The following is a 144,179-nucleotide window of genomic DNA, read 5'->3' on the forward strand; positions in this document are numbered from 1 at the left end:
CCAGCTCCGCCGCTGTCTCTGATCGCCCCGCCCGCAACCGCCAGCCCCGCCGTTGTCTCCGATCACCCCGCCCGCTAGCCCCAGCCCCGCCGCTGTCTCCGATCGCCCCGCCCGCTAGCCCCAGCCCCGCAGCTGTCTCCGATCGCCCAGCCCGCCACCGCCAGCCCTGCTGCGGCTCCGATCGCCACCGCCAGCTCCGCCGCTGTCTCCGATCGCCCCGCCGCTGTTCCCGATCCACCGCTGTCCCTGATCGCCCCGCCCGCCACTGTCCCTGCCGCCACGTTCGCCACTGTCCCCACCCCACGCTCACCACTGTCCCCGCCGCCGTCGCACCCACCTTTTTCAGCCGCTGCTGCCCCCGAATCGGCCCCCACTGTTCCCGATCGTCTGCCGCCGCCTCCTTCATCGGCGCTTCATTGCCCCTTCTCCATCGCCACTACACCTCCTCCTCCTCCATGTGCTGCAAGCCACCCTCCCCCCACATGTGCTGCAAGCCACCCTCCCCCCACATGTGCTGCAAGCCACCCTCCCCCCTCCATGTTCTGGGGGCCCCCCTCCCCCCGGGGCCCCCCCTCCTCCATGTGCCATCTCTCTCTCCCATCAGACTCTACCCCCCTCCCCGATCTGCTGCCTGCTCTCTCCCATCCTCTTCATCTACTGCCCCCTCTCACACTCCTCAATCTGTTGCCTCCTTCATCTGCTGCCTCTTCTGTCTGCTGTGATCCTGCTGCCTAGATCCATCCTGTACGGTAGGTATCCCCATCTCACCTCCCTCCCCCCAATCCTCCGCCGCTCCTCCATCCGCTGCGCCATTTCCCATCATCCATCCGCTGCGCCCTTTCCCATCCTCTGCCGCTCCTCCATCTGCTGCGCCCTTTCCCATCTTCCATCCGCTGTGCCCTTTCTCATCTGCCGCCCCGCCCTCTCGTATCGCATTATCCAGCGCAGTTGCTCGCTTCCAGACTGGAGTGGATGATGCGATGCGAGACTCGTGCATTGCTCTCACGTTTGGCACTGGTCTTAGTGGCAGGCGCTCATATTTTTTTTTTTTTTCATTTTTTTTTTTTACTGATGTCTGTATTTTTTATTTCGCCAAACTAATTTTTTTGTATGGGGGGGGGTCTAGTTTCCAAAATGGGATCACATGTGGGGGAGCTCCATTGTTTATGCACCTCAGGGGGTCTCCAAATACAACATGGCGTCTGCTAATAATTCCAATCAATTTTACTGTGAAATGGCGCTCCTTCTCTTCTGAGCTCCGCCGTACGCCCAAACAATATATTTCCACCACATATGAGGTACCTGTGTACTCAGGAGAAATTGCACAATACATTTTATGGTGCATTTTGTCCTGATACCCTTGTGAAAAAAAAACTACCTGTTTGCAAAAACAATTTTGTGGTAAAAAAAAGAATAAAATATTTTCACGGCTGAACATTACAAACGTTTGTGAAGCCTCCAGGGGTTCAAAGTGCTCACTAAACAGCTAGATAAATTCCATGAGGGGTCTAGTTTCCAAAATGGGGTCAATTGTGGGGGAGCTCCATTGTTTAGGCACTTCAGGGGGTCTCCAAACGCAACATGGCGTCCGCTAATAATTCCAACCAATTTTGCTGTGAAATGGCGCTCCTTGCCTTCCGAGTCCTGCCGTGTGCCCAAACATTTGATTTCCACCACATATGGGGTATCTGCGTAGTCAGGAGAAAATGCACAATACATTTTATGGTGCATTTTTTCCTGATACCCTTGTGATAAAAAAAGCTACCTGGTTGAAGCAACAGTTTTGTGGTAAAAAAAATTTTTTTTCTTTTCACGGCTTAACGTTTTAAACTTCTGTGAACCCCCAGAGGATCAAAGTGCACATCAAACATCTAGAAAAATTATTTGAGGGCTCTAGTTTCCAAAATGGGGTCACTTATGGGGGAGCTCCATTGTTTAGGCACCTCAGGGAGTCTTCAAACCCGACATGGCGTCCGCTAATGAGTGCAGCTAATTTTGCACTCAAAAATTCAAATGGCACTCCTTGCCTTCCGAGCTCTGCCGTGCGCCCAAACAATTGATTTCCACCACATATGAGGTATCTGCGTACTCAGGAGAAAATGCACAATACATTTTATGATGCAATTTTCCTGATACCCTTGTGAAAATACAATTTTTTATGGCTAAAGTAACATTTTTGTGTTAAAAAAGTAAAATTTTATTAACAGCATGTTAGACTGCAGTATATAAGAGCCCGGTGGTGGTGGCCGCAGCTTATAGTAAAAAAAGAGGTAACAGGTTCCCTTTAAATGCGGTTAAAAATTCCTCCAGAAAATAGGACTAGAAAGATCTCCCAAAAAACAAAAACTGCGAATGGACAAAAGTGGTGTAAAAACGTTGAGTAAGCAACAATTAAAAAAAACGAAAAAAAAATGCCTGCGTTTCCTGAAGCGTCTTTCCCTGGACAAACTTGTTGGGTTCTCCTACCTGAAAAGGACGTTGTGTTATTTGAGCTTTGTGGTATAGAAGTTATTTTCACACTACATAGCACACTTTGCCACCCAGTGCGGCACTTAATTACCCGCTATAACTGGCAGCACGATGTGGCAGCACTATGTGGCGCGGTATATTGTGTACCGTCCTGCAGGATCGCTATGAAAGGGCCACATTGAATGGTGGCGCGGGTCCTCCAGGGCGGCAGGTGGCGCTGTGAGGGCGGCGTGCGCTCTAAAGTTTTCTCTCCGAAGTGCCTTAACCAGGGAACGGGAAGAGCGGCGAGTGACACGCACACCGGGTCAGTGCAGTGCGGAGGGTCTGGGCGCCCACACATGGGGGGAGGGAGCATGGCAGTGCTATGGCAGGAGGCGGGCAGCACACTGTGCGGGGCAGGGAGAGAGCCAGGTCCGCCATGCTCAGGACTCTGCTGGGTGCCACTGTGCAGGGAGGCAGGAAAGGACTGGGGGGATCCCATCTGATTAATACATAGCACCATGATAGAGTACGGCTGCCCAACTGCAATGATATATGTAGTAGTGCTAATGATAACTGTGATAATGATGTGTGTGTGTGTGTGTGTGTGTATATATGTATGTATGTATGTGTGTGTGTGTGTATATATATATATATATATATATATATATATATATATATATATATTCTGATTTGGGCTTGATTTTTTTTTTTTTTTCCCTATTTCATATAATTCGATTTGTCCTAGATACGTGGCTCCTCCATGTTTGTGTCACTGCTCATTCTGACTGATTAGACCGCCGCATCGCTGCTTATGTGTGCCCACAACCCACCAGCATTCCCATCTGTACAATGTTATTCACTAACCTCAATGTTTAATAAAAGCCTTTATGATCTCCGCTGTCCCTATGCTAATTAGGCCTGTGACTAGTTCATAGGGCGTTGGTTCCCTAGACTAGTGGGCCCTCTTTCCATGTTTTGATGCTCCTGTGGGTTTGATAACATGATTTCCACAGCTGACATTCTCTCCAGCTCCTGGAAATCCTGTTATCTCACATTGAACCTCTGACCTGGGAGTTCGCTGTTTTTCTGATCATGTGCAGTCCACTTCTCTGAAACCGCAAGATGTATACCCGGCCTCGGAGATTCAATGTGAAAATCATGTTATCACGCCCACAGGGGCATGATAATATGGAAAGAGGGCCGACTAGTCTGGGGAACTAACGCTCCATCGACTAGTCAGAGCCCTAATTAGCAGAGGCTAGAAATCCTTTTTTAAATATTGAGTTAAGTGAATAACTTTCTGCTGGGCTGGTAGGTAGGGAGCGTAGTCATACAGCCAGGAATGCTGCTGGGTTGGGGGCATAGGGGGCCTAACAGGTTCCTTTTTAATATCTGCAAGAGCTGGCTGAGATATTGGTGACATTCTCTGGAGGGGATCAGCGGTTTTCCACGCCATTGTTGGCCAGATGTAAGATGTGAATGGAGCCAAGCAGCAGAGCTCTGTGCACCGTGCAGTGTCTGTTCTCAGGTACTGTAGCTCAGCTGATATTGAAGTGAACAGGAGCGGAGCTGCATTACCAAGGAAGAGGCACCACAGGGATTACCAAGGAAGAGGCACCACAGGGATTACCAAGGAAGAGGCACCACAGGGATTGGAGCTGTGTGCTTCGGCTCCATTCACACTTTACATATTGCCGTTGAATACAACTGATTGACCCCCCCAAGTTTCCCACCGATCTTTATTGATATCAACGATGGGTGCACAATATCTTAACCAAGGAAAAACTCCTGTAAGGCCCCATGGGCTATAAAACATGTATGTGAAAACCGGTACTGATGTCATCCGTGTTTTTGTGGCATAGATAAAGAATGACATCACAAAGCCTCTCCTATGCCCACGGACTGCACACTGATGCCATCCATGTGCCGGACATGTTTTTCACTGACTCATAGACTTGTATAAGACATTGTCATCCATGGTGCCAGGAAAAACGGACATGTCTTCATGTGAGAACACGGACAGGTCAAGACCACCGTAGGTTGTAAGCAGTTATGTCTGGTATCTGTGAATAAGGCTGGACTCACACTAGCGTATGGCATCAGATGCGAGAGCAACGGATGCAATATGCTAATGACCCCCAGCTCAGGCTCTGCTGCGAGTGTAGGGCGAGTGTCATGTGACTGTGATCCGATCCTGCAATCAGGTCACAGCTGTGAATCTGAGTGCGGGTGCTGCGGAGGAGAGGGAGGGGTTAATCCCCCCATCTCCTCCATTGTCAGCCTGTGCGTATATCGCACTGCACTGGGATAACATCCGAGTGCAGTCCCATGTTTCTCTCACACCCATTCACTTGAATGGGTGCGAGGGACACGGCTCTAGCAGAAAATCACAGCATGTTGCCGCTTTTCTCACATACAGAATCTGGATACAAGAAAAGCTGACTAACTGCTCTCCCTCATTCACTAACATGGGTCAGAGTGCAATGGAGATTTCTTCGCATTGCACTCGTCCGATTTCAGTGCTCGTGAGAGTGTGCCCTAAAAGGCTTTTAGTGCGTGTTTGACATTGCAGATTTAGATTTTCCGCACCTATTATGTATATTAGGTTACTTGCTGTTTTTTTTTTACATGTTTTAAACCAAGCTGTATTTGCTTTGTATTAGCTGGTATTTGGCTTTGACAACCTTATTGATACATGTAGGTGCGGATTACAAGTGATTTTAAAGCATGTCCTCTGTGGAGACGCAATAAAAACTTGTGGTTTTTACCTTCGGATTTCTGCATCTAATGCAACTCTATGAGAAAAATCTGCACATAAAACTCTGCTCACCCGCAAAAAGAAATTGACATGTTTCAGATGTGAAGCACGCGCCACAGGTCAGATTAGGCTGGAAACACATCTATGCGAGTAAAATCGGTCCGACTGGGCTGAAAAAAACTCGGCTGATTTTAGTTCACGTTAGGTGCGAGTGCAACGCAAGTGCAATGCTATTTCTGAATAAATTAATGATTTTACTGTGTGTAATGCGTATTTTTTACTATGTCATCTGCCATTCAGCGCTGCTACATGGCCGCTGACAGCAGACACAGACAGCCATGTAGCAGAGCTGAATGGCAGATGACAGCAGACACAGACAGAGCCGCACTGTCAGAATGAACTCGGGTGAACTTCACCCGACTTCATTGTCATGCTGCGGCTCTGTCTGTGCCGCGTCCTGATTAGCGGTCACCAGTGAAGGGTTCACCGGTGACCACTAATCCCCGAGTGACTGAAGTTAGCAGCCCTCTCTCATACTCACCGATCCCCGGCGCCGCGCTGGAGGTCCGTGGAGTACGCCGGATATGGAGGGCTTTTTGGGGCTTATTAAATTGGTAATGAGGGAATGTGTTTGTGTTTTTTATTTCTAATAAAGGATTTTTTCGGGTGTGTGTGTTTATTTACTGTCACTTACAGATTAATCATGGAGGGTGTCTCATAGACGCCTGACATGATTAATCTAGGATTTAGTGGCAGCTATGGGCTGCCATTAACTCCTTATTACCCCGATTTGCCAACGCACCAGGGCAAATCGGGAAGAGGCCGGGTACAGTCCCAGAACTGTCGCATATAATGTATGCGGCAATTCTGGGCGGCTGCTGACTGATATTGTTAGGCTGGGGGGCTCCCCATAACGTGGAGCTCCCCATCCTGAGAATACCAGCCTTCAGCCGTATGGCTTTATCTGGCTGGTATTAAAATTGGGGGGGGGGGACCGCACGCCATTTTTTTTTAATTATTTATTTATTTATTTCACTGCACAGTATAGACCCGCCCACCGGCTGCTGTGATTGGGTGCAGTAAGACACCTGTCACTCAGCGTGGGGGCGTGTCTCACTGCAACCAATCATAGGTGCCTGTGGGCGGGGAAAGCAGGGAATACGAGATTGTTTAATGAGCGGCCGGCTTTTTCAAAATAGTAAAAGCCGCCGCAGCAGTGAGAAAGCCGTGCAGCGCCGCGCCGGGGATCGGGGAACGGTGAGTATGAGAGAGGAGGGGAAAATGACCGACAGACTGTGAGAGAGGGACAGAGATAGTGACGGACCGACAGAGAGAGAATAGAGACCGAGAGGGAGAGACCGACTGACAGAGAATAGTGATTGACAGACATTGGGAGTCATCGCTCGTTTCCAGTGTTTTAGGAAACATGCGAGAAATGTATTTAGAAAATCGGATGTCACTAGGATGGTGTGAGTGCCGTCCCGTGACATCCGATTTTTTACACGCTCCCATAGACTTGCATTGCAGAAACTCGCAGTAGAAACTCGCAAAAAAGCAGCATGCTGCGATTTTTTTTCTCAGTCCGATTTGGACTGAGAAAAAAAATCGCAGATGAGAGCTGAATCATTCACTAACATGTGTCCGATTCCAATGCGAGATTTTCTCGCATTGCTCTACTGCAAGAAACTCGCAAGTGAGAAGCAGCCCTTACACAGAGTAAAAAAGCACAGTGGGCAGGAGATTTCTAGAAATCCATCCACTTTGCTGGAACCGCTGTGTTCTGACGGAGTGTACAAAGCTCATCATGGGCACACAGCCTAGTATTTCCCCTCTTTCTTATATGTACATGGTAAAGGGAATCTGTCAGTAGAATGAGCCCTCCTAAGCCGTCTATTTGGACATGCAGGTCATAGGAAGCTGAATAAAATGATACCTTGATATCTGAGATATGATGTCTTATTACCGAGCCACATTTTTCTGTTCCAGGCTATGGGCCGGACACTAATCTCCTGAGAATCTGACTCCAGTACGTTACCTTTAATGAATTGCACTATTAGCACAGGCATTAGACGTTCCTGTATGATGAGATTGCTTACGTCAGGTTCTCCGTGGGTGCGGACTGAAACTCCCTGGCTGCTAATAGCTCCTATCACATGGTTATAATGAAGATGATGCCAGTCCTTCATACTTTCTCTTAATTTATTGTATTGCAGATTAAACCAGATCTGAAACATTTTAATTTGTTTTTTTTTTTTTTTTCTTTTTTTTTTTTTTTATAGATTAATAATATACTGCAGTGCATGGTCTTGATTTTTAGTGGGTAGAAAAATAAATGATAGAAACTTTAAATACAATTTTTCAGAAAATAAAAAAAGAAAATACCCTGCCCCATAAATATGGTGTTTATTCTGTCTCGCCCAAAAATTACAAAGTAGTGTCCCCTTGTGTGGAGATGAGAAATAAAATCATTTTCCGTACAACCAGAAAATGATATATTGTTTCTGAGATATTAAATAAATAACAAATAGTTTATATAAATTATTTCTTTGCTTCCACCTTGGAAACCCATCAGGTATTTTTCCACCCAAAGCACCATCTATAACTGCTGACTGTTCCTATAGTTTCTAACCGTGTCCGTCGCAGACCAGTTTGATGCCATGCTCTAGAATATGAGCTACACTGCCACTCATGTTGGAATCGGTGAATTAGGTGTAGACACTGGCCAGTAGAGCCGTCTCCCACCCATGTGTGGTTGATGTCCCTGAGTGAAGCGCCCCCACTAACTATCCTATTCAGTAAATGTGTGTACATGCATGTAATGTAGTGTGATCATATACTTCCCTATCTCTGCTCTCTTCGGGCTTCTCAGTGACCGTCCCAAATCCGACTAGCTAACTGACTCGTCCTATGCTCTATGCATGGGCTGGAAGGCGATTTTACAATGAAAGCCTTTGGAGCCTCATTTGAACGCTTCATACACATACAATGTGGAAGATACTTGCGGTCACACAGAGCGCAGTGTGACCCAGGCAGTCTGCAGAACCGTGACGTTACAGTGTAGCACAGAACAGCACACTGGAGGAATTAGCGGTAGGTGAGTATATTATCACACTCGCACCACATTACATACATGTACATACACATTTACTGAATAAAATAGTAGGAGACGGAGTGCTTCTTTAAAGGCTAGTGATGACATTCCCTGTTCCCAGGGGCTGTAACCACTGTACTCAGCTTTCTCTATCAGTCGCTTGAACAACCTTTCTTGTAATCAGTGGGGACCTCCATCCATCAGACACCAGATGAGTTGTCATTGAGGCACAACCACTTTAATAACGCCAAGTGAACCTTTCCTTTGGGTACCCACCCCTGCACTATATCATTATATGACAATTTTCCCAAGGGGCCACATGAGAGACTGACTGGTGCGGAGGGCCGAACCAATATGCTGAAATTAATTCTGCTCAGTATTAATATTATCATATTACTGGTAATTATAATTCGCATATTAATAATGCATCACTTAATATTAGGTAGAATTAAGTATGCCGACATCCATTTTATACAGCATGAGCCCCCACATAGCCCCCTACATACACTATGAGCCCCCACATAGCCCCCTACATACATTGTGAGCCCCCACATAGCCCCTACATACAGTATGAGCCCCCACATAGCCCCTACATACAGTATGAGCCCCCACATAGCCCCTACATACAGTATGAGCCCCCACATAGCCCCTACATACAGTATGAGCCTCCACATAGCTCCGATATACAGAAAAAGCCCTCCACATATCCTCTATATACAGAATGAGCCTCCAACATGCCCCTACATAGAGTATGAGCCCCTATAGACAGTATTAGACCCACACATAGCCTCTCTACATACAGTATTAGCCCTCCACATAGCCCCCTACATTCAGTATGAGACCCGCATAGCCCCCTATATACGTTATGAGTATCACATAGCCTCCTATATATCTTTTATATGCTTCATATAGCCTCCTATATACAGTATGAGCCTGTTATATACGGTACATTTCGGAGCCCCACATAGCCTTCTACATATAGTCCAACATAGCCTTCTAAATACAACATCAGCCCCACATATCTTAAATACTTTATGACCCCCCACATATCCTCCTATATCCATTATGAGACCCCACATAGCCTCCTGTGTAGATTATGAGCCCCATATAGCCTCCTATATGCATTATGAGCCCCACATCCACATAGCCTCCCATATAAATTTCTGAGCCCCCACATAGGCTCCTATATACATGCAAATAATCCATACACTTGAGAAAAACAAGCAAAAGCACCACATACTCCCATTCCCTCGATGCACTGCTGCAGCCTCCGGTGCACTGATGCTCTGCACAGCACACTGATGTGCCCTCCTCACGTCTGCTGTGCCTTGCGCTGATGGGTGGAAGATGGAGCATCAGTTTGCACCAATGTGTTCATCATTGTCTGCATCCTATGGATGCAAATAGCAGTGCCATCGGGCAGCGGCGGGGGAGGGCGGCTGCCGCACTTTGCCCAGCCCTGGTATAGTGTATCTTTGAAAACCTAATTTATTTTCCCTTCATGATGGTAGGGACTGTGTGTGGTATATACATGGTGAAGCATCCTATAGCGTTTGATATATTGTATGTAGTCGTTCTTCATTACAAGTGACATATTCTAATACAAATAATCAACAAATCGTCTTTCAATCTTTTACTAGATTGATAATGGCCGCGTGTCTATCTTGTCTACATCAACAATTCCTGTAGTGAAACTGTTTACATCTCTTCAGCGCAATCATCAAGGTAATATATGTCAATAAGAATGAGTAGCTCTCTATGATTGCCTTTACACCGGCCACTTGTTCCCATTAATCATGCAGTGTATACGGTTGCCAGTCACCCACTGCATGATGAAAATGATGTTCTTTGGGTAAAAATTTATATGTATACTTGAAAATCATTGTTTCGGGAGGACAATATCCACAGAGCATTTGCTGCGGAGAACAATGATATTCTATACTCAAAGAACTATTGTGCGCAGTTGACCAGTGTAAACAGGTTGTTAAAGGGAATGGAACTGCAGCATGGTGTAGGGACAGACACCCTGATTCCAGCAATGTATCATTTAGTTTATTGGGTACAGCAGTCTTGATATAATTAGTTTACTCTGTTGCAGACCTGACAGACCTCAGAATGTTGAACCCTGTGTAACCCTAAACACACCTCTGATTGGCAGCTTTCTGTGGACAATGTATCGTGACAGAAAGCTGCTATTCAATGGTGGGCTAGTGGTTGGAATAGGAGGCACTACTTGTCCTGTAGTGATAATCTCCTGATGATAAAATATAGATTGTATTGAAACAGCACACAGCCTAGTATGTGACACACATCACTTGATTCAGGCTCTCTTCCCTTACATCATGGTGCTCTCAGATAACATAGCAAAAACCTGCTGACAGATTCCCTTTGAAATGACCATCAATCAGCTTACATGTAGGCGATTGTTTAATGGACGTACTTTGGCCATTGTAAATGCACCTTAAGGCTAAGTTCACACAGTGCTGGAACCCAGCAGATGTTTTTGCAGCGTATTTGTTTGCAGAATCTTGCTGCATTTTACATTGCCAGCATATAGCAAGAGATTTTCGGAAATTTCATGCACTTGATGTGTAATATCTCCCCAGTGTAGCTGTGAGTTAGATCTGCAGCCTGGCAGTTTATGCTGCATATTTACCTATGAACCCTGCACTCTCTCTTTGGAAGGATAACCGCAGCGGTAAATGTGACTGCCATGTCGCTGGGGACGGTCCACAGTGCTGACCGTACATGTGAACATAACCTTCCTCAAGAAAGACCCCACTACTAGAAAAAAGCAATAACTAGCTCCCCAACCCCTGGATATAGCACGAAAATAGTGTGTCCAGTAATTACACTAATCATATCAATCTGGATGTACTGAGGAGAAAGAGGTTTCCCTCTTCTTTAAAAGTTAGCAGTGGGAATGGATACTTATACAAGAACATAAGGCAAGCGTACCCCTGTAATCCACTATAGCTCCCCGACGGTCACTCCAACTGCCACTTCAAACCAGATCAGATTATTTCACGACCACGTCACCTCTTTTGGATCATTTTTTTTTGTTTGTTTTATAATCGACTCTTCCACTGCTAATGGTTAAAGAAAACTGAAAACCCATTTACTTTATACAACTTAAACAATACATATACAGGTATAGAGAAGGAGATTGCAGTACATGTAATACAGGTGGAGAGCAGTACAGTAGATAACGTATAAGTAGTCAGCCGTACAGTACATGTAATACAGATCATCAGCAGTACAGTACATGTAATACAGGTCATCAGCAGTACAGTACATGTAATACAGGTCATCAGCAGTACAGTACATGTAATACAGGTCATCAGCAGTACAGTAGATGTAATACAGGTCATCAGCAGTACAGTACATGTAATACAGGTCATCAGCAGTACAGTAGATGTAATACAGGTCATCAGCAGTACAGTAGATGTAATACAGGTCATCAGCAGTACAGTAGATGTAATACAGGTCATCAGCAGTACAGTAGATGTAATACAGGTCATCATCAGTACAGTACATGTAATACAGGTCATCAGCAGTACAGTACATGTAATACAGGTAATCAGCATTACAGTACATGTAATACAGGTAATCAGCAGTACAGTAGATGTAATACAGGTCATCAGCAGTACAGTACATGTAATACAGGTCATCAGCAGTACAGTAGATGTAATACAGGTCATCAGCAGTACAGTACATGTAATACAGGTCATCAGCAGTAAAGTACATGTAATACAGGCAGGGAGCAGTACAGTACATGTAGTACAGGTCATCAGCAGTACAGTACATGTAATACAGGCAGGGAGCAGTACAGTACATGTAATACAGGTCATCAGCAGTACAGTACATGTAATACAGGTAATCAGCAGTACAGTAGATGTAATACAGGTCATCAGCAGTACAGTACATGTAATACAGGTCATCAGCAGTACAGTACATGTAATACAGGTAGGGAGCAGTACAGTACATGTAATACAGGTGGAGAGCAGTACAGTAGATAACGATAAGTAGTCAGCCGTACAGTACATGTAATACAGGTCATCAGCAGTACAGTAGATGTAATACAGGTCATCAGCAGTACAGTACATGTAGTACAGGTCATCAGCAGTACAGTACATGTAGTACAGGTCATCAGCAGTACAGTACATGTAATACAGGTCATCAGCAGTACAGTACATGTAATACAGGTAGGGAGCAGTGCAGTACATGTAATACAGGTCATCAGCAGTACAGTACATGTAATACAGGTAGGGAGCAGTACAGTACATGTAATACAGGTGGAGAGCAGTACAGTAGATAACGATAAGTAGTCAGCCGTACAGTACATGTAATACAGGCCATCAGCAGTACAGTACATGTAATACAGGTCATCAGCAGTACAGTACATGTAATACAGGTCATCAGCAGTACAGTAGGTGTAATACAGGTCATCAGCAGTACAGTAGATGTAATACAGGTCATCAGCAGTACAGTACATGTAATACAGGTCATCAGCAGTACAGTACATGTAATACAGGTCATCAGCAGTAAAGTACATGTAATACAGGTAGGGAGCAGTACAGTACATGTAGTACAGGTCATCAGCAGTACAGTACATGTAATACAGGTCATCAGCAGTACAGTACATGTAGTACAGGTCATCAGCAGTAAAGTACATGTAATACAGGTAGGGAGTAGTACAGTACATGTAGTACAGGTCATCAGCAGTAGAGTACATGTAATACAGGTCATCAGCAGTACAGTACATGTAGTACAGGTCATCAGCAGTACAGTACATGTAATACAGGTCATCAGCAGTACAGTACATGTAATACAGGTAGGGAGCAGTGCAGTACATGTAATACAGGTCATCAGCAGTACAGTACATGTAATACAGGTAGGGAGCAGTACAGTACATGTAATACAGGTGGAGAGCAGTACAGTAGATAACGATAAGTAGTCAGCCGTACAGTACATGTAATACAGGTCATCAGCAGTACAGTAGACATAAAACAGGTAGGGAGCAGTACAGTACATGTAATACAGGTCATCAGCAGTACAGTAGATGTAATACAGGTCATCAGCAGTACAGTAGATGTAATACAGGTCATCAGCAGTACAGTACATGTAATACAGGTAGGGAGCAGTACAGTACATGTAATACAGGTCATCAGCAGTAAAGTACATGTAATACAGGTCATCAGCAGTACAGTACATGTAGTACAGGTCATCAGCAGTACAGTACATGTAATACAGGTCATCAGCAGTACAGTACATGTAATACAGGTAGGGAGCAGTGCAGTACATGTAATACAGGTCAGCAGTACAGTACATGTAATACAGGTCATCAGCAGTAAAGTACATGTAATACAGGTGGAGAGCAGTACAGTAGATAACGATAAGTAGTCAGCCGTACAGTACATGTAATACAGGTCATCAGCAGTACAGTACATGTAATACAGGTCATCAGCAGTACAGTAGATGTAATACAGGTCATCAGCAGTACAGTAGGTGTAATACAGGTCATCAGCAGTACAGTAGATGTAATACAGGTCATCAGCAGTACAGTACATGTAATACAGGTCATCAGCAGTACAGTACATGTAATACAGGTCATCAGCAGTACAGTACATGTAATACAGGTAGGGAGCAGTACAGTACATGTAGTACAGGTCATCAGCAGTACAGTACATGTAGTACAGGTCATCAGCAGTACAGTACATGTAATACAGGTCATCAGCAGTAAAGTACATGTAATACAGGTAGGGAGCAGTACAGTACATGTAGTACAGGTCATCAGCAGTAGAGTACATGTAATACAGGTCATCAGCAGTACAGTACATGTAGTACAGGTCATCAGCAGTACAGTACATGTAATACAGGTCATCAGCAGTACAGAACATGTAATACAGGTAGGGAGCAGTACAGTACATGTAATACAGGTGGAGAGCAGTACAGTAGATAACGATAAGTAGTCAGCCGTACAGTACATGTAATACAGGTCATCAGCAGTACAGTAGACGTAAAACAGGTAGGGAGCAGTACAGTACATGTAATACAGGTCATCAGCAGTACAGTAGATGTAATACAGGTCATCAGCAGTACAGTAGATGTAATTCAGGTCATCAGCAGTACAGTACATGTAATACAGGTCATCAGCAGTACAGTACATGTAATACAGGTCATCAGCAGTACAGTACATGTAATACAGGTCATCAGCAGTAAAGTACATGTAATACAGGTAGGGAGCAGTACAGTACATGTAGTACAGGTCATCAGCAGTACAGTACATGTAATACAGGTCATCAGCAGTACAGTACATGTAGTACAGGTCATCAGCAGTACAGTACATGTAATACAGGTCATCAGCAGTACAGTACATGTAATACAGGTAGGGAGCAGTGCAGTACATGTAATACAGGTCATCAGCAGTACAGTACATGTAATACAGGTCATCAGCAGTACAGTACATGTAATACAGGTCATCAGCAGTACAGTACATGTAATACAGGTCATCAGCAGTACAGTACATGTAATACAGGTCATCAGCAGTACAGTACATGTAATACAGGTCATCAGCAGTACAGTACATGTAATACAGGTAGGGAGCAGTGCAGTACATGTAATACAGGTCATCAGCAGTAAAGTACATGTAATACAGGTAGGGAGCAGTACAGTACATGTAATACAGGTCATCAGCAGTACAGTAGATGTAATACAGGTCATCAGCAGTATAGTACATGTAATACAGGTCATCAGCAGTACAGTACATGTAATACAGGTAGGGAGCAGTGCAGTACATGTAATACAGGTCATCAGCAGTACAGTACATGTAATACAGGTCATCAGCAGTACAGTAGATGTAATACAGGTCATCAGCAGTACAGTACATGTAATACAGGTCATCAGCAGTACAGTACATGTAGTACAGGTCATCAACAGTACAGTACATGTAATACAGGTCATCAGCAGTAAAGTACATGTAATACAGGTAGGGAGCAGTACAGTACATGTAGTACAGGTCAACAGCAGTAGAGTACATGTAATACAGGTCATCAGCAGTACAGTACATGTAGTACAGGTCATCAGCAGTACAGTACATGTAATACAGGTCATCAGCAGTACAGTACATGTAAGACAGGTAGGGAGCAGTGCAGTACATGTAATACAGGTCATCAGCAGTACAGTACATGTAATACAGGTAGGGAGCAGTACAGTACATGTAATACAGGTGGAGAGCAGTACAGTAGATAACGATAAGTAGTCAGCCGTACAGTACATGTAATACAGGTCATCAGCAGTACAGTAGACGTAAAACAGGTAGGGAGCAGTACAGTACATGTAATACAGGTCATCAGCAGTACAGTAGATGTAATACAGGTCATCAGCAGTACAGTAGATGTAATACAGGTCATCAGCAGTACAGTACATGTAATACAGGTCATCAGCAGTACAGTACATGTAATACAGGTCATCAGCAGTACAGTAGATGTAATACAGGTCATCAGCAGTACAGTACATGTAATACAGGTCATCAGCAGTACAGTACATGTAATACAGGTCATCAGCAGTAAAGTACATGTAATACAGGTAGGGAGCAGTACAGTACATGTAGTACAGGTCATCAGCAGTAGAGTACATGTAATACAGGTCATCAGCAGTACAGTACATGTAGTACAGGTCATCAGCAGTACAGTACATGTAATACAGGTAGGGAGCAGTGCAGTACATGTAATACAGGTCATCAGCAGTACAGTACATGTAATACAGGTAGGGAGCAGTACAGTACATGTAATACAGGTGGAGAGCAGTACAGTAGATAACGATAAGTAGTCAGCCGTACAGTACATGTAATACAGGTCATCAGCAGTACAGTAGACGTAAAACAGGTAGGGAGCAGTACAGTACATGTAATACAGGTCATCAGCAGTACAGTAGATGTAATACAGGTCATCAGCAGTACAGTAGATGTAATTCAGGTCATCAGCAGTACAGTACATGTAATACAGGTCATCAGCAGTACAGTACATGTAATACAGGTAGGGAGCAGTACAGTACATGTAGTACAGGTCATCAGCAGTACAGTACATGTAATACAGGTCATCAGCAGTACAGTACATGTAATACAGGTCATCAGCAGTAAAGTACATGTAATACAGGTAGGGAGCAGTACAGTACATGTAGTACAGGTCATCAGCAGTACAGTACATGTAATACAGGTCATCAGCAGTACAGTACATGTAGTACAGGTCATCAGCAGTACAGTACATGTAATACAGGTCATCAGCAGTACAGTACATGTAATACAGGTAGGGAGCAGTGCAGTACATGTAATACAGGTCATCAGCAGTACAGTACATGTAATACAGGTCATCAGCAGTACAGTACATGTAATACAGGTCATCAGCAGTACAGTACATGTAATACAGGTCATTAGCAGTACAGTACATGTAATACAGGTCATCAGCAGTACAGTACATGTAATACAGGTAGGGAGCAGTGCAGTACATGTAATACAGGTCATCAGCAGTAAAGTACATGTAATACAGGTAGGGAGCAGTACAGTACATGTAATACAGGTCATCAGCAGTACAGTAGATGTAATACAGGTCATCAGCAGTATAGTACATGTAATACAGGTCATCAGCAGTACAGTACATGTAATACAGGTAGGGAGCAGTGCAGTACATGTAATACAGGTCATCAGCAGTACAGTACATGTAATACAGGTCATCAGCAGTACAGTAGATGTAATACAGGTCATCAGCAGTACAGTACATGTAATACAGGTCATCAGCAGTACAGTACATGTAGTACAGGTCATCAACAGTACAGTACATGTAATACAGGTCATCAGCAGTAAAGTACATGTAATACAGGTAGGGAGCAGTACAGTACATGTAGTACAGGTCCACAGCAGTAGAGTACATGTAATACAGGTCATCAGCAGTACAGTACATGTAGTACAGGTCATCAGCAGTACAGTACATGTAATACAGGTCATCAGCAGTACAGTACATGTAAGACAGGTAGGGAGCAGTGCAGTACATGTAATACAGGTCATCAGCAGTACAGTACATGTAATACAGGTAGGGAGCAGTACAGTACATGTAATACAGGTGGAGAGCAGTACAGTAGATAACGATAAGTAGTCAGCCGTACAGTACATGTAATACAGGTCATCAGCAGTACAGTAGACGTAAAACAGGTAGGGAGCAGTACAGTACATGTAATACAGGTCATCAGCAGTACAGTAGATGTAATACAGGTCATCAGCAGTACAGTAGATGTAATACAGGTCATCAGCAGTACAGTACATGTAATACAGGTCATCAGCAGTACAGTACATGTAATACAGGTCATCAGCAGTACAGTAGATGTAATACAGGTCATCAGCAGTACAGTACATGTAATACAGGTCATCAGCAGTACAGTACATGTAATACAGGTCATCAGCAGTACAGTACATGTAATACAGGTCATCAGCAGTAAAGTACATGTAATACAGGTAGGGAGCAGTACAGTACATGTAGTACAGGTCATCAGCAGTAGAGTACATGTAATACAGGTCATCAGCAGTACAGTACATGTAGTACAGGTCATCAGCAGTACAGTACATGTAATACAGGTAGGGAGCAGTGCAGTACATGTAATACAGGTCATCAGCAGTACAGTACATGTAATACAGGTAGGGAGCAGTACAGTACATGTAATACAGGTGGAGAGCAGTACAGTAGATAACGATAAGTAGTCAGCCGTACAGTACATGTAATACAGGTCATCAGCAGTACAGTAGACGTAAAACAGGTAGGGAGCAGTACAGTACATGTAATACAGGTGGAGAGCAGTACAGTAGATAACGATAAGTAGTCAGCCGTACAGTACATGTAATACAGGTCATCAGCAGTACAGTAGACGTAAAACAGGTAGGGAGCAGTACAGTACATGTAATACAGGTCATCAGCAGTACAGTAGATGTAATACAGGTCATCAGCAGTACAGTAGATGTAATACAGGTCATCAGCAGTACAGTAGATGTAATACAGGTCATCAGCAGTACAGTAGATGTAATACAGGTCATCAGCAGTACAGTAGATGTAATACAGGTCATCAGCAGTACAGTACATGTAATACAGGTCATCAGCAGTACAGTAGATGTAATACAGGTCATCAGCAGTACAGTAGATGTAATACAGGTCATCAGCAGTACAGTAGATGTAATACAGGTCATCAGCAGTACAGTAGATGTAATACAGGTCATCAGCAGTACAGTACATGTAATACAGGTCATCAGCAGTACAGTACATGTAATACTGGTCATCAGCAGTACAGTACATGTAATACAGGTCATCAGCAGTACAGTAGATGTAATACAGGTCATCAGCAGTACAGTAGATGTAATACAGGTCATCAGCAGTACAGTACATGTAATACAGGTCATCAGCAGTACAGTACATGTAGTACAGGTCATCAGCAGTACAGTACATGTAATACAGGTCATCAGCAGTACAGTACATGTAATACAGGTAGGGAGCAGTGCAGTACATGTAATACAGGTCATCAGCAGTACAGTACATGTAGTACAGGTCATCAGCAGTACAGTACATGTAATACAGGTCATCAGCAGTACAGTACATGTAATACAGGTAGGGAGCAGTGCAGTACATGTAATACAGGTCATCAGCAGTAAAGTACATGTAATACAGGTAGGGAGCAGTACAGTACATGTAATACAGGTCATCAGCAGTACAGTAGATGTAATACAGGTCATCAGCAGTACAGTACATGTAATACAGGTCATCAGCAGTACAGTACATGTAATACAGGTAGGGAGCAGTGCAGTACATGTAATACAGGTCATCAGCAGTACAGTACATGTAATACAGGTAGGGAGCAGTACAGTACATGTAATACAGGTGGAGAGCAGTACAGTAGATAACTATAAGTAGTCAGCCATACAGTACATGTAATACAGGTCATCAGCAGTACAGTACATGTAATACAGGTCATCATCAGTACAGTACATGTAATACAGGTCATCAGCAGTACAGTACATGTAATACAGGTCATCAGCAGTACAGTACATGTAATACAGGTCATCAGCAGTACAGTACATGTAATACAGGTAGGGAGCAGTGCAGTACATGTAATACAGGTCATCAGCAGTACAGTACATGTAATACAGGTAGGGAGCAGTACAGTACATGTAATACAGGTGGAGAGCAGTACAGTAGATAACGATAAGTAGTCAGCCATACAGTACATGTAATACAGGTCATCAGCAGTACAGTACATGTAATACAGGTCATCAGCAGTACAGTACATGTAATACAGGTCATCAGCAGTACAGTAGATGTAATACAGGTCATCAGCAGTACAGTAGGTGTAATACAGGTCATCAGCAGTACAGTAGATGTAATACAGGTCATCAGCAGTACAGTACATGTAATACAGGTCATCAGCAGTACAGTACATGTAATACAGGTAGGGAGCAGTACAGTACATGTAGTACAGGTCATCAGCAGTAGAGTACATGTAATACAGGTCATCAGCAGTACAGTACATGTAGTACAGGTCATCAGCAGTACAGTACATGTAATAAAGGTCATCAGCAGTACAGTACATGTAATACAGGTAGGGAGCAGTACAGTACATGTAATACAGGTGGAGAGCAGTACAGTAGATAACGATAAGTAGTCAGCCGTACAGTACATGTAATACAGGTCATCAGCAGTACAGTAGACGTAAAACAGGTAGGGAGCAGTACAGTACATGTAATACAGGTCATCAGCAGTACAGTAGATGTAATACAGGTCATCAGCAGTACAGTAGATGTAATACAGGTCATCAGCAGTACAGTAGATGTAATACAGGTCATCAGCAGTACAGTAGATGTAATACAGGTCATCAGCAGTACAGTACATGTAATACAGGTCATCAGCAGTACAGTACATGTAATACAGGTCATCAGCAGTACAGTACATGTAATACAGGTCATCTACAGTACATGTAATACAGGTCATCAGCAGTAAAGTACATGTAATACAGGTAGGGAGCAGTGCAGTACATGTAATACAGGTCATCAGCAGTACAGTACATGTAATACAGGTCATCAGCAGTACAGTACATGTAATACAGGTCATCAGCAGTAAAGTACATGTAATACAGGTAGGGAGCAGTACAGTACATGTAGTACAGGTCATCAGCAGTACAGCAGATGTAATACAGGTCATCAGCAGTACAGTACATGTAATACAGGTCATCAGCAGTACAGTACATGTAATACAGGTCATCAGCAGTACAGTACATGTAATACAGGTCATCAGCAGTAAAGTACATGTAATACAGGTAGGGAGCAGTACAGTACATGTAGTACAGGTCATCAGCAGTAGAGTACATGTAATACAGGTCATCAGCAGTACAGTACATGTAGTACAGGTCATCAGCAGTACAGTACATGTAATACAGGTAGGGAGCAGTGCAGTACATGTAATACAGGTCATCAGCAGTACAGTACATGTAATACAGGTAGGGAGCAGTACAGTACATGTAATACAGGTGGAGAGCAGTACAGTAGATAACGATAAGTAGTCAGCCGTACAGTACATGTAATACAGGTCATCAGCAGTACAGTAGACGTAAAACAGGTAGGGAGCAGTACAGTACATGTAATACAGGTCATCAGCAGTACAGTAGATGTAATACAGGTCATCAGCAGTACAGTAGATGTAATTCAGGTCATCAGCAGTACAGTACATGTAATACAGGTCATCAGCAGTACAGTACATGTAATACAGGTAGGGAGCAGTACAGTACATGTAGTACAGGTCATCAGCAGTACAGTACATGTAATACAGGTCATCAGCAGTACAGTACATGTAATACAGGTCATCAGCAGTAAAGTACATGTAATACAGGTAGGGAGCAGTACAGTACATGTAGTACAGGTCATCAGCAGTACAGTACATGTAATACAGGTCATCAGCAGTACAGTACATGTAGTACAGGTCATCAGCAGTACAGTACATGTAATACAGGTCATCAGCAGTACAGTACATGTAATACAGGTAGGGAGCAGTGCAGTACATGTAATACAGGTCATCAGCAGTACAGTACATGTAATACAGGTCATCAGCAGTACAGTACATGTAATACAGGTCATCAGCAGTACAGTACATGTAATACAGGTCATCAGCAGTACAGTACATGTAATACAGGTCATCAGCAGTACAGTACATGTAATACAGGTCATCAGCAGTACAGTACATGTAATACAGGTAGGGAGCAGTGCAGTACATGTAATACAGGTCATCAGCAGTAAAGTACATGTAATACAGGTAGGGAGCAGTACAGTACATGTAATACAGGTCATCAGCAGTATAGTACATGTAATACAGGTCATCAGCAGTACAGTACATGTAATACAGGTAGGGAGCAGTGCAGTACATGTAATACAGGTCATCAGCAGTACAGTACATGTAATACAGGTCATCAGCAGTACAGTAGATGTAATACAGGTCATCAGCAGTACAGTACATGTAATACAGGTCATCAGCAGTACAGTACATGTAGTACAGGTCATCAACAGTACAGTACATGTAATACAGGTCATCAGCAGTAAAGTACATGTAATACAGGTAGGGAGCAGTGCAGTACATGTAATACAGGTCATCAGCAGTACAGTACATGTAATACAGGTAGGGAGCAGTACAGTACATGTAATACAGGTGGAGAGCAGTACAGTAGATAACGATAAGTAGTCAGCCGTACAGTACATGTAATACAGGTCATCAGCAGTACAGTAGACGTAAAACAGGTAGGGAGCAGTACAGTAGATGTAATACAGGTCATCAGCAGTACAGTAGATGTAATACAGGTCATCAGCAGTACAGTACATGTAATACAGGTCATCAGCAGTACAGTACATGTAATACAGGTCAACAGCAGTACAGTACATGTAATACAGGTCATCAGCAGTACAGTAGATGTAATACAGGTCATCAGCAGTACAGTACATGTAATACAGGTCATCAGCAGTACAGTACATGTAATACAGGTCATCAGCAGTAAAGTACATGTAATACAGGTAGGGAGCAGTACAGTACATGTAGTACAGGTCATCAGCAGTAGAGTACATGTAATACAGGTCATCAGCAGTACAGTACATGTAGTACAGGTCATCAGCAGTACAGTACATGTAATACAGGTAGGGAGCAGTGCAGTACATGTAATACAGGTCATCAGCAGTACAGTACATGTAATACAGGTAGGGAGCAGTACAGTACATGTAATACAGGTGGAGAGCAGTACAGTAGATAACGATAAGTAGTCAGCCGTACAGTACATGTAATACAGGTCATCAGCAGTACAGTAGACGTAAAACAGGTAGGGAGCAGTACAGTACATGTAATACAGGTGGAGAGCAGTACAGTAGATAACGATAAGTAGTCAGCCGTACAGTACATGTAATACAGGTCATCAGCAGTACAGTAGACGTAAAACAGGTAGGGAGCAGTACAGTAGATGTAATACAGGTCATCAGCAGTACAGTAGATGTAATACAGGTCATCAGCAGTACAGTAGATGTAATACAGGTCATCAGCAGTACAGTAGATGTAATACAGGTCATCAGCAGTACAGTAGATGTAATACAGGTCATCAGCAGTACAGTAGATGTAATACAGGTCATCAGCAGTACAGTAGATGTAATACAGGTCATCAGCAGTACAGTAGATGTAATACAGGTCATCAGCAGTACAGTAGATGTAATACAGGTCATCAGCAGTACAGTAGATGTAATACAGGTCATCAGCAGTACAGTAGATGTAATACAGGTCATCAGCAGTACAGTAGATGTAATACAGGTCATCAGCAGTACAGTACATGTAATACAGGTCATCAGCAGTACAGTACATGTAATACAGGTCATCAGCAGTACAGTACATGTAATACAGGTCATCAGCAGTACAGTAGATGTAATACAGGTCATCAGCAGTACAGTAGATGTAATACAGGTCATCAGCAGTACAGTACATGTAATACAGGTCATCAGCAGTACAGTACATGTAGTACAGGTCATCAGCAGTACAGTACATGTAGTACAGGTCATCAGCAGTACAGTACATGTAATACAGGTAGGGAGCAGTGCAGTACATGTAATACAGGTCATCAGCAGTACAGTACATGTAGTACAGGTCATCAGCAGTACAGTACATGTAGTACAGGTCATCAGCAGTACAGTACATGTAATACAGGTAGGGAGCAGTGCAGTACATGTAATACAGGTCATCAGCAGTACAGTACATGTAGTACAGGTCATCAGCAGTACAGTACATGTAGTACAGGTCATCAGCAGTACAGTACATGTAGTACAGGTCATCAGCAGTACAGTACATGTAATACAGGTAGGGAGCAGTGCAGTACATGTAATACAGGTCATCAGCAGTACAGTACATGTAGTACAGGTCATCAGCAGTACAGTACATGTAGTACAGGTCATCAGCAGTACAGTACATGTAATACAGGTAGGGAGCAGTGCAGTACATGTAATACAGGTCATCAGCAGTACAGTACATGTAGTACAGGTCATCAGCAGTACAGTACATGTAGTACAGGTCATCAGCAGTACAGTACATGTAATACAGGTAGGGAGCAGTGCAGTACATGTAATACAGGTCATCAGCAGTAAAGTACATGTAATACAGGTAGGGAGCAGTACAGTACATGTAATACAGGTCATCAGCAGTACAGTAGATGTAATACAGGTCATCAGCAGTACAGTACATGTAATACAGGTCATCAGCAGTACAGTACATGTAATACAGGTAGGGAGCAGTGCAGTACATGTAATACAGGTCATCAGCAGTACAGTACATGTAATACAGGTAGGGAGCAGTACAGTACATGTAATACAGGTGGAGAGCAGTACAGTAGATAACGATAAGTAGTCAGCCATACAGTACATGTAATACAGGTCATCAGCAGTACAGTACATGTAATACAGGTCATCATCAGTACAGTACATGTAATACAGGTCATCAGCAGTACAGTACATGTAATACAGGTCATCAGCAGTACAGTACATGTAATACAGGTCATCAGCAGTACAGTACATGTAATACAGGTAGGGAGCAGTGCAGTACATGTAATACAGGTCATCAGCAGTACAGTACATGTAATACAGGTAGGGAGCAGTACAGTACATGTAATACAGGTGGAGAGCAGTACAGTAGATAACGATAAGTAGTCAGCCATACAGTACATGTAATACAGGTCATCAGCAGTACAGTACATGTAATACAGGTCATCAGCAGTACAGTACATGTAATACAGGTCATCAGCAGTACAGTACATGTAATACAGGTCATCAGCAGTACAGTAGATGTAATACAGGTCATCAGCAGTACAGTAGGTGTAATACAGGTCATCAGCAGTACAGTAGATGTAATACAGGTCATCAGCAGTACAGTACATGTAATACAGGTCATCAGCAGTACAGTACATGTAATACAGGTAGGGAGCAGTACAGTACATGTAGTACAGGTCATCAGCAGTAGAGTACATGTAATACAGGTCATCAGCAGTACAGTACATGTAGTACAGGTCATCAGCAGTACAGTACATGTAATAAAGGTCATCAGCAGTACAGTACATGTAATACAGGTAGGGAGCAGTACAGTACATGTAATACAGGTGGAGAGCAGTACAGTAGATAACGATAAGTAGTCAGCCGTACAGTACATGTAATACAGGTCATCAGCAGTACAGTAGACGTAAAACAGGTAGGGAGCAGTACAGTACATGTAATACAGGTCATCAGCAGTACAGTAGATGTAATACAGGTCATCAGCAGTACAGTAGATGTAATACAGGTCATCAGCAGTACAGTAGATGTAATACAGGTCATCAGCAGTACAGTAGATGTAATACAGGTCATCAGCAGTACAGTAGATGTAATACAGGTCATCAGCAGTACAGTACATGTAATACAGGTCATCAGCAGTACAGTACATGTAATACAGGTCATCAGCAGTACAGTACATGTAATACAGGTCATCTACAGTACATGTAATACAGGTCATCAGCAGTAAAGTACATGTAATACAGGTAGGGAGCAGTGCAGTACATGTAATACAGGTCATCAGCAGTACAGTACATGTAATACAGGTCATCAGCAGTACAGTACATGTAATACAGGTCATCAGCAGTAAAGTACATGTAATACAGGTAGGGAGCAGTACAGTACATGTAGTACAGGTCATCAGCAGTACAGCAGATGTAATACAGGTCATCAGCAGTACAGTACATGTAATACAGGTCATCAGCAGTACAGTACATGTAATACAGGTCATCAGCAGTAAAGTACATGTAATACAGGTAGGGAGCAGTACAGTACATGTAGTACAGGTCATCAGCAGTACAGTACATGTAGTACAGGTCATCAGCAGTACAGTACATGTAATACAGGTCATCAGCAGTACAGTACATGTAGTACAGGTCATCAGCAGTACAGTACATGTAGTACAGGTCATCAGCAGTACAGTACATGTAGTACAGGTCATCAGCAGTACAGTAGATGTATTACAGGTCGTCAGCAGTACAGTAGATGTAATACAGGTCGTCAGCAGTACAGTACATGTAATACAGGTAGGGAACAGCACAGTTCATGTAATACAGGTCATCAGCAGTACATTAGATGTAAAACAGGTTATCAACAGTAAAGTACATGTAATACAGGTAGAGAACAGTACACAATGTTATGTAGAAGCGCAGTACAGTACATATACAGTTGGTGAACAGTACGGTACATGTCATACAGGTAGAGAGCAGTACGGTACATGTCATACAGGTAGAGAGCAGTACGGTACACGTCGTACAGGTGGAGAGTAGTACGGTACACGTCGTACAGGTGGAGAGCAGTACGGTACACGTCGTACAGGTGGAGAGCAGCACGGCACACGTCGTACAGGTGGAGAGCAGCACGGCACACGTCGTACAGGTGGAGAGCAGCACGGCACACGTCGTACAGGTGGAGAGCAGCACGGCACACGTCGTACAGGTGGAGAGCAGCACTGCACACGTCGTACAGGTGGAGAGCAGCACGGCACACGTCGTACAGGTGGAGAGCAGCACGGCACACGTCGTACAGGTGGAGAGCAGCACGGCACACGTCGTACAGGTGGAGAGCAGCACGGCACACGTCGTACAGGTGGAGAGCAGCACGGCACACGTCGTACAGGTGGAGAGCAGCACGGCACACGTCGTACAGGTGGAGAGCAGCACGGCACACGTCGTACAGGTGGAGAGCAGCACGGCACACGTCGTACAGGTGGAGAGCAGCACTGCACACGTCGTACAGGTGGTGAGCAGCACTGCACACGTCGTACAGGTGGAGAGCAGCACGGCACACGTCGTACAGGTGGAGAGCAGCACGGCACACGTCGTACAGGTGGAGAGCAGCACGGCACACGTCGTACAGGTGGAGAGCAGCACGGCACACGTCGTACAGGTGGAGAGCAGCACGGCACACGTCGTACAGGTGGAGAGCGGCACGGCACACGTCGTACAGGTGGAGAGCGGCACGGCACACGTCGTACAGGTGGAGAGCAGCACAGTACACGTAGTACAGTGGAGAGCAGCACAGTACACGTAGTACAGGTGGAGAGCAGCACGGTACACGTCATACAGGTGGAGAGCAGCACGGTACACGTAGTACAGAGCAGTGAGGTACATTTAGCACAGCACTGTACTGCACAATGGTGGGTCTCTTCTCCTTTAGAAATGACTTCCCAGTTTCCCATAGAAGGGAGTAGTCTCATGATCACAGGTATGCTGTTTACATTGTTGCAGTCATGTGCTGATTAGTTTCTCCTGCAATTCTCTTAAAAGAACATTGAGAGAAGTAGATGGGAATCTAGATGACTTGTAACTGCAACAATGCAAAACACATACTTGTGGTCACATGACTGGCCACTCACATGGGGAATACAGGGGAATCGTGACATTGTGTATATTGCACGCTGCCTTGATTCTGCAGTCTTGAGTCTCCTAGAATGACAGCAGACTATTCTTCTCAGCACTGAAAACGCCTTTCATGAATGCATTGCCTGCTAAATGTTTACCGGCCCCCACTATGATGTGCCAGTTGACACTTGTTTTGTCTGATGGTCAAAGCTTCTAGTCACATGCACCTCAGATCTGCAGGGTCTATGGCATTGTATGATGGCCCACGAAAAGTATTGTAACCTGAAGCTATTATGATTTGGGGAACCACATTATTTTATCCAAATTATCACAGGTAACCAATGTCAACAGAAGATCAGGAAGCCCAAGAGGATGAGCTATTAGCCCTCGCTAGTATTTACTCCGAAGATGAATTTAAGAGGGCAGATGGTGCTCCTGGAGGGGAAATTCAAGTGTGCCTGGAATTACCTGCTAATTTCAGTATAACTGTGAAAAGTGAGTAAGAGGTTAATGTGACGCACATGCTGTGTGATGTTAGAAGTGTACAGATATGCCTGCGGTCCATGCTATGTTCTATGTCTTCATCTCTACTGAATTGTGTCCACACTGGGGCCCTGTCCGGTGACTACAGTTTTGCCTCAATATCCAGCATTGACCACATACTGTCCTTATTTAATTTTATTAAACAATATTGTGGAATCATTCAAGTTAGTAAAGAGTGTGTAAAGGTACACTTAGGCTGCGTTCACACAAGGCAGGGGCATCACACTTGTTTGCCATAATCTCCTCTAAAATGCATAATTTTGCTACAATTTTTTTTAAATCATGGCAAAAACATTGAGGATCTACTTTGGTCATGGCAAAAGAAAGTCAGTAATAAAGGGAGAGGGCTAAGAATGATGAAGAAATGTGAATTTGTAATATTTAATATTTTTTTATTATTCTTGACCAATAATAACCCAATTTGGGGAAGCGGAGAGGATAGACCGGGGTCCCCACTGTTTTCTTCTCCCAATGCTATATAATACTATTACAATGATCACTATCAGGTGGTGTATAGCCAGTGTCCAACTATTCTATTGCAGCCAATTGATAGATACACTAATTGATATATAGGTAATCTGTGACAGACATAGTCTACCAATAGAGTAATTGTGCCACTCTTTAATTAACAATATTAATTCCTTACTAGAGAAATTGTTCAGGATTGTCACAATTATTGACTGGAATTAGAAAACAGTGTGGACCTCGATTAATCCTCTCCACTTCCCTAAATCGGGACACCGATGGAATAGAGACTTTACATTTTAATGGCAATAATAAAAGTGATATTTTCACATATTTACACATTTCTTTATCTTTCTAAGCCCTCCCCCTTTATTACTGAACTTACTCAGTGGTGGACACTATATCTAAATGTCAATATAGCAGGGTAATGCCTTTACTCCAAAAGAAAATCACATGTGAACACAGCCCAGATGGTCGGCAGGATAGGTGATTATTTCTGAGAGGTGCAGGTCTAACCACTGGGATCTCAGCAATCCGAAGATTAGGGCTCTAAAATACCCCTCTGAAATGGAGCTGTGACCACGTATGGACTACCGTTTCATTCATTGTCTATGGGACTGCTGAAGAAAGTATATTCGCTTTTGTTGACAGTCCCATAAAGAATGAATGGTGTATTTCAGAGCCCTGTTCTCAGAGTCAGTGGGTGTTGCAGCTGTCAGACCACCACTGTTCAGAGAGGCATTACCTATCCTGTAGATCAGTGATTACTTTCATTCTTGGGAATATCCCTTAAGGGGTACTTCTCACATAGCGAGATCGCTGCTGAGTCAAAGGTTTTGTGACGTACCAGTGACCTCATCAACGATCATTCTGTGTGTGACACTTAGCAGCGACCTGGCCCTTGCTGTGAAATCGCTGATCGTCACACACTATTCTGGTTCATTTTTTGCTCGTTGGTCTCCCGCTGTGCAGCACACATCGGCGTGTTTGACGGCGGGAAACAAACTACCACCGAGTCTCTGTATGCAGCGTACGCTTTGCTTAGTAACCCGATGTGTACCCTAGCTACGTATACAGTGAGCCAGCGCTGGCAGCCTGTAAGCGGTATACGCTGGTAACCAGGGTAAATATCGGGTAACCAAGCAAAGCACTTTGCTTAGTTACCCAATATTTACCCTGGTTACCAAGCGCAGCATCGTTACACGAGTCGCTGGTGGCTGGTGAGATCTGCCTGATTGACAGCTCACCAGCGACCATGTAGCGATCCTGACCAGGTTGTATCGTGGTCGGAATCGCTGGTACATCGTTTAGTGAGACAGTACCCTTAGGTGTTCATTGTTAACAGGAGACCATGGGTCTGATAGATTTACCTTATCTATGTGTACTTGAGACGTGCACAGTTGTCATACATTGGCTAAAAGCAGAAATCTACTATTGTGTTAGAAGGCGTAAAGGTTTCTGTATACCTTAGAAGCACATGATTGAATGACTCCACAATGTACCCTTGGCATGGATATGCTTTCAGTGAAGAGACAATGGTTCAGGCAAGTTGAAATCGAACATGTCTAATTACTTTTCCACAACATCTGCCTTTGGTGGAGAGTTCTCTTTATACACATAAAACAGTTCTCTATCTCACCAAAATCTTAAAATTCAGCTGACTTTCCTTTAAAGGTATTCTATGAGAAATGTAATTAAATAATAAACATTTAAATATTAACCATCTTTCTAAATACCTTTATTTAGCAAAAATGTATAGTTTATTTAGTGCACTCTGGCAGGATTTTAAGATGGCAACTGCCATCCATCACAACCCATCCTAAATTTCAAAGGACACGCAGCAGGACAGAACACTGGACAGAATGGATTTAAGTAGAAGATAAACACCTTTCTTTAGCTGACTGAGAATGAACATCCATTTCAGTCAGCCTGACAGTTTTAGTGCGTCTGTCTCTTGCCCTTATGCAGCCCGTCCTACTGCTTGTCTTCTGAAATCTAGAATGAGCTGGACAGATTTATGGCAGTTTCCAACTTTGAAATCCTGCCTCGGTGCACTAGATAAAGCATACCTTTTTTGCTCAATTAAACTATTTAGAAAAATGTTTAATTCTAAAATGTGTATTATGTATTTTATACTATTACATGTCTCAGAGAACCCCTTGAAATGTGTATGAGCTCTTTGGTGCAAAGTTGGCATCTTTAGCCCACTGTAACTAACAGAACTGTTTAATCTTACAGTGTATTGACCACTTCAGCCAAAGGGGTGCAGATTTTATTGTCTGCATATTTAGGCATGAAGTGCAGATTTTTTTTTTTAATTCACAGCATGCCCACCATAGATTTTGTGCAGATTGCTAGCAGAAATTTCCCATTTACTTTAATCTGTAATGTCATAAAATGTTAATTTCTTTGTATATTTTGTTCAAATCTGTAAAAAATCTTCATGAATTAAGCACAAAAAAATCCGCAGCTAAAGATTAATCCACAAAGAAATAAACTATGAAAAAAGCTTCAAATGTTACATGTAAAATTTAATATGTGGATTTGGCCTACAGCTCGTCTGCCCTTACTCTGCAGTTGCAGCATCTAGTAAAAAAACATTCTGCTTAACCTCTACAACTTGGCTTCTTGAAATGCTAAGAGAAGACCCAAGACTGTAGGGAATATAGTTAATATTTCATAATTGAACTGGTTATAAATTATGAAATAGGGCCAAAAAACAATTTGAAAAGTGGCAAATTTTGTGTGCAAAGCAATGTTGGGCACACATGTTGCATTTTTTTTTTTTATCATGTTTACACCAGAATTGGGAGCTTGGCCAAGATGGGTGAAGCTGAGGAAGAGTCAGGATGCCGCGTGGTTATCCTGACATTTCTGATGATGGGCATGGCGGCGCATGCCACCAATAAGATGCGCTGAATTAAGTGCACGTCGTTAAGACTAGCGTTTTGTATGCCACTTTTAATGAATCGGGGACAATATGTTTTTAGCAAACCGATATTGTCGCATAAGTGCTGCTAAATGTGAAGACATGATGCTGTGAAAAATGCGATAATTAAATATTCAAAATTCTTAATTTTTTTTCTTTCAAGGTAACAGTGCTGCAGAATGTTTTCCGGAGAACTTTGAGAACACTGTGTCCTTCCTGCCACCGATTGTGCTGAACTTTGAGCTTCCCCCAGATTACCCATCCGCTGCCCCCCCGGACTTCACACTAAGCTGCAAGTGGCTTTCACCAGGACAGGTTACTGATCATTTCTTATACTGACAAAAGATATTTAACATTATTTTAATCATAACAGAGCAAAGAATTCAGTACAATTTTGCCTCTTTGCAGACCTTTTACTCACTTCTGTTCAGCTTTCGTCTATTCACTTTCTGCTGAACCAAAAAACAAATGTTTAGGCTATTGGTGCGTAATAATGAAAAATTAAAAAAATGGCTAAAAATAAGGCCCAAACTAACTTTGGTAGGAAAGGGGTAAGCAGTTCTGGACTTCTGGCTCTGCTGGCCCATTACTTCCTTTGCTCATCTTGCTGCATTTCTATTCAGAATGCTAATGTGAACAAGGTCGGGAGGACAGAAACATTGTTTTCATTTTTCTGATATAGTTTGCTTTTATCCTTTTGTGGATTAATGAATTCTAAATGCACTTATAGTGTGCACATTGTTTAGCGGTCTTTCAGTCTGAATCTGCAATGAGGTAGAACAAACCCGAGTGCATTAAACGTTAGACTCCTCAAAGTAACAGCATGCCTGTTCTTCGGAAGCCAATCCAGGTGACTACTTGTTAAAACTGCTTGAGAGAATTCCAAGGGTGTGTAAAGCTGTCATCAGAGTAAAGGGTTTAACACATGTTCTGGTTAATTTACATACACTGGAACCTCGGTTTACGAGTAACTTGGAGTGCGAGTATTTCGCCATACAAGCAAAGCTTGCTGTAATTTTGTAACTCTGTTTACGAGCAAGCTTTGCTGTACGAGCAAATACTCACCGCACACACTTCCGGTTCCGTACTTTCACCTCACTCTGACCCGCTCTTACACACACACACACACACACACACACACACACACACACACACACACACACACACGCACTATGCTCACCTTACCCTCCATTTCCTCAGTGGCCTCCTGGTTCTTGCAGTCAGCAGGTGCATTATGTGTATTTTGTAACCATCGTGACAATGCAGGAGCTTCCGCTGTCAGCCGCTTCTCAAAAGACAGCATGTTGACCAGTCAGAGGCAAGTGGCTCATGCCTGTGACGTCTGCTGTTGCAGGAGTTTCCGCAGTCGGTCGCGATGGTTACCGGATACACGTACCTGCGGACTACAAGATCCGGGAGGCCGCCGAGGGAATGGATGGTAAGGTGAGCATAATATGTGTGCGTGTGCGTGTGCGTGTGTGTGTTTGTGAGTGTGTGGAATGGCACAATATGGAACCAGGATGGGACATTGCACAAGTTGTGGAATGAATTGTCTAAGCTGGAATTATTTCCTATGAGAAATTTTACTTTGCTAGACGAGTAACTTGGTTTACAAGCACACTTCCAGAACAGATTGTTCTCGTAAACCAAGGTTCCACTGTTATGTTCCTTTACTCCTTGTTGCCATATGTTTTCCTTTGTGGCTTTGCTTCCTTTAGTCTCAATCTACTATGTACACATTCCTATAAGAACAAGGAAAATTATTGCATGAGTTCTGTCTAGTGATGAGCGAGGACTCCCATGCTTGGATGCACGGTACTCGTAATGAGCAGTTTGACGCTCGGATGGGCGCGACTTGAGTACCCGAGTACAATGGAGATCAATGGGGAAAGCTGCAGAAGAGTAAGAATAGAACCTTAAACAATTAAAAATTGTACTGGGGAGAATTGCATTTTATTTTTTAATGGCCAAAATAATGGGATTTAACTCCTTCATATGTGTAAGTGCAAATTGTTTTCTGAAAACCGTTCTAAAAGTGATTTCAACATGAATGATTTTTCTTATTTCAGCTCACTCTGCTGTGTCACCATTTAGATGTCCTGTGGGAGGAGAACAAGGGATGTGTTGTCTTGTTCCCGTGGATTCAGTTTCTAAAGGAGGAGACACTTGATTTCTTGGATATAAAATCTCCATATGAAATTGAGGTGTCTAGCAATGGTTTACAGAACTGGATGCAGCCCCCTGAAAAGACCCCTGTGGATGGTGCCTTATTTGACAAACGGGCCATACAGGACGTGCAGTCAGTGTCTGCCCTGGTCAAATACATCTTGGTCTTCAGTGAAGCTCAGGAGAAGAAGGTTTTTGATGGCAAACCGTTCTTGTGCAATATCTGTTTTATGGAGAAGCTGGGCAGTGAGTGCACCCACTTTAAGGACTGCCAGCATGTGTATTGTAACACCTGTCTCAAAGACTACTTTGAAATCCAGATTAAGGACGGACAAGTCCATGCACTAAACTGTCCAGAACCAAAGTGCACGTCTACTGCAACTCCAGCTCAGGTAAGTGAGGGCTCATTCAGTCATTTGACACACAAAATGCCTTAAGTGTAAAAATCCTTTCTTTCTTTGTCGCTCCATTGGGAGACCCAGACAATTGGGTGTATAGCTTCTGCCTCCGGAGGCCACACAAAGTATTACACTTTAAAAAGTGTAACCCCTCCCCTCTGCCTATACACCCTCCCGTGCATCACGGGCTCCTCAGTTTTATGCTTTGTGTGGAAGGAGGCACACATCCACTCATGCTCCCATTTTAGTCAGCAGCAGCTGCTGATTTTATCGGTTGGAAGAAAAGAGGGCCCCCACAGGGCCCCCGGCATGCTCCCTTCTCACCCCACTAAGTCGGCGGTGCTGTTAAGGTTGAGGTACCCATTGCGGGTACAGAGGCTGGAGCCACATGCCGTTTTCCTTCACCATCCCTTAGAGGCTCTGGGAGAAGTGGGATCCTAACCGGTCATCCATTCACTGGGACCGGGCTCCCTCCGCAGCCCCTGTGGGAATCTGCCGGACAGGAGACTTTGTATCATCAGGGATAGGGCCCTGCATCTAAAGGTACTCTGTGTCCCCATGGGGACGGTGCATGGAGCACTTGTTTCACAGACGCTGCAGCTGCTGCTGGTTTTGTGACAACCGGGACTTCCGCGCCGACCGCGCCTGTTTGTCGGCCGCGGTATTAAATTTAGTCCCCGGCTTCATTGCGGCCTAGTACCATAACTCCCGCCCCCGGGCCTGCCAGTCAGGGGTAAGGGCGGGACGGTCGACCTGACGTCGGCAGTGAGGGCTGGAGCATACTTTAGGTTTCTCCCCCCCCCCTCACTGATCACTGTGGGGCACCAGATTCCCGCACTTTACTAGTCGCCGCCCACGGCTCCCTCCTCCCCTGAGAGCTCCGGCAGCCATTTTTACACACATTCTGCCGGTGGAGGATTTCAGGAACGACAGGGACAGAGTTTGCCGTTTTTGCTGAGAAACTCTCTGAGTCACTTTCACAATCCATGGCTCAGTCTATGGACAAATGGTCTGCCAAGCTACTAGAAGCCTTGCAGTCCAGACCGGTCCTTACACAGGCCCCGGGCACTGTTGGATCATCGTCTCCAGGCCCCTCTCGGTCTGCGCCGCAGCGTGCTCCCGGGGTGGCCCCTAGGTCTCACGTGGAGGACTCCGGCACGGACCACAGTCCCAGACCGGCTAAGCGGGCTCGCTGGGAATCTTCCCCGACTTCCTCACGCTGCTCGGGGTCTCAGCTTGAGGACTCTCTAGAGGATGAGGCGGACGTCGCAGCTCAGGGCTCTGACCCTGACGTTGCTCTCAATCTTGATACACCTGAAGGGGACGCCATAGTAAATGACCTTATAGCGTCCATCAACCAGGTGCTAGATCTTTCTCCCCCAACTCCACCTATAGAGGAGTCGGCTTCACAGCAGGAGAAACACCAGTTTAGGTTTCCCAAACGTACACGGAGTGCGTTTTTTGATCACTCTAACTTCAGAGATGCTGTCCAGAAGCACAGAGCATTTCCGGACAAGCGCTTTACTAAGCGCCTTAATGACACACGTTACCCCTTCCCCTCTGACGTAGTTAAGGGTTGGGCTCAATGTCCCAAGGTGGATCCTCCAGTCTCTAGACTGGCGGCTAGATCTGTAGTATCAGTTGCAGATGGCTCATCGCTCAAGGATGCCACTGACAGGCAGATAGAGCTCCTGGTGAAATCCATCTATGAAGCCACAGGCGTGTCTTTTGCCCCGGCCTTTGCAGCCGTGTGGGCACTCCAAGCTATCTCAGCTTGTCTGTCTGAGATTAATGCGGTCACATGTACCTCTGCTCCGCAAGTTGCGTCTTTGACTTCTCAGGCGTCGGCTTTTTCGTCCTACGCCATGAACGCCGTCCTGGACTCTGCTAGCCGTACAGCGGTAGCATCCGCTAATTCGGTGGCAGTCCGCAGGGCCATGTGGCTACGCGAATGGAAGGCAGACTCTGATTCCAAGAAGTTCTTAACCGGGTTGCCGTTTTCTGGCGACCGATTGTTTGGCGAACGATTGGATGAAATTATTAAGGAATCCAAGGGAAAGGACTCGTCCTTACCCCAGTCCAAACCGAAGAGACCTCAGCAACGGAAAATACAACCGAGGTTTCGGTCCTTTCGGCCCTCAGTCAAGTCCCAATCCTCCTCGTCCAACAGGCCAGAGAAGGGCCAGAGGAACTCTTATGCGTAGCAGTCCAAGTCACGCCCCCAAAAAACCGCCGGAGGCACTGCCTCCAAGGCGGCCTCCTCATGACTTTCGGCCTCCCCGAACCGCATCCTCGGTCGGTGGCAGGCTCTCCCGCTTTTGCGACGCCTGGTGGCCACATGTCCAAGACCGATGGGTGAGAGACATTCTGTCTCACGGTTACAGGATAGAGTTCAGCTCTCGTCCTCCGACTCGTTTCTTCAGAACATCTCCGCCCCCATCTCGGGCCGGCGCACTTTTTCAGGCTGTGGGCGTTCTGAAGTCAGAAGGAGTTGTGATCCCCGTTCCCCCTCAGGAACATGGTCACGGCTTCTACTCCAACTTGTTCGTGGTGCCAAAGAAGGACGGATCATTCCGTCCCGTTCTGGACCTCAAACTGCTCAACAGGCATGTGAGCACCAGAAGGTTTCGGATGGAATCTCTCCGCTCGGTTATCGCTTCCATGTCACAAGGAGACTTCCTAGCATCAATCGACATCAAGGATGCTTATCTCCATGTGCCGATCGCACCCGAGCATCAACGCTTCCTGCGTTTCGCCATCGGGGACGAACACCTTCAGTTCGTGGCACTGCCTTTCGGCCTGGCGACAGCCCCACGGGTCTTCACCAAGGTCATGGCATCAGTTGTGGCGGTCCTACACTCTCAGGGCCACTCGGTGATCCCTTACTTAGACGATCTCCTAGTCAGGGCACCCTCCCGGGTGGCGTGTCAACACAGCCTGACCGTCGCTCTGGAGACTCTCCAGCGGTTCGGGTGGATCATCAACTTCCCAAAGTCCAAGTTGACACCGACTCAATCACTGACTTACCTCGGGATGGAGTTTCATACTCTCTCAGCGATAGTCAAGCTACCGCTGGACAAACAGCTTTCGCTGCAGACAGGGGTGCAATCTCTTCTTCGGGGCCAGTCACACCCCTTGAGGCGCCTCATACACTTCCTGGGGAAGATGGTGGGAGCAATGGAGTCCCCTTCGCGCAGTTTCATCTGCGCCCACTCCAATGGGACATTCTCCGCAAATGGGACAGGAGGTCGACGTCCCTCGACAGGAACGTCTCTCTGTCCCTTGCAGCCAAAACCTCTCTTCAGTGGTGGCTTCTTCCCACTTCTCTATCGCAGGGAAAATCCTTCCTGCCCCCATCCTGGGCTGTGGTCACGACGGACGCGAGTCTGTCAGGGTGGGGAGCGTTTTTTCTCCACCACAGGGCTCAGGGAATCTGGACTCCGACAGAGTCCTCCCTTCAGATCAATGTTCTGGAGATCAGGGCAGTGTATCTAGCCCTAAAGGCGTTCCATCGGTGGCTGGAGGGCAGGCAGATCCGCATACAGTCGGACAACGCCACGGCGGTCGCGTACATCAACCACCAGGGCGGCACGCGCAGCCATCAAGCCTTCCAGGAAGTCCGACGGATTCTGCTGTGGGCGGAGGCCACAGCCTCCACCATCTCCTCAGTTCACATCCCGGGCGTAGAAAACTGGGAAGCAGACTTTCTCAGTCGTCAGGGCATGGATGCGGGGGAATGGTCTCTTCACCCAGACGTGTTTCGAGAGATCTGTCGCCGCTGGGGAACGCCGGACGTCGATCTCATGGCGTCACGGCACAACAACAAAGTCCCGGCATTCATGGCCCGGTCTCAAGATCACAGAGCTTTGGCGGCGGACGCATTAGTTCAGGATTGGTCGCAGTTTCGACTGCCCTATGTATTTCCTCCTCTGGCGATGCTGCCCAGAGTGCTGCGCAAGATCAGGTCCGACTGTCGTCGCGCCATTCTCGTTGCCCCAGATTGGCCGAGGCGGTCGTGGTACCCGGATCTGTGGCATCTCACGGTGGGTCAACCGTGGGCGCTCCCAGACCGCCCAGACTTGCTGTCTCAAGGGCCGTTTTTCCATCTGAATTCTGCGGCCCTCAACCTGACTGTGTGGCCATTGAGTCCTGGCTCCTAGCGTCCTCAGGGTTATCTCAAGATGTCATTGCCACTATGAGACAGGCCAGGAAACCAACGTCCGCCAAGATCTATCACAGGTCTTGGAGGATCTTCTTATCCTGGTGCTCTGCTAAGGGTTTTTCTCCCTGGCCCTTTGCCTTACCCACTTTTCTTTCATTCCTTCAATCCGGAATGGACAAGGGTTTGTCTCTCGGCTCTCTCAAGGGACAAGTATCGGCGCTATCCGTATTTTTTCAAAAGCGTCTAGCCAGGCTTCCGCAGGTCCGCACGTTCCTGCAGGGAGTTTGCCACATAGTCCCACCTTACAAGCGTCCGCTGGAACCCTGGGATCTTAACAGGGTGCTAACGGCTCTTCAGAAACCACCTTTTGAGCCGCTGCGGGATGTCTCTTTATCACGTCTTTCGCAGAAGGTGGCATTTCTAGTGGCAGTTACATCGCTCCGTAGAGTGTCGGAGCTGGCAGCGCTGTCATGCAAAGCCCCCTTCCTGGTTTTTCACCAGGATAAGGTGGTTCTGCGTCCGGTCCCGGAATTTCTCCCTAAGGTGGTATCCCCTTTTCATCTCAATCAGGATATCTCCTTACCTTCATTTTGCCCTCATCCAGTTCACCAATGTGAAAAGGATTTGCACTCGTTAGATCTGGTGAGAGCTCTCCTGCTCTACGTGTCTCGCACGGCGCCCCTGCGCCGTTCAGATGCGCTCTTTGTCCTTGTCGCTGGCCAGCGTAAGGCTATGTGCGCACGTCGCGTAAAAACATGCAGTTACGCTGCGCTTTGTAGCGCAGCGTAACTGCATGCGTCCTGCGTCCCCTGCACAGTCTATGGAGACTGTGCAGGGGCCGTGCGCACGTGGCGTTTAAGAGCGCAGCGCTTCGGCTACTGCCGAAGCGCTGCGCAAAAAGAAGTGACATGTCACTTCTTTCCTGCGCTTTGCCGGCAGCTCCTGCTCTGTCTATGGCAGGAGCTGGAGGCAGAGCGCATGGAATCGGCGCTCACTACGGACATTTCTGCAGCGATCTAAAGCGCACATGTGCTCTTCAGATCGCTGCAGAAATTTCTGCAGGGCTTGTACGCAACGTGCGCACATAGCCTAAGGGTTCGCAGGCTTCCAAGTCAACTTTGGCTCGGTGGATCAAGGAACCGATTCTTGAAGCCTACCGTTCTTCTGGGCTTCCGCTTCCTTTGGGGCTGAAAGCCCATTCTACCAGAGCCGTGGGTGCGTCCTGGGCATTGCGGCACCGGGCTACGGCTCAGCAGGTGTGTCAGGCAGCTACCTGGTCTAGTCTGCACACTTTCACGAAACACTATCAGGTGCATACCTATGCTTCGGCAGACGCCAGTCTAGGTAGGCGAGTCCTTCAGGCGGCGGTTGCCCACCTGTAAGAGGGGGTCGCTTTCGGCTCTTTTTATCGAGGTATTCTTTTACCCACCCAGGGACTGCTTTTGGACGTCCCAATTGTCTGGGTCTCCCTATGGAGCGACAAAGAAGAAGGGAATTTTGTTTACTTACCGTAAATTCCTTTTCTTCTAGCTCCTATTGGGAGACCCAGCACCCGCCCCTGTTCCCTTCGGGCTGTTTGTTCTTTTGTGTACACATGTTGTTGATGTTGAATTGTTCTTTTGGTTCATGGTTTTCAGTTCTCCGAACATCCTTCGGATTGAATTTACCTTAGACCAATTTATAAGTTTCCTCCTTCCTGCTTTTGCACCAAAACTGAGGAGCCCGTGATGCACGGGAGGGTGTATAGGCAGAGGGGAGGGGTTACACTTTTTAAAGTGTAATACTTTGTGTGGCCTCCGGAGGCAGAAGCTATACACCCAATTGTCTGGGTCTCCCAATAGGAGCTAGAAGAAAAGGAATTTACGGTAAGTAAACAAAATTCCCTTCACTTCCCACCAAAAGACTAGTAATTAAAGGGAACTAAATTCATGCTTCCTGAACCCTGGACTACATAAAACAGAGGCTGGCTGCGCAATAGTAGCTAGGTATCCCCTCCTGAAATGCTGTGTGAAATGCAGACCACGGACTATAGCGAGAGATGAGACTAGTCTGGCACAGACCCTGGTGGGCATATACGCGTACATGTACCGCTCCAGTTGATTAACATGGGTACACACATGAGTACACACATGAGAGAGACCTACCATTTAACTGGAGCAGGTGGAGCGAAGTTGGCCAAGGGCTGTGCCGAACTAGTCTGGTTTCTTCCTATAGGTCTAGGCCGTCTTCTCCAACTGTGCAGAAAAAAAAAATGCTTGGCCCATAGTTTGGGCCGCATGCATCTGTTCACAGGTTTATACGTTTTATCAGTAAAGCCAGAGGAAAATTATTAAAACTCTGTTCAATTTGATTAGAGCTTTCAGTTTTTGAAAACTGTTAGACACTGACGGCCCCTATACACAGATGATTAAAGTTTCCAACCCCGCTGACCATCTTGTGTGTGGGGGCCTCCTGACTCTCCGCCGATAAAGATCGGGCAGCTTGAAATCCTACATGCGATCCTTTGGATCTTCATTGCAAACACAAAAGTGCCTAGTCGCGCCTAAAGTTTGTGTCTAGGGGAGAAGGGAGAGATGAGCTTTTAGCCAACCACGATCTAATGCCTTAAGCTTCCCCAATGTGATTTGGCATCTTGCACCATCAACAGGAAATTAGAAACCATTGGCCACAGCACGTTTGTGTTCTTAAATACTAATATTAGATATCCGAAAATGGTGAAACGTAGAAAGCACAACGTGCCCTATAAGGCTGCTTTCACACATCCGTTTTTTTGCCGTGCGGCACAATACGGCGCTCTGCAGAAAAAACGCAACCGTTTTTTTTTTTGCCGCCGGTTGCGTTTTTTCCTGCATAGACTTGCATTAGCGCCGTATTGTGCCGCCTTGCGTTGCGTCCGGTTTTATTTAGCCCATGCGGCGGCCGGATAGAACGTTGCCTGGCACGTTTTTTGTGCGGCGAAAAAAACGCATGGAAAAACTTATGCAACGGATCCGTTTTTTTCGCCGCATCCGTTGCATGGGTTTTTGTGCCGGATTGTGCCGCTCAGCACAAACCGGATGTGTGAAAGCAGCCTAACAAGCAATGGCTCATTCAGTCATTTCAATACAAAATACAAGTTTTACAATCCAGAATGCCAACTGGAGAACAGTGTAAAAGAAATAATCCATTTATGTTATGTTTGCTGCACAGGCAATTTGTTATATGACTTACATTATTTTTTGTAAAATAACTTATTATATAGCTCATACTTATCTGGCATCAACATTTGCACAACAAGCTTTACTTTAAATATATACCCCTCATTTAGGATGATGATATACAGGTAAACAAATCTTGAAGAATTTGTGGCCCCTTTTTTTTTTTTTTTACTTGTGTCATGAAAACTAAATACAAAATATTAAAAACTGTCTTTGCATAGTTTAAAATGGTCCATATCGAAAGTAAATGTATTAGTGATTGACACCCTGACTGTGCACATAGAGATTGCTTTTAATTGCTGTTTAGTACTGTCCTGTGGACGACTCGACATAGGGAATTAGGCTGGTTTCACACTACGTCTTTTTAACATCCGTTGAAAACGTTATTTTAGCGGAAGTACGGATCCAGTGCAAATGCGTTTTCATTTCAATGCATTTGCAATGGACTCGCGTTAACATGCGTTCACCTGCGTTTGCGTGCGTTATAGTGCGGATCCGGTGACTTGCAGTTTTTTAACATGTTTCAAAAACGCTACTTGTAGCGTTTTTGAGCTGCGTCAAAATACTGCAAGTCACCGGATCCTGACTAAACAGCACGCAAACGCAGGTGAACGCTGGCGTGCTGATAGACAGGATCCTGCTTTTGTACTGAGCATGCCCAGAAAGTACTGAGCATGCCCAGAACCAGTCTCGCGTGATCTGTCTCTCTCTCCTCCTCCCTCCCTCACCCTCTCTCTCTCTATCTATGTCTTTCCCCCTTCCTCTCTCTCCCACCTGAGAGCTGCGGACACTCGTAACCAAGGTAAATATCGGGTAACCACTTCTCTTAGTTACCCGATGTTTACGTTGGTTACGTGTGCAGACAGCCCTGCTCCTAGCAGCTGCAGACACTCGTAACCAAGATAAATATCGGGTATCCAAGCCCGATGTTTACCTTGGTTACCAGCGTCTGCAGCTGTCAGAAGCCTCCTCCCAGTCTAGTTCCCCTCACTCCCGATCACATGACTCCAATGCCCGCCCCTAAACATCCAGTGCAGGATCCTGCAAAATAACAGATGCGTTTGCATACGTTATTTGCTGTAAAAGCAGGATCCGTATTTCCGCTAAAATAACGTTAAGGACGGATGTTAAATAAACGTAGTGTGAAACCAGCCTTATTTGACTAAACTCCAAGTATCTTTGTCCCAGAAAACGATATAGATTAGTGTGCTCAGCTCCTCCTGCTGCTCACAGATTGTATATGTAGTCCTATGTCACACGTTCTATTTAAGGGGAACCTGTCAGATAATTCTGCGCAAACCAAGGATAGCATGAATGTGAGCCTTGCTGCATGATTGCCACCAGATATGGTTTTCTCTGAAATGCTTATCACATAGTTTGAGGATCCGGCTCGGAGACCATAGGCAGAGATGAGACAGCATCTTCCTGCACCACTCCAGGTGATTCTCAGGTCTCTTCTACGTGTGTACTCCGCAAAAGACCTGTCAATCGGCATGAAGGTTTGATTGAGAAGTTGACCGGGCGCAGAGCTGAACTGGTCTCGTCTCTTCCTATGATTCTTGGGCAGATCTTTAATACCTTAACGACCGCGGGCCGTAAAATTACGTCCTAGCGGTCATAATGTTACTTCCCGCGGTCTGATTTTCACAGCTGAGATGTGTGCCTGCTAGGCACGAGCAGAATCGTTATCTGCTCGTGCCGTTTAACCCCTTAAATGGCGCTGTCAATATGTGACAGCGCCATTATAAGCGCAATCGCGGTAAACTTTTACTTACCGCCCGATACCGGAGGTCACGTGACGCAATCACGTGACTTCTGTTAGTTTCATGGTAGCACAGGGTCATGTGATGACTCCTGTACTACACATGAATTGCTTTCACTTCCGCTGTGCCCGCGGCACAGCAAAAGAGAAAGAGAGCGTATCTGCTGTTTACAGCTGTGTAGCTGTGATCAGCAGATAGTGCAGAGCGATCGGAATGCTGATCGCAATAGCCCCCTAGGGGGACTAGTAAAATAAAAAAAAGTACCCCCCATTCGCCCCATTGAAAATTAAAGGGTTAAAAAAATAAAAAATATACACACATTTGGTATTGCCGCGTTCAGAAACGCCCGATCTATCAAAATATAAAATCAATTAATCTGATCAGTATACGGCGTAGCGGCAAAAAAATTCCAAACGCCAAAACGACATTTTTTTGTCGTCACAATTTTTGCGCAAAATGCTATAAGAGGCGATCAAAACGTAACATCTGCGCAAAAATGGTACCGTTAAAAACGTCAGCTCGAGACGCAAAAAATAAGCCGTCACTGAGCCATAGATCCCGAAAAATGAGAACGCTACGGGTCACGGAATATGGCGTAAAACGTGCGCCACTTTTTTCTGTCAAACTTCCTATTTTTTTTAACCCCTTATATAAAAGTAAACCTATACATGTTTGGTGTCTACGAACTCGCACTGATCTGAGGCATCACACCCACACATCAGTTTTACCATATAGTGAACACAGTGAATAAAATATCTCAAAAACAATAGTGCTATCGCACTTTTTTTGCAATTTTTCTGCATTTGGGATTTTGTTGCCGTTTTCCAGTACACTATATGGTAAAACTTATGGTTTCATTTAAAAGTACAGCTCGTTCCGCAAAAAATGAGCCCTCACATGACCATATTGACTGAAAAATAAAAAAGTTACGTCTCTCAGAAAAAGAATGGCGAAAAAAAAAAACGGAAAGCGAAAAATCGGCCGGTCGTGAAGGGGTTAAACTATGTTTCCTCTGAAATGCTGGAGCATATGAGAAACCAAATACCTTACTGCAATCGTGCTGCAGCCAGGCACTGGTTTAGGATTCCTTTGGTTAGGGCAGTAGGAATCATGTGAGCAGTTTAATTTAAAATTGACTTTTCACCATTTTTTACATGGTAAACTGGCCACATTATAATAAATTGGCTGAAGATGTGAATAAAACATAGTTTTTATGTTGCTATTTCTCATCTGTTGTAGTTATATTCGCTTGTAAAGTTTATATGCTATTTTTTACTATATCAAGGGGCTGGTTAATAAAGATTCGCCTTTTGGGGTATTTACTTTTTCCTCTACATGACATTGCCCAATCATAAGCTGGTAGCTTTATGCAGGAAAAATAAAATGGCCTCAGAGAAAGTCAGAGCAGGCCTTTTCTGTGTAATATATGTCTAAGGCTGCTTTCACACTACGTCTTTTTAACATGCGTCCTGAACGTTTTTTTGCTGCAAAAGCGGATCCTGCTTTTACAGCAAAAAACGCATGCAAACGCATGTGTTACTTTGCAGGATCCTGTCACTGGATGTTTAGGGGCGGGCATTGGAGTCATGTGATCGGGAGTGAGGGGAACTAAACGTGCCAGACTGGGAGCCGGCATCTGACAGCTGCGAGGCTCGTAACCAAGGTAAACATCGGGTATACTTGCTTGGATACCCGATATTTACTTTGGTTACAAGCGTCTGCAGCTGCTAGGAGCCGGGCTCCCTGCACACGTAACCAACGTAAACATCGGGTAACTAAGATAAGTGGTTACCCGATGTTTACCTTGGTTACGAGTGTCCGCAGCTCTCAGGTGGGGGAGAGGGAGGGGGAGAGACAGAGAGAGAGGGAGGAGAGAGACAGAGGGAGGAGAGAGAGACTGATCACGGGGCTGGCTTCTGGGCATGCTCAGTACAGCAAGCAGGATCCTGCCTATCAGCACGCCAGCGTTCACATGCGTTTGCATGCTGTTTAGTCAGGATCCAGCAATTTGCAGTATTTGGACGCAGCTCAAAAACGCTACAAGGTAGCGTTTTTGAAAGATGTTAAAAAACTGCAAGTCGCTGGATCCTCACTATAACGCACGCAAACGCAGGTGAACGCATGTTAACGCGAGTCCATTGCAAATGCATTGAAATGAAAACGCATTTGCACTGGATCCGTTTCTACGTTAAAAAAACGTTCAGGACGCATGTTAAAAAGACGTAGTGTGAAAGCAGCCTAACCATGTCTGTCTGCTATTTCATCCTTCTTCTCTGCTCGATTCCTAAAGCTTAAGGCTATGTGCGCACTAGAAAGTGCCATTTTCTTAAGAAAAAAACAGACCCTCTGAAAGAATCCCGCACCCGCGTTTTTGCCGCGATTTACCGTGGTTTTGTCGCGGATTTAACCGCGGATTTACCGCAAGTTGGTCCCCGCAGTTTTTACCGTTATCTATGGCAAAAACCGCAGGTACCTGCGGAAAAGAAGTGACATGCAAATTTCTCAAGAAATTCTGCAGAAAGAATGTTCTTGAGAAAAAAACGCAGTGTGCGCACAGCTATTTTTTTTTCCCATAGTTTTTGCTGGGAAATGTCTGCAGAAAGGTTGCAAACATTTCTCAAGAAATTTCTGCAGCAAAACCACGGGTAAAACCGCGGGTAAAAACGCAGTGTGCGCACAAGGCCTTACATGGACAAAACAGAGTTCATTGTCTTTCCTCCTCCTCACTCATCTCCTCCAACAAGCCTTTCCATCAAACTTGATGGTTGCTCACTCTCCCCAGTTTCACAAGCTCGTTGCCTTGGAGTAACCCTCGACTCTGCTCTATCCTTCAAGCCACACATTCAAGCCCTCTTCACCTCATGCAGACTACAACTCAAAAATATCTCCCGGATCCGTGCTTTCCTTAACCAAGAATCAGCAAAAACATTAGTGCATGCCCTCATCATCTCCCGCCTCGACTACTGCAACCTCCTGCTCTCTGGCCTCCCTTCCAACACTCTTGCACCCCTCCAATCTATCCTAAACTCTGCGGCCCGCTAAATCCACCTCTCCCCTCGCTATTCCCTAGCCTCGCCACTCTGCCAATTCCTTCATTGGCTTCCCATCGCCCAACGACTCCAGTTCAAAACATGGACCATGACATACAAAGCCATCCACAACCTGTCTCCTCCTTACATCTGTGACCTAGTCTCCCGGTACCTACCTGCACGCAACCTCAGATCCTCACAAGATCTCCTTCTCTACTCCTCTCTTATCTCCTCTTCCCACAATCGCATACATGATTTCTTCCGTGCCTCCCCTATACTCTGGAACGCTCTACCTCAGCATACTAGACTCTCCCCTACCGTGGAAAGCTTCAAGATGAACCTGAAGACCCATCTCTTCCAACAAGCCTACAACCTACAATAACCCTCAGTCCAGTACACCACTGCCAACCAGCTCTGTCCTTACCTATTGTACCATCACCCATTCCCTGTAGACTGTGAGCCCTCGCGGGCAGGGTCCTCTCTCCTCCTATACCAGTCTGTTTTGTACAGTTAATGATTGTTGTACATATACCCTCTGTCACTTGTAAAGCGCCATGGAATGAATGGCTCTATAATAATAAATAATAAACAACTGACACTATTGACAGTGTGGGGGGAGAGGGAGGAAAGCATGTCCACTCAGCATTTATGCAAAAATCGCCAAATATTCCCAATATAAACCATTATTTATTACATTAAAAAATTCCACACCACAGTGTAAGTAAACAGGTGATCACTAGATCATGTACATATAAAATGTTCCAGATGACAATAAAATGTAAACAAGTGGACAAGGTTCACACACAACTTAGAGCATAGGACTAAACTTAGGCTGAAAATATAGCAGTATTCAGCACCAAAAATTTTTTGGAGCATATCAATCCATAAGGTCCAGGCACATAAACGCTGTTGCTCTTTCAGAAGTCCTTACAATATAGGTGAATCGTCCACTTAGATGTCATATGAATATTCCTTCTCAATTCCTCCGCCTCCTTGAGGCGGAGGAATTGAGAAGGAATATTCCTATGACATCTAAGTGGACGATTCACCTATATTGTAAGGACTTCTGAAAGAGCAACAGCGTTTATGTGCCTGGACCTTATGGATTGATATGCTCCAAAAATTTTTTGGTGCTGAATACTGCTATATTTTCAGCCTAAGTTTAGTCCTATGCTCTAAGTTGTGTGTGAACCTTGTCCACTTGTTTACATTTTATTGTCATCTGGAACATTTTATATGTACATGATCTAGTGATCACCTGTTTACTTACACTGTGGTGTGGAATTTTTTAATGTAATAAATAATGGTTTATATTGGGAATATTTGGCGATTTTTGTATTACCTTAATATTCCCGGGACTTTTTGATCCAAAAAAATTTTTTCACTCAGCATTTATGCCAGACTCAGCTCTGCTCTCGTCCCACCACTTGCAATGTTGTGTTTGTAATGACACACAGCTCTACTGTTCTCCCCATGTCAAACAGATCTCATTGCCGATACCTACTGCACTTACAAGGGAGGAGAGCAGAGCTGTGTTTGGGATAGATCAGGGGTGGGCAATTAATTTTCCCATGGGGCCGCATGAGAAATTGGGATTGGTTTAGAGGGCCGGACTAATATAATTAACTCAGTTCTACCCAATATACTACATCACTACACCCCCTCCATATACTACACCTGTAATAAACTACACTCCCTCCATATACCTGTAATATACTACACCCCCATATACACCTGTATTATACTACACCACTATATAATACACCTCCGATATACTACATCATTACACCCCTATATACTACACCTGTAATATACTACATCACTACACCCCATATACTACACCTGTAATATAGTGCACCTCCATATAGCACACCTGTAATATACTACAACTCCATATAGTACACCTGTAATATACTACATCACTACACCCCTATATACACCTGTAATATACTACATCACTACACCCCATATACTACACCTGTAATATACTACACCTCCATATAGCACACCTGTAATATACTACACCTCCATATAGCACACCTGTAATATACTACACCTCCATATAGCACACCTGTAATATACTACATCACTACACCCCTATATACACCTGTAATATACACCTCCATATAGCACACCTGTAATATACTACGCCTCCATATAGTACACCTGTAATATACTACACCTCCATATAGTACACCTGTAATATACTACACCTCCATATAGCACACCTGTAATATACTACACCTCCATATAGTACACCTGTAATATAGTACATCACTACACCCCATATACTACACCTGTAATATAGTACACCCCCATATAGCACACCTGTAATATACTACAACTCCATATAGTACACCTGTAATATAATACATCACTACACCCCTATATACACCTGTAATATACTACATCACTACACCCCTATATACACCTGTAATATACTACATCACTACACCCCATATACTACACCTGTAATATAGTACACCTCCATATAGCACACCTGTAATATACTACAACTCCATATAGTACACCTGTAATATACTACATCACTACACCCCTATATACACCTGTAATATACTACATCACTACACCCCATATACTACACCTGTAATATAGTACACCTCCATATAGCACACCTGTAATATACTACAACTCCATATAGTACACCTGTAATATACTACATCACTACACCCCATATACTACACCTGTAATATACTACACCTCCATATAGCACACCTGTAATATACTACACCTCCATATAGCACACCTGTAATATACTACATCACTACACCACTATATAGCACACCTGTAATATACCTCCATATAGCACACCTGTAATATACTACATCACTACACCACTATATAGCACACCTGTAATATACTACACCTCCATATAGCACACCTGTAATATACTACATCACTACACTCCTATATAGCACACCTGTAATATACTACACCTCCATATAGCACACCTGTAATATACTACACCTCCATAGAGCACACCTGTAATATACACCTCCATATAGCACACCTGTAATATACTACGCCTCCATATAGTACACCTGTAATATACTACACCTCCATATAGTACACCTGTAATATACTACAACTCCATATAGTACACCTGTAATATACTACATCACTACATCCCTATATACACCTGTAATATACTACATCACTACACCCCTATATACACCTGTAATATACACCTCCATATAGCACACCTGTAATATACTACGCCTCCATATAGTACACCTGTAATATACTACACCTCCATATAGTACACCTGTAATATACTACACCTCCATATTGCACACCTGTAATATACTACACCTCCATATAGTACACCTGTAATATACTACATCACTACACCCCATATACTACACCTGTAATATAGTACACCCCCATATAGCACACCTGTAATATACTACAACTCCATATAGTACACCTGTAATATACTACATCACTACACCCCTATATACACCTGTAATATACTACATCACTACACCCCATATACTACACCTGTAATATACTACACCTCCATATAGCACACCTGTAATATACTACACCTCCATATAGCACACCTGTAATATACTACATCACTACACCCCTATATAGCACACCTGTAATATACTACACCTCCATATAGCACACCTGTAATATACTACGCCTCCATATAGTACACCTGTAATATACTACACCTCCATATAGTACACCTGTAATATACTACACCTCCATATAGCACACCTGTAATATACTACATCACTACACCCCATATACTACACCACTATATACACCTCCATATAGCACACCTGTAATATACTACGCCTCCATATAGTACACCTGTAATATACTACACCTCCATATAGCACACCTGTAATATACTACATCACTATACCCCCATATACTTCACCACTATATACACCTCCATATAGCTCACCTGTAATATACTACACCCCCATATGTCACACACCCTGCTCCCCATACAGCCTGCACCCCCATATCACACACACTACACCCCATACAGCCTGCACCCCCATATCACACACACTACACCCCCATATGTCACACACCCTGCCCACATATCTCACCCTGCCTGTACCCCAACTTACCCCTTTCAAACACTCTGCACCCCTTCACATCCTTCTGTCAGTCTGCAGCCCTCATATGCCACTCACCCTGCAACTCCATCTTCCCTCATATGCCACTCACCCTGCAGCTCCATCTTCCCTCATATGCCACTCACCCTGCAACTCCATCTTCCCTCATATGCCACTCACCCTGCAACTCCATCTTCCCTCATATGCCACTCACCCTGCAGCTCCATCTTCCCACATATGCCACTCACCCTGCAACTCCATCTTCCCTCATATGCCACTCACCCTGCAACTCCATCTTTCCTCATATGCCACTCACCCTGCAACTCCATCTTTCCTCATATGCCACTCACCCTGCAACTCCATCTTCCCACATATGCCACTCACCCTGCAGCTCCATCTTCCCACATATGCCACTCACCCTGCAACTCCATCTTCCCTCATATGCCACTCACCCTGCAACTCCATCTTCCCACATATGCCACTCACCCTGCAGCTCCATCTTCCCACATATGCCACTCACCCTGCAACTCCATCTTCCCACATATGCCACTCACCCTGCAACTCCATCTTCCCTCATATGCACTCACCCTGCAACTCCATCTTCCCACATATGCTACTCACCCTGCAGCTCCATCTTCCCTCATATGCCACTCACCCTGCAACTCCATCTTCCCTCATATGCCACTCACCCTGCAACTCCATCTTCCCTCATGTGCCACTCACCCTGCAACTCCATCTTCCCACATATGCCACTCACCCTGCAGCTCCATCTTCCCTCATATGCACTCACCCTGCAACTCCATCTTCCCACATATGCCACTCACCCTGCAACTCCATCTTTCCTCATATGCACTCACCCTGCAACTCCATCTTCCCACATATGCCACTCACCCTGCAGCTCCATCTTCCCTCATATGCCACTCACCCTGCAACTCCATCTTCCCTCATATGCCACTCACCCTGCAACTCCATCTTCCCTCATATGCCACTCACCCTGCAACTCCATCTTCCCTCATATGCACTCACCCTGCAACTCCATCTTCCCACATATGCCACTCACCCTGCAACTCCATCTTCCCTCATATGCACTCACCCTGCAACTCCATCTTCCCACATATGCCACTCACCCTGCAGCTCCATCTTCCCTCATATGCCACTCACCCTGCAACTCCATCTTCCCTCATATGCCACTCACCCTGCAGCTCCATCTTCCCTCATATGCCACTCACCCTGCAACTCCATCTTCCCTCATATGCCACTCACCCTGCAGCTCCATCTTCCCTCATATGCCACTCACCCTGCAACTCCATCTTCCCACATATGCCACTCACCCTGCAGCTCCCCTCCCCCTCATGTCCCCTCTTTTCTCATTACCAGTCATCATGTGTCCACATCTCCTTCAGGATTCAGTATCTTTGCTTTCTGCCCGGCATCCTGTGTCTCCTCCCACACAGTCACATGGGCGTGACATCATCGCAGGTCCTGCAAGCAGCAAGATGAATTATTCCGTCTGCTGTGCTGCTCCTTCTCCTGCCGGGTGGGCGAGAACTTTTGAAATGACACACGCAGCGCAGTACTGACAACGTCAGAGCGCGCGCGTGTGTCACTGACAATTAGTGCCGGCAGGGAACAGAGGAAAGACTCCTGCGTTCCGCTGCCTGCACTGACTGTGCGGACCTGCACAGGATCTCTCCCTGCTCGGCACGCTGCAGCCCGGCTCCACTGCACCGTCACAGAGAGCAGGCGGGCCGGATGTGGCCCGCGGGCCGCCCCTTGCCCAGGTCTTGGATAGATGAAGTGTTTTTAATGACACATAGCTTCTCTTCCCTCTACCTTACTCCCCTCACTCCCCCCACCCACCGTCAGTGCTGTGAAATGAGAACTGCAGAGTGTCACATACACAGCTCTGCATCTATTCCAGATACCAAGGCATTATTTTCTGAAGCCTGGGATGTAGAGCAGTGTATGTAATGTCATTATAGCGTGGTTGTCTTACTTCTACACTTGTAACCACTGTAGGTGCGAATAGTGAGACCCTCACGAAGAAGCCCCGGCAAAACGCGCGTTAGGGTGAGCCCCCTCTGATCATAGCGCTCCCAGCACAGTATCTTTAGCCTGACATCAAGTCACGTTTGGCTGCCATTGTGCATCTCATGCAATCTTGTTGATATTTGTAGCCACTTCTATTTGTTGCACTGATGGGCAAGTGCAATATTTATTAGGCTTTATTTCTCTATACCTGTTTATGGGGGTTCTGCAATATATATATATACTATATAGCATTGATCATTTGATAAATATATGGTTCTGCACATCACTTGCAATTTAGACTATCTTTCTAGCCACCTTATATCTTTGTGTACTAATGGGCAAGTGCAATATTGATTAGATTTCTTGGTACAGACCATTTTTGTGTGCATGTAAATATCTATGGAATTGTGCAATATTTAAATTATGTGGATTGATCTATAATTTATTCTTTAGGCAGTAGAATAATTATTTGTAATTTATTGTCTCACTTCCTTTGTATTTAAATGGCTAATTCACTATAAAAAATATTTTTACACAATTTTTGTATATAATCTTTGTAATTTTTTATGTACTTTTTGCACTAGCCTAAGTTGACATATTTCAATAATTTATATAGTAATTAATCTATTATTTCTTTGTCGCTCCATTGGGAGACCCAGACAATTGGGGTGTATAGCTTCTGCCTCCGGAGGCCACACAAAGTATTACACTTTAAAAGTGTAACCCCTCCCCTCTGCCTATACACCCTCCCGTGCATCACGGGCTCCTCAGTTTTATGCTTTGTGTGGAAGGAGGCACACATCCACTCATGCATTCTCATTTTAGTTATATCGGTTGGAAGAAAAGAGGGCCCCCACGGGGCCCCCGGCATGTTCCCTTCTCACCCCACTACGTCGGCGGTGCTGTTAAGGTTGAGGTACCCATTGCGAGTACAAAGGCCGGAGCCTCATGCCGTTTCCTTCACCATCCCTTAGCGGCTCTGGGAGAAGTGGGATCCTGACCGGTCATCCATTTACTGGGACCGTGCTCCCTCCGCAGCCCCTGTGGGAATCTGCCGAACAGGAGTCTATTCATCCTCAGGGACCGGGCCCTGCATCTATGAGGTACTCTGTGTCCCCATGGGGACTGTGCATGGAGCGCCTTTTTCCCGGATGCTGCAGCAGCTGCTGATTTGTGAAGACCGGCGGACTTCCGCGCCGACCGCGCCTGCTTGTCGGCCGCGGTCTTAAATTTAGTCCCCGGCTTCATCGCGGCCTAGTAGCAAAACTCCCGCCCCCGGGCCTGTCTGTCAGGGGTAAGGGCGGGACTGCCGACCTGACGTCGGATGTGAGGGCCGGAGCATCCTGTATGTTTCCTCCCCCCTCACTGATCACTTTGGGGACCCCAGATTCCCGCACTTTCCTAGCGCCGCCCACGGCTCCACTCCTCCCCTGAGAGCTCCGGCAGCCATTTTTCTGGCATTCTGCCAGTGGAGGATTATCAGGAAGAGCTCTGCAGCTCTGGGAGACCTAAGGCAGGGAATCTGGAGGACACACACTCCGCTTTTTAGCGGTCGGTAAGCCACACCGGTCACCCGGTGCCTGTCCCCCTAGGGTGCCGGAATAGATACGTATTCTATATATATATTTCTGTTCGGCCGGGCTGTATACCCTTTCCCATATACCCTCAGTGATCACTCTCCTAGGAGACAACAGCATGTCGTCCACAAGGAGCAAGGGCGCTAAGGCACAGGGTTTTTTTGCGACCTCTACCTCTTGTGCGGCTATGTTACCTGCGGGTTCTACCTACCCTCACTGTGAGCAATGCTCGACCCCTGTTTCGCTTGCTCAGCCGGAGCCTCGGTCACTAGTGGGCCCCTCGGCTCAGGTAGACCCCCCTGCTCCCCCTGTCCAGGCGGCAGGGACAGAGTTTGCCGTTTTTGCTGAGAAACTCTCTGAGTCACTTTCACAATCCATGGCTCAGTCTATGGACAAATGGTCTGCCAAGCTGCTAGAAGCTTTGCAGTCCAGACCGGTCCTTACACAGGCCCTGGGCCCTGTTGGATCGTCGCCTCCAGGCCCCTCTCGGTCCGCGCCGCAGCGCGCTCCTGGGGTGGGCCCCAGGTCTCACGTGGAGGACTCCTGCACGGACCACAGTCCCAGACCAGCTAAGCGGGCTCGCTGGGAATCTTCCCCGACTTCTTCACGCTGCTCGGGTTCCCAGCTTGAGGACTCTCTGGAGGACGAGGCGGACGTTGCAGCTCAGGGCTCTGACCCTGACGTTGCCCTCAATCTTGATACACCTGAAGGGGACGCCTTAGTAAATGATCTTATCTCGTCCATCAACCAGGTGTTAGATCTATCTCCCCCGCCTCCACCTATAGAGGAGTCGGCTTCTCAGCAGGAGAAACACCAGTTTCGGTTCCCCAAACGTACACGGAGTGCGTTTTTCGATCACTCTAACGTCAGAGATGCTGTCCAGAAGCCCAGAGCGGTTCCGGACAAGCGCTTTACTAAGCGCCTTACTGACACACGTTACCCCTTCCCCTCTGACGTAGTTAAGGGTTGGGCTCAATGTCACAAGGTGGATCCTCCAGTCTCTAGATTGGCGGCTAGATCTGTGGTATCGGTTGCAGATGGCTCATCGGTGAAATCCATCTATGAAGCCACGGGTGCGTCTTTTGCCCCGGCTTTTGCAGCCGTGTGGGCACTACAAGCTATCTCAGCTTGTCTGGCTGAGATTAATGCGGTCACACGTACTTCTGCTCCGCAGGTTGCGTCTTTGACTTCTCAGGCATCGGCTTTTTCTTCCTACGCCATGAACGCAGTCCTGGACTCTGCCAGCCGTACAGCGGTGGCATCCGCAAATTCTGTGGCAGTCCGCAGGGCCATGTGGCTGCGCGAATGGAAGGCAGACTCGGCTTCCAAGAGGTTCTTAACCGGTTTGCCTTTTTCTGGCGACAGATTGTTTGGCGAACGATTGGATGAGATTATTAAGGAATCCAAGGGAAAGGACTCCTCCTTACCCCAGTCCAAACCGAAGAGACCTCGGCAACGAAAAATACAATCGAGGTTTCGGTCCTTTCGTCCCTCCGCCAAGTCCCAATCCTCTTCGTCCAACAGGCCGGAGAAAGGCCAGAGGAACTCCTATGCGTGGCGGTCTAAGTCACGCCCCCAAAAAGCCGCCGGAGGCACTGCCTCCAAGGCGGCCTCCTCATGACTCTCGGCATCCCCGAACCGCATCCTCGGTCGGTGGCAGGCTCTCCCGCTTTTGCGACGCCTGGTGGCCACATGTTCAAGACCGATGGGTGAGAGACATTCTGTCTCACGGTTACAGGATAGAGTTCAGCTCTCGTCCTCCGACTCGTTTCTTCAGAACCTCTCCGCCCCCCCGCTCGGGCCGACGCACTTTTTCAGGCAGTGGACGCTCTGAAGACAGAAGGAGTTGTGATTCCCGTTCCCCCTCAGGAACATGGTCGCGGCTTTTACTCCAACTTGTTCGTGGTGCCAAAGAAGGACGGATCATTCCGTCCCGTTTTGGACCTCAAACTACTCAACAGACATGTGAGCACCAGACGGTTTCGGATGGAATCTCTCCGCTCGGTCATCGCATCGATGTCACAAGGAGACTTCCTAGCATCGATCGACATCAAGGATGCTTATCTCCATGTGCCGATCGCACCCGAACATCAACGCTTCTTGCGTTTCGCCATCGGGGACGAACACCTTCAGTTCGTGGCATTGCCTTTCGGCCTGGCGACAGCCCCACGGGTTTTCACCAAAGTCATGGCATCCGTTGTGGCGGTCCTACACTCTCAGGGCCACTCGGTGATTCCCTACTTAGACGATCTCCTAGTCAGGGCACCTTCTCGGATGGCGTGTCAACACAGCCTTACCGTCGCTCTGGCGACTCTCCAGCAGTTCGGGTGGATCATCAACTTCCCAAAATCCAAGTTGACACCGACCCAATCACTGACTTAACTCGGGATGGAGTTTCATACACAGTCAGCGGTAGTCAAGCTACCGCTGGACAAACAGCTTTCTCTGCAGGCAGAGGTGCAATCTCTTCTTCGGGGTCAGTCACACCCCTTGAGGCGCCTCATGCACTTCCTGGGGAAGATGGTGGCAGCGATGGAGGCAGTGCCCTTTGCGCAATTCCATCTGCGCCCACTCCAATGGGACATTCTCCGCAAATGGGACAGGAGGTCGACTTCCCTCGACAGGAACGTCTCTCTTTCCCTTGCAACCAAGACGTCTCTTCAGTGGTGGCTCCTTCCCACTTCTCTATCGCAGGGAAAATCCTTCCTGCCCCCAACCTGGGCTGTGGTCACCACGGACGCGAGCCTGTCAGGGTGGGGAGCGGTTTTCCTCCACCACAGGGCTCAGGGAACCTGGACTCCGATAGTCTTCCCTTCAGATTAATGTTCTGGAGATAAGGGCAGTGTATCTAGCCCTATTGGCTTTCCATCGGTGGCTGGAGGGCAGACAGATCCGTATACAGTCGGACAACGCCACTGCCGTCGCATACATCAACCACCAGGGCGGCACGCGCAGTCGTCATGCCTTCCAGGAAGTCAGGCGAATTCTGCAGTGGGTGGAAGCCACAGCCTCCACGATCTATGCAGTTCACATCCCGGGCGTAGAAAACTGGGAAGCAGATTTTCTCAGTCGTCAGGGCATGGACGCGGGGGAATGGTCTCTTCACCCAGACGTGTTTCGAGAGATCTGTCGCCGCTGGGGAACGCCGGACGTCAATCTCATGGCGTCACGGCACAACAACAAAATCCCGGCATTCATGGCACGGTCTCAAGATCACAGAGCTCTGGCGGCGGACGCATTAGTTCAGGATTGGTCGCAGTTTCGACTGCCTTATGTATTTCCTCCTCTGGTGATGCTGCCCAGAGTGTTACGCAAGATCAGGTCCGACTGTCGTCGCGCCATTCTCGTCGCTCCAGATTGGCCGAGGCGGTCGTGGTACCCGGATCTATGGCATCTCACGGTGGGTCAACCGTGGGCGCTTCCAGACCGCCCAGACTTGCTGTCACAAGGGCCGTTTTTCCATCTGAATTCTGCGGCCTTCAACCTGACTGTGTGGCCATTGAGTCCTGGCTCCTAGCGTCTTCAGGGTTATCTCAGGATGTCATTGCCACTATGAGACAGGCCAGGAAACCAACGTCCGCCAAGATCTATTACAGGTCTTGGCGGATCTTCTTGTCCTGGTGCTCTGATAATGGTTTTACTCCCTGGCCTTTTGCCTTACCCATTTTTCTTTCATTCCTTCAATCCGGAATGGACAAGGGTTTGTCACTCGGCTCTCTCAAGGGACAAGTATCGGCGCTCTCCGTATTTTTTCAAAAGCGCCTGGCCAGGCTTCCGCAGGTCCGCACGTTCCTGCAGGGAGTTTGCCACATAGTCCCACCTTACAAGTGCCCGCTGGAACCCTGGGACCTTAACAGGGTGCTCTTCAGAAACCACCTTTCGAGCCGCTGCGGGATGTCTCTTTATCACGTCTTTCACAGAAGGTGGCATTTCTAGTGGCAGTTACATCACTCCGAAGAGTGTCGGAGCTTGCAGCACTGTCATGCAAAGCCCCCTTCCTGGTTTTTCACCAGGATAAGGTGGTTCTGCGTCCTGTCCCGGAATTTCTCCCTAAGGTAGTATCTCCTTTTCATCTCAATCAGGATATCTCCTTACCATCATTTTGCCCTAATCCAATTCACCAATGTGAAAAGGATTTGCACTCATTAGATCTAGTGAGAGCACTCCGGTTCTACGTGTCTCGCACGGCGCCCCTGCGCCGTTCAGATGCGCTCTTTGTCCTTGTGGCTGGCCAGCGTAAGGGTTCGCAGGCTTCCAAGTCAACCTTGGCTCGGTGGATCAAGGAACCGATTCTTGAAGCTTACCGCTCTTCGGGGCTTCCGCTTCCTTCGGGGCTGAAAGCCCATTCTACCAGAGCCGTGGGTGCGTCCTGGGCATTGCGGCACCGGGCTATGGCTCAGCAGGTGTGTCAGGCAGCTACCTGGTCTAGTCTGCACACTTTCACGAAACACTATCAGGTGCATACCTATGCTTCGGCAGACGCCAGTCTAGGTAGGCGAGTCCTTCAGGCGGCGGTTGCCCACCTGTAAGAGGGAGTCGTGTCGGCTCTTTTTATCGAGGTATTCTTTTACCCACCCAGGGACTGCTTTTGGACGTCCCAATTGTCTGGGTCTCCCAATGGAGCGCAAAGAAGAAGGGAATTTTGTTTACTTACCGTAAATTCCTTTTCTTCTAGCTCCTATTGGGAGACCCAGCACCCGCCTCTGTTCCCTTCGGGCTGATTGTTCTTTTGTGTACACATGTTGTTCATGTTGAATTGTTCTTTTGGTTCATGGTTTTCAGTTCTCCGAACATCCTTCGGATTGAATTCACCTTAGACCAATTTATAAGTTTCCTCCTTCCTGCTTTTGCACCAAAACTGAGGAGCCCGTGATGCACGGGAGGGTGTATAGGCAGAGGGGAGGGGTTACACTTTTAAAGTGTAATACTTTGTGTGGCCTCCGGAGGCAGAAGCTATACACCCCAATTGTCTGGGTCTCCCAATAGGAGCTAGAAGAAAAGGAATTTACGGTAAGTAAACAAAATTCCCTTCTTTGCACTATCCGTTGTTTAATAGTAACTACTAGTGGTTATTTTTGAAAAATCTTAAAAATCTTGTATATGTGTACATAGTGGCTATTTATATTCATTACTATTTCTTCAGTGATGCATACGTGTTTATATAATGGACGTTATGGGGAGGAAATGTTCTTAGTTTATCCCGTGATTTTATTTTATTTTAAAATTGTTTCTAATAAAGATATAATTTTTATTAAAAATTCTGGCTACTAACTGCAGTTAGCTTTGTAGGTTTTTTTGTTACATCTCAGTGACTGGGTTAGACACATCAGTCTTAACATATCACATAGTGATATGTGATATAGCCTATTCTGTTCTTCTCTGCACGCAATTTCTTTCTTTTTTTTTCCCCTGTTTGGCATTGACGACTTATAAGTGGAAAACATTCTATAGGGGAAAAAAATAAATGTTCCCAGAGAAGAATCTCTTCGAACATTCGCCTGGTTATTGTGAAGTTTGGAACAGCACTTTCCAAATTATTGTGCAAATGCTATATATCTCTGATTTTCATCTCTGAGTCGATGCAAAGGAGTCCGCTTAAAGGGAACTTGTCACCGGATATTCATAATACTTACCGTTTATAATACTTGGCTAACGGTCGGTGCGCAGCAGATTGATTGGATGAGCGTCTCCGTTCTCCGGGTCCCACGTCTCCTCTTTCGGCTATCTTTGTCCTCCATCTGAAGCTAGTGTGGATGACGCGTTCTACGACATCTACACTAGCAGACATTGAGGCCCTGCTCAGGCGCACTTTGATCTTCCCTATTTATATTTTGTCAAGGTTATGTTAACACCTTCAAGAATCCTAAAGGGGCCTACCTGCTCTCTTCGTGTGATTCCGGCCAAAGCATTAGGCTATGTGCGCACGTTGCGTAATTACATGCAGTTTCGCTGCGCTTTGTAGCGCAACGTAACTGCATGCGTCCTGCGTCCCCTGCACAATCTATGGAGATTGTGCAGGGGCCGTGCGCACGTGGCGTCTTAGAGCGCAGCGCTTCGGCTGCTGCCCGAAGCGCGCGTTCTAAGAAGTGACATGTCACTTCTTCCGTGCGCTTTGCCGGCAGCCCCTGCTCTGTCTATGGCAGGAGCTGCAGGCAGAGCGCACGCTCTCTGCCGGCACCATGCGCTTCAGAACGAAGCTTTTCAGCTGCGCTCTGAAGCGCACCTTTTAGGTGCAGTGCAGAGCGCACACGTGCGCACATAGCCTTATGTGCACACGTTGCGTTTTTTTCAGCAGCCTTATGTGCACACGTTGCGTTTTTTTCAGCGCAGAAAAAAACGCACCCTCTGGCAGAGGGGAGAATTGTAAACAATGCGTTTTGGAAAAACGCATCAAAAACGCATGCGTTTTTGAAAAAGTTTCCGCGGTAAAAAACGCAACGTGTGCACACAGCCTAACTCTGCTACCTCCTTGCTGACATCGTAGCCTATTAGGAACATGGTAGCTATCCAACCATCCACTACTCCATCCATCTGGACTATTCAGGGTGGCACGGCATTCATCAATAAAGAAGGCTGTTTTAAAATTAGTTTTCATGTATATTTGGGCCCACTGCAACCATATCTGCTTTTGAGCACTGTTGGGGTGGCTGAACAGTAGGTTAATGCACAGCTGCAAGCCTCTGGAGGATCCTATACTTCGAGGTTTGCGGTACTCCAGAGGCACATGCAGCTTTAAGTACCTGTTTGCTGCTTTGCAATGGTATTTTAGTAGCTGCTCTGTTAAGCCGATGAATTTATCTGGCAGAAACCTTCCTCATTATGCTTTTATCTGCATAAACCCGCCTGTGTTGTGTATCCGCCATAAATGTTTCACAGTACGATGATCACTCTCTTAAGTTTTCATGAAATAGCTAATGTTATCATACCATAGCTTTTTGACAGCAGAGAGATCCTTTTTCTTTCCCATATTGCTTGACACCTGTGACCTGGGTAAGGATGTGGAATGTCCTTCTTAGGCCTCCTTTACATGTCAGTTTAAAAACATGCATGTGTTGTACTGTACGTTTTGGACATCTGTATGACCATCCGTATGTCTGTGTGTGTCGTCCGTGTGAACGATAGCGGGAAAAACGTATGATACTGAAATGAATGTTGTTGTTTTTTTTTAAGTGTAAAAGATGTACAAAGCTAGAAAAATGATAGATGGATAATTTTGTTTTTTAAGTAATTATGTTATTTTTTTTTAACTATTTTTATTCAAATTTTTCAATAACCTAACACTGGCATAAACTAATTCAGCATTGTAAATTCAATGCAAAAACATTACAATGTCCTGTTTGACCATCACAAATTCCATAACAATTTTTAGAATCAATAACCGTAACATGGCACGGTAAAGTAAAGGAAGGCAGTGACCCCTTAACCCAACATTCCTATCGTTCACCCCCCTATTTAACCCTTATGAACATGGTAATGACATAGAATAAAGAAGTCCCACTCAAAATCGGTTATTTCCTACTCGCCCAACTTGGTTCTTTTTAGTCACTTTTCGGCCTTTCCTCCCCCACCTCCAAGCCATCCAATGTATCCTTCAATTTTTTGGTATGATACCAGACTGTGTCCTTGTAAGGTGATATAATCCTGACTATCTCCTCCCGAGCACAATAGGCCAATATGAATTTCTTCCATTTGTTAAAGTGCTGTCGTATTCTATCCGTCATCCTTTTTGTATCCAGTCCTTCTATTTCAAGAAGATGCATGAGCTGACCCAAGATCTCTTCAAACGAGAGGACCCTAGACTCCAACCATTTATTGAGTATCGCTCTCTTGGCTGCCAGAAGTATCACATGTATAAGTCTGTGTGGGTTAGTCATCTTCCCTTTAATATCGTTCCCCTCCTCCCAATCCTGAAAAAGAGTGAACCCAGGTGAGAGCCAAACTTCAAGACCCCACACCTTTTGTATACAACTTGTGATCTGTCACCATAATGGACTCAAATGGGAGCAGGACCACAACCCGTGAAAGAGATCAGTTCCACTACTCTTACATTTAGGGCAAAACGTAAGCCTGTCTGGCTTTGTTGCTGATGGAGGGAGATTGAAACCATAAATTGCCTTTATGAATAATTCTAAGTTGGGTTTCTCGCCAATGCTCATTTAAAACTGATTTACGAAGAGCATTCCACCCTCCCCTAATTTTTACCCCCATAGACTGGTCCTCAAATTGTTTCTCCCAAGATTTAGGTGCTGCCCGATTAGTAGATCACGCATGGCTCCATAAAGAAAAGAGATAGATGATGAAGTTTGAGTTCTTTACCAAACAATCAAGAGTTAAATACTACCTCCTGCGTCACATCATGCAACTGAGTCATAATACTATATCTCACTTGGTCATATTGGATTAGCTGGTTAGGCCCCAAGCCATACTTTTGTCTCTACTCAACCATCTAGGTTCTGAGGTGTGCAGAGATGAGCAACAGTCCTTATAACCCTCACCTTCCACTTTTCAAACAGCTTATTGCTTGTCCCTTGCACAAACTCTGGATTCCCCCATATAGGCAAGTATTTGGATATTTTATGGGGAAGTTTGTAATTTTTCCTCAATGCCTTCCACGTTGCAATCGTGTCTTTAAATAAGGAAGAGTGCTTGATTTTCACTGGGAGATTGGCCTACCTAGTATGAAGTAACGCCACCAGATCCCAAGGTTGTGCATAGTCTCTCTCAAGTTCCAACACTGAATAATGCCTAGAGCCTTTAATCCAATCCAATATATATCTAGTCAAACAGGCTATATTGTAACCTCGAATGTTCGGCAAATTAAGACGCAGACAGCTGGGGGCAGGTATTATCAGGGTGGGAAGGTCTATGGTTATTTTTTCCTTCCCAGCCAAAAAATAGCAGCCTGCAGCCACCCTTACAGTAGCACATTCATTAGATGTACTAACACTTGCGCTGTATTCGGAGACACAGAAGGGTGTAGGAGGCCTTAAGTAGTTTTCCTTTAATTGGGCTCATGTGGCAAACTAATTATCACAGGTGTTTGAGATTGAGTTCAGTGAAGAAAAAAGCCATGGACGAAATACCATCCATGAGTTTATTGAACAACTAAGGCTAGGTTCACACTTCCGTTAAATTGTATCAGTCACAATCCGCTGCTCTGGTAAACAACGGAATCCGTTTGGCGGATTCCGTTGTTCCCATAGACTTGTATGAGGGGCGGATTGTGACTGATGATGCTGTGTTGCATCTTCTGCCCGACTGATCAGTCATGGAATGACTGACCGCGGGGCGGAAGGAACGCAGCTTGTAATGTTTTTTGAGCAGCGCAATCCGTAGGATTTCAATGCGCATGCTCTCTCTGGCTCCCTGCACACGTAACCAGGATACACATCGGGTTACCAAGCAATGCGCTTTGCCTAGTTACCCGATATTTACCCTGGTTACGTGTGCAAGGAGCCAGGGCTAAGCGGTGTACGCTGGTAACCAAGGTAAATATCGGGTAACCAAGCAAAGTACTTTGCTTAGTTTTTACCCGATATTTACCCTGGCTACATGTGCAGGGAGCCCGACACTTCCCCGCTCGGCTCCGCCCCCTCCCATAATCCGCATGTACACACACACACACACTCACCCTCACCTGTCCCCAGCCATGCAGACCGCGGCACTGATGTCCTCAGCTCCACGGCCCCGCTCGGCTCCACCCACCTCGCACTCCGTCCCCCGCACACAACGGAGTCCGACAATTAATTCTGTTCTTTGTCATCCGTTGTACAACGCATCAGTCACATGCGTCAAGCAACGTATGTGACTGATGCAAAACAATGGAAATGTGAACCTAGCCTAAAACTTCAATCTTTACAACACTTAAAGCCAATTGTCATAATAATTTGCATCACGGTGTATATAAACTTTACAAGCTAATATATTTGCAACTGAGATAAAGCCAATTGTCATAATAATTTGCATCACGGTGTATATAAACTTTACAAGCTAATATATTTGCAACTGAGATAAGAAATAAAACAAAAAAAAACGTTTCTTTATCGTTCCTATGGGAGACCCAGACATTGGGTGTATAGCTTCTGCCTCCGGAGGACACACAAAGTACTACACTCAAAAGTGTAGCTCCTCCCTCTGAGCTTATACACCCCCTGGAGAACCAGATCTAGCCAGTTTATCGCTTTGTGTTCAGGAGGCATACATCCACACATGCATTCTCATCTGATTTTTCATTTTTGGAAAGAGTTTGAAGAAAAGCGGGTCCAAGCCTGGAACCCCGGCATGTCCCTTCTCACCCCACTGTGTCGGCGGTGATGTTAAGGTTGATTCCAAGGCTGGAGCGAGCGAGGTGCTGACCTGAAGTAAAGTGCTGAATTTAAGATAAGTGCATAGTTTCAACACAATTACATAGTGGTGATAACTGTAATTGTTGAATTTCATTAGGGAATTGTGTGTCTGTTTGTGATTCTGTGAAAAGGGAAAAAAAAAAAAAAAAGTTAGTCTTGTGATTTAATTAGTAGGATTAGTCACACCTGTTTCTAGAAGCTTCTAGCAGCTTCTGTACATCTATATAAACCAGCCAGTACTAGCGAGGTGCTGAGCGAGCGAGGTGCTGACCTGAAGTAAAGTGCTGAATTTAAGATAAGTGCATAGTTTCAACACAATTACATAGTGGTGATAACTGTAATTGTTGAATTTCATTAGGGAATTGTGTGTCTGTTTGTGATTCTGTGAAAAGGGAAAAAAAAAAAAAAAAGTTAGTCTTGTGATTTAATTAGTAGGATTAGTCACACCTGTTTCTAGAAGCTTCTAGCAGCTTCTGTACATCTATATAAACCAGCCAGTACTAGCGAGGTGCTGACCTGAAGTAAAGTGCTGAATTTAAGATAAGTGCATAGTTTCAACACAATTACATAGTTTGACACAAGAACATAGTTTGAATTTATCCTTATACGTTTCCCATTGGGTTTCTTTCGTTTTGTTTTTTTTTTTTTCTCTTTGTTTTTCTACTTTACTGTTGATCCCCATTTGATAGGTGCTCCATGGACAATGCTACCAGGTGTGTATCTTGTCAGATGTATGCATGCCTTGAGCAGCCGTTCGAGGGTGAATATGTCTGCACTCGATGCAAGCATGTTGCGTATTTGGAAACCAAGGTAACTGATCTAAATAAGCAGCTTGCAACACTAAGGGGCATTGCAAACCTGGAGAGGAGTTTAGAGCTCACTGAGCTTTCTCTGGCTGGGGCCAGTGATATGGAGGAGGGTGGAAGTGGGGAAGATCAGGACCCAGAGGTAGGTAGCTGGGTAACAGTTAGAAGAAGAGGTAGGGGGAAAAGTGTCAGGGAGCCTAGTCCTGACCTGGCCCAACCTAGTAAATATGCCTGTTTGGCTGATATTAGGAATGAAGGGCCTGGACTAGGGTCACTACAGCAGGATGTTGCTCCTAGCAACCAGGAAAACAACTGCTGTAGGAAGGAGGGAAATAGGAGTGCAGCAAAGCCCAGACAGATGTTGGTGGTAGGGGACTCTATAATTAGGCGGACAGACAGGGTCATCTGTCGCCGAGACCGTGAATGCCGAACAGTGTGTTGTCTGCCGGGTGCTCGGGTTCGGCATATTGTGGATCGGATAGACAGATTGCTGGGTGGGGCTGGGGAAAACCCAGCGGTCATGGTGCACATTGGTACTAATGACAAAGTTAGAGGCAGGTGGAAGGTCCTTAAAAATGATTACAGGGAACTAGGAGAGAAGCTGAAGTCCAGGACCTCCAAGGTGGTGTTTTCAGAAATACTACCGGTGCCACGAGCGTCACTAGAAAGACAGCGGGAGCTTAGGGAGATAAATATGTGGCTTAGAAATTGGTGCAGGAAGGAAGGGTTCGGGTTCATGGAGAACTGGGCCGACTTCTCAGTCGGCTACAGGCTCTACGGTAGGGACGGGCTGCACCTCAATGGGGAAGGTGCAGCTGTGCTGGGGGAGAAAATGGTCAGACGGATGGAGGAGCTTTTAAACTAGGATCGGGGGGGAGGGAGGGTAGTGGAGCAAATAAGGGGATAGATAGAGCAGATAGAGACAGGGAGACGGTAGGGGTCAATGAAGGATTAGGGGGGGATGGGACATACAAGGAACGTAGGGAGGCTAGGAGTAATAAAGGTGTTAATAGAATTAAATGTCTACTGGCAAATGCAAGAAGTCTTGCAAACAAAATGAATGAATTGGAGACTCTTATGTCAACCATGGATTATGATGTGGTGGGCATTACGGAAACCTGGCTGGATGAAAGCCATGACTGGGTGACAAACATACAGGGTTATAGTACATTTAGGAAGGACAGGAAAGGCCAAAAAGGTGGTGGGGTGTGTATATTTATCAAATCTAACCTAAAACCTGTGTTGTATGATGACATTGAGGGGAACAGCAACAATGTAGAGTCAGTATGGGTAAATGTACATGGGGAGGGGAATAATGGAAAAATGCTAATTGGAGTTTGCTATAAGCCTCCTAACATACCTGAACAAATAGAGGGTGAAATGCTGGAACAAATTGAAAAGGCAGCTAATAATAATAATCGGGTTCTTATTATGGGGGATTTCAACTATCCAGACATACAGTGGGACATAGAATCTTCTGGTTCTGCTAAAAGCTGTAAGTTCTTATCTACCATTCAAGACCATTTCCTCTCTCAGATGGTAGGTGAACCGACCAGGGGAGATAATTTGCTAGATCTGGTCCTGTCAAATAGACCGGATACAATTTCAGATCTACAGGTCCGGGAGCACTTGGGAACCAGCGATCATAATATGGTAAGCTTCGACATAATATTCAATAGAACATTTCAAAGGGGGAATGCTAAAACCTGGAATTTTAGGAAAGCTGATTTCAACAAATTAAGGGAAGAGCTTAAATGTGTAGATTGGGACAGAGTCATGGTAACTGGGGATACCGAACATAAATGGGGTAAGTTTAAGGATATACTACTAGAGTCCTGTAAAAAACGTATACCCTCTGGTAATAAAATGTCCAGGAATAAAAAGAAACCCCTATGGATAAATAAGACTGTACAAAGTATAATAAAACAAAAACAAAGGGCGTTTAAAATCTTAAAGGCTGAGAATACAGAAATAGCATTGCAGGAGTATAAAGATATCAATAGGCAATGCAAAAAAGAAATCAAACAAGCAAAACTAGCTACTGAAACAAAAATCGCCAATGACATTAAAATAAATCCCAAAATCTTTTATAAATACATTAATGCCAAAAGGAAAACAAAGGATAGTATCGGACCCTTAAAATATAATAACAAGTTAGTTATAGAGGACAAACAAAAGACTTAGATATTAAATAGGCATTTCTCATCTGTATTCACCAAGGAACTGACTGTACCAGGGATCATTCAACAAGTGAAAAATCAAAGTCCACCACCCGATATAATTAATTTAACACAAGATGAAGTACGCCTACGTCTGAGTAAATTAAACATTGACAAATCCCCAGGGCCAGATGGCATTCATCCACGAATATTGAGGGAATTGAGCTCTGTAATCGACAGACCGCTGTATCTCATCTTTTTAGACTCACTTGTAACAGGGTTGGTGCCTCAGGATTGGAGGATTGCTGATGTGGTACCGATATTTAAGAAAGGTAAGAGGGTAGATCCAGGCAACTACCGTCCAGTAAGCCTGACATCAGTAGTATGCAAAGTTTTTGAGGGCATTTTAAGGGATGACATGCAAAAATATATTGCAGAAAATAATATGATAACTGACAAACAGCATGGATTCATGAAAGATAAGTCGTGTCTAACCAACCTGTTGGGGTTCTATGAGGGGGTAAGTTCAAACCTGGATATTGGTAATGCAGCTGATGTGATTTATTTGGACTTTGCAAAGGCATTTGATACTGTACCACATAATAGCCTTATACTAAAGCTCCAGAAGCAAGGACTAGGGGACACAATATGCAACTGGGTAAGGAATTGGCTAAAAGATAGGAAACAAAGAGTAGTCATAAATGGTACATTCTCTAAATGGGCGATAGTCAGCAGTGGGGTGCCGCAGGGATCTGTGCTTGGACCGATTCTTTTTACTCTCTTTATTAATGACCTTGTGGATGGGATTGATAGTACAGTGTCAGTCTTTGCCGATGACACCAAACTATGTAGGATATTAAAAACTGACCTGGATAGTACAATATTACAAAAAGATCTGGATAAGATGTCAGAATGGGCAGATACTTGGCAAATGAGATTTAATGTTGATAAATGTAAAGTAATGCACCTAGGACGGAGTAATCCTATAGCTGCGTATACATTAAATGGAAGTAAACTCGGGACTACAGAACAGGAGAAGGACTTGGGTATTCTCATTACAAATAAGCTGAGCAGCAGCACTCAATGTCAAGCAGCAGCTGCTAAAGCAAACAAGATTTTAGGGTGTATAAAAAGAGAGATTAGATCCCGTGATCCCAACGTATTGTTACCCCTCTATAAATCACTTGTAAGGCCACATCTGGAATACGGGATCCAGTTTTGGGCTCCACATTTTAAAAAGGACATTCAGAAGTTAGAGTCAGTTCAAAGGCGGGCAACTAGACTATTACAAGGAATGGAAGGCCTCCCATATGATGGCAGGTTGAAAAAGTTAGATATGTTTAGCTTAGAAAAAAGACGTCTCAGAGGAGATCTCATTTATATGTATAAATACATGTGTGGTCAATATAAAGGACTGGCACATGACTTATTTCTTCCGAAAACAATACTAAGGACCAGGGGGCACTCACTGCGAGTGGAAGAAAAGCGATTCCGACACCTAAATAGGAAAGGGTTCTTTACAGTTAGAGCAGTCAGACTGTGGAATGCCCTACCACAAGAGGTAGTAATGGCAGATACTATAACAGCTTTTAAAAAAGGGCTGGATGATTTCCTCACTACACAAAACATTGTTGGTTATAAATGACTTAGTGACTAAATGTAGAACTGGTGGAGGAAGGTTGAACTAGATGGACCTAGGTCTTTTTTCAACCTAAGTAACTATGTAACTATGTAACATGCCGTGCTCCTTCACCATCCCTCCGGGGCTCTGGCTTGAAGTGGGAGCCAGCACGATTCTCCATGCTTGGCAGGAGACCGGTCTCCATCCGCAGCCCTTCAGGATCCTGCTGGACCGGAGCACTCACCCCAGGGACTTGGAACCCTGCGTCTCAGCAAGCTAAGTACCTGAGACGTTTATATATGGGGGTCCCTTGTACTTTATTGTTGTGGGAGAGTGTGCTGAGTGATTTTTATGACATTTCCGGCGGGTTCTCTGGCTGTCGCCTGAGAACCGCGGCGATGGTGCCTGCGCGCCGGCTGCACCGCTCAAATTTAGGCCCCGGCTTCGCCGGAGGCCTACTTTCGGTTTCACTGCCCTCGCATGTCATTCATGCAGAGGGACAGCGCGGCTCCGCCCAGTGGCCGTTCTACAAAGGGGAGAGACACTCCTCACTGGGTACATGTCTCCTCCCCTGTAAGTCTCTTTGGCCCTCCAGATCCCTCTCTCAGAGTGAGTCCCGCCCCCTCTCTTTGCTCCGGTGGCCATTTTCTCAGCGTTTTTCCCTGCGATCACCGCTGGTCTGCAGCATCCCTGCTGAGGTGCTTGGGGGTCCGGGCTTCGGGATCTGGAGGGCACACAAACCGCTCCAGCGGTCTGGTAAGCCACAACCTCCGGTTGTGGACCTTCTGTATATACTCTCTGGGGGTCATTCTGGCAGAGCCCCCACTCCAGCAGCATGTCTCACACGAGGAGCAAGGCTCCAAGGCTGTATTCAGTATGCACTGCATGTAAGCTCCTACTGCCTGAACCGAGCACCTATCCACATTGTGATGCCTGCTCTAACCTGACGATGCCTCAGCCTGGAATCGTACCCCCAGGGGTCTCTCCGGCTGCTCCGGCTCCTGTGGCTGAACCCCCGGCTTGGGTAGAATCCTTATCTAGGTCTATCTCCCAGTCTTTTGCCGACTCCATGGACCTTCTGTCCAAGACTTTGCTGAACATGCATCAGCCCCCTTCACAGGGTGCCTCTGCTGCTAGGGCTCTCTCAGCGGAGCTCACAGAGGTTTCATCATCTGGTCCCAGACCCCGTCCTCCTAAGAGGAGACGCAGGGCTCCATCTCCTTCCTCGTCCCGCGGCTCTGTTTCAGAAGCTGACTCGCGGGATGAGGAGGATGCCTTTACAGGGGGCTCGGAGGCTAACTCCATGTGCCCCATTGATCTGTCCGAAACCGACTCAGATGTTAGTGATTTGATTGCGTCCATTAATTCTGTATTGGATCTCAATCCGCCAGTATCAGAGGAGCAACCCTCTCTGGCAGAAAAGCACCAGTTTACCTCGCCTAAGAGGACAAAGAGTGTGTTCTTTAACCACTCCAGTTTTCAGGCCGCTGTGACCAAGCCTAGGGCCTGTCCTGACAAACGCTTCCCAAAGCGCGGTTCTGATGACCGTTTTCCCTTTCCACCTGAGGTGGTCAAGGAGTGGGCTCATTCACCAAAGGTAGACCCCCCCCCGGTGTCTAGACTCTCAGCCCGGACCGTTGTATCAGTGGCTGATGGCACCTCTCTTAAGGATTCCACTGACCGCCAGGTCGACCTTCTGGCCAAATCTGTATATGAGGCGGCAGGGGCCTCGTTCTCCCCAACTTTTGCAGCAGTGTGGGCTCTCAAAGCCATCTCTGCTTCTCTGGAGGAGATGCATTCCCTCGCCAGGGAATCTATGCCCGAAATGATTGCCTTAACTTCCCAAGCTTCAGCTTTTTCATCCTATGCCATGTCTGCCATGCTGGAGGCTTCTCACCGCACTGCGGTGGCTTCGGCTAATTTCCTCGCTATCCGCAGGATCCTGGGGCTTCGAGAGTGGAAGGCAGATGCTTCCTCAAAGAAGTTCCTTGCTGGACTCCCTTTTGCTGGGTCCAGGCTGTTCGGTGAACAGCTGGATGAAATTATTAAGGAGGCTACTGGCGGGAAGAGTACTTCCATGCCACAAACCAAAACCAGGAAACCTGTCCAGGGTAGGAATCAGTCGAGGTTTCGTTCCTTTCGTTCCTCCAACTGGTCGTCCTCTAAGCCCTCGGCCTCGTCCACTAACACTGCCAAGGATCAAAAATCCAGCTGGCGCACAAAAGCGCGTCCACAGAAGACCGCAGGAGCTGCTGCCACTAAGGCAGCCTCCTCTTGACTATCTGTCCGCGCCAGCAACGTCCTTAGTCGGTGGCAGGCTCTCCCACTTTGGCGACGTGTGGTTTCAACACATCTCCGATCAGTGGGTGCGGGATATCATCTCCCAGGGCTACAGGATAGATTTCTCTTACAGCCCGCCAAACAGATTTTTTCTGTCAACTCCCCCCTGCTCCAAGGCCGCCACCTTCTCTCAGGCCGTGGCATCCCTGCAGGCCAACGGAGTAATTGTACCGGTTCCCGCCCGGGAACGGTTCAGAGGTTTCTACTCAAATCTCTTTCTAGTCCCCAAAAAGGACGGTTCCTTTCGGCCCATCCTGGATCTCAAGCTTCTCAACAAGCATGTTCAGGTGCGGCATTTTCGCATGGAGTCTCTGTGGTCAGTCATTGCCTCAATGACCCAAGGGGATTTCCTGGCGTCCATCGACATCAGAGATGCCTATCTGCATGTGCCAATTGCAGTTTCACACCAGCGTTGGCTACGTTTTGCAATCGGAGAGGAACATTTCCAATTCGTGGCTCTTCCCTTCGGGTTAGCCACGGCCCCTCGAGTATTCACCAAGGTCATGGCAGCAGTGGTTGCGGTTCTGCACCTACAGGGGTTGGCAGTGATTCCTTACCTGGACGACCTTCTAGTCAAGGCTTCATCCAGCGCAGACTGTCAGCGGAGTGTCTCGCTCACTCTCGCCACTCTAGCCCAATTCGGGTGGATTGTCAATCTTCCCAAATCCACTCTGACTCCGACCCAGAGTCTCACGTACCTAGGGATGCAGTTCGAGACTCTGCCGGCACTTGTGAAGTTGCCCTTAGTCAAACAGCAGTCCCTCCAACTGGCGGTGCGCTCTCTGCTGAGGCCCCGCCGTTATTCCATCAGGCACCTGATGCAGGTGCTGGGTCTGATGGTGGCGTCAATGGAGGCTGTTCCCTTTGCCCAGTTCCATCTGCGTTCACTGCAGCTGGACATTCTCCGCTGTTGGGACAAGCGGCCTTCCTCCTTGCACAGGTTAGTGGCTCTGTCGCCACAGACCAGGAGCTCTCTTCAGTGGTGGCTTCGGCCCCTCTCTCTGTCTCAGGGGCGCTCCTTCCTGACTCCGTCCTGGGTGATTCTCACCACGGATGCCAGTCTATCCGGCTGGGGAGCGGTATGTCTCCACCACCGAGCGCAGGGCACTTGGACTCCGTCCGAGTCAGCCCTCTCGATCAATGTGCTGGAAACCAGAGCTGTGCTTCTAACTCTCCTAGCCTTTCACCACCTGTTGGCGGGCAAGCACATCCGAGTCCAGTCAGACAACGCGACAGCGGTTGCCTACATCAATCACCAAGGCGGGACACGCAGCCGCCTGGCAATGTTGGAGGTACAACGCATCCTTCAATGGACGGAGGACTCCAAGTCCACCATATCCGCAGTCCACATCCCAGGCGTGGAAAACTGGGAAGCAGATTATCTCAGCCGGCAAACCGTGGACAGTGGCAAGTGGTCCCTGCATCCGGCAGTGTTTCAGTCAATCTGCCGCAAGTGGGGCACTCCGGACGTGGACCTAATGGCATCCCGTCACAACAACAAGGTTCCGGTTTACGTGGCTCGCTCCCACGATCCTCAGGCCTTCGCCGCGGACGCTCTGGTTCAAGACTGGTCCCATTTTCGTCTGTCCTACGTGTTTCCCCCTCTAGCTCTCTTGCCCAGAGTTCTGCGCAAGATCAGAATGGAGGGCCGTCGAGTCCTCCTCATTGCTCCGGACTGGCCCAGGTGAGCTTGGTACCCAGACCTGCTCCATCTGTCCGTAGAGGTGCCGTGGCATCTTCCGGACTGTCCAGACCTTCTCTCACTAGGTCCGTTTTTCCGCCAGAATTCTGCGGCTCTCAGATTAACGGCGTGGCTCTTGAGTCCTGGATCTTGACGGCTTCTGGTACCCCCCCGGAAGTCATCTCCACTATGACTCGGGCCTGTAAGTCTTCCTCTGCCAAGATCTATCACAGGACTTGGAAAATTTTCCTGTCCTGGTGTCGCTCTTCCGGCCATTCTCCTTGGCCTTTTTCCTTGCCGACCCTTCTGTCTTTTCTACAGTCCGGTCTGCAGCTGGGACTGTCCCTCAACTCTCTCAAGGGACGAGTCTCGTCTCTGTCAGTGCTGTTCCAGCGGCGTATTGCCCGGCTGGCTCAGGTCCGCACCTTCATGCAAGGTGCGTCTCACATCATTCCGCCTTACCGGCGCCCCTTGGATCCCTGGGACCTCAATTTGGTTCTCACGGTTTTGCAGAAACCCCCCTTTGAACCTCTTAAGGAGGTTTCTTTGTTTCGTCTTTCACATAAAGTGGTCTTTCTTGTGGCCATAACTTCCCTCAGGAGAGTCTCTGATTTAGCTGCGCTCTCTTCGGAGTCACCTTTTTTGTTTTTTCATCAAGACAAGGTGGTTCTCCGTCCGACTCCGGACATTCTCCCTAAGGTGGTTTCTCCTTTCCACCTTAACCAGGACATTACCCTACCTTCCTTTTGTCCGGCTCCTGTTCATCGCTTTGAAAAAGCGTTGCATACTCTGGATCTGGTGCGGGCGCTCCGGATCTATGTGTCTCGCACCGCTGCTCTTAGGCGGTGTACCTCTCTTTTTGTGCTAACCACAGGTCGGCGTAAGGGCCTCTCGGCTTCTAAGCCAACCTTAGCCCGTTGGATTAGGTCGACCATTTCGGATGCCTACCAGTGTTCTCAGGTGCCTCCCCCACCGGGGATCAAGGCACACTCGACCAGAGCTGTCGGTGCTTCTTGGGCTTTCAGGCACCAGGCTACGGCTCAGCAAGTCTGTCAGGCTGCCACTTGGACTAGGCTGCATACCTTTTCAAAGCACTACCAAGTGCACGCTCATGCTTCGGCAGATGCGAGCTTGGGCAGACGCATCCTTCAGGCGGCTGTCGCCCACTTGGGAAGTTAGGCTCCGCCTACTTCTCAGTTTTTCTGTTTATTCCCACCCATGGACTGCTTTGAGACGTCCCAATGTCTGGGTCTCCCATAGGAACGATAAAGAAAAAGATAATTTTGTTTACTTACCGTAAATTCTTTTTCTTATAGTTCCGTATTGGGAGACCCAGCACCCTCCCTGTTGCCTGTTGGCAGTTTCTTGTTCCGCGTGTTATCACCGGCTGTTGTCGTAGACAGAGGCTCCGGTTGTTCCGGTTCTTGCTCTGTTTTTACTTGTGGGTGGCTATTCTCCTTCAGCTTTTGCACTAAGCTGGCTAGATCTGGTTCTCCAGGGGGTGTATAAGCTCAGAGGGAGGAGCTACACTTTTGAGTGTTGTACTTTGTGTGTCCTCCGGAGGCAGAAGCTATACACCCAATGTCTGGGTCTCCCAATACGGAACTATAAGAAAAAGAATTTACGGTAAGTAAACAAAATTCTCTTTTTTATTCAGATTTCCAGCTACTGTATCCTGATATGGCCAGTTTAGCAAATCAAGGATAAATAAAACCTGCTCTATGTAAAGACAAGGGCTGAATCCAGGTTTTTTATTGTATTACCTGTAGAAGATATTTAATGACCTCAGCCGCTATGGATTCAATGTTTGGGTACAGATATTTAATTGTTCATGTCCTTGTTCACTTCCAGGTAAAGAATCTGGTAGAGGAGCAGCTCTTTAGCCGCTATGATCGTCTCCTCCTGCAATCAAGCTTGGATTTAATGGCGGATGTTGTTTATTGCCCACGACCAGGCTGTCAGACACCAGTTATGCAGGAGCCAGAGGATACAATGGGCATCTGTTCAGTCTGCCAATATGCATTTTGTATTCTGTGTAAAATGACCTTCCACGGAGTCTCCGCTTGCAAAGTAACTGCAGGTATGTTCTTTAGGTCTTATCTCTGTACCAAGCAGAAAAATATATGGTGTTTTCAACCAAAGTCATAATATTATAAAAATACATTTTCTGGGCCTTGGGGTGTGTTGATATACAGCATAAACCTTCAGTCTTCCAAATAAGCAGACTGTTTTCTGTAGTCTAACTTGTTGATAGGTCAACAGTGCGCATGGTGCCCATGAATATATGGTAAAACTATAAGAATACAAATAGCAGAGATAAGTACTCAGCACATAATGTCTCTCAGCTATGACAATTTACATTAAGTGGAAGTACATTACAAAATGGAGACAGTACATGAGAACACACACAAGCTCCCTGTGTAATCACTACTATGCAACTTAATAATAGTTCTGAACATCATGATGTCACAAACAGAGGTAAATCTCTTATCAGATATTCTATTACAAGGATAATGAGTTTTAAGTAAGAACAGTGCAGGAGGACACAAATACACATCTTCCCTGAGAGGAATACTGTCCCAAAATGGTGGCTACTACCCAGCATGCCTAGGTATCTCCCATAATGCATTAGAATTGTCTCTCCAGTAAAGGAGACAAACTCTAGCACAGCGCCACCTATTGGAAGTAGCGATCCTAAAAGTCACAAGTGGATTTTCGACAATCCTTTGCAATATGACTCAGGATATATAAGCCAGATCAGAATCCCAATTTGCAGACACGGTGTTTCGGGGTGCTTGCCCCTCGTCAGTGCAAAGTATGGGGGTGTCTGATCTGGCTCATGAGAAAGCTATGTGGGGACCACGGGGGAACACTATTCTCCTTAAGGAGACTTTGCAAGCCAGTCTGGCTGCCAGGTAAGGGGACTTATAGCTGCAATGCCCCTAAAATTCCACGGGGGAACACTATTCTCCTTAAGGAGACTTTGCAAGCCAGTCTGGCTGCCAGGTAAGGGGACTTATAGCTGCAATGCCCCTCTGGGAAATATTCAAATTGTCTCTCCAGTAAAGGAGACAAACTCTAGCACAGCGCCACCTATTGGAAGTAGCGATCCTAAAAGTCACAAGTGGATTTTCGACAATCCTTTGCAATATGACTCAGGATATATAAGCCAGATCAGAATCCCAATTTGCAGACACGGTGTTTCGGGGTGCTTGCCCCTCGTCAGTGCAAAGTATGGGGGTGTCTGATCTGGCTCATGAGAAAGCTATGTGGGGACCACGGGGGAACACTATTCTCCTTAAGGAGACTTTGCAAGCCAGTCTGGCTGCCAGGTAAGGGGACTTATAGCTGCAATGCCCCTAAAATTCCACGGGGGAACACTATTCTCCTTAAGGAGACTTTGCAAGCCAGTCTGGCTGCCAGGTAAGGGGACTTATAGCTGCAATGCCCCTCTGGGAAATATTCAAATTGTCTCTCCAGTAAAGGAGACAAACTCTAGCACAGCGCCACCTATTGGAAGTAGCTATCCTAAAAGTCACAAGTGGATTTTCGACAATCCTTTGCAATATGACTCAGGATATATAAGCCAGATCAGAATCCCAATTTGCAGACACGGTGTTTCGGGGTGCTTGCCCCTCGTCAGTGCAAAGTATGGGGGTGTCTGATCTGGCTCATGAGAAAGCTATGTGGGGACCACGGGGGAACACTATTCTCCTTAAGGAGACTTTGCAAGCCAGTCTGGCTGCCAGGTAAGGGGACTTATAGCTGCAATGCCCCTAAAATTCCACGGGGGAACACTATTCTCCTTAAGGAGACTTTGCAAGCCAGTCTGGCTGCCAGGTAAGGGGACTTATAGCTGCAATGCCCCTCTGGGAAATATTCAAATTGTCTCTCCAGTAAAGGAGACAAACTCTAGCACAGCGCCACCTATTGGAAGTAGCGATCCTAAAAGTCACAAGTGGATTTTCGACAATCCTTTGCAATATGACTCAGGATATATAAGCCAGATCAGAATCCCAATTTGCAGACACGGTGTTTCGGGGTGCTTGCCCCTCGTCAGTGCAAAGTATGGGGGTGTCTGATCTGGCTCATGAGAAAGCTATGTGGGGACCACGGGGGAACACTATTCTCCTTAAGGAGACTTTGCAAGCCAGTCTGGCTGCCAGGTAAGGGGACTTATAGCTGCAATGCCCCTAAAATTCCACGGGGGAACACTATTATGCATTAGGACATTCTTACAGAAAAAATAATTAACATTGCAGATAATCGGCACTAGATGGTGCTCTAACAACATTTAACATTACCAGAAGGCTATTATGTATGGCAATTATGAACTTTTACAACAGCTTTTAAACCTGAATAGGCAGAACAGGGTGGCAGCATGAAAGTAAATATGCGGTACCCTAAATCTTATATTGTAAGTTTTTGGAAGATTCTGACAAAAATTGGACTTTTGACCATTGCATATTATTGTTCCAGTTAGGATGCTCTGTTTTCATGAAAAAAAAAATAAATACCAAAACATTCCATTTGGGAGCTCTGGAGTCTGGAAAGTGACACATCAAGGTGTTAATGGTTACTAGGTGTAAAAGATTCATCATCCTCTCCCAGACACAGTAAAGCTGCTAGCCAAAACCTTGTTTCACTGATGTACTAGTTCAACCCATTGAACATAGTCCAAGTAAAGGCAGACATTTACCTGGGCAGACAGATGTTCTTAAGGTCGGATTTGAGAGATGAAGATTTTTGACATAAAAATACCCATTTAAATTACTTTTTTTTAAAAAAAAAAAAAAAAATCGGACAAAAAGTCATGTTCATAAAGTATGTTGAATGGATGTGAATAATTGATATATATTATATTTATTTTCCTTACTCTCCCAGAAAAACTTATCTCGTTGCGTGCAGACTATTTGTCTGCAGATGATGAAGGCAAGAAATTCCTGGAGAAGAGATATGGAAAGAGAGTAATCCAGAAAGCTGTGGAGGAAATGGAGAGTATGGATTGGCTGGAGCAGAACTCAAAGTGCTGCCCTCGCTGTGGGACTCATATTCAGGTTGGATACTAATTTACTAATTACACTTTGCAGACCCAGTTACAGGAAAATCAGCCCATTTATAGTGACTATTGTTATTAAAAGGTCAGGATAAAGCTACCAATAGCCTCTTATTACTGACATCCCTTTTATCATATGACCCCCAGGACAAATAGCGTTAGAACCTTCATTCCATACACAATGCACTTCCAGAACTGAAAAGAGTGGGTTGATAACTGCTTCTGTCTTCTATCTAGGGTCCTGTTTAGTCTCTAACTGCTGTTTCCTTTTTGAGGTAGCTGGCTAAAAAATAGACCATAAATATACTTTGGTTTAAAGACCAGTATCGGCTGTGTAACATTTAGTGAGGCCTTCCTTAACCACATCTCATCAGCTCACTGCCTTTTCACATCCTAATAAAAGTACAATTAGGACATGAAAAGTAATTATGCACCCCAGGATCATGATCCAAGGGTAACTGATGCCTAACAAAGTTATATGCCCCCTCTTATCCGAAATTTAGCAGGGGAAATTTAGCACTGGTCCACTACCCCTACTATGTAAAATACCAAGAAAGAGACCCCCACACAATAAATAATAAAATGATTCTCTTTATTACATTACAAATGTATTAAAAAAAATATTAACAACACTAGGATAATGGATTTTGATACAAAAAAACACCAGGTCAAATGACGCAATAAATAACACAATAATGAATAAGAGGCTGGTCTGGCTATAGAACAAATGAAAATGTGCGTGGTAGGTAAAAATGTATTAGATCTATTGGTAACACTATAAAAATATTGTTGGTTGGTCTCCTGTTGTTAAATTACTCACAAAAATTTTATATATATGTGCCACCCCCGTGCCAGCAGCCGAGCTGCTCGGATCCGGATTCGCAGTGGCTCAAGGGTCTCCGGACCCGGGGGTCGTGCGGCCACTCAAATGAAGGGGGTTATTTACAGGAGATTTTATAGAGTTGTAATGCCAACCCTGGTATGTGGTAATTAGGAGTACCACCGCTGCAGTTGGGAGTACTCGGGGATGATGGAATGGGACAGCCAGGTGTTGTGACCCTCCATGGGTAGAGGGGATACTCCGGCATTCGGTGATGGTAGGGGAGTGCCGTTGGATGCAAGGGGGTCACTGTAGTACTCACTCAGTCCATTATGCTGACACCGACAACTGGTCAAACAAGTCTCTGGACACCGCTGCCACTGAGGGGAGCTTAGTTCAGGTCCCGTGCCCAATGGTGCTGCCTGGTGATGCGTGACCTGCCTCCTGGCACGAAGTTCACTTCTTTGGTGGTCCCGGTAGTATGAAACTCGCCGGGTCCCGCTCCCCTCTATGGCTAAGTGTGGGAGCTTGCTCTCAGGGCTCACGCTTGGGATTTTCTGGACCGTTTTGGTTGAAAAGTCCTATCCCCCTCGTTGCGATTTTGGAGTGGGTGGAGAGCGGATCTTGAAGGCTCCGTTTTCGTCGGGTAAATTATCGGGTTGCCTGAAGCTACTCCCCGAGCTAGGGTCCACGTAACCAGTCATGCCTTGCTCCCAGCCCGGTGATGGTGCAGGGCCGCCGGCTGTCCTCCTCGACATATCCGTGGCCCTTGCCACGTTCCCCTGCGACTGGGGGTCCAGCTCCTCTAGGCCTAGACCACAGTCTGCCTCCTAGATTGCTTCCCAGGAGCCCTGCTCCTGACCTTCTCTCACTTTCACTTCCAGACTCAACTCTCTCCTCTTGACACTCCTGACCTCCCCTCTCCAACCCTCCCAGGTGGGCGACTCTATTCCACTCAAGCCGTCCACTGGTGTGTTTGGTGGGTGTGGTGCAGAGTGTATCTAGGATTTGATTAGCTGATGTAGGCAACACCATGTAGTTAGGGACCCTAAACCAAGAGGGAGGTGGATACTGCACGGGAGGGCAGATTGTACAATACCCTGTTACGACCTGATAGTCCAGGGACGTCACATATATATGTGTATATACAGTGCTGGCCAAAAGTATTGGCACCCCTGCAATTCTGTCGGATAATACTTTGTTTCTTCCTGAAAATGATTGCAATCACACATTTTTTGGTATTATCCTCATTTATTTTGCTTGTAATGAAAAACCACAAAAAAGAATGAACCAAAAATCAAATCATTGATCATTTCACATAGAACTCCAAAAATGGCCCAGACAAAAGTATTGGCACCCTCAGCCTAATACTTGGTATCACAACCTGTAGCCAAAATAACTGCGAACAACCGCTTCTGGTAACCATCAATGAGTTTCTTATAATGCGCTGCTGGAATTTTAGACCATTCTTCTTTGGCAAACTGCTCCAGATCCCTGAGATTTGAAGGGTGCCTTCTCCAAACTGCCATTTTGAGATCTCTCCACAGGTGTTCTCTGGGATTCAGTTCTGGACTCATTGCTGGCCACTTTAGAAGTCTCAAGTGCTTTTTCTCAAACCATTTTCTAGTGCTTTTTGAAGCGTGTTTTGGGTCATTGTCCTGCTGGAAGACCCATGACCTCTGAGGGAGACCCAGTTTTCTCACACTGGGCCCTACATTATGCTGCAAAATTTGTTGGTAGTCTTCAGACTTAATAATGCCATGCACACGGTCAAGCAGTCCAGTGCCAGAGGCAGCAAAGCAACCCTAAAACATCAGGGAACCTCCGCCATGTTTGACCTTAGGGACCGTGTTCTTTTCTTTGAATGCCTCTTTTTTTCCTGTAAACTCTATGTTGCTGTGTATGTCTTTGGTAGTCATTTTTTTCAAGCAGAGGTATTTGATGACAGCTCTGAGCTTGTTTTTTTCCATTTTGATGTTCACTCCTCGGCAGTTCATATTCAAATGAATGTAGCTCCCGGGAATCGTGGCCTATTTAAGTGATTTTTTTTTTTCCTGGACTAGTGGGTACCTAAGAGAGAAGAAAACATTTTATTTTAATTTCTGTGTGCAATAGAAATAACCGATTTATCATTACTTTTGGATCGCACCTCGTATGTGTGTGTGTGTTTTAAGTAGAAAATTTCGGTTGTCTTATTATGTATATTGGTGGTTGTATTCCCTGTATAAATTGATATTGATATGTATATGCCTGCATATGCACCTTTAAACAGTATTTAATTTTCTACTTAAAACACACATATATATATATATATATATTTTTTTTTTTTTTTTTACTTGAGCATGTGTATTTATATATTTTCTATTTAGGTATATTTATTTTGTGTGAGGGTCTCTTTCTTGGATTTATTGATATGGTGCCTCCTAGTTAATCTGGAAGCTGACTGGATTTATGTAAAATACCAGCCTATTCTCACTCCAGTGCCGCCACTATTCTAGCAAATTTGGCACCTGGTCGCTTAGGGCTTGCATGACATTGGTATACCATGTGAGCTTTACAGTCAATCAGTGGTCGCTTCAATCTCACTTCTTTCAGATGTAACTGACTTTTTAGGGGAAGTCAGGGACCAATAACAGCTCTCACTTCTTCCAGGTGTCAGTTTAGTCTGAAAGAAGTGGTGAGATGGAAGCAACTGCTGATTGGCTGCAGGGCTGTCATGGCATAACAATGTCACACAAGACCTGGGAGACCACACACCAAAGTTGCTGGAATAACACTGAAAGTGATAGTCTGTTGTTAATTTGCCAGGGGGAATATAGCATTTTGAAAAGGGAGTTGTCTGATAATAAACAACCTCTTTAAGAGTGTGACAGAGGTGGGTGCAGATGTTTGCTGCTATTAGAACCAGGTGCCTAACAATGGCCTCTGATTTTTGCATAGATCAAAGCCTAATAGGCGTGTTCGTCTGATACTGATGGTCTTCTTGATGATGCTCTGCACTACAGAAGTAGTGCAGTGTATTGATGATAGATGCTCTCCACTATATAAGTAGTTCAGTGTATTGTCTGTCCAAAGAAAGGATTGCATTACAAGTCTCTTCTTAGTACTAATGAATATTGTTTAAAAAAATATATGTAAAAATCAAGAAAAATGTAATTTTTGTAGACTAAAAAGTGGCTTAATCTAATAAAAATCAACCCACTCCCAAAAAAGAGACACATCTGGTGTCATTGGTATTAATGACCGTAACAGTACCAATGTGGTACCAATAACAACTTCAGCTTGTTACGTAAAAACCTAGACATGATACAGCTCTGTAGTCAGAAAAAATGTAAATGTTACTATTCTCAGAGTTATGCAAAGAAAAAAAAAATTAGATCCAATTTTTTTATTCAAATAAGGGATAATAGGAAAAAAATGAACTCAACAGTTTATTATGCAATTTGTCCCAAACGTGACTATAACCCATATGTGGTTGGAAACTCCTGTGTTGTCAGGCGGCGTGGCTTGGAAGCGAAACAGAACCCTTTGACGTTTGGAGAGAAATGTTTGCTGGAATAATATGTGTATGCCATTTTGCATTTGTAAAGCTCCTACTGTGCTGATACAGTGGAAACCCCCCCACAAGTTACCCCATTTCTGAAACTATACCCGACAAGGAATTCATCTAAGAGTGTAGTGACCCTTTTGGACCTACAGATGTTTCCCAAAAGATTATAATGTTTAAACTTGAAAATGAAAAATTACATTTTATTTTTTTCACAAAAATGTTGCTTTGTCCAACAATTTTTTTCATTCTCATAAGAGTAGACCATTTGTTACACAGTTGCTCCAGAATGTGGTAATATTCCTTATCTGGTCAAAAACAGCTGTTTATGCTCCCGGCAGGGGTGGCCAGGCAAGGAGTGCAAATTTGACCGGTACAGTGCAGATGCCATGTCACTTTTGCAGAGCCCCTGAGGTATCCAAACAGCAGAAACCCCCACAACCAGTTCCAGTTTATAAACAAAACCCTCAAAAATGTAATGAATGTGTGTCATGACCATTGTTAACCCATTTTGCTACACAGAATTTAATAAGATTGGGTTATGAAATTGAAAAGTTAGGTTTCTTTGCACTAAAATGTTACATTGGCAGAAATTGTTTACTCTCACAAGGCGTAATAGCAGAGATTGGACCCCACCATTTGTTACTCATTCTCTCCTGAGCACAGTGATACCTCCATAAGTGGCTGAACACTACTTTTTGGTTATATAGTGAAGCTTGGAAGGAAAGCGCACCTTTAACCCCTTCAGCCCCCAGCCTGTTTTCACCTTAAAGACCCGGCCATTTTTTGCAATTTTGACCAGTGTCACTTTGACAGGTTATAACTCTGGAACACTTCAACGGATCCTGGCGATTCTGACATTGTTTTTTCGTGACATATTGTACTTCATGTCAGTGGTAAATTTAGGCCGATATGTTTTGCGTTTATTTGTGAAAATTTCGGAAATTTAGCGAAAATTTTGAAAATTTTGCAATTTTCAAAATTTGAAATTTTATGCCCATAAATCTGAGAAATATGTCACACAAAAAAGTTACTAAATAACATTTCCCACATGTCTACTTTACACCAGCGCAATTTTTGAAAAAAAAAAAAATTCCGTTAGGAAGTTAGAAGGGTTCAAAGTTCATCACCAATTTCTCATTTTTCCAACAAAATTTACAAAAAAAAATTGTTTAGGTACCACATCACATTTGGAGTGATTTGAGAAACCTAGGCGACAGAAAATACCCAAAAGTGACCCAATTCTAAAATCTGCACCCCTCACTCTGCTCAAAACCACATCCAAGAAGTTTATTAACCCTTTAGGAGCTTCACAGCAACCAAAGCAATGTAGACGAAAAAATGAAAATTTTACTTTTTTAACACAAAAATGTTACTTTAGCCATAAAAATTAGTATTTTCACAAGGGTATCAGGAAAAATGCATCATAAAATGTATCGTGCATTTTCTCCTGAGTACGCAGATACCCCATATGTGGTGGTAATCAAATGTTTGGGCGCACGGCAGGACTCGGAAGGCAAGGAGCGCAATTTGAATTTTTGAGTGCAAAATTAGCTGCACTCATTAGCGGACGCCATGTCGGGTTTGAAGACCCCCTGAGGTGCCTAAACAATGGAGCTCCCCCACAAATGACCCCATTTTGGAAACTAGAGCCCTCAAATATTTTTTCTAGATGTTTGATGTGCACTTTGAACCCCTGGGGGCTTCACAGAAGTTTATAACGTTGAGCCGTGAAAAGAAAAAAAAATTTTTTTACCACAAAACTGTTGCTTCAACCAGGTAGCTTTTTTTATCACAAGGGTATCAGGAAAAAATGCACCATAAAATTTATGGTGCATTTTCTCCTGAGTACGCAGATACCCCATATGTGGTGGAAATCAAATGTTTGGGCGCACGGCAGGACTCGGAAGGCAAGGAGCGCCATTTCACAGCAAAATTGGTTGGAATTATTAGCGGACGCCATGTTTCATTTGGAAATTGAGTAATAAAGACCTTGCATCACCTCTTGTAGGTGCTCAGGAGAAAATTAGATTAGCATTGGAGGTTAACTCCGGCACACTACCACTTCCCATATGCCCAAAAAAAAGGAGAAGAATACAGTTTGTTGGATGTCAAAAAAATCCTTATTCTCTTATTTTATTTAGTGCCAAAAAAGTGAAAACAGTGCTGTACAATTGTCCGCCAGGAGTCGACGTTTCGGCTAGCAAGCCTTCATCAGGTCGGACAGGCTGAATATATTATTTACAAGTGAGAAAACAAAACAGAAGAACAAAGAAAAATTAATGACATTGAATCGGTATGTTCATCTGGGTACAATAGGCAAAATTTAGGGACAACAGAGCAAATCAGGTGTGAAGACAAAAACAAAGGAGCAAGGGTACATCATACAGACCTTGCGACATTGTAACATAGTGTACTATAATTATATAGAACCACATAGTTGTGATGGTATTGCCACAAGGTAGCAGGGTGGAGGTAAGATACAGGTCTTTGTGGAGTGACCGCACAGAGTGCATAGCAAGGATGCTCACCTTGGTTTGTAATGAGATGTTAGCGTAATATGAATGTAAAGTAGTTGCAAGAATGTAGAGCCCTCCGTTCAGAGATAGCTGAAGGAGAAAGACAGGTAAAATAAGGGAAATTATATTGGTAGGGCAAAAAAGAGCACAATGAAGAGAAACTGAGGTAGCGATCACTACAACATACCCAGTGCCAGAAGCCGTGGAAAGCCCCGGGAGATGTATGGTATAATGGATCCTAAGAGGTTGTCGGATAAGGACCATGGAGATTTGAGACAGAGAACGTTAGGTATATCTATAAGAATGAGATAAAATGTGGAGTGAACCACTAGGCTAGGGAGTATATCTGCCTTGGTGGGTGCTCTTATATAAGGGGTAAATGGTGGTTACCTTGTTGGTCGATTATATCCCTTTAGGTCTCTTGGTATATAAGGTCGCAATGGCGACCATGTGTGTCCCAGGTAAATGGCAGTTCTTGCAGTGGGATGTTAGTATCTATGGTTTCCAATAAGACATCGGGTTAACGGAGCTACCATCGCCATATACAGAGATAGTAAGTGTGGTAAAATGCAATGTTACCTATTAGCTCTGTTCATATAGCCTAGAGTGGGATCGCTGCGGCAAAAAAGTATACCTGGCAGTGACTCGTATGGAGTAAAGCGAATGTCCCAGATTAAAGTGTAAAAATCAGGATGGTATATCTGATCGGGAATCTGTAGCTCCAAAAAGATGACATGAGAACAGTATTACCAACAATAGAAAGTAAAGATACCGTAGCAGAAAGAGATTTACAAGGAAATACCTAGTGATTAGTTAGGTGGAGTACTTTGGTGGAGGTTACGTAGGAAGGGACGCTCCTGTAATGAGGAGTCAAAGTCCAGGGTTCATCCTGGTGATCCAGGTATGGTGATTAACTGCCACTTATAGCTGTATGGAGAGGAAGTGGAGAAGAATTAAGTAAGAGTAAGGAGAGAAAGAGATATAAGGAAGGAAGGGAAAACAAGATTACCTAGTGACTCTGAGGGATATGGCATGGAGGGAGGTCCGTTGGCCCAGGAAAGAGTCTAGCTAGCTAGAGGAAGAGGAGAATTAGAAAAATAAAGGATGATAAGTTTATGCTATGCATTGGTGGTATAAATGTGGCAATGCCTGAGTGAGCCTCCTTACCATGCGCCAGTGGTGCCGTGGAGCTGGATCGCACGTCCTGTGGAGTGAAAGGGGTGCAGGAAAGGCATCCATTTAACTACGAGCGTGCTGTGATGTAACTTCCGGTTTTCGTGCGGAATGGTGTCTGCTGGGAACCAGCGTACCGCGCATGCGCAGGAGAATTCCGATGGTGAAGGCTGTGATCCGTGGAACGCGGAAGTGGAGCCTTGGAACGCACATGTGACAGGCATGTGATGATGGGGGCGTGACCGTGAGTCACATGGCCGTGTATCCGGACCCAGTTTACATGTTTCAGTGCAGGAGTGAGTGACATGCTGATTTATCACTGTCACGGAGTGGTATTAGTTCTGTGAAGCAGAAAGAAGGAGTTAGAATGCAATGTAGCACGATGATCACATATTAACATGTTTTAGTCACATATTTAATATTGTATTCACGCTGTGGTAAACAAAATGATGGTGAGGACACAATTAATACACAGAATTTTACACCATAAGGCGAGCAATAAATCGGCGGTTTGATTTAGTATAACCATATGTATCCCAAATGAAAGGTGAATCGGAGATAGGGACTCGGGATGCCTAAGATGGATTATGTATGTGTATGACCTAAGTATACGTGCAATAAGGATATGCTAATAGTGATATTGATGTAATAGGTTCTCAGTCTCCTGATGTAAAGAGGAGGGGGAGGCGAGAGGAGAAAAGGGAGAGAAAAGAGAGGTCATACTCCAGACATCAGAATAGGGTTATGTTATTTACTATGCAGGTACTATGGAACAAATAATTAATATAAAGTGATATCATATAGGCTCCGAACTACAACAACATTAGAGGTCAAAAAGCTTGTTCATATCTCCGGTTCAAGCCATGGGGCTCAAGAGTACCGAGAGTATGGATCCATCTAGCTTCCTTCTCCCGAAGGAGTTTGACCCTATCGCCACCTCTGCGACTAGTGCCAACTAGATCTATGACTTGAAACCTCAACTGTGAGATCCTATGGCCTGCTGTTATGAAGTGGAGGGCGATTTATTGCTCGCCTTATGGTGTAAAATTCTGTGTATTAATTGTGTCCTCACCATCATTTTGTTTACCACAGCGTGAATACAATATTAAATATGTGACTAAAACATGTTAATATGTGATCATCGTGCTACATTGCATTCTAACTCCTTCTTTCTGCTTCACAGAACTAATACCACTCCGTGACAGTGATAAATCAGCATGTCACTCACTCCTGCACTGAAACATGTAAACTGGGTCCGGATACACGGCCATGTGACTCACGGTCACGCCCCCATCATCACATGCCTGTCACATGTGCGTTCCAAGGCTCCACTTCCGCGTTCCACGGATCACAGCCTTCACCATCGGAATTCTCCTGCGCATGCGCGGTACGCTGGTTCCCAGCAGACACCATTCCGCACGAAAACCGGAAGTTACATCACAGCACGCTCGTAGTTAAATGGATGCCTTTCCTGCACCCCTTTCACTCCACAGGACGTGCGATCCAGCTCCGCGGCACCACTGGCGCATGGTAAGGAGGCTCACTCAGGCATTGCCACATTTATACCACCAATGCATAGCATAAACTTATCATCCTTTATTTTTCTAATTCTCCTCTTCCTCTAGCTAGCTAGACTCTTTCCTGGGCCAACGGACCTCCCTCCATGCCATATCCCTCAGAGTCACTAGGTAATCTTGTTTTCCCTTCCTTCCTTATATCTCTTTCTCTCCTTACTCTTACTTAATTCTTCTCCACTTCCTCTCCATACAGCTATAAGTGGCAGTTAATCACCATACCTGGATCACCAGGATGAACCCTGGACTTTGACTCCTCATTACAGGAGCGTCCTTTCCTACGTAACCTCCACCAAAGTACTCCACCTAACTAATCACTAGGTATTTCCTTGTAAATCTCTTTCTGCTACGGTATCTTTACTTTCTATTGTTGGTAATACTGTTCTCATGTCATCTTTTTGGAGCTACAGATTCCCGATCAGATATACCATCCTGATTTTTACACTTTAATCTGGGACATTCGCTTTACTCCATACGAGTCACTGCCAGGTATACTTTTTTGCCGCAGCGATCCCACTCTAGGCTATATGAACAGAGCTAATAGGTAACATTGCATTTTACCACACTTACTATCTCTGTATATGGCGATGGTAGCTCCGTTAACCCGATGTCTTATTGGAAACCATAGATACTAACATCCCACTGCAAGAACTGCCATTTACCTGGGACACACATGGTCGCCATTGCGACCTTATATACCAAGAGACCTAAAGGGATATAATCGACCAACAAGGTAACCACCATTTACCCCTTATATAAGAGCACCCACCAAGGCAGATATACTCCCTAGCCTAGTGGTTCACTCCACATTTTATCTCATTCTTATAGATATACCTAACGTTCTCTGTCTCAAATCTCCATGGTCCTTATCCGACAACCTCTTAGGATCCATTATACCATACATCTCCCGGGGCTTTCCACGGCTTCTGGCACTGGGTATGTTGTAGTGATCGCTACCTCAGTTTCTCTTCATTGTGCTCTTTTTTGCCCTACCAATATAATTTCCCTTATTTTACCTGTCTTTCTCCTTCAGCTATCTCTGAACGGAGGGCTCTACATTCTTGCAACTACTTTACATTCATATTACGCTAACATCTCATTACAAACCAAGGTGAGCATCCTTGCTATGCACTCTGTGCGGTCACTCCACAAAGACCTGTATCTTACCTCCACCCTGCTACCTTGTGGCAATACCATCACAACTATGTGGTTCTATATAATTATAGTACACTATGTTACAATGTCGCAAGGTCTGTATGATGTACCCTTGCTCCTTTGTTTTTGTCTTCACACCTGATTTGCTCTGTTGTCCCTAAATTTTGCCTATTGTACCCAGATGAACATACCGATTCAATGTCATTAATTTTTCTTTGTTCTTCTGTTTTGTTTTCTCACTTGTAAATAATATATTCAGCCTGTCCGACCTGATGAAGGCTTGCTAGCCGAAACGTCGACTCCTGGCGGACAATTGTACAGCACTGTTTTCACTTTTTTGGCACTAAATAAAATAAGAGAATAAGGATTTTTTTTGACATCCAACAAACTGTATTCTTCTCCTTTTTTTTGGGCATATGGGAAGTGGTAGTGTGCCGGAGTTAACCTCCAATGTTTCATTTGGAGACCCCCCTGAAGTGCCTAAACAATGGAGCTCCCCCACAATTGACCCCATTTTGGAAACTAGACCCCTCATGGAATTTATCTAGCTGTTTAGTGAGCACTTTGAACCCCTGGAGGCTTCACAAGCGTTTGTAATGTTCAGCCGTGAAAATATTTTATTCTTTTTTTTACCACAAAATTGTTTTTTCAAACAGGTAGCTTTTTTTTCCACAAGGGTATCAGAAAAAAATGCACCATAAAATGTATTGTGCAATTTCTCCTGAGTACGACGATACCTCATATGTGGTGGAAATCAATTGTTTGGGCGTACGGCGGGGCTCAGAAGAGAAGGAGCGCCATTTCACAGTAAAATTGATTGGAATTATTAGCAGACGCCATGTTTCATTTGGAGACCCCCCTGAGGTGCCTAAACAATGGAGCTCCCCCACATGTGATCCCATTTTGGAAACTAGCCCCCCCCCCCCCCATACAAAAAAAATTAGTTTGGCGAAATAAAAAATACAGACATCAGTAAAAAAAAAAAAAAAAAAGAGCGCCTGCCACTAAGACCAGTGCCAAACGTGAGAGCAATGCACGAGTCTCGTATCGCATCATCCACTGCAGTCTGGAAGCGAGCAACTGCGCTGGATAATGCGATGCGAGAGGGCGGGGCGGCAGATGAGAAAGAGCGCAGCGGATGGAAGATTGGAAAGGGCGCAGCGGGTGGAAGATGGGAAAGGGCGCAGCGGATGGAAGATGGGAAAGGGCGCAGCGGGTGGAGGAGCGGCAGAGGATGGGAAAGGGCGCAGCGGATGGATGATGGGAAATGGCGCAGCGGATGGAGGAGCGGCAGAGGATGGGGGGGTGAGATGGGGATACCTACCTTACAGGATGGATCTAGGCAGCAGAATCACAGCAGACAGAAGAGGCAGCAGATGAAGGAGGGTGAAAAGGATGGGAGAGAGCAGGCAGCAGATCAGGGAGGGGGGCAGAGTCTGATGGGAGGGGGGAGGCAGCACATGGGGGGGGAGGCAGCACATGGACGGAGGGGGGAGGCAGCACATGGGGGGGGAGGCAGCACATGGGGGGGGAGGCAGCACATGGGGGGGGAGGCAGCACATGGGGGGGGAGGCAGCACATGGGGGGGGAGGCAGCACATGGGGGGGGAGGCAGCACATGGGGGGGGAGGCAGCACATGGGGGGGGAGGCAGCACATGGGGGGGGGAGGCAGCACATGGGGGGTGGAGGCAGCACATGGGGGGTGGAGGCAGCACATGGGGGGGGGAGGCAGCACATGGGGGGGGGAGGCAGCACATGGGGGGGAGGCAGCACATGGGGGGGAGGCAGCACATGGGGGGGAGGCAGCACATGGGGGGGGGAGGCAGCACATGGGGGGGAGGCAGCACATGGGGGGGAGGCAGCACATGGGGGGGGAGGCAGCACATGGGGGGGAGGCAGCACATGGGGGGGGAGGCAGCACATGGGGGGGGAGGCAGCACATGGGGGGGGAGGCAGCACATGGGGGGGGAGGCAGCACATGGGGGGGGAGGCAGCACATGGGGGGGGAGGCAGCACATGGGGGGGAAGGCAGCACATGGGGGGAAGGCAGCACATGGAGGGAGGGGGGAGGCAGCACATGGGGGGGAGGCAGCACATGGGGGGGAGGCAGCACATGGGGGGAGGCAGCACATGGAGGGGGGAAGGCAGCACATGGAGGGGGGGAGGGGGGAGGCAGCACATGGAGGGGGGGGAGGGGGGGGCAGCACATGGAGGGGGGAAGGGGAGGCAGCACATGGAGGGGGGAAGGGGAGGCAGCACATGGAGGGGGGAAGGGGAGGCAGCACATGGAGGGGGGGAGGGGAGGCAGCACATGGAGGGGGGGAGGCAGCACATGGAGGGGGGGGAGGGGAGGCAGCACATGGAGGGGGGGGAGGCAGCACATGGAGGGGGGGAGCCGATTAGGTGCAGTGGCAGCCGATGGAGGCGGCGGCCGATCGGGTGCAGCGGCGGCTGAAAAAGGTGGGTGCGACTGAAAGGGGACGGTGGCGACCAGGGACAGCGGCGTGGCGGGCAGCAGAGGTGGATCGGCGGGCAGGGACAGCGGCGGGAACAGCGGCGTGGCGGGCAGGGACAGCGGCGTGTAAAGCGGCGTGGCGACCAGCGGTGGATCGGCGGGGAGCGGCGGTGGATCTCGGCGGGGAGCGGCGGTGGATCTCGGCGGGGAGCGGCGGTGGATCTCGGCGGGGAGCGGCGGTGGATCTCGGCGGGGAGCGGCGGTGGATCTCGGCGGGGAGCGGCGGGGAGCGGCGGTGGATCTCGGCGGGGAGCGGCGGTGGATCTCGGCGGGGAGCGGCGGTGGATCTCGGCGGTGGATCTCGGCGGGGAGCGGCGGTGGATCTCGGCGGGGAGCGGCGGTGGATCTCGGCGGGGAGCGGCGGTGGATCTCGGCGGGGAGCGGCGGGGGATCTCGGCGGGGAGCGGCGGGGGATCTCGGCGGGGAGCGGCGGGGGATCTCGGCGGGGAGCGGCGGGGGATCTCGGCGGGGAGCGGCGGGGGATCTCGGCGGGGAGCGGCGGTGGATCTCGGCGGGGAGCGGCGGTGGATCTCGGCGGGGAGCGGCGGGGGATCTCGGCGGGGAGCGGCGGGGGATCTCGGCGGGGGATCTCGGCGGGGAATCTCGGCGGGGAGCGGCGGGGGATGGGGGTGCTATAACTTACCGATGGGCACCTGCAGCGACCGCTCTCATCAGCTTTCACGGACGGAGTGAAGCTGAGGGTAGCGGTGACGGCACAAGATCCACAGTGATTGGGAGAGATCGGTCACAAGGCCGGTCTCTCCAATCAGAGCTGGGGGCGGGTGAAACAAAGTTCACCCAGCTCCAGCCAGTCATCAGTGCTACAGCAGCACTGATTATGGCTGGATTGCAATGTGTTAGCCATTTTCAATGGCTGACACATTACAGTGACTGTAATTGGCTGAGCGGCGTTCGTCAGCCAATCACAGCCTCTGTAGGTTCGGGGAGGAGGCACCACCCCTCCTGAGGTCAGGCAGAGGTCCCCTCCTTCCCGAATCCACCGTTTAGGTAAACAAATTTCACTCCCAGGGGCTCCGGGACCGCGATTTCGCCAGGACGTACTGAGTACGTCATGGGTCGTTTAGCACCATGTGACCATGACGTACTCAGTACGTCCAAGGTCGTTAAGGGGTTAATGACCTTTTGAGTACAATTCGGTCTAGAATAGATTTCTATCGCCATGTCGCATTAGTAGAGCCCCGGAAGTGGCAGAGCAGCGAAAAACCCTCACAAGTGAACCCATTTTGGATACTATATTAATTAATGAGTTCCTCAAGGAGCGTTGTGAGTATTTTCTACCCACAGGTGCTTCACAGAATTTTATAGTATTGGGATGAGGACATAAAAAAATTATGAGCCCCATTGATCAAAACTATTATGCCAGAATTCCGCTGTGTTTTTGGAACATGAAGCTGTGCTAAAAGTTTGCTCAGGGGAGTCTGAGGCAGAGAGATACACATTAATGCTGCTGATATTAGGCACTGTTCACATGTTGTATTTTTGCTGTTTTTCATTTTTACAGCTTTTTGTAAGCTGTTTTTTACAGTACCAGCAAAAGCTATGAGATTTCAGAAATCTCACGGACACAGCTTTTCTTTCCTGACTGAATTGGGAAAACTGCTGGGTTTTTTATTTCTGCAGCATGTCAATTCTTGCAGCATTTTTTCACCCACATAAAGCAATGAGAAAGTGAAAAAAATGTAAGTGCTTTTCACAGCATTTTGGCTGTGTTTTTTAATGTATTTTTTGGTAAATAAAACTAATTTTATTATCACGTACTGTAGACAGAGCACACATGTAGTCCACACACAGAAAATGCTGAAAAAAAATATGTAAAAAATTCTGAAAACTGGGCGTTTTGAATGCAGCGCTTTTACTTACAGGAGAACAGGTTTTGTCAAAAACACAACAAAAACAGTGTGTGGGTACATAGCCTTAGTAATTGTTTTCCTGTTTCTCCCCAGTGCTGCATGCACCGCTACACTGCTCAGTACTGGTGTATGATGTACTCCATGAGAGTTCCACTGGTTGGGGAACAGGACTTACACTTAGCTGTATTGTGTATGGGAGACCTCATAGAAACTAGACTCCTACCTCAGTGAAAAAATGACCAGATATAGTACTACCACTCATGTACACACACGACTGTTTTTTCTGATACTGACATGTATCCTTTAAAAACAAACACCCACTGGGCATCACAGTAGGCTGACACGGACCTACAGTTGTCACGGGAATTCCAATAAAAGGGAACATCTCCCCTATATAACTGAATAATACAGGTCATCACTGGATTCCATTTTTCTTCCCCTACTGCTTAAATACATTTTCTGACATTGTCCAAGTTTGCCAACTCTAGGTGCCTCCATAATCCTGTAAAGAAACTCAAGAAGTCCTACATAATCAGAAAATAAAAACCATGAGAACGGTTTATGCAATGAAGGTTTTCCCCATTCTAAATGTCATTGACATCTATCTTCTCTTCACAGAAAAGTGATGGCTGTAACAAAATGACCTGCACTGGGTGTAAGCTGTACTTCTGCTGGCTGTGTCTGAGCACCCTGTCTCGAGGAAACCCGTATAAACACTACAATGATACAGATTCAGAATGCTTTAATCAGTATGTATTCCGCATGCTTTTAGAAATATGTCTGAGTTACCAAAATCAGAGGGATTCATTTGGCTTAAGAACATCTGGGTTCTCATCTCAATCAAAAATTTAAGAGGTCAGATTGAGATAAAAGGTTGTCTTAGGACAGATATTGATGGTATAGTTCTAAATGATGCTGACAGTGTCCTGACCAATTGGACCACTATTGATTGGTAAAATAACATTGTAATTTGTAGGAATGTGTATATTTTCACACGTGCTACTTTGAATATCTATCTATGACACAACAGACTTGTCCCAACAGGAAAACTTGTTCTAGATGAATGGCAGAACTGTAGAACATTTCTGCAGTTTTGACTTGAGTCTATAGCTGGGAACCCAGCCCATTCAGAAGTAATGCAACGGTGATTATGGTATATAAATACCTCCCAGCTTTCAAAGAAGATAATTAGGGAAAGATTGTGTAGTGTGCTGTGGCGAAATTATGGGTCACACTCAGGGCTGTATTTTGCCTTCGTGCTGCCCTAGGCACTTTAAGTGGTCTCGCCCCTTAGTGACAACGTAAAACTATGAGTTTTCGCACACAACATCTGTTTAACGCAGATCTACTTTGTAAAACACTTTAAAAAGTATCAATCAGAAACGAAGGGCACTAACCCCCCCCAATGGGGATCACCACAGGCACATGAAAATATAGCATGAGTATAAAATATTCCCACCACACCGTCCCCACTTATATACTGAAACTGTCACACTGCCCCTAATAAACTAAAACACCACACTGTCCTCACTTATAGATTATACCCACCACACCTTCCTCGATTATGAAATATAATCTGTACATTGTGAGGAGGGAGCAGCATGATGTGAGGACAATGTCCCATGTATGCTGCCCCCTCCTCACAATGTCCCATGCATGCTGCCCCCTCCTCAGTGTCCCATGCATGCTGCCCCCTCCTCAGTGTCCCATGCATGCTGCCCCCTCCTCAGTGTCCCATGCATGCTGCCCCCTCCTCACAGTGTCCCATGCATGCTGCCCCCTCCTCACAGTGTCCCATGCATGCTGCCCCCTCCTCACAATGTCCCATGCATGCTGCCCCCTCCTCAGTGTCCCATGCATGCTGCCCCCTCCTCAGTGTCCCATGCATGCTGCCCCCTCCTCAGTGTCCCATGCATGCTGCCCCCTCCTCACAGTGTCCCATGCATGCTGCCCCCTCCTCACAGTGTCCCATGCATGCTGCCCCCTCCTCACAGTGTCCCATGCATGCTGCCCCCTCCTCACAGTGTCCCATGCATGCTGCCACCTCCTCACAATGTCCCATGCATGCTGCCCCCTCCTCACAATGTCCCATGCATGCTGCCACCTCCTCACAATGTCCCATGCATGCTGCCCCCTCCTCAGTGTCCCATGCATGCTGCCCCCTCCTCACAGTGTCCCATGCATGCTGCCCCCTCCTCAGTGTCCCATGCATGCTTCCCCCTCCTCACAGTGTCCCATGCATGCTGCCACCTCCTCACAGTGGCCCATGCATGCTGCCCCCTCCTCACAGTGGCCCATGCATGCTGCCCCCTCCTCACAGTGTCCCATGCATGCTGCTCCCTCCTCACAGTGTCCCATGCATGCTGCCCCCTCCTCACAGTGTCCCATGCATGCTGCCCCCTCCTCACAGTGTCCCATGCATGCTGCCCCCTCCTCACAGTGTCCCATGCATGCTGCCCCCTCCTCACAGTGTCCCATGCATGCTGCCACCTCCTCACAATGTCCCATGCATGCTGCCCCCTCCTCACAATGTCCCATGCATGCTGCCACCTCCTCACAATGTCCCATGCATGCTGCCCCCTCCTCAGTGTCCCATGCATGCTGCCCCCTCCTCACAGTGTCCCATGCATGCTGCCCCCTCCTCACAGTGTCCCATGCATGCTGCCCCCTCCTCACAGTGTCCCATGCATGCTGCCCCCTCCTCACAATGTCCCATGCATGCAGCCCACTCCTCACAGTGTCCCATGCATGCTGCCCCCTCCTCACAATGTCTCATGCATGCTACCCCCTCCTCAGTGTCCCATGCATGCTTCCCCCTCCTCACAATGTCCCATGCATGCTGCCACCTCCTCACAATGTCCCATGCATGCTGCCCCCTCCTCACAGTGCCCCATGCATGCTGCCCCCTCCTCACAATGTCCCATGCATGCTGCCCCCTCCTCACAGTGTCCCATGCATGCTGCCACCTCCTCACAATGTCCCATGCATGCTGCCCCCTCCTCACAATGTCCCATGCATGCTGCCACCTCCTCACAATGTCCCATGCATGCTGCCCCCTCCTCACAGTGTCCCATGCATGCTGCCCCCTCCTCACAGTGTCCCATGCATGCTGCCACCTCCTCACAGTGTCCCATGCATGATGCCCCCTCCTCACAGTGTCCCATGCATGCTGCCCTCTCCTCACAGTGTCCCATGCATGCTTCCCCCTCCTCAGTGTCCCATGCATGCTGCCCCCTCCTCACAGTGTCCCATGCATGCTGCCCCCTCCTCACAGTGTCCCATGCATGCTGCCCCCTCCTCAGTGTCCCATGCTTGCTGCCCCCTCCTCACAATGTCCCATGCATGCAGCCCACTCCTCACAGTGTCCCATGCATGCTGCCCCCTCCTCACAATGTCTCATGCATGCTGCCCCCTCCTCAGTGTCCCATGCATGCTTCCCCCTCCTCACAATGTCCCATGCATGCTGCCACCTCCTCACAGTGTCCCATGCATGCTGCCCCCTCCTCACAGTGTCCCATGCATGCTGCCCCCTCCTCACAATGTCCCATGCATGCAGCCCACTCCTCACAGTGTCCCATGCATGCTGCCCCCTCCTCACAATGTCTCATGCATGCTGCCCCCTCCTCAGTGTCCCATGCATGCTTCCCCCTCCTCACAGTGTCCCATGCATGCTTCCCCCTCCTCACAGTGTCCCATGCATGCTACCCCCTCCTCACAGTGTCCCATGCATGCTGCCCCCTCCTCACAGTGTCCCATGCATGCTGCCCCCTCCTCACAGTGTCCCATGCATGCTGCCCCCTCCTCAGAGTGTCCCATGCATGCTGCCCCCTCCTCACAGTGTCCCATGCATGCTGCCCCCTCCTCACAGTGTCCCATGCATGGTGCCCCCTCCTCACAGTGTCCCATGCATGCTGCCCCCTCCTCACAGTGTCCCATGCATGCTGCCCCCTCCTCACAGTGTCCCATGCATGCTGCCCCCTCCTCACAGTGTCCCATGCATGCTGCCCCCTCCTCACAGTGTCCCATGCATGCTGCCCCCTCCTCACAGTGTCCCATGCATGCTGCCCCCTCCTCACAGTGTCCCATGCATGCTGCCCCCTCCTCAGTGCCCCATGCATGCTGCCCCCTCCTCACAGTGTCCCATGCATGCTGCCCCCTCCTCAGTGTCCCATGCATGCTGCCCCCTCCTCAGTGTCCCATGCATGCTGCCCCCTCCTCAGTGTCACATGCATGCTTCCCCCTCCTCAGAGTGTCCCATGCATGCTGCCCCCTCCTCAGTGTCCCATGCATGCTGCCCCCTCCTCAGAGTGTCCCATGCATGCTGCCCCCTCCTCACAGTGTCCCATGCATGCTGCCCCCTCCTCACAGTGTCCCATGCATGCTGCCCCCTCCTCAGTGTCCCATGCATGCTGCCCCCTCCTCAGTGTCCCATGCATGCTGCCCCCTCCTCAGTGTCCCATGCATGCTGCCCCCTCCTCACAGTGTCCCATGCATGCTGCCCCTCTCCATGAGCTCCTAATGCTGCCTTACTCTTTTCCATAATGACACCTCCATGTTGCCCCACTCATGCTAAGACCACCACACTAACGCTTCTGCTGAGACCCCCCCCCACACACACTACTCCACTCTTGATATTGACTCCCCTACATTGCTTCACTCCATACTGATCCCACACATGCTGCCCCTTCTCCATAATGAGCTCCCAATGCTGCCCTCCCTTATTCCTTAGTCCTTACACTCCCCCCACCCAATCGATTTTGTCATTGCACTATCCCTCAACCCTTGTCCCCTGTCTCTATCATGAGCCCCTCCCTCCCCCAGGATCAGCCTCGCCCCACCAGCCTCAGCCTGCCCCAGTCTCCGCCTCAGCCTCCCCCCAGTCTCAGTCTCAGCCTCCCCCCCAGTCTCAGTCTCAGCCTCCCCCCAGTCTCAGCCTCAGCCTCCCCCCAGTCTCAGCCTCTGCCTCCCTCCAGTCTCAGCCTCTGCCTCCCTCCAGCCTCCCCCCAGTCTTAGCCTCTGCCTCCTTCCAGTCTCAGCCTCTGCCTCCCTCCAGCCTCCCCCCAGCCTCAGCCTCTGCCTCCCTCCAGCCCCCCCCCAGTCTCAGCCTCTGCCTCCCCCCAGCCTCTGCCTCCCTCCAGCCTCCCCCCAGTCTCAGCCTCTGCCTCCCTCCAGCCTCCCCCCAGTCTCAGCCTCTGCCTCCCCCCAGCCTCTGCCTCCCTCCAGCCTCAGCCTCTGCCTCCCTCAGGCCTCAGCCTCTGCCTCCCTCCAGCCTCAGCCTCTGCCTCCCTCCAGCCTCAGCCTCTGCCTCCCTCCAGCCTCAGCCTCTGCCTCCCTCCAGCCTCAGCCTCTGCCTCCCTCCAGCCTCAGCCTCTGCCTCCCTCCAGCCTCAGCCTCTGCCTCCCTCCAGCCTCCCCCCAGCCTCAGCCTCTCTTTCTTCCCAGCCTCCCCCAGTCTCAGCCTCTCTCTCTTCCCAGCCTCCCCCAGTCTCTCTCTTCCCAGCCTCCCCCAGTCTCTCTCTTCCCAGCCTCCCCCAGTCTCTCTCTTCCCAGCCTCCCCCAGTCTCTCTCTTCCCAGCCTCCCCCAGTCTCTCTCTTCCCAGCCTCCCCCAGTCTCTCTCTTCCCAGCCTCCCCCAGTCTCTCTCTCTTCCCAGCTTCCCCCAGTCTCTCTCTCTTCCCAGCCTCCCCCAGTCTCTCTCTCTTCCCAGCCTCCCCCAGTCTCTCTCTCTTCCCAGCCTCCCCCAGTCTCTCTCTCTTCCCAGCCTCCCCCAGTCTCTCTCTCTTCCCAGCCTCCCCCAGTCTCTCTCTCTTCCCAGCCTCCCCTCAGCCGCTCTCCCCCCAGCCTCCCCTTGCATGATTATAGTGGACAAAAAGAGGCATCGCAACGATCACCAACTAACCTGTAAGGTGCCCATACATTCTAGGCTCTGCCTTAGCGCATACCTGCTCCGGTGCCCGCTGCACTGCTCTGGTGATTATCCTCTTCTGGCTGGCTCCAGCTTCAGTCGTGTCCTCCTCTGCGGCGTGTGTCATCTGCAGTATTGGACGCTGCAGCACGGGGCAGAGAGCTGATTGGCGCGCCCGCGTGCCTCTGACCCCGGAAGTGCAGGCTCTGGAACTTCCGGGGTCAATCAGCTCACTATGCCTGGTGCCCGCCGTGTATTTAAATAGAAGGGCGCCTCCTCTCCCTCTCAACCCCCCCCCCCCCCCCAACTGTGTAATGGAGGGAGGGGCGGGGACGGGGATGTAAAAAAAAAAAAAAAAAATTTATATATATATTTTTTTGGTTTTTTTTTCCTGCCAGAAAGTGCCGTCCTTCGCAGCGTGCCGCCCCAGGCACGGGACCACAGGTGCCTAGTGGCAAATACGGCCCTGGTCACACTCTTAACCACACACCCATTTACCATTTCATTATTCGCCAGCCATATAAAGAAAATCCCTTTAAGGCTGTGGCTACTTTGAAGAACCTACAATATAAGACATATTTTCAGACATATTTTCAGTTGTTTCACACTTTTTTGTTAAGTATTTCATTCCACATGTGTTAATTCATAGTTTTGATGCCTTCAATGTGAATCTACAATTTTCAGAGTCATGAAAATAAAGAAAACTCTTTCAATGAGAAGGTGTGGCCAAACCTTTGGTCTGTACTGTACGTCCAAGATTGCCTCCCTCCTGTCATGCTTGCACATGTGATCTGATCAGCAGACGTGCAGCTAACAGGCATGGGTGGAACGGAGATCAACCCTCGCCTGTTAACCCCCTTAGGTCAGCTGTCAAACTCTGACAACACAATCTAACGCTGTTCCCCGCCACAATCGGCAGCTCTGTGACATGATCACGGGGTGCCAATGGGGTGCCATGGCAGCGTTTGGGTCAGATGATGAATCCTGTTGCTGTCATGACTCACTGTGAGTGCCAGCAATTTCCCGGCACTCACAGGAACACAGTAGATCAGTAAAAGCAATAGAACACAACAGGCATAAAGCCCCATAAGGAGGCTAGTAAAATCAATAAAAGCCCCCAAAGAAAGACTTAAAAAAATAAAAAAAACTAAAAGTTCAAATCATCCCTTTTTGCCCCATTGAAAATTAAAAAAAAAAAAGATTTTGACTTGTTTTTTTAATTAATTGCGCACTAATGGCGATTGCACAGCCTACCTTTGCAAAATATTTACACGTTTCTTTGTTTATTCATTTGCAGACTTTTCCTTGGCATGGAGATGGACGACGTTGTTTTTGATGGCAACTTAGAAGACTGATCTGTGCCTTTGTGGCAAAGTTTCTGCATGATATTTCCTAAAGATTTTCTCTCCAGTTTACCATTATAGAGAACCAGCCACCAGGATTTTGCTATATGAAGTAAAAGAAGTGACACACTGGCACTAAGATGCTGAATCCAGGCATACCTTTTGTAGAAAGATCAGATGCTTGGCTGATGATATATCTTTAATCAAAGTTGCAGAAATACACTGCACTTTGACATGTGCAACAAGGGGGAGCCTTTGTGGGCCGGGTGCTCGGCATATATTCCTCCTCCTGCGTCTTGTATTGCATGCCCCCGTTTCTATATTTAAATATCACGCCACCATCCCTGCTGTTGGTGGCGCGTGCGCATTACCACATTATTATGTCTGCGTTAAAATGGTGTTGGAGTCCGCACATGCGTGTACTGCAATCTCCTGCGCCATTTTATTGAAGACATTCTGGAGAAGACTATAAGCGGCATTGGCACGTGCGCAGATATAAAGTCTGCTCATGCGTCCATGCCACTTATAGTCTTTTCCACTGTGTTTTCAATAAAATAGTGCCGGGAGATCGTGGTACGTGCATGCGCGGACTCCAGCGCCATTTTAGTGAAGACATAATTACTGTGGCAATGTACACGCGCCACCAAAAGCAGCAATGGCGTTGTCGTGCAATATTTAAATTAAAAAATTGAGCATGCAATACAAGACGCAGGAGGTGGAATATATACCCAGATGGCCCGACCCACAAAGGCCCCCACGATGCATAAGTCAGTCAAAGTGCAGTGCAGTTATGGAGCTTTCATTAAAGATATTTCAGAAACCAAGCATCCGATCTTTCTAGAACAGGCATGCCTAGATTCAGCACCTTTACTTCATATAGCAAAATCCTGGTGGTTGCTTCTCTTTAAGCATCGCAATGAATGTACAGTGAATGAATATACAAGGCATATTAATTCTTTGTATAGACACATAGATAAAGTTTATTTTATACATTTAAGCAAGATTATATTGTAAATCTAAGCAACAATATTTGTTAACTATATATAATTGTAAGTTCACCTTTACAAAACCTCTGACATGTTTCATACACAATATTGAGGGGTTCAATAGAAAGTCTGTAGCTTGTCTTTAATGCCAGTGGAGAGCAGAGTTTGGCATAGTTATTTTGCTTTTCTTTAACATTTGATTGGGGTCTCAGGACCCGAATCCCCACCATTCAACACTTCTAACATGTCTCCACGACATGTAAAAAGTTTAGTAAAAATGCAGTTCCACTTTAACTTCTAGTAAAGTGTTCAATATACTGCCTTAATTACAATGATCACTGTCAATGTGATTTTATTTGCCAAAAATAAAGTGGTCTGTTCTCACTTGGTTAATGAAGTATTTCTATTTTTTTTTGCCTCTGTATATGTTGGGTGTTACAAAGACATGGACATCACAAACTTGATACTTTGAATAGCTAACTGTAAAGTTCTAATTGCATGTATAGGGCCTTTGGTCTGGTCACTGACAATGGTGAACAGGGATATTGCACATACATCATTAAACATGTCTCCAGCCATGCATTTAAAAACGATTTAACCTAAACTAATACTGTTGTAGTTTTACTGCAAATTGCTTCATTACCTGCCTCTGCTGATAAGTCTTTGGCTTTATGATTTTTTTTGTTTCTATGGTAACAAATGTTTCATCACACGAAAGCATTAAGTGTCTAATATATGTTTTCAAAATTTGTGTTTGTTGTTTATGGCAACAGTATTCTATACACACGGGAAATCAAAATGGCGGAGTCTAATGCAATATTCACAGCAACTGAGAGCAGAGGAGTGACAAAATTCTTGTTTCTGCAAGGAAAATCTGCGAAAGATATTCATGGCGATATGTCACAGACATTGGGGATCAATGTCCTTCATATTCCACAATTAAGAACTTGGTTGCCAAATTTAAAACGGGCCATTTCAGCACCAATGATGAGAAATGTCCTGGACGACCAAAAGTGGTGGTTGTTCCGGAGATTGTTGATGCTGTGCACAACCTCATACTGGAGAATCCAAAAATTTCAGCTAAATCAATAGCAGACATCATGAGGATTTCCTGTGAACGTGTTTGTGTCATTATCCATGAACATTTGGACATCAGGAAGCGATCTGCCAAGTGGGTCCCCAAATGTTTGACAACAGATCAGAGAAGCATGTGAGTGAAAACTTCCCGGTCCATTTGTCAGCATTTCCGGACTGATGAGAACTTTCTGGATCGACTGGTCATTATGAAGGAGACCTGGATTTATTTGTATGACACTGAAAACAAGGAGCAGTCAAGAGTGAAGGCACAGTGGTTCTCATCGTCCAAAGAAGTTCAGGGTGCAAAAATCAGCCACAAAAGTGATAGCGTCTGTGTTCTGGGATAAGAAGGGCATGCTGCTAGTGGACTACCTTTAAAATGGTTCCACCATCAATGAAAGGTATTACATTATACAGCTCTGAAGGCCAAAGGCACGTCAAGCTGTCCAAAAGAATCTTGTTCCTGCAAGACAATGTCTCCACTCACACTGCACAAGCGACCATGGCAAAACTGGAAGAGCTGTGCTTCCAGCTGGTTGACCACCCACCTTATTCACCAGATATAGCTCCCTCTGACTGTCATCTGTTTCCAAACCTGAAGAAACACCTCAAAGGTACCAAATTTCACACCGTTTCTGATGCCATGGCTGCTACGGATGCCTGGTTTGAGGTACAACCGAAATCCTTCTTTTTGCTAGGCTTACAGAACTTGTAATACCGATTGTAAGAAGTGTGTTGACATCAGTGGAGATATATGTAATAAATGTAAAGTTTCGTCATCCTATCTCATTTCTTTCTGGGTAAAGCCAAAGATTTATCAGCAGCCCCTCGTCTACCTGTATAAGTATCAAATAAATAACATATTGTTCCACTACTTTTTGTGTTCGAGTCCACAACTTCACTTATTCAGAGCAAGTGTATTTTTTCCTTTTTTCTACTGTTAAACATGCACACCTTTTTTTATTTATTTTTCTTATATATAAAAATATATTATGTTTTTCATATATTTTTTTTAACCCTTCCCTTTTAGTTCACATGAATTTCTTTTTTTAAATCGGGTTCATTTTTATTTAACAGCAAAATTATACAACACATAAAATAAATTCCCACCCCCCCAAAAAAAAATATCACAGAAAGGAGAAAAACCTTTAGTCAGTAAGAAAAACTCCACAAATAACATAATAAACAATGCACCCGTAGTCCACGTCTCATTTCAATATGGGTCACAAAGTGCATATTATTTCCCAATATATTCTCCATAGTATAGCTTACCCAGCATCTTTATGACATATATACATACACATACATACATATACACATACACACATGCACGGTTCACATGAATTTCTATTTATTCACTGACACACATACTGTTTTTTCTCTCAGAATTTTTAATATTTTTCCATATGTATTTAATAACATACACCACCACCAGTTGATCTTTTATACATAGATTTTTTTCAAGTCTTCTGTATGCCACAGGTCGTAAGTACTTGCCATCCCCAAACATGTATTATAATCATTAGTGGGTTTAGTCCACTTCAGTGATTCCAGACTATTTTTATTTTATTTTTTTCTTCTTTCTTTGTCTGTCTTCTTCATTTTTTATTTTTTTTTTGCTTTCTTGTCACATTTCAGCCATGTTTTTCTATTGTGCCTCTCGGTTCATCTTCTTTCACCTAATAAATTAAATAGAAAAGTTTTTATTTTTATACCAGACAATGAACATCCTAAGCGCCTCCTTTAACCCTCTGAACTCTGACTCGCTGTCATGTATTTGCTTTGGTGCTCTTTTTTTCTTTTTTTAAAAAAACTTGCTGCTATTTATAAACTACATTATTGTTGTTGCTTGCTATATCGGTGGCTTTCCTGATGAAGAAGTGGGGTGACACTTCGAAACATGTTGAATAAAACCACCTAATTCAGTTTTCCTGCATTTATGTCATGTCTTCAGCAGAGCAGTAACAGTTCCACATCAACTTTGTTCCTGATCTGCTTCATTGTAAATTTGGTGTGCCCTATCTAAATAGCTCACAACGCCATTAATGTCAAAACTGCTGGCAACAAAGGTGAGTACAGCCATAAGTGAAAATGGCAAAGTGTCAATATTTTGTGTGTCCACCATTAATTTCAAGCACTGCCTTAATTTTCTTTGGCATGGAGTTCACTAGAGCTTCACAGGAGCCACTGGAATCCTCTTTCACTTCTTCATGATGACATCACAGATCTGGTAGATGTTAGAGACCTTGCACTCCTCCACCTTTTGAGGATGCCCCACAGATGCTCAGTAGGGTTTAGGTCTGGAGACATACTTGGCCAGTCCAGCACCTTTTTCTTCAATTTGTTTAGGAAGGCAGTGGTCAGCTTGGAGTTGTGTTTGGGATCGTTATGTTGAAGTACTGCCCTGCGGCACAGTTTCCGTAGAGTGGGGATCATTCTCTGCTTCAGTATGTCACAGTACATGTTTGCATTCATGGTTCCCTCAATGAACTGTTGCTCCCCACAGCTGACGGCACTCATGCAGCCCCAAACCATGACACTTCCACCGCCATCCTTGCCTGTAGGCTATACACTTATCTTTATACTCCTCACCTGGTTGCCGCCATACATACTTGACACCATCTGAATCAAACAAGTTTATCTTGGTCTTCTCAGACCACAGGACATGTGTTCTGATGAGACCCAATAGAAGACCTCTGTAAAATCCTTGGTGACAAAGTTATTGCCAAGAAACCCACAACAATCAAAAAGCTGTGGAAGAGACTAAAAGAAGAGTGGACCAAAATCACACTAGAGCAGTGTGAGACACAGATGTGCTTAAGTCATTCAAAGCAAAGGCCTGAACACGTCCTACTGATTTGTGACTGTTGTTACAGTCAGAAAATTTACTTATTATCTTTCTCTGTGCTAGAGTCATTGCTCTTCTCTAATTATGATCATCACATTTAGGGCAAAATAAAGGTTTTACAGTCATATGAAAAAGTTTGGGCACCCCTATTAATGCTAACCTTTTTTCTTTATAACAATTTGGGTTTTTGCAACAGCTATTTCAGTTTCATAACTGATGGACTGAGTAATATTACTGGATTGAAATGAGGTTTATTGTACTAACAGAAAATGATCGCCGAGCATGGACAGCACACTTCAAATCATCCCACAGATTTTCAATGATATTCAGGTCTGGGGACTGAGATGGCCATTCTAGAACATTGTAATTATTCTTCTGCATGAATGCCTGAGTAGATTTGGAGTGGTGTTTTGGATCATTGCCTTGCTGAAATATCCATCCCCTGCGTAACTTCAACTTCGTCACTGATTCTTGCACATTATTGTCAAGAATCTGCTGATACTGAGTTGAATCCATGCGACCCTCAACTTTAACAAGATTCCCGGTGCCTGCATTGGCCACACAGCCCCAAAGTATGATGGAACCTCCGCCAAATTTTACTGTGGGTAGCAAGTGCTTTTCTTGGAATGCTGTGTTTTTTTGCCTCCATGCATAACGCCTTTTTGTATGACCAAGCAACTCAATCTTTGTTTCATCAGTCCACAGGACCTTCTTCCAAAATGTAACTGGCTTGTCCAAATGTGCTTTTGCATACTTCAGGCGACTCTATTTGTGGCATGCTTGCAGAAATGGCTTCTTTCGCATCACTCTCACATACAGCTTCTCCTTGTGCAACATGCACTGTATTGTTGACCGATGCACATTCACACCATCTGCAGCAAGATGAAGCTGCAGGTCTTTGGAGGTGGTCTGTGGATTGTCCTTGACTGTTCTCACCATTCTTCTTCTCTGCCTTTCTGATATTTTTCTTGGCATGCCACTTCTGGGCTTAACAAGAACTGTACCTGTGTTCTTCCATTTCCTTACTATGTTCCTCACAGTGGAAACTGACAGTTTAAATCTCTGAGACAACTTTTTGTATCCTTCCCCTGAACAACTATGTTGAATAATCTTTATTTTCAGATCATTTGAGAGTTGTTTAGAGGAGCCCATGATGCTACTCTTCATAGGAGATTCAAATAGGAGAACAACTTGCAAGTGGCCACCTTAAATACCTTTTCTCATGATTGGATACACCTGCCTATGAAGTTCAAAGCTCAATGAGGTTACAAAACCAATTTAGTGCTTTAGTAAGTCAGTAAAAAGTAGTTAGGAGTGTTCAAATCAAGAAATTGATAAGGGTGCCCATACTTTTGCACCGGTCAAATTTTGTTTACATGCGGATTGCACATTTTCTGTTAGTACAATAAACCTCATTTCAATCCAGAAATATTACTCAGTCCATCAATTATTAGATATATGAAACTGAAATAGCTGTTGCAAAAACCCAAATTGTTATAAAGAAAAAAGGTTAACATAAATAGGGGTGCCCAAACTTTTTCATATGACTGTATGTTGATAAACTTTGGATCTTTTTGTAAAACACTGTTCTAGTGGCATGGTGCACCCCTTACATTGTTCTTACAAAAAAACCTTCAAATGTTGATCAATGTAGATGACATAATTTCTGGAAAAAGTAAATGATCATACATTGTTCTCAAATTTTGATCTCCAATGTACTCTTTACGACTTTTGGTCTAAGGATTACATTCCCATAATGACCAATCCCAAGGGCTGAAAAAAAGGTAAAGGGGTACTTAAATGAATACATCACTAGAACTAACATCAGTACATTAATACATCACTAGAACTAACATCAATATATTAATAAATCACTAGAACCACGTGTTAAGTATTTGAGGAGTATTTGAAAAGTTTCTGCTCCCAAATCCTCCTCATAAAAATACTCAAAGCTTAGAAATTTGAGATTAAGTTTAAACATAGCCATGAAGCACATTATGGATTGCTATTTGTGTAGAAGATCAGAACCACCGTCAGTACATGAGTACGGCGCCAGAACCACCATCAGTACATAAATGCAGGGCCAGAACCACCGCCAGTACATGAATGCAAAGCCAGAACCACCATGTGTACATGACGCAGCGCAACAACCACCATCAGCAGCACATGAATGCAGCGCGACAACCACTGTCAGTACATGTATATAGCACCAAGCATAGTGCAGCGATCAATTGCAAGGTCAGGTCAGCGCCATATATAATTGTATTGCTTGAACCTACAATTGCCAGTATCTCGTTAACCAATGGTAAAGAGATACTGTGAGTTGTTGCTAGCCATATTCTGACTGGGGATCATACAGGAACAACAGCACTGATGATCCACAGTCAGTATCACAAACAAACAGTTACTGTCAGGTACCTTTTATATAGATGACCTCTTCTTTGATTGAAGTCATTGCCTTCCCTTTTGTCTCCATATAGTACAAATGCCATGATGAGATTTGATAACCACAGCTAGTCTCTGCAGACTCCCCTCTTTTCTGTCTTAAGCAGTTCTTCCTGACATGATTGCTTTAAAATTAAAAGTATCATCATATTGCACCATAAATAAAATTCTCACATGCTGTGTCTCTAAATAAAAAAGCACCTTACTGTGCTTCTTGCACAAAATATCCCCCTGCACTGCCATTCTCCATATTATTCCCCCACAAGGCCTCTTTGTATAATATACCCCCCACTGCCCTAATCCATACTTCCCCTCTTGCACACTGCTCCTCTCGACAATGTCTCCACCACACTGACCTTCTCCATAATATCCCCCAATACTGCCCCTCTGCATACAGTCCTTCCACATTGTCCCTCTCCATACTGTCTCCCCACAATAAGCCTCTCCATAATATCCTTTAACAGTGCCCCTCTCCGTAAAGCCCCCCCCTTAGACTTTCTATAATATTCCACACACATGGCACCTTTGTATAAAATACCCCCCACACTGCCACTCTCCATAATATTCCCCCCACACTGTCCCCCACACTGCCCTTTTCCATAATTTCCCCCTTGATCATGAGCCTCTGCATAATATCCCCCTACACTGCCCCTCTATCGATAATACCCCCTCACACACTGCCCATCATTATTTTCCCTCCACAACACTGCCCTTCTCCATAATATCCCCCCACACTTCCCCTTACCATAGTGTCCCCACCCCTACTTCCCCACTCCATATTGTCCACTCATACTGCCTCTTTAAGGGAACCTGTCACCACTTTCTTGGCCTATAAGATGCGGCCACCACCACCAGGCTCTTATATACAGCATTCTAGCATGCTGTATATAAGAGCCCAGGCCGGGGGAATAACATAACAAACACTTTCAAATACTTACCTAACGGTCGCGCTGTGGGCCTTATGGGCGTCTCCGTTGTCCGGTGCCGGCGCCGCCTCTTTTGTCCATCTTTGTGCTCCTTCTCTAGTCGCGATGCATGACGGGTCCGACGTAATACACACTCGCCGGCATTCCGGTCCTGAGCAGGCTCTTTGATCTGCCCTGAGCAGGGCAGATCAAAGTATTGTAGTGCACCTGCACAGGACCAGCGAGTGTGTATGACGCAGCCGCGTCATGTACCCATGCTTCAGAAAGAGGACGAAGATGGCCGAAAGAGCCGGCACTGGACAACGGAGACGCCCAAGACCCACCTCAGCGACAGGTAAGTATTATAAAGCGGTTTTTATGTTATACCCCCTGCCTGGGCTCTTATATACAGCATGTTAGAATGCTGTATATAAGAGCCCGGTGGTGGTGGCCACAGCTTATAGGCCAAAAAAGTGGTGACAGGTTCCCTTTAATTCTGTCCCCTGGACACTGCCCCTCTCCATAATGCCCTCCACAATGAGCCTCTCCATAATATCCTTCCACAATGCCTCTCTATAAAGCCTCCCTCACATTGAGTCTCTCATTAATATCACCACCGCCCCACACATTACCACTTTCCAAAATATCCCCTCAAACTTCCCCTTTTCCTAAAATTCCCCTGCACTGCCCCACGCTATACTGTGCCCTTTTTAAATATCACCCCTCCTTAATGTGTGTGCCTTGTCAGTACCCCCAATCCTCCCCTTTATCTAAAGTGATTAAACATTTAATCTTCAATTCTTCCATGATACACTTACTAGGGCCGCTGTCTCTGATACCTCTGCAGCGCCGGCAGCAGTGTGATGATGTCAGCAGCATACTGACCTCACCATGCTGCTGCACGTCGGGGCCAGAACTGACGGGTGTTCCTCTGCTGGTGCTCAAGTGCCGTCCATTTATTCTTGCTGCATTTGGTTGAATCTGAGCTGAAAGAATAGCGCTGTACACTTCAGAATTCACTTGACTGATTCGGTCTTCAGTCACATCATCAATTAACACTCGTTATCCAGTGCCATTTGAAGTCATGCATGACCGGCCATCACACTGCCTCCACCATGTTTTACAAAGTATGTGTGCTGCTTTGGATCATGAGCAGTGTAAAGTCTTATCCATTCTTTCTTATTCCCATCATTCTGGTACAGGTTGATTTTAGTTTCTGTCCAAAGTATGCTTTTCTAAAACTGGCCTTTCTTTTTTTTAATCCGGATTAATAATGGTTTGCACCTCGTGGTGAACCCTCTTTATTTGCTTTCATGAAGTCTTCTCTTTATGGTAGACTTAAGGTACCGTCACACTTAGCGACGCTCCAGCGATCCCACCAGCGATCTGACCTGGCAGGGATCGCTGGAGCGTCGCTACATGGTCGCTGGTGAGCTGTCAAACAGGCAGATCTCCACAGAGATCAGCCTCCAGCCACCAGCGACCCGTGTAACGACGCTGTGCTTGGTAACCATAGTACACATCGGTTTACTAAGCAAAGCGCTTTGCTTATAGTTACCCGATGTGTACCTTGGCTACGTGTGCAGGGAGCCGGCTTCTAGAAGCTGCGGACGCTGGTAACCAAGGTAAATATCGGATAACCAAGCAAAGCGCTTTGCTTGGTTACCCGATGTGTACCTTGGTTACCAACGTCCACAGAAGCCGTCTCCCTACACATTCAGATCGTTGCTCTCTCGCTGTCAAACACAGCGATGTGTGCTTCACAGTGGGACAGCAACGACCAAAAAATGGTCCAGGACATTCAGCAACGATCGGCGACCTCACAGCAGGGGCCAGGTCGTTGCTGGATGTCACACACAGCGACATCGCTAGCAAGATCGCTGTTGCGTCACAAAAAACGTAACTCAGCAGCAATGGCGCTAGCAATGGCGCTTAGTGAGGCGTGGCCTTAAGATAATGAAATACCTACTTCCTGGAGCGTGTCCTTCAATTGGGTTGATCTTGTGAAGGGACTTTTCTTCTCCAGGGAAAGGATTCTGCGATTTTTCATCACTGTTTTCTTTTTTGAGTTCCCAAGCTCACCAGTGCACTCCATTTTTTTTTTATTTTTTTTTTTTGCAGAATGGACCAAACTGTTGATTTGGCCACAGCTAACATTTCTGATATCTCTCTGATGAATTTCTTCTTTTTTTTTTTTTTTTTAGACAAATGATGGCCTGTTTCTCTCCCATTAAAAGATCCTTTGACTACATGTTGTGAATTCACGGCAACAGCGTGAAAATGCAAATGTCACATCTAGAATCAGCTCCAGACCTATTACTTGCTTAATTGATAATGTATTAATGAGGAATAGCCCATTAAAAAGCTTTTGTAATAATTGTTCTATTATTTCTGGTCTCTTGAAAAAGAAGCAGCTTAATATTAAAGAGCTGTAACTCCTAAACCCATATTCCAATTAGGATGTGAATAACCTTAAATAAACTTTGAAAAAAAAATTATATATATAATATAAAAATGAAATAAAACCGCCTTCACTAGGCCCAGACAGGTGAATGCTAATGGAGTGTATGATTTTGCAATTTTGAAATCTTACATGAAGGTACACTGCTACATTGTGGATATAGTAAAATACTTAAATGGACTCTGTCACCAATTTTTTTTTTTAAACCTATAGTAATGTAGGAACAGAAAAATCCAAATGCCAGTGGTGTGTCACTTACTGGGCTGCTTGCTGTAATTTGCATAAAATCACTAGAGCACTAGTAAACCTGCTGCATTGTACCCATCCATATTTATGAGCTCTGTAAAACCCCACCCTCTCCAATGATTGACAGCTTTCTAGCTATGCACAATGTATACAGAAAACTACAAATCTGTTGTGTGGGTGTGGTTCTGTAGAGCTCAGCATTCAGAGAACTGCTGGCTCTGTAGCAGATAAAACAGTAATTGTAACAAATTGAACACACTCAACCCAGTAAGTGACACATTGCTGGAATCTGGGTCTCTCTCTTTACATCTTGCTGCTCTCAGATGGGGTACCAAAAATCTGGTGACAGATTCTCTTTAACCCCTTAATGACGAAGGATGTTCTGGTACGTCCTCAGTCGCCGCCCTCCAATTACCGCGGGCTCTGGTGGCGAGCTTGCAGTATTCCCCGCACATATTTGGTGCTGTCCATTCCCCCCTAGTGTTGTCCGTGCCCCCAAGTGCTTTCTGTGCCGTCACCAGTGGTGTTCTTGTCCCCAGTCCTGTCTGTGCCCCCCTTAGTGATGTCTATGCCACCGCCAGTGCTGTCCGTGCTGTATGTGCCCCAGCCCCTCCTGTGATGCATATGCCCCAGCCCCTCCTCTGATGTATGTTACACACCTCCTGTGATGTATATGCCCCAGTCTCTCCTGTGATCTATATGCATCAGCCTCTCCTGTGATGTATATGCTTCCAGCCCCTCCTGTGATGTATAGGCCACTCCTGTGATGTATAGGCCTCTCTTGTGATGGATATGCCCCCAGCCCCTCCTGTGATGGATATTCCCCCAGCCCCTCCTGTGATGTATGTGCCCCCTACAATGATGTATATGCCCCCAGCATCTCCTGTGATGTTTATGCACCAGCCTCTCCTATGATGTATATGACCCAGCCCCTCCTGTGATGTATATGCCCCCAGTCCCTCCTGTGATGTGTATTTCCCCAGCGTCTGCTGTAATTTATGTGCCCCAGCTTCTCCTGTGATGTGTTTGCCTCCAGACCGAGACAAACCTGAAAAAGCAGTTCTGAGAAGCAACATGATCACTATCACCGAATATCACAGCTGCAGCAAAGAAAAGCAGCTTCAGCTACCACAGTAGGGGTGTAGGGGTGAGTTAACTGTTTGACCAAATATAGCAGTGTAATTTTTAAGTTGATAATTTTGTGCGGGCCCCAAAGGTTGGTAGAAAATTCATATGGTCCCCAGCAGAAGAAAAGGTTCCCCACCCCTGTCTTAATCGGTATCTACGAACGTGTACCGACCTGAGACATACTGACATTTCAGTTTTACTATATAGTAAACATGGTGTAGCCCCCTAACTCCCCTTCCCGAAAAAAAACAAACATTGTGCAATTTCACTCTTTATTCACTTTTCTCCACATTTGGAATTTTTTTCCAGTACACTATATGGTCAAATGAATGGCGTTATTCAAAAGTACAAATCATCTTGTTGCAAAAAACAAGCTCTCATATGGCAATATTGACGGAAAAATAAAAAGGTTATGGCACGCGAAAGAAGGGGAGGAAAAAACTAAAATGGAAAAACGGAATATTGCCAGGGATGAAGGGGTTAAGATGGAAATACCTCTTTAAAGGGGTATTCAGGTTGGAAGAAGTTATCATCTATCCATTGTCAAGCATTCACACTGCTTATAGATTCTATTGAGGAGAAAAGTTTCCTGTTCTTGAGATCAGTCGGGGTCTGCGAGCAGTCAGTACCACACGCATTTATATCTAGCTGTAGTACCCGGCGTTGCCCAGGATAGTAACTGTCTCTGTCTGTGTCTATGTGTCTGTCTCTGTATCAGTCTATCTCTGTCTGTGTCTGTCTCTCTCCATTTCTGTGTCTGTCTCTCTCTATCTCTGTATCTCTATCTCTGTGTCTGTCTGTCTCTTTCCCCGTCGGTCTCTTTCCCCGTCTGTCTCTATCTCTTTCCAGGTCTGTCTGTCTCTGTCTCTTTCCCTATCTGTCTCTGTCTGTCTCTTTTTCTGTCTCTTTCTCTGTCTTCCTGTGTCTGTATGTTTCCTTGACTGTCTCTTTCCTCGTCTGTCTCTTTCCTCGTCTTTCTCTTTCCTCCTCTGTCTCTCTCTCCCTGTCTCTTTCCCTGTCTGTCTCTCTCTCTGTGTCTCTTTCCCTGTCTGTGCCTATGTCTGTCTGTCTCTTTCTGGCTCTCTCTATCCATGTCCCCACCGACATCATATTACCTCACACATAAGCTTCTTATACTAACAATTTCCTTCGTTCCTATAGCAATCAATCACAGCTGCTATTAATAACCTGTAGCTTGCAGGTCCATTGACTTTAATGGAGTCAGGTTTTTTGGAGAGTAACTGTAAAGCGCGGGGTTAAATTTTCCATCAAAACATAGTCTATGACGTTCCCTGAGTCACTTGAGGCGTCTGTGCAAAATTTCGTGATTGTAAATGCGACGGTGCAAATTCCTTTAGCGGACATGCACACACACATACACACATACATACACTCAACTTTATATATTAAATCTGTGGATAGGTGATATCTTTTCCAATCAGCATAACCTATAAGGATAACGAAACAGTATATATACAAAATGACACATGCTAAAAATCACACATGAATTTCAGACCTATAGTTGTTAAAGTGGACCTATGTAGGGGGTGAATGAATATACTGCTGATATGTTATGACAAAACAACTTTACTTTGCCCAGCTCACCTGCTTGCTGTCGGAGACCGCTTATCCAGGACCGTGCACGGAAAGGAAGGTAGCAGAACTCATTAATGTATCAAGAAAAAAATTCCAGCACCAAGTCCATGGAGAAATCTTCATTAAAAATCCATATTTTATTTATCAAAACTTATAAAAAGTCCATGTTAACAATTGCCCCAACAGAGGACGCGTTTCGAACGACCAAGTTCTTAATCCGTCTCTAATTCTTCTAAGAAAAAAATGGACTCATTAAAAAGGGCTGAAACCCCAACATGAACCTCATTAACCAGTAGAAGGTTTAGAAAGTGCAGCAAAGAAATCCTCCCATTAACCCTTCATATTCAAAGTCCCAGAGAAGACAAACCACAGTCTCCTATAGCACTAATTCCCATATATCCAAATTCTAATCTGTTATTAATTACTTTCATTTCCATCTACATCTTCATTCTTATTTTATTTTATTTTCATTCTATCACTATATCTCTCTGTCAAAATACCTCCATCATAAGCAATTTCAAAGGAATGAGAGAAAAAAGAGAGAAAAAAACCCCTATAATGGAAAATATCTCCCTAGGGATTCTTTTCTATAGTGTGTTTTTCTTGAATTTTTTAGAAAATTTCAATAGAGTCCACTTCTTTCTCAATCAGAAAAAGGACAATGGAAAATAACAAGCATTTCGTTCCTGTCCGGTCCCATATTCACAATAATATGAAAAAAAATTATAAAAATTTACAAAAAAATACAGAAAAACAAAAAATCACAAAAAATCAAATTTTTTCATTTCACATGTCATTATCCCTAATATGCATATAACACATCATTCCTCCTATTCAAACCCATTGGATATCTGGTTCCCATCATGAAAATCCACTTGATCTCCCTGTGCAACAATAACCTCTTCAAATCACCTCCCCTTTTAGGCAACTTTACTTCTTCTATCGCGTTTACTCTCATATCTGTCAAGACTCCCGCATGTACGTCCCGGAAATGTTGCGACACTGCAGATAAACTCCTTGTTGTTACATTATTTGTGTCATACACATGCTCTGAAATTCTCCTTCTTAAAGTACGAGACGTGCTCCCAATATATTGTAATCGACAAGTTACACAAGAGATCAAGTAGACTACATAATCCGTACCACAGTTTATCATATTATTTATCTCATAACTTTTGCCTTGACTGAATGAAGAAAAACTCTTGGTACCTTGCATAAAAACACAAGAACCGCACGATTTATGTCCGCACTTATAAGATCCTTTTGTTGGAAGCCAGTTCCCTGTGGATCCCTCCACTCCACTCACATTAGACCTATTCATGTGGTCACTAGGTGACAATAACGCATTCAAAGCCGTATTCTTCTTAGACACAAACTTCACTCCTTCTTTGAGGATTTTAAACAATGTCTCATCAGTTGTTAATATCGGCAAATATTTTTTGACCACATGTACCACCTCATGATAATTCTTACTGAATTTCGTGGAGAAAACCACAGGCAACTTTGACCTCCCCACTACCTCCTTCGTCTCCAAATACTGCGCCCTGCTTTTCAAATTAGTTTTTTCTTTAGCTCTTTCCAAATTATCTCGACGGTATCCTCTGGCTACAAATCTTTCATCAATAATTCCACATTCAAGTTTATAACCCTCCTCACTCGTACAACATCTTTTTGCTCGTATGTACTCACCTGTTGGGATGTTTTCAATAATATGCCTCGGGTGACAACTCCCTGCATGAAGCAGAGAATTCCCCGCTGACGGTTTCCGATACAATTTACATTCTATCATTCTCCTATTGGGATTACCATTCATGTTCATATCCAAAAAATTTATCTCTTGGTTCTCATGTTGGTGGGTAAAAAATAAATTATGAGCATTATTACTGATGTAAAATAAAAAATCCTTCACTCTATCCTTCTCCCCCTTCCATATAATCAATATATCGTCTATATACCTAAGGTATATAGCCATGTCTTGTGAAAAAGGATTAGAGTGGCTAAAAATGTATTGCTCTTCCCACCAAAACATGAATACCCCTGCCAAAGAGGGTGAAAATTTGGAACCTATGGAACATCCCTGCAGTTGGACATATCGGTTGTTGAGAAATGAAAAATAATTATTCTTTAATAGAAAACTAGTCACTTCCAATATAAATTCCTGTAAGTCAGACGTGTAGCCAGAATACCGCTCGAGCTGATTCTTCAGAGCCAGAATCGCAAGATAATGTGGAATCGACGTATAAAGCGTCTGTACATCACATGTCAGCCAGCTATAATCTTTTTTCCATTCTACCTTTGACAATATATTCAACACATGTTTTCCATCTAAAACAAAACTCGGAGATGCCTTTGCTGATGCCTGTAGATGGTCATCAAGCCATTCTGACAAATGCTCTGTCATTGACCCAATACCCGAGATTATAGGTCTAAAACTGGGTGGGAATAAATTCTTGTGTGATTTGGGCAGAGCATGCAGCAGTGATGTTCGTGGATATGAGGGAACAAAATACTCTTTTTGCTTAGCATTAATCAATCCTAATTGTAAACCCTCATCAGTCAACTTCTCCAGGGCCACTTTAACTCTTTCTACAGGATCATAATCTATGCTTTCGTATGTTTCACTATCCTTAAGCAATTTCAAAATTTCTCTCTCATACAGTCCCACGTCCATCACTACTACAGCTCCCCCCTTATCCGAGTTTTTTATAACAATATTTGGGTTACTCTGCAGTGTTCTTATAGCATCTTTCTCTTTTTTAGACAGATTCTGAGCCATGGCTTTTTTCTGATTATACAAAATTGTAAGTTCTTTCTCAACAAAATTTTGGAAATCTGTCATTTGATCTGTTCTTGAAACAATTGGATAGAAATCTGGGTTAGGTATCCTCCTTTTCCTAATCATATCATTTTGAGCAACAGGCTCCAAACTATCTGTGGAAAGATCTCTCAGATCCTGCAATGCTAATTGCTCATGGAATGAGGAGGGGGAAAAAAACGCATCTGTTTGATTTTTTTTCTTGATACATTAATGAGTTCTGCTACCTTCCTTTCCGTGCACGGTCCTGGATAAGCGGTCTCCGACAGCAAGCAGGTGAGCTGGGCAAAGTAAAGTTGTTTTGTCAGGAGTTTTGGGCAGGTGTGTCCGTGCTCCCTGCAGGATATTCGGTATAATCATATATATCTTATGAATGAACATTGATTTCCTCAGTCCATTGATAAAATTTAGTCAGTGACTGTGTGTTTTACAAAATGGAGACTGCTCAAAGTGATGCAAATATACAAGATGATGATTTTTTTTAACATTAATAACCAGAGAAGGATGGAGAGAGCAGCGAAGATTTTTTCCATAAATGCACAAGATATTCCTGTGGAAGAACATATGGAGTTGAGTAAACTCATGTGGGATCTGGAGAGGATTATGTCTTCTAGAATCCGCACATGGTGGGACAGCAAGACCTTACAGGTATATCTTGATAAAGGAATGATTCCCAGAGGGCTCCGTATGAGTAAGAGACCTACTACTGAGTTCAACCAGGAATTTATGACTAAGTGGAATCTGATTTTGTCGGAATGTTCAAGAAAGTTGATTCAGCTAATCATTGAGCAGGAGCAGTGCAAATTAACAGATTTGGAAGGTAGAATGAAGGAAGTTGAGAACTCATTGGCACAATATAACAGTTTGGAGTCTTATAAGCTCATGAAGGAACAAATAAATAAAAAGATCACTGCATTGGAGGACAAGATCACAGCCTTTAAAGAAAAAAAGTTTAGTAGAGATTCAAGGGACTATGAGAATGATAGAGTTTATACATGGCATGGTTATCGGAGATATCCTAGAGACGGTCCTAAATCTATCTTAAAAACAAGAAATAGAGGGAATCAGAATAAAGTTAATTTTTCTTCAACGGATCCAGAGACAACGGATTTAGAATCCACAGATTATAATACAGATGCATCCGAAAATAATATGGAGGACCCATCGACTTCCATGGGGAACTCAAAAAACCAATATTTTTTTCAGAGAAACCAAAGAAAAAAACAAGGAGGGCCGGCCGCAGGCATAGAAGGAAAGGAGTACCAGCATGGACACTTCACAAGAGGGAAGAAGAAGTAGAGAAAAGAGTGCAGTCTGTAATAAATATTTCAGCTTGTATTTTGAGTGGAAATGAGATCAAGGTCTTGGAAAAAGGTCTAAATTTTGTACCAAATACGGGCTTCAATTTATTTGAAACCATACTTGATGTAAACAAATTTGTTAGAAAATTGACTGTCAGGAGACATTTTTTCTGCGATCAGAATGAGGAGCTGGAGGAACCTCATCAAACAGATGCGGTTTTTTCCCCCTCCTCATTCCGTGAGCAATTAGCATTGCAGGATCTGAGAGATCTTTCCACAGATAGTTTGGAGCCTGTTGCTCAAAATGATATGATTAGGAAAAGGAGGATACCTAACCCAGATTTCTATCCAATTGTTTCAAGAACAGATCAAATGACAGATTTCCAAAATATTGTTGAGAAAGAACTTACAATTTTGTATAATCAGAAAAAAGCCATGGCTCAGAATCTGTCTAAAAAAGAGAAAGATGCTATAAGAACACTGCAGAGTAACCCAAATATTGTTATAAAAAACTCGGATAAGGGGGGAGCTGTAGTAGTGATGGACGTGGGACTGTATGAGAGAGAAATTTTGAAATTGCTTAAGGATAGTGAAACATACGAAAGCATAGATTATGATCCTGTAGAAAGAGTTAAAGTGGCCCTGGAGAAGTTGACTGATGAGGGTTTACAATTAGGATTGATTAATGCTAAGCAAAAAGAGTATTTTGTTCCCTCATATCCACGAACATCACTGCTGCATGCTCTCCCCAAATCACACAAGAATTTATTCCCACCCAGTTTTAGACCTATAATCTCGGGTATTGGGTCAATGACAGAGCATTTGTCAGAATGGCTTGATGACCATCTACAGGCATTAGCAAAGGCATCTCCGAGTTTTGTTTTAGATGGAAAACATGTGTTGAATATATTGTCAAAGGTAGAATGGAAAAAAGGTTATAGCTGGCTGACATGTGATGTACAGACGCTTTATACGTCGATTCCACATTATCTTGCGATTCTGGCTCTGAAGAATCAGCTCGAGCGGTATTCTGGCTACACGTCTGACTTACAGGAATTTATATTGGAAGTGACTAGTTTTCTATTAAAGAATAATTATTTTTCATTTCTCAACAACCGATATGTCCAACTGCAGGGATGTTCCATAGGTTCCAAATTTTCACCCTCTTTGGCAGGGGTATTCATGTTTTGGTGGGAAGAGCAATACATTTTTAGCCACTCTAATCCTTTTTCACAAGACATGGCTATATACCTTAGGTATATAGACGATATATTGATTATATGGAAGGGGGAGAAGGATAGAGTGAAGGATTTTTTATTTTACATCAGTAATAATGCTCATAATTTATTTTTTACCCACCAACATGAGAACCAAGAGATAAATTTTTTGGATATGAACATGAATGGTAATCCCAATAGGGGAATGATAGAATGTAAATTGTATCGGAAACCGTCAGCGGGGAATTCTCTGCTTCATGCAGGGAGTTGTCACCCGAGGCATATTATTGAAAACATCCCAACAGGTGAGTACATACGAGCAAAAAGATGTTGTACGAATGAGGAGGGTTATAAACTTGAATGTGGAATTATTGATGAAAGATTTGTAGCCAGAGGATACCGTCGAGATAATTTGGAAAGAGCTAAAGAAAAAACTAATTTGAAAAGCAGGGCGCAGTATTTGGAGACGAAGGAGGTAGTGGGGAGGTCAAAGTTGCCTGTGGTTTTCTCCACGAAATTCAGTAAGAATTATCATGAGGTGGTATATGTGGTCAAAAAATATTTGCCGATATTAACAACTGATGAGACATTGTTTAAAATCCTCAAAGAAGGAGTGAAGTTTGTGTCTAAGAAGAATACGGCTTTGAATGCGTTATTGTCACCTAGTGACCACATGAATAGGTCTAATGTGAGTGGAGTGGAGGGATCCACAGGGAACTGGCTTCCAACAAAAGGATCTTATAAGTGCGGACATAAATCGTGCGGTTCTTGTGTTTTTATGCAAGGTACCAAGAGTTTTTCTTCATTCAGTCAAGGCAAAAGTTATGAGATAAATAATATGATAAACTGTGGTACGGATTATGTAGTCTACTTGATCTCTTGTGTAACTTGTCGATTACAATATATTGGGAGCACGTCTCGTACTTTAAGAAGGAGAATTTCAGAGCATGTGTATGACACAAATAATGTAACAACAAGGAGTTTATCTGCAGTGTCGCAACATTTCCGGGACGTACATGCGGGAGTCTTGACAGATATGAGAGTAAACGCGATAGAAGAAGTAAAGTTGCCTAAAAGGGGAGGTGATTTGAAGAGGTTATTGTTGCACAGGGAGATCAAGTGGATTTTCATGATGGGAACCAGATATCCAATGGGTTTGAATAGGAGGAATGATGTGTTATATGCATATCAGGGATAATGACATGTGAAATGAAAAAATTTGATTTTTTGTGATTTTTTGTTTTTCTGTATTTTTTTGTAAATTTTTATAATTTTTTTTCATATTATTGTGAATATGGGACCGGACAGGAACGAAATGCTTGTTATTTTCCATTGTCCTTTTTCTGATTGAGAAAGAAGTGGACTCTATTGAAATTTTGTAAAAAATTCAAGAAAAAAACACTATAGAAAAGAATCCCTAGGGAGATATTTTCCATTATAGGGGTTTTTTTCTCTCTTTTTTCTCTCATTCCTTTGAAATTGCTTATGATGGAGGTATTTTGACAGAGAGATATAGTGATAGAATGAAAATAAAATAAAATAAGAATGAAGATGTAGATGGAAATGAAAGTAATTAATAACAGATTAGAATTTGGATATATGGGAATTAGTGCTATAGGAGACTGTGGTTTGTCTTCTCTGGGACTTTGAATATGAAGGGTTAATGGGAGGATTTCTTTGCTGCACTTTCTAAACCTTCTACTGGTTAATGAGGTTCATTTTGGGGTTTCAGCCCTTTTTAATGAGTCCATTTTTTTCTTAGAAGAATTAGAGACGGATTAAGAACTTGGTCGTTCGAAACGCGTCCTCTGTTGGGGCAATTGTTAACATGGACTTTTTATAAGTTTTGATAAATAAAATATGGATTTTTAATGAAGATTTCTCCATGGACTTGGTGCTGGAATTTTTTTCTTGTTTCTTGATACATTAATGAGTGCTGATATGTTATGGTGTTTGTGGTGTTTTTCCCTAAATGTGTGACTAAACAGGTAAACCAGCCAGAGAAGTGCAATCCGATCGCAATACATAGTACTATCACTTTAAACCTGAGCCAGCCTTTGGTCACGTGCGTTAGTTGGGCTTCGCCCTGCGGATTGCTATTACAGGCTGTCTAATGTAAAGCCTCTTCTGTACAGTTCAAGAGTCTTCCTCCCTATTCAGACACACGTACACTTCAAGACATAGCGTGAGAGGTTACAGCACAATCTGACATCCACGAGGACATCAATAAAGAGCAGTAAAGAGTGGTAAGTGGCTAATTAGTATCAGACTATACAGTTGTAACCATTTATTTTTTGTTTTTCATGTAAATAAAGCTGAATCATTAAAGGGGTGGTCCAAAGGCTGACATTTTCAACTAAATCCCTCTCTATTTATTGCCCTAATTGTAACTAATTTCTAGTATGGCTGCATTAAAAATTTCCTATCCTTTCCTGACTACACTATCTACTGGTGCATCTCAATAAATTAGAATATCAACAAATACTTAATTTATTTCAGTAATTCAATACAAAAGGGAAACACATATATTATATAGAGTCATTACACACAGTGATCTATTTCACATGAATATTTTATATTATATAGAGTCATTACACACAGAGTGATCTATTTCACGTGTTTATTTCTGTTAATGTTGATGATTATGGAATACAGCCAATGAAAACCCAAAAGACATTATCTCAGAAAATTACAATAATTACAACAAAACACCTGCAGAGGCTTCGTAGTGTTTAAAATGGTCCCTAAAGGCCGCTCTACACACTGCGATATCGGTACCAATATCGCCAGCGTGCGTACCCGCCCCCATCGGTTGTGCGACACGGGCAAATCTCTGCCCGTGTCGCACAACATCGCCCGGACCCGTTACACGGACTTACCTTCCCTGCGACGTCGCTGTGACCGGCGAACCGCCTCCTTTGTAAGAGGGCGGTTCGTTCAGCGTCACAGCGACGTCACAGCAGCGTCACTGAACCGGCGCCCAATAGAAGCGGAGATGAGCGGAACGTAACATCCCGCCCACCTTCTTCCTTCCGCATTGTGGCCGGGACGCAGGTAAGGTGAGGTTCCTCGTTCATGCGGTGTCACACGGAGCTGCTGCAGTAACGATATTTGAGAATGGACCCCCATGTCACTGATGAGCGATTTTGCACGTTTTTGCGACGTAGGTGTCACACGCAACGGCATTGCTAAAGCGACCGGATGTGCGTCACAAATTCTGTGACCCCAACGAGATCACTTGAGCGATGTCGTAGCGTGTAAAGCCCGCTTTAGTCTAGTTCAGTAGGCTACACAATCATGGGGAAGACTGCTGACTAGACATGTCCAGAAGGCAGTTACTGACACACTCCATAAGGAGGGTAAGCCACAAAAGGTCATTGCTAAGGAAGCACACACACACACACACACACACACACACACACACACACACACACACACACGCGCGCGTATATACTGAGCACACATATATATAACCGTGGTTTTCAAAAATAAGACACTGCTGTATACTTCTTTTGCCACCCCCCCCTCCCCCAAAAAAGCACTTTGGGCTTATTTTTGGAGGAAGTCTTATTTTTGGAGAAACATGGTTGGCCGTGCTCCCCTGCTTCTGGCTGACACACACACACACACACACTACATCCAGTGTTACAGAATACTTCTGGCCGCAGGGAATGATGGGAGGACATCACGTATCCGCAGGTTCTGTAAGCAAGCATTGCGGCAGGTCCTTGTGCTCCACTGCACAGCCTCTCAGGTTTCTTCCAGCCAGAAGAAATCGGTGTTGCTGGATGTGGTGAGTATGTGAGTGATGCGATGTGTGTGTGATCCAATGTTTGTGTGTGAGATCGGATGTTTGTGTGTGCGATCTGATATGTGTGTGTGTGAGATCGGATGTGTGTATGCGAGCTGATTGTGTGTGTGTGAGATCCGATGTGTGTGGGTGTGCGATTACTGCAGGTCCTCTGCTTGGCGTTTGGTGAGTATGATTACGGGGTTCCCGCTATCTATAATAAAATGTCCTGCAGTATCTTTAACTGTTTTAGCTGCATGGACACTCCATTATTAAACCGCGACTAGGGCTTACTTTCGAGGGAGGGCTTATATTTAAGCCTTGCTCCGAAAATGCTAAAAACCCTTGCTAAGGCTTATGGTTGGGGGAGGGACACGGTGTGTGTGTGTATATATATATATATATATATATATATATATATATATATATATATATATATACACAGCACCTTCATACAGACGCATGTGTTGCGGACGGTGGCCGGGCCGCTGCAGGGGCTGCTCGGATCCGGGTTCGTTACTGCGGCTTGAGTGGTAGCTGGACCCGGGCTCGTACAGCCATCCGTCCTCACAACCGTAGGAAGGGGGTATTTACAGGGGATTGGTTTGTCAGTGACGCCACCCGTGGGTTGCGGTGAGAGTTGGTAGCACCGCCGCTGCCTGGTGATGGGACGTCCGGGGCTGATGGAGTGGGGCAGCAGGATGGAATTCCCTCCACGGGTAGGGGAGGTGTGGTCCCGGGGCCCAGATGAACGGGAGTGGTGGCTGCAGAGAGGGTCATGCAGGGTCGAACCGGGGATGGATGGTGTACTCACAGTTCCAAGGAATTGCACACAGAGTCCAATGGTTAACCAAATTGCCAGTGACCGGTTGCCTCCGGCGGGTGTATTCGGGTCCCACACTCTGGTGTAGCAAACAGGGGTCCCTTCCTCCTGCACTCAATGTTTGTGTCTTCAATGGGATGACTCCGCTTGAAACGGGGAAGTCCACTCCCGGTACTTTGTATGTTGGGAGCTGTGGCCCGCGAAATCTGACCCTTGGGATCTCTGTGGGTTCTGGCGGACACCCTATCCCCCACGTTGGGCTGCCGTTTCGCTCTCTGGGCTTACTGTGGAACAAGGCCTGAAACCTTGTCCCCGGCTGGTCAATTGACAAGGGGCTTGAAACCTTCCTCGCCCTAGGGTCCAGGCACCCCGTCTGTGCACGGCCTCCGGACCGGATTCCCGCTGTTGGCACCGGCGGGCTACAACTCTACTTAAGGTCTCCGGATCTCCGTCGCCTGTGGTTCTGCTTGCCGTCTGCCACCTAGTCCGGTAGTCCAGGGGCCCCAACCCCTGACTCCGCTGTCACTTCACACCCTTCCACTTCAACTGTCAGTACTTGACTACTTGGTTCCCTCCCCTGACACCTTAGGACCCCTAGGTGGGCGCTCCCATCCGCCTGGTCCTGCTACTGGTGTGTCACTATTGTCATGGTGGGTGACTAGGCTTCACTGGCTAATGTTGTGCACCTGGGTGTGGATTTTGTGTTGGAATGCCAAGAAGGATGGAGTCTTGTACCAGAGAGATTTGTACAACCTCTGTGACTACCTGGTTTTGCCAGGGTGTCACACATGCATGCAAAGACTACATACATACAGACACATATATACACACTAGGAACCCATACATTCTGATGTCCTCACTAATACATATGACATGCCCACGGGGTCTCTGGGGTTACTTGTCACCGGGCCGGTTTGCGGGATGTCAAGGCGGCCTGACCCAGTTCCGTAACCCCCTCGGTGTCAAGATAAGGGTGGGGATAATGGGAGTAGTAGTTATTCGTGACGCCACCTATGGTGTGCGGCCAGTTATTAGCCGCCGCTGCGTGAGGTCTTCTCCCGGGCAGATGATAACGCAGCTCGGATGGTACAGCTCTCCACAGACAGAGCTTAGGCAGCGGGGAGGATTTGGGGAGTAGTAGTCCACTCTAATGAAGGAGCGTGGGGCTTGGGAAGGATCAGATGACACAGAGGTTGTAGTTTAAGTTCTTTACTTACTGAGATGTCACCGTCTTTGGAATGCCGAACTCTGCTGTCTTGGACTCCAGCTGATCCCGGATAGTTCAGAGGTCATAACCGGTGATTCTTTCATTGAGCCCTTCTGCCCTGCGCCATGTTGTATGAGTCCCTGCGACTTGTAGCTTCGCTGGGACCCGAGTCCTGGGGGTTGTTCTGTTCCCCGTCCCATATAGCAGGCAGCACGAGCCCGTCGATGGAGCCGCCCTATGGCCACGACTACTGGCTCTATGTGCTGCTTTGCCATGGGTGCTGTGTGTGGGCCAAACTTCTAAACCTTGTCACCACCCTCCAGGTTTGATGTCCACACCAGGGGGGCGGAGCCAGGTGGTTGGCTCCACCCACCGAGGAGTTCACAGGCCTGGAGGCGGGAAAAAGACACAAGTTCTAGTTCTAGAGCAGAAAGTAGATGAGTCTTGATAGCAAAGGAGTGAGGTCGAGTTCAAGGGCAGACCTGTGACCAGGCCTGCCATAGTCTACTCAGGTGTCTGGATTGGAGCCCAGTCACCTCTGGAAAGGAGGCAGACGGTGGTGGCCGCCTGCAGGAGCTGGGATTACAGCCGATGGAACCGTAGGGACCGGGGTCGGGCGGTGGCCCTCTGTACCGAACCGGGGAACCGATTGGAAACCGGAGCACCAGGAGGGGTACTCAGACCCAGTACGAAGCCCCGAACCGACAGGGCCGAGTCAAATCAACTGATTGAGGACAGGACTTAAAGACCTTTCCCACACAAGACCCATTAGAGGACAACAGCCCAACCATACAGGGTAAAGCCACCGCCAAGGCATAGAGACCCAAAGGGCTAGCGTCTGCAGGCAAATAGGGCTCTTCTGACACCCAGCAAGCCGGGGAGTGGACTAGGCATAGGAGTCAAACATTCACACAAAGAGGTGCAGGAGAAAGGCGGAAACCACCAACCTGGTAAGGGAGAAGCTGCAGCCGGCTGCGGGCCACGTTCATCATCCCGTTTGGTTTACCAGAGACTCCAGTGTATTGTGTCATAGTGAGTACACCAGTGCCTTCGGGCCGCGCACCGCGCCGCACCGCACCAGCATCTCGCACGCACCTGTCCCCACACCTCAGCACCTCCCTCGGGCCCCCGGGACCATCACTCCCCTACCCATGGAGGGGTCAACACCAAGCTGCGCAACACCGTCCCCGGGAGGCCTAGTTAACGGCAGCGGTGGTGTCCATCCATTCACCACAACCCGTGGGTGGCGTCACAAACTTACATCCCTTACAAACCACCATGGCCCCAGCCATGGAACTCCCCACCGAAGTCCCTGCGTGTAGCGCCAACCCTCTTGCAGAGCGACGTGACCCCCGGGTCCGTGAGGAGCTCGAGCCACCCACCGTACGAGCACGGATCCGAGCGGCTCGGCGGCCGCAGCCGAGCCCGCGGGGCGGTACACATCGACTCTTCTGGTGTCTGCGAACAGGATAGAACCGTCCACTTACCTGTGGAAGTTCGCCTTGAAATTATCGTTAGCGGCGTCCCGCTGAAAAATTGCAGAATTCGCCATCTTGGGCGCGAAAAGTTCCCGCCTGAGCCGTCTTCTCCGAGCAGAAAGAGCGCGAAAAACGAAGCCCCGCCCCCCGAGAGCAGAGCGGTGCAAAATGCAAGCAGAGTGCCCGGAAAAGACCAAGGAGGGGCGGGTGAAGATCCAGCCTCATGTGACTGAGGAGATAAAAGGCAGGGACTCCAGGACTCTGCCACCCGTCTGGTTCCTGGACAAACAAGTTGCAACATGTTCGCCCTATCTGAGAAGCCCAAATTCCCGGAGCCCGTGCCCGGAACAGCGGTGTGGGTGGAAGCCCGGACGACTTTTATGTGTTGGCGCCTACAAGTGCAGGTGAGGTACCTAATGGAGCAGTGGGCAACCGAGATGGGGGAGATAGCTTCGGCTGTGCGGGCACGTGAGATGGAGACGAATTTGGAGGAGCAGGTGGGCGACCCACGCCCCTATGTCCTGGAGGGACCGGTCGCTGTGGCTGAGTGACCCGGTCTGCCCTCGCTTCCTCCTCCACAGCCCATTCCAGCTGCAGCTGCCCCCCCGCTCAGTCTGCCACCCCCGACACCGGCGGTGGAACCTGTCCCAACTGCCCATGAGGACCCGCCTGTAGACGCGGCTCGCGGACGGCCGTATGCCCGGCCTGCACCGACCCCGTTACTCTGGAAGGTGCCTGTCCCGGACGTGATCCCGCCAGTCCCGGAGAAGGCGACGCCCAGAGAAACCCCGGCCCTGGCAGTTTGCCCAGCCAAAAGGGAGGCTATCGCAAACCGGAGACCTGCCCAGCCGGTAAAGCTGGCAATTTCCCGACCCCAGGCCTCGGCTGAGGCAACGCAGGGTTGTTGCTGTGAGGCAGCACTCCAGGCCGCGACACAGCGGGGTTCCCCAGATAAAGTGCAGGTCGTGGCCGACACGGGGGAACTCCGAATGGGCCCAACCCGCGCGCAAGGAGGGCAACTGGACACCCTGTACTAGGAGTGGCAGCAGCGCCAGCTGGGCCAGGAAATTGCAGCCCGGGAGAAGTGCCTTCGGGCCGCGCACCGCACCAGCATCTCGCACGCACCTGTCCCCACGCCTCAGCACCTCCCTCGGGCCCCAGGGACCATCACTCCCCTACCCACGGAGGGGTCAACACCAAGCTGCGCAACACCGTCCCCGGGAGGCCTAGTTAACGGCAGCAGTGGTGTCCATCCATTCACCACAACCCGTGGGTGGCATCACGAACTTACATCCCTTACAAACCACCGTGGCCCCGGCCATGGAACTCCCCACCGAAGTCCCTGCGTGTAGCGCCAAACCCCTTTAAGAGCGACGTGACCCCCGGGTCCGTGAGGAGCTCAAGCCACCCACCGTACGAGCACGGATCCGAGCGGTTCGACGGCCGCAGCCGAGCCCGTGGGGCGGTACAGATGTATGAGATGGTGCACCATCCTGCTGCAGAATTTGAACCCGTTTATGATTGGGAATGTAAGAGGTAGCTAATACTTCTTGATATTTTAGGCTATTGATATTGCCTTCCACCTTGCAAATGTTTTGCACACCCATACTGAATGTAACCCCAGACCATGATCTTTCCACCACCAAACTTAACTGTTTTCTGGATCCATACTGGCTCCAGAAGGTCTCCTGCAGTATTTGCGGTGGCTGTGGTGTAATTCAACTGAAGATTCATCAGAGAAATCCACCTTCTGACACTTTTCCAGCATCCATCTCTTTAGCAAGCTGTGGAACTTGGCAAATGCTACACGGCTTTTAATTGCCTTTTGCTTAGTGCTGGCTTCTGGGCACTGATTTGACATTGGAGGCCATTTCAAGACAGAATCCTACAAACTGTTCTAATTGACACAGGGATTTGAGGTAACAAGGCCTGATGGAGCTCTGCTGCAGTAGAAGAGGGGCTGGTTTTGGATTTTCTAACCAACAATCGTTCCTCCTGAGCAGTTGTTTTGCGGGCGTCTGTCGGTCCTGGGCTTGTCAAAAACATCTCCAGTCTCTTCAAATCTTTTTTTAATTCTTTGTACTTGACGCTGAGATACATTAAAGATGCCAGCCACCTCTGCAGTGGATCTGGTCTTCAGCCTCTTGATAATCAAGGCTTTGGTCGCAGGGTGGATTTTTGGCATGTTGTCAGAGGTCAAGTTGCAGTTCAAGTGAAGGTCTGGGGTGCTGGGTTTCTTTTTATACACACTCATTAATTAACCGATCATTTAGTGAGCACAGGTGAGAATGTAAACTAGGATTGGGTGCATTATATGACGACAAAACTTTTGTCTTGCCAAAATAGGACCTTTCTGTGTTCATTAAATGATCAATATTTCAGCTTTGCAATAACTTTATTTTCATAACCTAAACCAAATTTGGGAGGGTTTCAGCTTTCAAAAGAGTAATTTATGAAACCAATGGATGAATTTAAAGTCAGGTTATAAGCTTTTATTTACATAACATGGATAAGCAACAAAACATTTGTCGGGGACTGTATGTTTTACATACACTGTGTGGAGAATTATTAGGCAAATGAGTATTTTGATCACATGATACATGAGGCTTGAGAGCAAACTACCAATTAAGTAAATCAGGTGATGTGCATCTGTGGCGCCCCTGAGGCTTCCGTCGCCACAGGTCATTGCACCCCATCCAGCGGTGTGATGCCCCATTCTGAGAGAGGAAGAGAGTGAACTCCGGTCCCCTGGTAAATCCACACTACACCCATTGTTAGGTACATACTGGGACCAGGGAAAGTGGCAGGCAACCCTCCCATGCTGCATGCTGAGAGGGGCTGTAAGACCCATCCCTGCTCCCATAGGGCGGTAGCTTAGCAACTGGGGAGGTGGGGGGAGCCATCTGAGAGCAGACAAAGGAAGGAAGGTCAAGTTTAGTTAGTCTACCTCAGGGAGTGAGAGAGTGAGCATGTAGTTGGAGAAGAAGAACAAGAGAAAGAAGGGAGGAGGAGGCCTGCTGGAGGCAGGCAAGGAGGAGAAAAGAAAGAAAGAAAAAAAGAAGGAAAGAAAGCTCCAAGTCAGGCAGGAGCAGAGAAACAAAAGGAGACGCTTCCTGGTGAAGAACCTGGGACCCAGAGGTCCAGGTGACACCACACGGAGACAGAAGGAGTCGCAGGGCCACGGGTAGTCCTAGAGGTACCACGAGCAGTCCTAGAGGTACCAAGGAGAGGGCCTAGAGGCGCCACGGGTAGTTGTAGGCTGCGGTGGCCTGTTCCACATTAACATCGGTGGAGTGATCAAGCTGCGGCAGGGGACGGTCCCTAGAGACTGGAGGAGTGCAAAGACAATCTCCAAACAGTAAAAACCGAGGCCCAGGGAACGTTGTAAACTCCCAGGGCCAGAACCCATAGCAGACTTCCAGAAAAGGGGTAATCAGCCGACAGGTGACCCCCCAGCCTGGAGGCTGTAGTGGAGGCCAAGCCAGGTCCATCCTAACAAAGGCAAGGCTAAGGAAGACAGCAGAAGGAAGAGACACTAAGAGAAGGGTACCGGCTTTCACTCTCAGAATCACCCAGGAACGGCGGAGGTCCCTGACAGTGGTCCCAGCAGTCCAAGGGTCCCTACAGCTGTGACAAGAACTGTGAGTAAAGAGCTTGAACTGCACCCTTGAAGTGGTCTCTGTTATTTCAGCTGCATAGACACTCACAAGCACCAACTGTGCCCCGGGCATTGCTCCACCTGTGGGGAGCAGTATCACCATTGCTGCCATAACACCATCCCGGAGGCCTCACACAGCAGCGGCGGCTTAATAGCCGCATACCACAGGTGGCGTCATGAACACAACCATTAATAAGCAAGCCACATATTCTACTGACACCCACCAGGGCCACGGAGCCGGGCCCAGCCACCACTGACTACCACCGGACTAGTCCGGCCCGGCACCGGGTGTCCCACAGCCCTGGGGTGGGCGAGTCAACTTTTGGTGCTGCGAACAGGATTTCGTGCCCGGTCCCACCGGGTACTGTGCGCCTGAAGAATTGCGCTTAAAAGACTGTGTTACTGCGTGTTTCACTGTGAAAACTGCCGCCATTAGCGCTACAGAGAGCGGGAAGAAGGGGGGCGTGCCAGAAGAAAGGGCGCGAAGAGAAGCCCCGCCCCCTTGTCCAAGAAAAGAGCGCGAAGCGGTGCCCGCCAGAGAAGGCGGAAGAAGAAGAAATGGCGACCAGATAAGCTGGCCGGCTGGCAGAGAGAGTCTAAATGCCAGACCAGCAGATAAAGAATATGTACCTTATCGCAAATGGAGTGATGCCGGCCGTGATGGGCTGGGCGCCAGTCTGGCGCCAGTTGCTAGTGCAGCCTCTGGCCCCGCCTCCGAGAAGGGAAAGGGAGCAGCCGAGTGGCGTGGTCAAGCACCCGAGCAGTGTTCCAGGCAGCATTCCCCAGGTCGGCAGCATGGCGGAGGAGCTGCAGCAAGGTGCACCAGGGACCGGAAGAGTGGATCCCGAGCTGGACCTGCTGAGAGAAGAAGTGCGAGTCCTGGCCCGGAGGCTGAGTAGTGTGGAAGTGGAGGCGGACCGGCAGAAAGAAACGCCGAGGGTGCCGGAGGATCTGGAGCGGTGGATGGATGCCGCGGAGCGGAAGCAGGGTGAGCAACCAGAAACCCCGTCCAGTCCGGACCCAGGGCCCCGCCACGCGCCCCCGCTTAGCCCCTTCACTGACCCCCTGGCCTTCCCAGCCTACCCCGCGGACGCCCGGTGGGGCACCGGAGGCCTGCCTGAGACCCCCGCAGACGGAGCCTGGGGAGGGGTGAACCCTGAACAACTAGCGGGCCCCCTGCCGAGTCCCCCTGTGAGCCTCCTGGGAATGGCATCCCCGGGAGTGAATTGGGACGCAGCGCCCATTGAAAGCGGGGGACTGCAGCGGCCGCTGCACCCCAAGGAAACTTCCCTGGCCAACGAGCTGACTTGCCGGAGGCTGGTAGTAGAGTACCAGAGGGAGCGGGAACTCCGGGAGGAGAAACGGAGGGCCCGAGAAGCCGCTAATCTGGCCTCCAAAGAAGAAGTCAGGAAGGCCCTGAAGGGATCCGAGGGCCCAGTGCGACGGGGCCTAGTAGTGGACTTCAGACAAGCTGGTGGCTGGGGCTTCATAAGGGAGCCCGGTCTGGGCAAGGACGTGTTTGTAGCCCGAAGAGACATCGAGAAGCACCTGCCCAGAGGCCACCCAGGGCGCGATGCCAAGCCGGGTGATGTGGTGGAGTATACACGGCTGATGGGGGACCGTGGATGGTACGCGCTGCATGTACATATCCTGCGGGAAGAAGCGGCCCCAGAAGAGCCAGAGTGGCGCCGCACAGTGCAAGAGCGCAGCATCTCCCCTGGCAGCAGCACCACCTCAAGGCAGACCCAGGCCACAGAACTGAGCAGAGGTCCTGCGACAGCCACTCAGGAGACGCAGACCAGGATCTCCATGGCCTACATGCTGCCCAGGGCCCTGCCAAGGAAGGACCCCAGCAATGAAGAGTAAAGAAGTAAGAAGCAGCTGAACTGTATATAGCCCCTGTTTGCTACTCATTCTTTTTGAAGAAGTCCCTTGTGTTCTGCCCCTCATTCTTTTCGAAGATGACACCCTTTCCTGATGTACTGCCCCTCATGCTTTTTGAAGACGTCACCCCCCCATGTTTATGTGTTACCGGGCCACTGAACTGGAATGTGGGCCCCGGTGAATGTGTATGTGTCTTATGTAACCAGGCCATTGGACTTAGTGGCTGGTTGATTATGTCCCATTGTTGATTGAAAGAAACGAACTGCCGGGCTACTGGACTTGTTGTAGCCGAAATTGTATATAGTTGCACCCGTTGTGCCCCCTACCAGAATTATGGGGGAAGTGCCCGAACCGTGCAATGGACTGGAAGTGCACACATAGTTTCTTTATAAGAAGTTTGCAACGTTAAAGTAATTGTGCCTCCCATAAAGGGAAGAAATGTTAATTGTTTTATTGCTTTGCATACCAAAAATGTTTTGCAGTTTCTCCACATGTTTTTGTTGTTTTTCAGCCCGAGGACGTGCTGGGATTTGCTGTGGGGGAGTGTGGCGCCCCTGAGGCTTCCGTCGCCACAGGTCATTGCACCCCATCCAGCGGTGTGATGCCCCATTCTGAGAGAGGAAGAGAGTGAACTCCGGTCCCCTGGTAAATCCACACTACACCCATTGTTAGGTACATACTGGGACCAGGGAAAGTGGCAGGCAACCCTCCCATGCTGCATGCTGAGAGGGGCTGTAAGACCCATCCCTGCTCCCATAGGGTGGTAGCTTAGCAACTGGGGAGGTGGGAGGAGCCATCTGAGAGCAGACAAAGGAAGGAAGGTCAAGTTTAGTTAGTCTACCTCAGGGAGTGAGAGAGTGAGCATGTAGTTGGAGAAGAAGAACAAGAGAAAGGAGGGAGGAGGAGGCCTGCTGGAGGCAGGCAAGGAGGAGAAAAGAAAGAAGGAAAGAAAGCTCCAAGTCAGGCAGGAGCAGAGAAACAGAAGGAGACGCTTCCTGGTGAAGAACCTGGGACCCAGAGGTCCAGGTGACACCACATGGAGACAGAAGGAGTCGCAGGGCCACGGGTAGTCCTAGAGGTACCACGAGCAGTCCTAGAGGTACCAAGGAGAGGGCCTAGAGGCGCCACGGGTAGTTGTAGGCTGCGGTGGCCTGTTCCACATTAACATCGGTGGAGTGATCAAGCTGCGGCAGGGGACGGTCCCTAGAGACTGGAGGAGTGCAAAGACAATCTCCAAACAGTAAAAACCGAGGCCCAGGGAACGTTGTAAACTCCCAGGGCCAGAACCCATAGCAGACTTCCAGAAAAGGGGTAATCAGCCGACAGGTGACCCCCCAGCCTGGAGGCTGTAGTGGAGGCCAAGCCAGGTCCATCCTAACAAAGGCAAGGCTAAGGAAGACAGCAGAAGGAAGAGACACTAAGAGAAGGGTACCGGCTTTCACTCTCAGAATCACCCAGGAACGGCGGAGGTCCCTGACAGTGGTCTCAGCAGTCCAAGGGTCCCTACAGCTGTGACAAGAACTGTGAGTAAAGAGCTTGAACTGCACCCTTGAAGTGGTCTCTGTTATTTCAGCTGCATAGACACTCACAAGCACCAACTGTGCCCCGGGCATTGCTCCACCTGTGGGGAGCAGTATCACCATTGCTGCCATAACACCATCCCGGAGGCCTCACACAGCAGCGGCGGCTTAATAGCCGCATACCACAGGTGGCGTCATGAACACAACCATTAATAAGCAAGCCACATATTCTACTGACACCCACCAGGGCCACGGAGCCGGGCCCAGCCACCACTGACTACCACCGGACTAGTCCGGCCCGGCACCGGGTGTCCCACAGCCCTGGGGTGGGCGAGTCAACTTTTGGTGCTGCGAACAGGATTTCGTGCCCGGTCCCACCGGGTACTGTGCGCCTGAAGAATTGCGCTTAAAAGACTGTGTTACTGCGTGTTTCACTGTGAAAACTGCCGCCATTAGCGCTACAGAGAGCGGGAAGAAGGGGGGCGTGCCAGAAGAAAGGGCGCGAAGAGAAGCCCCGCCCCCTTGTCCAAGAAAAGAGCGCGAAGCGGTGCCCGCCAGAGAAGGCGGAAGAAGAAGAAATGGCGACCAGATAAGCTGGCCGGCTGGCAGAGAGAGTCTAAATGCCAGACCAGCAGATAAAGAATATGTACCTTATCGCAAATGGAGTGATGCCGGCCGTGATGGGCTGGGCGCCAGTCTGGCGCCAGTTGCTAGTGCAGCCTCTGGCCCCGCCTCCGAGAAGGGAAAGGGAGCAGCCGAGTGGCGTGGTCAAGCACCCGAGCAGTGTTCCAGGCAGCATTCCCCAGGTCGGCAGCATGGCGGAGGAGCTGCAGCAAGGTGCACCAGGGACCGGAAGAGTGGATCCCGAGCTGGACCTGCTGAGAGAAGAAGTGCGAGTCCTGGCCCGGAGGCTGAGTAGTGTGGAAGTGGAGGCGGACCGGCAGAAAGAAACGCCGAGGGTGCCGGAGGATCTGGAGCGGTGGATGGATGCCGCGGAGCGGAAGCAGGGTGAGCAACCAGAAACCCCGTCCAGTGCGGACCCAGGGCCCCGCCACGCGCCCCCGCTTAGCCCCTTCACTGACCCCCTGGCCTTCCCAGCCTACCCCGCGGACGCCCGGTGGGGCACCGGAGGCCTGCCTGAGACCCCCGCAGACGGAGCCTGGGGAGGGGTGAACCCTGAACAACTAGCGGGCCCCCTGCCGAGTCCCCCTGTGAGCCTCCTGGGAATGGCATCCCCGGGAGTGAATTGGGACGCAGCGCCCATTGAAAGCGGGGGACTGCAGCGGCCGCTGCACCCCAAGGAAACTTCCCTGGCCAACGAGCTGACTTGCCGGAGGCTGGTAGTAGAGTACCAGAGGGAGCGGGAACTCCGGGAGGAGAAACGGAGGGCCCGAGAAGCCGCTAATCTGGCCTCCAAAGAAGAAGTCAGGAAGGCCCTGAAGGGATCCGAGGGCCCAGTGCGACGGGGCCTAGTAGTGGACTTCAGACAAGCTGGTGGCTGGGGCTTCATAAGGGAGCCCGGTCTGGGCAAGGACGTGTTTGTAGCCCGAAGAGACATCGAGAAGCACCTGCCCAGAGGCCACCCAGGGCGCGATGCCAAGCCGGGTGATGTGGTGGAGTATACACGGCTGATGGGGGACCGTGGATGGTACGCGCTGCATGTACATATCCTGCGGGAAGAAGCGGCCCCAGAAGAGCCAGAGTGGCGCCGCACAGTGCAAGAGCGCAGCATCTCCCCTGGCAGCAGCACCACCTCAAGGCAGACCCAGGCCACAGAACTGAGCAGAGGTCCTGCGACAGCCACTCAGGAGACGCAGACCAGGATCTCCATGGCCTACATGCTGCCCAGGGCCCTGCCAAGGAAGGACCCCAGCAATGAAGAGTAAAGAAGTAAGAAGCAGCTGAACTGTATATAGCCCCTGTTTGCTACTCATTCTTTTTGAAGAAGTCCCTTGTGTTCTGCCCCTCATTCTTTTCGAAGATGACACCCTTTCCTGATGTACTGCCCCTCATGCTTTTTGAAGACGTCACCCCCCATGTTTATGTGTTACCGGGCCACTGAACTGGAATGTGGGCCCCGGTGAATGTGTATGTGTCTTATGTAACCAGGCCATTGGACTTAGTGGCTGGTTGATTATGTCCCATTGTTGATTGAAAGAAACGAACTGCCGGGCTACTGGACTTGTTGTAGCCGAAATTGTATATAGTTGCACCCGTTGTGCCCCCTACCAGAATTATGGGGGAAGTGCCCGAACCGTGCAATGGACTGGAAGTGCACACATAGTTTCTTTATAAGAAGTTTGCAACGTTAAAGTAATTGTGCCTCCCATAAAGGGAAGAAATGTTAATTGTTTTATTGCTTTGCATACCAAAAATGTTTTGCAGTTTCTCCACATGTTTTTGTTGTTTTTCAGCCCGAGGACGTGCTGGGATTTGCTGTGGGGGAGTGTGGCGCCCCTGAGGCTTCCGTCGCCACAGGTCATTGCACCCCATCCAGCGGTGTGATGCCCCATTCTGAGAGAGGAAGAGAGTGAACTCCGGTCCCCTGGTAAATCCACACTACACCCATTGTTAGGTACATACTGGGACCAGGGAAAGTGGCAGGCAACCCTCCCATGCTGCATGCTGAGAGGGGCTGTAAGACCCATCCCTGCTCCCATAGGGTGGTAGCTTAGCAACTGGGGAGGTGGGAGGAGCCATCTGAGAGCAGACAAAGGAAGGAAGGTCAAGTTTAGTTAGTCTACCTCAGGGAGTGAGAGAGTGAGCATGTAGTTGGAGAAGAAGAACAAGAGAAAGGAGGGAGGAGGAGGCCTGCTGGAGGCAGGCAAGGAGGAGAAAAGAAAGAAGGAAAGAAAGCTCCAAGTCAGGCAGGAGCAGAGAAACAGAAGGAGACGCTTCCTGGTGAAGAACCTGGGACCCAGAGGTCCAGGTGACACCACATGGAGACAGAAGGAGTCGCAGGGCCACGGGTAGTCCTAGAGGTACCACGAGCAGTCCTAGAGGTACCAAGGAGAGGGCCTAGAGGCGCCACGGGTAGTTGTAGGCTGCGGTGGCCTGTTCCACATTAACATCGGTGGAGTGATCAAGCTGCGGCAGGGGACGGTCCCTAGAGACTGGAGGAGTGCAAAGACAATCTCCAAACAGTAAAAACCGAGGCCCAGGGAACGTTGTAAACTCCCAGGGCCAGAACCCATAGCAGACTTCCAGAAAAGGGGTAATCAGCCGACAGGTGACCCCCCCAGCCTGGAGGCTGTAGTGGAGGCCAAGCCAGGTCCATCCTAACAAAGGCAAGGCTAAGGAAGACAGCAGAAGGAAGAGACACTAAGAGAAGGGTACCGGCTTTCACTCTCAGAATCACCCAGGAACGGCGGAGGTCCCTGACAGTGGTCCCAGCAGTCCAAGGGTCCCTACAGCTGTGACAAGAACTGTGAGTAAAGAGCTTGAACTGCACCCTTGAAGTGGTCTCTGTTATTTCAGCTGCATAGACACTCACAAGCACCAACTGTGCCCCGGGCATTGCTCCACCTGTGGGGAGCAGTATCACCATTGCTGCCATAACACCATCCCGGAGGCCTCGCACAGCAGCGGCGGCTTAATAGCCGCATACCACAGGTGGCGTCATGAACACAACCATTAATAAGCAAGCCACATATTCTACTGACACCCACCAGGGCCACGGAGCCGGGCCCAGCCACCACTGACTACCACCGGACTAGTCCGGCCCGGCACCGGGTGTCCCACAGCCCTGGGGTGGGCGAGTCACATCTCTTTAATGAGGAGGGGTGTGGTGTAATGACATCAACACCCTATATAAGGTGTGCTTAATTATTAGGCAACTTCCTTTCCTTTGGCAAAATGGGTCAGAAGAGAGATTTGACATGCTCTGAAAAGTCCAAAATTGTGAGATGTCTTGCAGAGGGATGCAGCAGTCTTGAAATTGCCAAACTTTTGAAGCATGATCACCGAACAGGTGTTGGTGGTGTATCTTGGTTTGGGGCAATCACTGGTGGGTATCTTCCCCCATGTGAGCACTGGTTTTCCTTCCAGCAATGGATGGTTCCCTGTAGCAGTGATGGCCAGCGGTTTTAGGTAGCGGTTACTGCAATACATACAGTTCTTTCATAGCAAACTAGGTTACTAGCGATTTTTTGATATATTGGTACATTTGTTTAAGTACTGCAGGCATTACATGTAATGGTTAATAACCTTCACTATTGTCACTATTGTCACTATGTGATGTCTATTGATTCACTAATGTTTAGTCTCGCTTAATACCTTGTTATGCTGCATTAACCTATTTGGCTGTCTATTGCTGCTGCAGGTTATGTGATCTGTTAATTTCTGTTATACAGACTTTGTAACCATCTGATTGCCAAAATATTAGATTCTCTCACTATACTCTCTTTCTAGAGCTCTCATGTAACTTCATTTGAATTGGCAATATAATAAGCCCTGTATCCAACTACACTGCCCAGTCTTTGCTCTTTTGATTTTAAATCACCACTGTCTGTGTATGTCTTGTCTGTGTTGCGCATATAAATAAATATCTTTATTAGTGATGAGCGAGTACTAAAAAGCTCGGGTGCTCGAAGCTCGGGCCGAGCCTCCCAAGATACTCGTGTACTCGGCCCGAGCAACGAGCCCAATGTTATCCTATGGGAGACCCGAGTATTTTTGTGAAATGACCCCCCGGCAGCATGTAGAAACCCTAAAAATGTCACAAAAGTCTCAGAAGAGTGCTCAAATGACATGGCAACAGCATGGGGAAGACTCCTTGAAGCATTTATCACTCAAAAGTCACAGCTGTGAACAATTTTGTCCGCGTTTCACGCCATTTTTACGGACTCACCAGAAAACCTTCCAAAATGACCCCAAAATGATTTTTCATGGCAGAAATGTTAAGGGCACATACCCAATAGTGAGATAGAGCTGGTGTATGTTACTTTTTGAGATTAATACATGAAAGATTTTACGTGAAAACATTGTGTGGCACTCCGATGTCCCTGAGAAGAGACGTACATGAAGGCCTCTTGAGTCTAATGTGCCCATTTTGAGGAAGTGAGTCTTTGTAGTATTTTCCTTTGCCAGGGCAGTCCAAAATTGTGAGGTTCACCAATGCCCCTGCATACAGACGTGCATGAGGGCCTGTAAACCTGAAGTGCCCATTGTAAGGAAGTGGGTCTATTGTAGTATAGCCCTTAGGCAGGGCAGCCAAAAATTGGGAGGCTCCACATTGTCCCTGGATAGAGACGTGCATGATGGCCTGTAAACCTGAAGTGCCCATTGTCAGGAAGTGGGTGTATTATAGTATAGCCCTTAGGCAGGGCAGCCAAAAATTGGGAGGCTCCACATTGTCCCTGGATAGAGACATGCATGATGGCCTGTAAACCTGAAGTGCCCATTGGAAGGAAGTGGGTCTATTGTAGTATAGCCCTTAGGCAGGGCAGCCAAAAATTGGGAGGCTCCACGTTGTCCCTGGATAGAGACGTGCATGAGGGCCTGTAAACCTGAAGTGCCCATTGGAAGGAAGTGGGTCTATTGTAGTATAGCCCTTAGGCAGGGCAGCCAAAAATTGGGAGGCTCCACGTTGTCCCTGGATAGAGACGTGCATGAGGGCCTGTAAACCTGAAGTGCCCATTGTCAGGAAGTGGGTGTATTATAGTATAGCCCTTAGGCAGGGCAGCCAAAAATTGGGAGGCTCCACATTGTCCCTGGATAGAGACGTGCATGATGGCCTGTAAACCTGAAGTGCCCATTGTAAGGAAGTGGGTCTATTGTAGTATAGCCCTTAGGCAGGGCAGCCAAAAATTGGGAGGCTCCACGTTGTCCCTGGATAGAGACGTGCATGAGGGCCTGTAAACCTGAAGTGCCCATTGGAAGGAAGTGGGTCTATTGTAGTATAGCCCTTAGGCAGGGCAGCCAAAAATTGGGAGGCTCCACGTTGTCCCTGGATAGAGACCTGTTAGGTTCTTAGTGCCTCCGTGCTTGCATTTAAAAACCGCACGTGTGTGCCTGTTGGTGGCAGCTTTCCGCTGCATTTGTGTGAGTTTTGCAAAAACTTGGATATAACGCACAAGTCTAGTGAATACACATCAGCACAGCATTGCAAAATGCGCAAGGGCGTTGTCAACGAACAAGGAAGTGGACGTGATGGTGGTGCAGGCAGAGACCGAGGTTGTGTGCAAGCTCTAATTTCGCCACAACAAAGGGCCACATCTAGTCGCTCGCACGTCCTGTCCCAAATTCTTGGGGACCGCAGCAGTACACCGCTCTTGAACCAAGACCAGTGTCAACAGGTTGTTAGTTGGATAGCGGATAATGCTTCCAGTCAGATTGGCACCACCACAAACACTCTGTCTTCCACACGGTCAAGTGTCAGTAGCCGTGATACTGCACCGCACATTTCAGAACCTGATCCTCCTTCCTACCACCAGGCCGAGTACACGTCCACGGACATTACTGATCCCACACTTGGACACTCGGAAGAGCTGTTCGTTCACGTTTCCATTCACAAATTCTGGCCTCTCGCCAGCTCCTGTTGAAGTGGGCCATGACGAGATTGTATGTACAGATGCCCAAATATTTGAGCAGCCACGTTCTCACGAAGTTGGCAACGTGTCTCAACAAGGGGTGGACGATGATGAGACACAATTGTCAGGAAGTCAGGAGGAGGAGCAGGGTGCGGAAGAGGAAGACGACGTGGTGGATGATCCAGTAACTGACCCAACCTGGCAGGAGGATATGCAGAGCGAGGACAGCAGTGCACAGGGGGAGGGAGGCGTAGCATCCCAACAGGCAGTAAGAAGCAGAGTGGTGGCCCCAGGCAGACGTCAGGCAACTGTTCCCCGGAACAACACGACACAAGGTGCCTGTACAAATGTTAGGTCTTCCCGAGTCTGGCTGTAATACTATTGTATGTATTGAGAATTTCGATTGCGTTAGGGCAATGACAACCAGAGACGAGTTCTTGGTGCAAGACGTTTATAATATGCAACCAGCAAATATGTACATAAACGGAACAAAAACACAGTAGAACATAAATACAGGAAATACCTTCCAGGGACGGAGCGAAAGGGAATTCCCGGGACCGCGCACCGGACTCCCCCAGGGAGACCACCAAGAGCGAACCCCTATACAGGGACTGTCTGGCAATCACCCCAGAAGCCCTAAATGCGCAGCAGCCGGGACACAAAAGGGCAATAGGTAAGTCCAAAAATGTCCGTACGTGATGTGAGTCCAGAGTGGTATTAAACGGAAGGAACCGGGCAGAAGTGCCGACCAAAGACGGCAAACGGAGTCCGGGCACAGCTAGATGATACCAGATGAAGTCCAGAGTCGGTGTCGGTTGTTTTCCAAGAGGATCCAAATAACAATCAGGAACCAAAAGCAGCAGGGCAGGAGCACACAGGAAGCAGTATACTCAGGCACTGGACTAAGCTTTAGGGGCGGCTTTTAAACAGATGGACAGGAAGTAGGGCAACAGAACAGAAAACTCCATGTTAACAAAGGGCAAGCTCTTTCAAAAGAAAACTGGAAAACCCGGAACTCTGACACTGGCAGTTTTTTAAGTTGGCTCCAGATGATTCTAAAAAGGCCATTTGCAACACCTGCCATGCCAGCATCAGCAGGGGTACCAAAACTAGCAGCCTGACCACCACCAGCATGATCAGGCACATGTCAGCCAAGCACCCGACTTTGTGGGAAGTACAACAGAGTCGAGGAGCAGTGCTTGCTGATGTCACTGCTACGTCTTCGCTGGTTGTGCATGCGAGCCAATCCCCTGTCCATGCTGCCTGCGAACAAGCCTCCTCCACTCCTGCACCTGCAGTTGCCTACGCAGAAAGAACACCATCATCAAGCACGTCCTTGTCCCAGCGCAGCGTTCAGTTATCCATTCAGCAAACCTTTGAACGCAGGCGCAAATACACTGCCAACACCCCACATGCCACAGTTCTAAATGCTAACATTTCGCGACTGCTTGCGCTGGAAATGTTGCCTTTTAGGCTGGTTGAGACAGAAGCATTCCGCGACCTGATGGTGGCAGCTGTCCCACGTTACTCGGTCCACAGCCGCCACTATTTCTCCCGGTGTGCCGTCCCCGCATTGCATAACCACGTGTCACAAAACATCACACGTGCCCTGAACAACGCTGTTTAAGCCAAAGTCCACCTAACCACAGACACGTGGACAAGTGCATGTGGGCAAGGCCGCTACATCTCGTTGACGTCACACTGGGTTAATATTGTGCAAGCTGGGACCCAGTCTGAGCGAGGGACGGAACACGTCCTTCACACACCAAGTTTTGCAGGCCCTACCTCAGTCAGGGTTTCACACACACTCTACAGCTCCGGAATGTCATGCTCCTCAGCCTCCTCCTCCTCCTGCGCATCCTGATCCACTTTACCCTCCACACCAGTCCCAAGCTGGAAGTGTCGCGGGCGGAGGAGGGGACGGTGCGCTCTCCCACTGCTCGGGTCCGGCTGACGCTGCTCTACGGCTGCTGCTGCTCGTTGGCTCGAGCGATGGCCGGATCCCGGGGACTCGAGCGGCGCTACTCGCCCGTGAGTGAAAAGGGGTGGTTTGGGTTTTGGGGATATTGTCCGTGATGCCACCCACGGTTGTGGTGATTGTGTGGACACCACCGCTGCTCTGGACGGGGATCCCGGGAGCCTGTGACAGGGAGCAGCTTTGTTGTTATTTCTCCCCTCCGTGCGTAGGGGGGTTGGTTGTCCCGGGGCCTGGTGATGGGGTAGAGATGGATGACAGGCGGGTTGCGGGGCCTGATGAGGTGCAGGGTCGCAGGGGCAGCGCTGTGCCGCACGGCACGGAGGTACTCACTCAGCCCAATGATGATGACACAGTTCACGGTAAAACAAGTGGCTGGATGGACGGGTCACTCGGACGGCTGCGGTTGTTCCTCCCTGCAGGTTAGTGATGACTGTCTCTCCCTGCACCTATGTTAAGTGTTGGTAGTGATGGTTTCCCAACGGTAACCCGCTCCCCGACCTGGATATGGGCCGGAGGAGCCCCTTTTGCCCACAGGCGCTGGCCCTGGGAGACGGTTGCCCTTGGCGGTGGCGGTGTCTCCCCTTCACGGTTGTACGGTTGCCTTCTATCTGGACTTGGCTGTTTGGAAACCCTGAGGTTCCCTTCACTAACGGATTTGGCAAATTCACGGCGACACCAAGCCTTGCCGGGATCCGAAAGTCCTCTGCCAATGGTGCTGGCTTCTCTTTGTATACCGGTCCGGTACGGCCGGGTCACCACCCGTCCACGGTCCTTACGGCAGACTCCAATCGGCCTCCACTGCAGACGGTCACCACATCCTGCCAACCTTGCTGTCCTGTCCGGGCCACACACCCGGACCAACTTCAGGCTCTTTGCTGTCACTTTTCTCCTCTCTACTACTTTCCTCCTTCCACTTCCTTAGCTTAACTCTCACTGCCTGTGTTTTCCCTCCTCCTCGGTGGGTGGAGACCAACCGCCTGGCTCCACACCCTGGTGTGGACAACAGCCCCTGGGGAAGGCAACAAGGATTTTGTGTTTTGACTATGATATGCCTGCAGGGAGTGTGGGGTGTTTAAGTGTTGTGCTCTGTGGCCCCTGGCTTGTCCAGGGCGACACAGAAGCACTGCAGCACTGCCTCGGCGAAGCGGCAACAGGCAGTGCTGAAGCTAATCTGCATAGGTGACAAACCCCACAATGCAGAAGAGGTGTGGACAGCTCTGAAACAGCAGGCAGATCACTGGCTCACAACTCTGAACCTAAAGCCAGGAAAGGTCGTGTGTGACAATGGCCGGAACCTGGTGGCGGCTTTGAGGCGAGGCCAGCTGACACATGTTCCATGCGTGGCCCATGTGCTCAACCTCGTGGTTCAGCGGTTTCTAAAGTCATACTCAGAGCTGTCTGATCTGCTGGTAAAAGTTTGCCGCCTGTCTGCACATTTTCGAAAGTCACCTACTGCTTCAGCCGGCCTTGCCGGCTTAAGACGCCGTTTGCATCTTCCGGCACACAGACTGGTGTGTGATGTCCCCACGCGTTGGAATTCAACTCTGCACAAGTTGGTCAGGATATGTGAGCAGAAGAGGGCAGTTGTTGAGTACCTGCATCACGTAAGCCGTCGGGAAATGGGTCAAACTCCACACATAACACCTGAGGAGTGGAGATGGATGTCCGACCTATGCACCATCCGCCAAAACTTTGAGGACTCCACCAAGATGGTGAGCGGCGATGACGACATTATTAGCGTCACCATACCGCTTCTCTGCCTTCTAAAATGGTCTCTGCTCAAAAAACAACCATGATGCATTGCAGGCGGAGTGCGATGAGTTTGAGCAAGAAACAGTAGTGGGTGTGGGTGATGATAACACACAGCCCAGCCTCGTCTCATCACAACGTGCAGTGGAGGACTATGACGAGGAGGAGGATGAAGACATGGAGCAACTCTCTGGACAAATTGAGGATATGACATGCAGTCATATCCTCGGTTCAGCGTGGCTGGCCAGAGGACAGGGTAGATGATGAGGAGGAGGAGGAGGAGGACAGCATGTTCAGTCATCGTGTTGGTCAGGATACTGAAGTGATGGCTGTTAAGAGTCTGGCACACATGACTGACTTTATGGTAAGCTGCCTGTCTCGTGACCCTCGCGTTAAGAACATCTTGGCCGACAATCATTACTGGTTGGTAACACTGTTAGACCCACGCTAAAAGGAGAACTTTATGTCTCTTATTCCCGAGGCGGAGA

At 46.8% G+C, this 144,179-nt stretch overlaps 2 protein-coding genes across 2 annotated transcripts in view; both read left to right on the top strand.

Moving 5' to 3' along the window:
- Positions 1-2,704: 2,704 nt before the first annotated feature.
- On the top strand, positions 2,705-100,470 carry RNF14 (ring finger protein 14). The gene is made up of 9 exons (XM_075344584.1): positions 2,705-2,773; positions 9,941-10,025; positions 27,595-27,755; positions 31,361-31,512; positions 33,267-33,755; positions 74,425-74,653; positions 77,458-77,630; positions 93,422-93,552; positions 100,004-100,470. Exons 3-9 carry the CDS (start codon positions 27,602-27,604, stop codon positions 100,059-100,061), a joined length of 1,386 nt encoding a protein of 461 aa, XP_075200699.1. The 5' UTR covers positions 2,705-2,773; positions 9,941-10,025; positions 27,595-27,601; the 3' UTR covers positions 100,062-100,470.
- Positions 100,471-121,171: 20,701 nt separating this feature from the next.
- LOC142303314 (E3 ubiquitin-protein ligase RNF14-like) overlaps positions 121,172-144,179 on the top strand; it is a 138,896-nt gene continuing 115,888 nt past the window's right edge. The window contains exon 1 of the mRNA XM_075344585.1: positions 121,172-121,320. The gene's annotated coding sequence lies outside the window, so the exon portion shown is untranslated. The remainder of the gene's footprint in view (positions 121,321-144,179) is intronic.

The sequence above is a fragment of the Anomaloglossus baeobatrachus genome, chromosome 4 (genome assembly GCF_048569485.1).
Source record: "Anomaloglossus baeobatrachus isolate aAnoBae1 chromosome 4, aAnoBae1.hap1, whole genome shotgun sequence".
NCBI lineage: Eukaryota > Metazoa > Chordata > Amphibia > Anura > Aromobatidae > Anomaloglossus > Anomaloglossus baeobatrachus.

Bases quoted from the DNA above. Each gene is read 5' to 3' on its own strand.
- RNF14 (XM_075344584.1), top strand. From the start codon at position 27,602: ATGTCAACAGAAGATCAGGAAGCCCAAGAGGATGAGCTATTAGCCCTC. The intron at 33,756-74,424 runs GTAAGTGAGGGC...GTTCACTTCCAG, and splicing joins CTACTGCAACTCCAGCTCAG to GTAAAGAATCTGGTAGAGGA. The intron at 77,631-93,421 runs GTTGGATACTAA...TTCTCTTCACAG, and splicing joins GCTGTGGGACTCATATTCAG to AAAAGTGATGGCTGTAACAA.